This window comes from Phyllostomus discolor, chromosome 1 (genome assembly GCF_004126475.2).
Source record: "Phyllostomus discolor isolate MPI-MPIP mPhyDis1 chromosome 1, mPhyDis1.pri.v3, whole genome shotgun sequence".
Lineage (NCBI taxonomy): Eukaryota > Metazoa > Chordata > Mammalia > Chiroptera > Phyllostomidae > Phyllostomus > Phyllostomus discolor.
Window position 1 is genome coordinate 57,931,324 of NC_040903.2, and position 115,298 is coordinate 58,046,621.

The window sequence follows — 115,298 nt, forward strand, 5'->3', positions numbered from 1 at the left end:
GGAGGGTCTACTTGCCTTCCACCGTATGGCAGCATCCTCACAGCTGCCGAGGGATTACAGGCCATCATCTCTACTACACCCAGGGAACAAGAAACAACCAGGTGCCCCAGAGAAAATAGGCTGAGCTGCTGGCCATCATGGAAGTGTTGGGGAAAGGAAGCCAACCCACATCTGCCGGCAGCAAAAGCGCAATGGAGAGACTAAAAGAAGGCATCACCCACACTAGGGGAGTGATTCAGAAGTGCTCGACTTAAAAGAACCCAAAGCCAGGTCCTAGCTGCCTTGTCAGCTGTCATCGCGGAAGGATTCCATCTGCTTCCATGAGGTCACAGTTCATCTCCCCTGTTCAGATGAAACGTTGTCAAAATGGTAATAGTTTGATTTCTCCTCCCCATGCTCCTCCTGTGGTTCATTAGGCTCTGAACCTACAATCGCTAAAACAGGAAGAGATTTGCAGTAGGTTAGGGTTTATGTATTAGGAACTAACTACCCCAGGTGGTTTTGTTTGTTTGTTTAAGCATTGATTTAAAAGATGCACATCAGAGTTATTTATCTCACAGCAAACTGTAGTTTGCCTCCCAGATACCAGTGTTTCTCTTTGAATATATCTATATTACTCAAATTCTTCTGTGTTTTGTTCTTTGTTTCTCTCATAAGCTAATACAACTCAAGAGTTCTGTTTCTATTGCATGCTGACTGCAGAACACTTTACTAGTAACCATTCCCATGGGCCATACAGTATAGATTCTGCTTAAGGTAACTCCTTTTTTGCTTAGGCATTTGTATGACTATTAGTGCTTTTCTTACAGAATAGAACCAACTGGGGGTGCACGATATACTATTACCAAAAGGACCCCCCACTAGGTTTGCTATGCCCACTACCAGAGGAAAGACATCTCTCAATGCCAGAAATTTGTGAAAAGGAAAGGAAATGTTTATTTAAAGCTATACAGACTTAAAATAGTGACCTAATGTCTTCATTAAAATATCAAAGTCCTTTAGGATACCCACAGACACACACAGTCCTTCCTCCTCCCTCTGCCCTAATCTGGGGTACTGTGTCTCAGGAAAAGAAGTAGAAGTCTGTGATTCAGGCTCCTGGCATCATCAGCTATGTCACCGCCGCGATCTCTAGTTAATCCAAAGCCATGTGGCATCTTCTCATGGCCCACCAGCAAGAGTCCTTTCACCCTTTTTCTTCCAGGCAAAGTCTCTCCTGCTTCCTAAGCCATGTGGCAAAAGGGAGCACCCCAAAAGCACATAGTCCGCACTCTACCAAAGCCACGTGGTTCTCTCCTACTGCCACAGCCACGTGGATCTCCCCTAAAAGACACCAAATAGCTGCTGTGCCTGGGTTTAAATCCCAGCGCCAATCTTCCTTTGCAGCCACATTTCTGGTTCCTCCCACAATTGGCCACAGGTGCCAGAATTCCAGGCAGATGTGACCCTGTGGTGTGGAACCAATCATCTCCAAGCTCTTCTGGACCCCATTCCAAATCCCTATTTGGGGTCCCCCTCTTGGCTGCACCCTGTTACACTTTGAAGTCAATATTAAAAATGCACACATTATAAATACAGAAGAAAACAACTTCCAAACCTCACCAAAAAGGACCCCTGAAATTTGTCCTAAGACTACGTAGGTTTCAGTTCTGTCTTTCCTGTAAGTTAATCCAAACTTCTGGAAGAAAATGACTAACATTGTTTGTGTCTTTTTTATGAATTTATTACTTCATAATAACAAAACTGATTTTATTAAAAAATAAATAAAAATTAAAAAATTAAGTTTGTTTGGACAGCCAGCCACCAGGCTCACTCTTTGCACTTTGTTTATGGCTGCTTTCAAGCTAAAACACCAGAGTTCTGCAGTGGTAACAGGGACCACTTGGCCCCCAAAGCCTAAACTGTCTACTATCTGGCCATTTGCATGCAAAGTTTGCCAAATGCAGCAGCAGCAGGTCAGACAGAAAACCAGACAGATGGTAAAGAAAAATCCTGTGAACTGGATCAGGGTGCCAGTGTTTCCCTTACATGCTCTGAGCGAGGTTTCCAGCAGGGCCTTGGTTAGAAGGAATTTGCAAATGATAACACAGCCAGCCTGTCAATGATCTGTTGGCCATCATGCATACATGCATTGGTAAGTTCTGCACAGATATGCACTCAGGTTAATTCTAAAGTTTTAATACGTAATTCAAGGTGCTACTGTCTAACCTTCTTGATTTTATTTTACTCATCTTTGCATCTTCAGAATATGACTTTAATAAATTGGGAGTCTGATAAATATAATGTCTTCTGCCATTTTTAAATATTCTCAGAGGAAGTAGATAAGTAACTTGTACTCTTTTCAAAATCATCATTTGAGAATGGTTTTATCTGGCTTCTGAAGATTCCTGGACCAGCTATTTTAAGGAACCAGAATGAAAGAAATTTTATTTACAATTTTGTTTTAAAGAATTAACACTGATTTTTTTTCATAGAAGTGTGCTGAATCTCAAGAATGATGACAAGTAGCACCCTGTGATGAAGGGCATGCACAGGAATTCAGGTAATGAACCTGGGAACCGTGGGAGCCCCCTGCCAGAATGTCTAAAATAGATTCACTTGCTCCAGCGTCTGAGTGAGCCACTGCTCTGGGCAGGCTCCTAAACACGGACCAGCTAAAGAAGAGAAAGGCAAATACTGAAAGCCACTCAGGTGGGGTGTGGCTGGAGCAACAGCAAGCCAGGGGTGCACAGGGAGGGCAGAAGCATCTCCAGCTGAGGAGGCCTGTGAGCTTTTATGACAAAACTTTAGTCTTGCATTTTGGAATGAAAGTGTGTGTGTGGATGTGTGTGTGGATGTGTGTGCATGTAAGTATGAATGTATCTCTGTGGGCATACATATGTGTATGTGTGTGCACATATGTGTGTATATGTGTGCATGTCAGTGCATGTGTATAATGGAAATGCAAAGTACAAATACAGAGGAAGGGTTGTCATAGGAATCAGTATTTGTTTGGGTACAGGTGAAAGATTTAGACCCTCAATAGGTTCAACAGTCCTGGATTTTGCTTCTTCTGTGATCAAATGGTTTGCAGGGGCCCCTTTATGGAAACAAAGCAGCAATAAACAGAAAAGGAAAAACAATACATATATAAATATATTTAATATTTTTATGAAAAGTTTGAGTAAGCAGAAACATGCAAATGTTTACATAAAAAGAAATTTGCAATATTTACAGCAAGACAGTCTAATTTATTAGGGGAAATGCTGACTTTGAAACCAGGCAGAGCTCATTCTTACCCATGAATTAGCCTCAGTCCCCTCATTTGTAATTAATCATATGGTTGTTGCAAGAATTAGAGAAGCACTTAGGAGGATATCTCACCACTGTGGCCCTCAATAAGCAAACCACACATATGCCATTGAACTTCTGTTGGATGTTGAATTACATGGAAATGGCCTAACTCTGGGAGGGTCTGCCGCTGGGTGACCATCACCTGGCTTAGCAGATATCTCAGGGGTGGGTATAAGACCCTGTCACTGCCCATTAAGAGCAACAGGCTGCATGTATCCAAACACTGGACAGAGAACACAGAAAGCAGCTCAGGATTTGGGCCCCAGTCAAATCAGGAGGGTGACACCCTCGGGTCAGGTGTACCAAACCCACTGCATTCAGAGTGCAGCAGCGGGTGGTTCTGCGCCTCCCTGGTCAGCTCACTGAGTGTGATGTTGGGTAGTGATTTCTCAACACAACACTGGAAAAGCCCATTAGCACAGAGGAGCATTCATAGTAGATTAGGTGTAATACTCCTAACTGTGTATCTCCATAAATACATGGCTTCTTCCATTCTGAGTGAGGCTGCACAGCTTTTTAATTTAATTGTCCTTATTCTACTCTATATTGCTCAAAAGAAAGTATAATATATTTAAATTTCACCAGAAATATAGTTATAACTATGCAATATTGAAATTTCATTTCCTGCTGATATGGTAGACAGTGTAGGTGCTAGGAAAAATGACTGGACGAAGCGTCTGGAGGCAGTGACGTAAGTGTCATCCAACCATGAACTATTCTACCACATGCCAGTTGCTAATGCTCTCTGGGTCATTGTCCTCACCTATAAAATGTGTTCACGCCATCCACAAAAAGGTTGTAGTCATAATTAAATGAGATAAATTATAAGAACTGTACAAACTGTGTGCTTCAAGTGAATCATACTCTCATTTAACATTTTTTTAAAGAAAGAGATGTTATTGTCACTGCTGACCACCGTCATTACAATGGATTTCTAGTGTGGAAATCGAACCTTTGGTGCACAGTCACCACCCTATGAACTGGGTCATCTTGGACAAAGCATGTTTGACCTTTCTGCACCTCATGTGCAATCCAGATGATTACAGCCTCCTGAGTATTAGAAAGTGTGTGGTTTCATGAAGCACCTACGAAAGCTCACACGAGTCAACTTCATTTCTGATCTCAGCCAAGCCCCATGTTGTGGGACCTTGGAGAAGGACTGAAGCGTGTTGCCAAGAAGGTTCTCTAGGGCAGAAGTGTCAGCTTTTGAATTAATGAAATCACAGTCAGGGATGGTGGATCATAATGAATTCTTGATTCACTCATCCAAAAAGCCCTGTGTGGTTCACAGCAATGGTTTCTTCCCTTTCTGCATCTAGTCACCATGGGCATGAATTTCTCCTTTGCAGTGTGCTGTCTAAGTGCTGGACTGGTACTTTCTTCATGTGTCTGAGTGCTCTTGGACCGGCAGAATGCTTAAAGTATATCTAGTCAATAAATCAAACAATTTCTTCACTGTGTGTGTCAAGGGCTGCACGATGATGGGCCTGATTTACTGCAAATCTGGAGGGATTATTTGGATTTGCATAAAGGCAAAAAATTCTCTCCTGATTTCATGTAGAGTAAGGACTGAGAGCTTCCTAGCATTCAATGTATCTCTCCCAGCAGTCTTTCCCATTGTGTTTACCTAAATTCCTTTTTTCTTTCTAAATGTTTTTTCTCAGAACAGGGTAGCTCAAAGCAATGCTAAACTAGAGAATTTTATAAACACTTTTTAAGTAGTAGCACCTAAGTAGCAGAGGGCACCATGGAGGTAGCTTGGTACAAATTCCATGTTTCTCAGATAAAAACAAAAACAAAAACCAAAAAAAGTTGGTAGGTGGTTTTTTCTTTTTTTTTTTTTTTAGGAAGCTGTCTTTCCCCAGATCACAAAGACAGCAGGTAGCAGCCAGTTCTTTGGCCAGTTCTTTGGATACCCACCCAGCCCAGTGGGATCCTTTGTAACATTGTACAATGTATTTAAGATGTTACTCTGGTTTAACAGAGTGATATACAAATTAGATTCCTCTCCCTGTGTTTTGTCTTAGAGGAGAATCATTTGAATGGCCAACTCAAGTCCTAATTTGGTCTTCTTTTTCCAACGTTGATTCCAACCCAGCCCTACAGCTTGGGCCCCCGTGACTGCAGCTCACACCTGCTTTCCAGACCCAGACTCCTGATCCAAGCTGTCTCACTTTGTTTTTTTGACTTGGCTCCTGAAATTTCTCTGATGTCTGCTGGCTCCTCTGGCTTTTATCTCTAATCCTAGCACCACTCAATCCTGATCTGCAGTCCTCTCTTATTTGAAATTGAATTTATGATTTCCACTTAGTCATTCAGTTTTTAAAGTCTCCCCCTTGAGCTCCCTAGACTGCAGTGAGGATCTGTGTTCCCGAGAGACTGTGGGAGGCTGTGGGAGGAGCGTGCACTCAGGATCCAGGGATCATGCATTGTCTTGGAGTGTCTACCTGGCCTAGAAAACCTCCTTTTTGAAGATAATTACCTGCACCCATGAGGGTGGGTCTTGGCAATCACACTGACAGCACACAGACCCATCTCTCAGCCACAGCGGGGGACATTAGACTTGGGCTCTGCACCCATGTCATGCCAAATGCCAAGTGGATTCTTGTGCTAGCAAATTCATAATGGATATTAGCAGTGCCAGCTGGTGTCTGCTGTGGGTTTAAACCCAGAATGTAGACAGGAAATGTGGGGCAGAGTCAGAGTTCTGAGAGAGAGTGAGGGTGGGGAAGGAGAGAGAGAGGAGAAAGCAGAGACAGAGAGATGGGGAAAGAGGAGGGGAGAGAGATGGGGAGGGGAGAGATAGGAGAAATGGAGGGAGGGATGAAGGGAGGGAGGGAGGGAGGGAGGGAGGAAGGGAGGAAGGAAGGAAGCAAGGAAGGAAAGAAATGGAGGGAATGAATTTTAACATTATACCAGGTTCTGGTTGAGTAATAACTTGGCTGGAACAATCTGTTTACTTTACAAACGTAACTACATTGCTAAGTAAAATGTGAATGCATTTGTGTGCATATATTTGAATATGATGTCTGTATATGATTACATTCATGTACTTATTATATATGTATGCATGTACCCTGCCAATTAAATTCTTCATTTATTCCATGAAAGTATTTATTTTATTGTCCTTATGTCAACATTTTTTAATAAAGAATAAATTTCACAGCCCTAGGCCCTTGTAATAAATGCACATTATTCATGTTTTTTACATTATTATTTTATTTTTTTAATTTTTTGTACTATTTTGGAGCCATATGCTGCTCTTGATCTGCATACCTCTCTCAATAAGACCCAGACAAATTCAGGATGATAATCAACATTCATTACATGTTTTTAATTTTTTTAAAGAAACTGGCTAATTTACATGTTACAAACTTCTACTGAAAATATAAGCTTTGTTTTTCTAAATCCTGGCTCTTCATGGAGCAGTGGTTGGACACCGTCATGTAGTTGACCTTGGAAGTTGTCTGGGTTGCCATCAGAGGGACCTGGTATGGAGGACCGGACGCATCTTGGTCCAGTGCAAGAAGCACCTTCCATAGGTGCTCAGTATCTGGATGGCCTCTGAAATTTTTCCACATCTCTCTCTACATGCTTCCTTGTTCGGCAAATACATTTTCTTGGGACTTTTAAGCACCTTTAGTAAGTCCTAGAGTTAGGCCTTGCCAGTCATTTGTGGACAAGCAGTTGGAAGGAGCCTAGCCCACAGTTTGCTGTGCAAAGCCAGCTTGCCCCTGGGTTACAACACTGAGAATCAGTCAGGTGCCCAGGGAGCAGACCTGGCTTCTCCTCAGGGCCTTCAACCCCACAAAACCCCACTGTCCTTCTGGGCTCCCTCACCTCAGCCAAGGAGCAAAGGAAGAGGCCCTGCCCTGGCATACTGCATAGCACCATGCCTATGATATGCTGTCAAGGGCGATTGAATCCAGCAGTCAAGACACAAAGAGGGAAAACCCAGCTAAATACGGTTATTAAAAATGAGAGAGGCTGCCATGGCTGCTGCCACTTGGAGAAGCTTATGGCCACATTTCCCTTTCAGTACCAGTTGGGGGACAGTTGTTGACTGTAATTTGAAACTCCCTCCCCCGAAGGCCAGGTGTCTGCTCTCCCAACAGAAGCACTACCTCCACTTAATTACTGGTGTGCCCCTGGGGTGGGCCAAACTCTCCATCATCCATGTGGGGGGGATGGGGATCGGTATAAAGTTCCGGCCACAGTTGTCTGGAGATGGTGATTGAATCCAGATTACAGGGGTCTGGGGCACAGCGAGGGATGAATCTCAGTTACTAAAGTAGATGCATAAATGAGTAAATAAATAAAAGAGAATGCTTTCATGGTTTCTAGCTAGTAGGATTCTCTCTAACATTTTTTAAAGTGAAACTATATCATTTATGCTTTCATTAGGCAGGAGTCTGCAGTGTGATATTTCCTTTCCTTGCTATTTGCATATTTCCTAAGAGAGAGCCTCCCATCTAACCATAGATTAGGATTTGGAAAATCAGTAAATGTGCTTTTGAATATTATTTTTCTCTGTGAAAACTGAAGCACTGGTAGCTACTCTTTGTAAGGACTGTGTTTTCCATACCCTATGTTTATAAAATGCACAGATACTTTCTCTAGATGTTTGTCAAAATAAGCTGCTTGCAATATATTTTCTTTCAACATTTCTGTATCAGAATTCTTCAAAGAAAGAAAGATGAATTGGTCATACAGTGTAAAAAAAGCATATATGTTAATGGTAGAGCATATATATTTAGCATAAAATAAGCTACTTTCACTTTTGTCTGAGCCTAATAATTCTAATTTTATTGTATTTTAAATATAATTTAGATATATATGATATACATAATAGATAAAATGCATTTAAATATTTAAAAGATGTATACATGTATATGTGTGTATATATGTATATATACTTTTGGTAGAAAAGAGGTTTCTACGTACTGTCCCAGAGACATAGACAATGGAGACAGCCCCTCAGTGTGTCCCAGAGCCTGTGGGATGGCTAAGTGCTTGAGGTATGTGAGGCAACTCTGGTTCCCTCCTCTATGAAAAGATGGACGGGACCTAGCCCTTCAGCAGGTCCTTTCCTGCATTGTTCCCGAATGCCAAGTCCTCACAAATCAGAGGGCTTCTCTTTCTATGTTAGATCAGCCATTTGCAGGTAGTTATTATCAGTCTAAAATACAGTAAAATGAGAACTGTTGGGCACAGATAAAGCAAAGTACAGGTGCCTTGTGCCAAGTGCTTTTTAAAGTATCTATTTAGTTAACCACCATGTGAATGCCACGTGCAAACTACTGCTTTCTTTGTGCGGTTTGGGATGAACATCCCCTGCCACCAGCTCACTTGTTCATGAGTCAGCATGAATGATATCTACATCTCCCTGCAGATCACTGGGCCTCAATTAACTTAGGTGCTCTGGAGTGAAAAGCATAGCAAACATGGGAAAAACACACACACACAGTCCAGCCTCCCAGAGATCTTTGCAATTTTCAGAGGCTCCTAAAACCAGGTAATTGTAAACACCCAAGCAAGGGTGCCACCTGTTTATTTTTGTTCACACATCATTTCATGAGAACCAATGATATAACAGCTCGGATGCTCTGCCTTCAGGTACAGCAGGAGACATGGAAGCTGGATGAAACGTCCCTGCTCAGCTCTGGAAACATGTCGAGGGACCTCACACTGGCCTCCAGGGGCCAACAAGAGCATGGGTAATTATTCAGATGTTCCTTCCAGGGAGTAGCTTCTTTGCTGGCTGCAAGGCTTGGTGTTTTGGTCTCTGTCTGGAGGATGTCATTCACCATCTCTCCCGTGAAGTTAACCAGAGCCATAATCGATGATGGCTCTCTAAGGACCCCTTTGTCTAAGCAGGATCTGTCTCTCCAGAAAGCCAGTCTTGGGGAACAATCAATTGAAGAGACACAGCAAAACAAGTGAGACCCACTTTTCAATCTGATGCAACCCTTGCAGGAGCCTAGAGCTTAACCCACAGGCTTAGATTACATTTTAGAGACAGAGAGGAACATGAAAGCACAGTGGTATCTTAATGCATTGTTCTAGAGACTGTGGGGACTCCATGAGGTATGTGAACATGTATCTGAGCTTGTAGCTTGTACGTTAATTTCAGCCAATGAAAAATGTAAGTGAGTCTTTCTAAAGACTCTGATCCAACCAGTTGGGAAAACATACATGTTTTCACTTAGCATTTTTAGATGTTTCTAAAGATATTTCCTCATAAGGAAAAGCATTTTTTTTCTTGCAGAATAGCAAGCTGACCTCTATTTCTGGAAGCACATTATTCTAGGGCTTGTATGACCCAGCTTTATCCATTTCCTCTTTACCTCTTTCTCTCTAATACTTCCTTGTCCCCAGTGTTGTTGGCCTTCTGTTGCTCGGCCTTCCAAGACATCTTTTTTTTAAATGATATATATTATTGATTATGTTATTACAGTTGTCCCATTTCCCCCCTTTTTTCCCCTCCACCCTGCACAGCCCCTCCCACCCACATCCCTCCCCCTCCACCCCCGCTTTAGTTCATGTCCATGGGTCATACATATAAGCTCTTTGGCTTCTACATTTCCTATACTATTCTTAACCTCCCCTTGTCTATTTTCTACCTACCATTTATGTGTTTTATTCCCTGTACCTTTTCCCCCTCTCTCCCCCTCCCACTCCCCTGCTGATAACTCTCCATGTGATCTCCATTTCTGTGGTTCTGTTTCAGTTCTAGTTGTTTGCTTAGTTTGTTTATGTTTTAGGTGTGGTTGTTAATAACTATGAGTTTGTTGTCATTTTACTGTTCATATTTTTAATCTTCTTTTTCTTAGATAAATCCCTTTAACATTTTATATAATAAGGGCTTGGTGGTGATGAACTCCTTGAACTTCCATTCTAAATGATAGCTTTGCTGGATAGAGCAATCTGAGATGTAGGTCCTTGCCTTTCATGACTTGGAATACTTCTTTCCAGCCCCTTCTTGCCTGTAAGGTCTCTTTTGAGAAATCAGCTGACAGTCTTATGGGAACTCCTTTGTAGGTAACTGTCTCCTTTTTTCTTGCTGCTTCTAGGATTCGCTTCTTCATTTTTACCTTGGCTAATGTAATTATGATGTGCTTTGGTGTGTTCCTCCTTGGGTCCAACTTCTTTGGGACTCTCTGAGCTTCCTGGACTTCCTAGAAGTCTCTTTCCTTTGCCAGATTGGGAATTTCTCCTTCATTATTTGTTCAAATAAGTTTTCGATTTCTTGCTCTTCCTCTTCTCCTTCTGGTACCCCTATGATTTGGATGTTATAACGTTTACAGTTGTCCTGGAGGTTCCTAAACCTCTCCTCAATATTTTGAATTCTTGTTTCTTCATTCTTTTCTGATTGGATGTTCCTTTCTTCCTTTTGGTTCACACCATTGATCTGAGTTCCAGTTTCCTTCCCATCACTATTGGTTCCCTGTGCATTTTCCTTCATTTCTCTTAGCATAGCCTTCATTTTCTCATCTAATGTGTGACCAAATTCAACCAATTCTGTGAGCATCCTGATCACCAGTGCTTTGAACTGTGTATCTGATAGGTTGGCTATCTCTTTGTCGCTTAGTTGTATTTGCTGTGCAGCTTTGATCTGTTCCTCCATTTGGGCCTTTTTTTTTTTTTTGGTCTTGGCACACCTGCATCCACACAACTGTGGTTCCTTAGAATAAAGTATGTTCTCGGTGGAAGGAATGGATCACAGCTCTTTTCTTTCCAAGGTTTCCACCTGCTGCATTCCTTCCCTCCTGCCTTCCAAGACATCTTGCTCAAGACTGAGCTTTAGCAGTCTGAGGAGAAAGCAACTTGTGCCTCAGTTTGGAAGGCACCAACAGCCACAGAGGCCTCCCAGGATGTGTGGTCAGGCTGCCCTAGGATCTATGGCATGAAACTGCCTCTTGGAAGAGAGGGTTTTAATAAAGTCCTTTTGGTCCCTTGACATCTGGGCTACTTGACAAATAAGGTGTCTAAACAGGTCCCTTCATGTCCTGTCCTCTCAGGTCACCAAAGCAAGACAATATTGATATAGATTCTAAAACAAAATGGTTTTTAAACTTCAAGAAAATGAGGCTTGGACATGTGTGGATGGACTCCACGTGGCTCTGAGTTACAGAAATGCAAATAGCTGGGGACAGTAAGTGTTTACTCTTAGGCATGTGACCTGAACCCATGATGAAGCACTGTGTGACTAAACCTAAATTTCCTGCCAAAATCTAAGCACTTTCTAGTCATGGTGAGAAGAATCCTGCTGGCCCTGCCTGGAACTGGGCCTCAGCATAGGCCCCAAACTGAGACTTTGCTGGAGAGGAATCAATTTTGCATGTGAGAAGCACCTATCACACTGCCCTTTTAATTTGCAAGTGTGGAATGTGCTGGGGAGCAGGGGTCAGGGTGTGTGCAGTGGCTCTGTGCAGAAGCTCAGCCACAACATTGTCCCTAAGTCAGCAAGTGATTTTTCAGTCACTGTATCCCAGCATGTTGCAGGCTCCATTCAACTGGCCAGACAAGTGTCTGTGGTACCTCTTGGGAAATAAAAGCCTTGCAACTAAAGTCAAAGTCACTGTGCATTTCCTATGGGACTGCAAGGGAGGGAGCCAGGAGATAAGATGACCATTTGTTTCTGCTTCCTCGGAGATGAAATGTGTCTACTTAGGAACGCTGTACACTGCCCCGCCCCCACCCCCTTCGGAATCCTTGCACAGGTCAGTGGAGGCAGTGAGACCCTGCAGGGAATGGAGTAATATGAGAGTAATATGACTGCAGCACGAAAAGTGACAGCGCCAAAACCTGAATATGGTGCCTGATGGTGTTCAGTGTTACAGGATGATGTGTCTTGGGAAATAACTCACTTCCTACCTGACAATATAGAGGTGTGTGTGCATGTGCACATGTGTGCATGTATGTACACTGCAGGTAGTTTTTAAAGTATTTAAAAAGTGGTGATTTCTGGATCAACAAAGAAATGCTGCTTCCCAGCACATGGATGCATGCTCAGTACTAAAAACTACCATGTAACTACTGGTTGAAATACATCAGTAGCTGACACCTAGACAACAGATAGATAGACAGTAGATAGATGGATGGATGGATGGAGAGATGGACTTGAGGAGAGTTAGGTATATCAGGGCCATCAGCATTTTGCAATGAGGAAGTGGGTCATTCGGGGTGTGTTCAGATAAGCACCAATGTAAATGTTGAAAAATTCGAATCCTGAGTTCTTTTCCCCCTGCCTCCCCAGTCATCCAAGCTGGATGCTCCAGGTATGTCCCCACCCATGTGGGATCTGTGCACCCTTCTGTTGTAGTTGAACCTTGATTGATATTGGCACATCAATGGGAGAGATTTACCTCCCAGGCCAATTGACTGTGAGGACTGGCTGCAACCACTAAGGAGGATCAGCTGTGAGAGGAACTCCATTCAGCAGCGTGCTCCTCCCAGCCACCTTGTATGGTAAATAAGTCCTCCTGGACACAGTCTTACTGTTCTGGCAAGAAAGGGCGTGGCAATTCCCTCTAGTGGAGAATGCCCTGAGCCCTTCTCCCAAATGGCTTCTTTTGGGAATGGTATGTGTAGCTCATCAATCAATGTCAAAAGGCTATAGCCACACAAAACAAGTATTATCTATAGATAATTGAAGGAACACAGAGATTTGTCATAGGCCAATGTCTGTTAGTCATGCTGATGCCAGAGGGTCTTTAAGATGTATTTAATGAGATAAGAAGTTTACTCCTTATGCCTTGAACTTAAACACTTGGTTTATATCACCAGGGCTATATAAAACAAAGCAGAGCAAGCTTCAAAGGATACAATGTATTTATCATGCCTGGTTCCCATGGGAACCCTTGGTGTTAGAGTGGAGTCATGCTTGCCACCTGCGTTTTTACCTGGTTTTCCAGGGATACTTACTAGCCCCTTTCAGGGCTTGCTCTCATGGGGGTGCAATCTCAGAAACCACACAGAGTGGTCCCCAGCAATCAGCTGTGCAGGGGCCAACCCCACAGAGCAGGACTTACTTCAGCAGGCTTTGGTGTCCTCTGAATCCACCCTTTCAGTGTGCTGCTTTTGGAGGTTGCTGGGTGGTGCTTTGATGTGGTCTGAAACTGTCCACTGGCTGCATAGGCTCTGGGACCTCCTAGGAGGTGCATGCCATGGTCAGTCACTGCCTGTGTTCTGCCCAGGCCACCTGACATGAGCTACAAAGTGATCTGCAGAGGGCTGACACTTGTGCTGGGCTTAGGGGTGCCTAGGTGAAGCCAAGCTGTCAACCAAGGCCAGCTGCAGCTAATGCCAGCACTGGGTCCATTTAGCAAAAGATGTAGAGCTCGCTGAGAGCAGATGCTGTTTGTTTGAGAGATTTTAAGAAAAGTCTGAAGCATGAGCCAAGAGAGGCCATTTGTGTGGAAAAGCCACTGGAAATAGCTTGGGAGGGTCCACAAGTTGGGTGGGGTGGGGTCTCAGGAAATCGCTAGAGCAGGGTGAACAGTGTGAGACACACTGATGGAGACTCAGATATGGTGTCTGCCTGCTGGCTCTGTGGGGACAGGGGTGTCACAGAAAGGGAATAATGACCTTTCCCAGCACTTCTGTCTTTGAGAAAGCTATCTCATCCAGCTCTCACTTTGATGTCAGATAATTCAGTTACTCCTTCAGTGTCCCTGGTTCCTTTCAAGCTGCTGCCCTAGTGATGGAGCTCAGACGGACTGAGTTGAGTAAGTTTGTATGCTGGCCCTTTAAGAAGAACTGCCTGAGAGTCCAGCAGCGTCTGTCTCCCTCAGCTACAATCCCTGCTGAGTTTTACAGTCAGATCTTATGGGGACTTCTCTTTCCTAGCTCTGGAACTCTGGGGTGGGGGGACTAAGGAATGAGTCTGGAATTCCTCTTTCCTTCAGGGGGCCTTCACAGCCTAGATATTCCTTCTATTTTTATGTGCCTCATGTGGGTGTAGGACTGAATCATTTCATGTCTCTGCCCCTCCTACCAGTCTTAATGTGGCTTCTTTTTATTTTAAATATATCCTATTGATTATGTTATTCTGGTTGTCCCATTTTTTCTCCCCTTTATTCCCTTCTGCCCTGTACCTCCCCTCCCACCAGCATTCCCCACCTTAGTTCATGTCCATAAGTCATACATGTAAGTTCTTTGGTTTCTACATGTTCTGTACTGTTCTTAACATCTGTCTATTTTGTAGCTTCTTATTCCCTGTACCTTCCCCCATTCTCCCCCTCCCCCTCCCCACTGATAACCCTCCATGTGATCTCTATTTCTGTGATTCTGTTCCTGTTCTAGTTGTTTGCTTAGTTTGTTTTTGTTTTTGTTTTTTAGGTTCAGTTGTTGATAGTTGTGAGTTTGTTGTCATTTCACTGTTCATAGTTTTGGTCTTTTTCTTAGATAAGTCTCCTTAACATTTCATATAATAAGGGCTTGGTGATGATGAACTCCTTTAACTTGACCTTATCTGGGAAGCACTTTCTCTGACCTTCCATTCTAAATGAAAGCTTTGCTGGATAGAGTAATCTTGGATGTAGGTCTCTGCCTTTTATGACTTTGAATACTTCTTTCCAGCCCTTTCTTGCCTGCAAGTTTTCTTTAGGGAAATCAGCTGACAGTCTTATGGGCACTCCTTTGGAGGTAACTATCTCCATTTCTCTTGCTGCTTTGAAGATTCTCTCCTTATCTTTAATCTTGGGTAATTTAAGTATGATGTGTCTTGGTGTGTGCTTCCTTGGGTCCAACTTCTTTGGGACCCTCAAGACTTCATGGAAGTCTATTTGCTTTGCCAGATTAGGGAAGTTCTACTTCATTATGTTTTCAAATAAGTTTCTAGTTTCTTGCTCTTCTTCTCCTTCGGGCATCCCTGTGATTCAGATGTTGGAACTTTTAAAGTTGTCCCAGAGGTTCCTAGGCCTCTCCTGATTTTTTTAAATTCTTGTTTCCTTATTCTGTTCTGGTTGAATGTTTATTTCTTCTTTCTCCTCCAAACTGTTTATGTGAATACTGGTTTCCTTCCCTTCACTGTTGGTTCCCTGTACATTTTCCTTTATTTCACTTTTAATAGCCTTCACTTCTTCCTCTATTTTGTGACCATACTCAACTGTTTCTGTGAGCATCCTGATTACCATTGTTTTGAACTGTGCATCTGATAGGTTGACTATCTTTTCATTGCTTATTTGTATTTTTTATAGAGCTTTGATCTGTATTTTCATTTAGACCATATTTCCATATTTTTTTGTCTCAGCGCGCCTGTTATGTAATAAGGGGTTGATTGAGTCTTAGGTATTCACCGGGGCCAGGCAACACACATTGCTGTGTTATGGCACTGTATATGGGGGAGGGGTCTGGGAGGGAACGAAGGTGCTTGCTCAGTTCTCCACTGGCTTTCAGTCACTTCCTCCATGACCCACAAGCAAATTGGGCCCTTCTGCTTCTGAGTCCTGTGTGGGTGGTTTTGTGTATATTCCTGGACCCCATGGGTCTCTCCAACTAACTCACTTGTGGGACTGGGAGTTTCTCCTGATGCTGCAACCCCCACAGGTTTTTTTAGTCAGAGGTTTTGAGGCTTTATTTCCCCATGTTGGAGCCCTGGGTTACTCAGTCTGTCTCACTCCCCAGTTGTTCCTCCCAGTTTATCTGCATGCAAATGTGGGTCTTCCCGTTCTGCCAGACAATGCCTTGCCCAGACCTCGAGTCACTGCCTTGCTGTGAGTCCTCTCCATCCTGGCTGCCTCTCTCTGCTCTTCCTACCTGTATGAATGAATGTTTCTTCTTTAACTCCTTGGTTGTTGGACTTCCATACAGTTGATTTACTGGCAGTTCTGATTATTTTTTTATTTTAAGTTTGTCGTTGCCCTTTTGGTTTTGTGAGGAGGCAAAGTGTATCTACCTATACTTCCATTTAGCTGGAAGTCTCAGGGATATGTTCTTAAAAGCTTTCTAGACTGACTCATTTTTTTCCTAGCTTCTTCCTTATATCCTTAGTTGGAGGACTTCCATTTGGCTAGATTTCAGATGGTTCTGAATGATTATTGTTTCATGGTTCAGTTGTAATTTTGGTGTGGATTTGAGTACCACATTTACCTATACCACCATCTTCACCAGAAGTCTATAAAGGACATCTTATATTGTGGGCACCATTTTTGTTCAATATCTGCTCCAATTTTTATAGGTTAAGGTAGCATAAAAAAAAAAAAGAAGGTAGCATAAAAAGGTTTCCCTTAAAAAGAAGCTATTGTTTTACCTTTTTGGTTTTCAGGAAGAATGAAAGAAATCTGACAGGTATCTGTAAGATTTTCATGACATTTAGGCTTTAATAGATATGGACCAGTGTTGTATCCACAATCCCCTGTTTTACAGTGCTGACTGTGCCTTCATGTTGTGATCTCCATTTATAATAATACACAAAGCAAGCATTAGACATTTGCTTAACTTTTAGGAAACTTGGGTTCACAATGTGAAAAACACTGTTATTACAGTGGCAGTGAGCACTTTTCTCAACTATACAAGCCTCTTGCTTTTTAATCTATCAGATGGATATATACCTATGATGAGAATCAAATAAAATAATGTTTGAATGACTTTAAAAAGAGTCTGCGTCACATTATGCTTATGAGTGCTTACTTTTACTGTCTTAAATTTTGAGAGAACTTATTTTAGAACAACAGTGGTCTCTTTACTAGTAGTTTCCTTTTTGGGGAATGATTTTAATGTAGTCAAGAAGAATCTCTACAATTTTATGTTATGTTGATTTCTGAAATGAATTTCAGTTATTGACACTGGAATAGAATTGGAAGAATACAATAAATGCACACTGTTGTTTCAGACTATGGTGTGTGTTTTTTGTAGTTACTAAATGGTATCTGTTTCTCATAATGTCAACTATGTGGAATGAATCCACATACCTGGATCTACATTACTTGTACAGGACTTGAGATGAGAAAGATTCAATAGTTGTTAAACATATTATAAATTATTTAGATAAAGATATATATGCTGAGAACAATTTAGATGACTTTAATAATTTGTTTGCATAGCAGATGTGTTTACAATGTACTTAATTTTTCACTGTTATGAATCATAATGGTCATTTTAGCGAAACATTGCTTTAAATTATCTATTCTGTTACTGTGCATTTTTAAATACACCTTTGTGAAATTAATTTAATGCTATGTAACAATTCTAGGTGCCATAATCATAAAGCTTAGTTTTTTAAAATGAATATGTGTGATTGATGCCTGCATGGAAAGTAAGTTCATTAAGTTTTGCTTAAATACCTAAATTCAGCCTTTTTAACAGGGAGTATTTTGCTTTTGTACTTTTATTCAAATGGTCACTACAAATTATGTTCCTGACATTTTCTTATTCTCTAGATATAAACAGTATATAAATTGATGTCAAGATTTTTAGCTGAATGGTATTATTTCAGTCACCATTGCTATATAACAACTACCACAAAACTTAGTGGCTTGAAGCAACCCCCATTTGCTGCTGACCCTGTGGACTAGGAATTCCGGCAGAACTCAGTGGAGAAGACTAGGACAATGTGACTGGCATTGGAGAATTCAAAATAGCTTCACTCCCAAATCTGGGTCTTGGTGCTGGCTGATAGCTGTGTACCTCCATTCTCCTCTGTGTGTCCTCTCTCTTCACATGGGCTCTCATTTTCCTGGGCCTAGCTGCTCACATGACTTCTCTTTCCAATAGAATAGCCTTTACTTAGTTGAGTTGCTGGGTTCCAAAGAGCAGCAGCAGAAGCTCTAAGGCTACTTTAAGATATAGGCTCAAAAACTCCAGAATGTCATTTCTACCACATTTGATTGGCCAAAGCAAGCCATGAGGCCAGTTAGATTCAAGGGAAATACATTCCACCTCTTGATGTGAGGAGTGGCAAAGTCATAGAGCAAAGGGGTGGGGACTCAGGGAGGCATGATTCATTGGGGACCATTTAAAACAATCTAACACAGTTATGTTAAGTGGGGTTTTTTTTTTTAAGAGTAACTCACTAAAATCAAGAGGATATGACTTCTTGGTCATGATTTGAAAGTTTTAACATTAACAAGAAATAATGTTAATAATAATGATTTCTGAGTTTAATGGTAGTTTGGCCATTTGGTCTTTTTTCCTTAGACAAAGTTTCTTCCTTACTTGAGTGAGAACTTGCTTTTTGTAAATTCAGAAAATACATCATACTTGCTTCAAAAATTTAACAAGATTGTGTCAATAAATATATGACCAAAACTTTAAATGTCTGAATAGTAATTTATATGAATATACAATAATGTATTTAATACCTCCAATATTGGTAAAAATTTATTTATAGTTTTTGCTGTTTTAAGTAACACTGTGATGAACATTTTTAGGTACTCTTTTAGGTACATTTATTTGTAATAAATTCCAAGAAGTATAATTCGAAGATAAAAGATATAAACATTTTTAAATTTAATGTCCTTCAGAAAAGAAGTTGCTCCACTGTTTTCTGGTTTTCATGATTTTGGTGAGAAATCACAGTCATTCAGATCATTGTTTCCCTATATGCAATGTGTCTTTTTGTTCCCTCTAGCTGTTTCCAAGGTTCTTTTTTCCCCCCCCTGTCATTTATCTCCAACAAATTATGGTGTGTCTAGCCAAGGCGTCCTTTGAATTTATCCTGTTTAAAGTTTGTTAAAGTTCTTGAATCTGTAAATTTATGGTTTTCGCCAAATATAGGAAGTTTTTGGCCATCATTTCTTCAAATGCATACTTTTTTCTGTCTCCATCTCCATCTTCTCTTTCTAGGACTCCAGTTACATATATTCTAGATGTTTTCATGATGTTGCATAGGTTCCTGAGGCTCTGGGGTTTTGTTGTTGCTGTTGTTTTTAAAACATTTTAAGGTATTTTTTATTGTTCATTCACAGTTGTCCCCATTTCCCCCCATTACTCTCCCCTGCCCTACCCAGTCCCCCACCTCCCACATTCAATCATCCCCACCCCAACCCTTGTTGTCTTTGTCCATGGGTCCTTTATACATTTTCTTTGATTTGACTCTTCCCCTTCTTTCCCAGGTTATCCCCCTCCTCCCTCCCCTCTGGTCACTGTCAGTTTGTTCTCTTTTTCTCTCTGTTCCTCACATTGGGTCATTTTTATCCTATAGTCAGGTTTATTAACATTTTGTTCTGTCACTTCCATTTTACTTATGAACTCACCCAGTGATTTTCTGATGCCAGTTATTATATTTTTTAATTCTAAATCTTCTTTTTGGTTCTTTTCACTGTATTTATTTACCGGCTGAGATTTCCCACTTTTTGAGGGACAGTCTAGAAGGTAATTGACCTGTACTATTCAAAAAATGCCACTGTCATGAAAGATTCAAAAAACTGTGGAACTGTTCCAGGTTTAAGGACACTATAAAGATGTGACAGCTGAAAGCACCCTATGATCATAGATTGAGTCCTAAGCCAGATATTATTTTTCTTCTGATAAAAAAAGCATTAATTGGTTGAGTGACACAATTTGAATGTCTATAGACTAGATAAGAATGTTATATCAAGGTTAATATCCTGAGTTTGATCATTGTGCCATGATTACATAGGAAAAGTCATTGTTAATAGAAAAATTCACACTGAATTTTTTAAAGAGACATCATATCTGCAATTTACTCCAAAATGCTACAGAAGGCTGGATGGCTCAGTTGATTGCAGTTTTGTCCCATACACCAAAAAAGGTTGTGGGTTTGATTCCCAGTCAGGGCACATACCTAGGTTGTGGGTTCCATCCCTTGATGGGGCACCTGTGGGAGGCAACCAATAGATGTTTTTCTCTCACCTTGATGTTTCTCTCTCTCTCCTTTCCTCTCTAAAATAAAAACAAAATTAAACAAAATTAAACATATCCTTGGGTGAGGATTTAAAAAAAAAAGATAGCTAGAGGTAAAATATATGAATGAAAATCCCTGCCTTGTTGGGATGTGAGTTAAGCATTATAATCCTTCACCTTCACCAAAAACATGACCTTTCCACAGAATGAGCCTAAAATAATTTATTCCATAAAATACTGAAATCTCACTATAATTTTCTTTAAGAAATTGACTTTTTACCAAATTCTTTTCTGTTGTAGTCCAGTCAGGGGGTTTATTTACTGAAGTGCCCAAAGAGCTTTGTTAAATGGTTACTATACTTGAAAGTGGGTGCTATATATTAGTTTTAGTCTCCAAAAAATTCACAGTGTTTAAGTAGAGGATTTTTTTATTTAGATGGAAAAAATGAGAATTTGTTATTTGCAGGCTAATTTGAGGTTTGGGCCACAGAAGGAGACTCACTTTACTTTTTGCCAAATAAAATTAGTTTTTGGCAACAAGATTCAGGGTAATTGACTCTGGAGCTGCTGGCAGTTTAGGTATTGTCTCTATAAATTCTTATAGTTTAGGGGACAGAAAACCCCAACTTTCCCTCTCATAAATTAATCTATTGTAGACACAAACTTTCAAAATTTGTTCAGGGATGCTAATTACTTTCTTCTTCAATTTTTCCATGATGAAGCTATTCTTGGATGTCAGCTAGCAGGATTCAACTTCAGGAGCATGTGAGGCCACCAGAAAATGCTTTATTGTTTTTTCAGTCTTTCTGGGTCACTCAGTATTTGATTATCCAGACTAATTGTGGGCAGGGGGAGCATGAATAATTAGATCTTACAGACAGGCAGTTGTACTTTCTTTTGGCTGAAGACTTCATCCTTCTTCTCAAAATTTATTCCAGGAGAGCTTAACAAGTAGAGTGGTTAGTTTCCTATCTTTGCTCTATTTCCTTTGTCATTTCAAAAATGTATCAACAAATGACAAAATGTCTCCATTCCAATTTCCATTTCCTCTGCTATAAGGAGTATTATTAATAATGAGAAAAAAACCAGAGATTTAGGAAATAAATCCTTGAAAAGGTAGGCTTGCTTATTCCATAACTTTCTCATTATAAAAAGGAAGACAGAACTTGAATCTGAATTTGGCTTCTGGCTTTTCCTTTCCCTGATCATTCTCCAAATGTCTTAAAGGCTATTTTCCTTGTTCTTCCCATTACAGGCTTTTTGGCACCTCAAAAGTAACAATGGAAATAAACATTTAACAGATGGCCCTGGTGATTTCCCTGACGTGCACACATAGTACACAAGGAAAGCATACCTAATGGAGTTAATTAGATCTTATTTTAATTGATTTTATTTCCCTCAGAATATTTTCCTGGTCACATTTTTTAAAAAAAATTTGTCTCTGCCTCTTATCTCTGTGATCCCTTACATACAGTTTCTGAAGCTTTCTTCAAGGTCAACACCCTGTGTCCTCCTTATCCACACTTCTGCACCACAGAAAAAAGTATAATATTGTTAATATAAGTGGCTTCACCACAGCAACTCCGAAGAGGTTCTGCAAAAAAAGATTAGGGAAATCCCTTTTGCAACAGAATGGATAGACCCAGAGAGTATTATAGTAAGTGAAATAAGCCAGTCAGAAAAAGACAAGAACCATATGATTTAACTTATATGTGGATTCTAATGAACAAAATAAACGAACAAAGTGTAGATAAACCATGGATATGGAGAACAGACTGACAACTGTCAGAGGAGATGGGGTTAGGGGGCTGGGTGAGAAGAGTGAAGGGATTAAGCAAAGAAAAAAGAAAGACTCAATGGCACAGACAACAGTATGGTGATTGCCAGCGGGAAGGGGAGTTGTGAGGAGGTAGAAGCAGGTTAAGGGGGGATAAGTGGTGATGAAAGGAGAGTTGACTTGGGGTGGTGAACAATTCAATCTACTGATGATGTATTGTAGAACTGTATACCTGAACCCTATATAATTGTATTAACCTATGTCACTCCAATAAGTTCAATTTTAAAATGCTCAAGGATTACTTTCTTAAAAATGGTAGATTAAGCCCTGGCTGGCATAGCTCAGTGGATTGAGCTCGGGCTGCGAACCAAAATGTCGCAGGTTCGATTCCCAGTCAGGGTACATGCCTGGGTTACAGGCCATGACCCTCAGCAACCGCACATTGATGTTTCTCTCTCTCTCTCCCTCCCTTCCCTCTCTAAAAATAAATAAATAAAATCTTAAAAAAATGGTAGATCATTTTTTCACTAGTTTAAGTCATAGAAACAGAAAAGAGTAAGAGTTTCTTGGAGAGAACTGTGTCACTGTGAGAACCATGTTACAATACAGTAGTCCTCCTTTTTCCACGGGGATACATTCAAGACCCCCAGTAGGTGTCTGATGCCACAGATAGTGCTGAACCATATATGTACTATGTTTTTTCCTATATATACATACCTATGATAAAGTTAAATTCATAAATTAGGCAAAGTAAGAAATTAACAACAATAACAAATAATAAAATGGAACAATTATAACAATATGAAAAAGTTATTAGAATATAGACTGTCTCTGTCTCTCTCAAAATATCTTACTGTACTTGTATTCAGCTTTTCAGTTAAAAGAAGCACTTTATGGCTTCTCTTCGGCATATCTGAATTGTGAACATCACTACTTCTGCACTTTGGGGCCATTATTCAGTAAACTAAGGGTGAACACAGTGCTTCAGTACCACAATGATTGAAGTGCATTCTATGAAAAAAGTGGGCTGTCTTGTTAAGAGAAGTGGTAAATTGTGATATAATAAACTCATTTCTAATTTAATTCAAATTGCATAAATACCTTTTACTGATGATTTATGTAGTTGTAAACATCCTCTTTGAGAGCTAAGCATTGAGAGCTAAGGAACAGACTTTGAGAGCTAAGCATTTTACTTATAAACTGATTTTTATTATATTTTGTTGATTATGCTATTATAGTTGTCTCATTTTATTCTCCTGTTTATCCCCTTCCAATCTGCACCCCACCACCTACTAGCATTCTCCCCATTTAGTTCATGTCCATGGGTCATACATATGAGTTCTTCAGTTTCTCCATTTCACATAATACTCTGAACCTCTCTCCCTCTCTATTTTGTACCTACGATTTATGCTTTTTATTCCCTGTACCTTTTCCCCCATTCTCCTTCCTCCCCCTTTCTGTTGATAACCCTCCATGTGATCTCTATTTCTGTGATTCTGTTCCTGTTCTAATTGTTCACTTAGTTTTTGTTGTTGTTTTTATTTTAGGTTCAGTTGTTGATAGTTGTGAGTTTGTTGTCATTTTACTGTTCATAGTTTTGGTCTTCTTTTTCTTAGTTAAGTCCCTTTAACATTTCGTATAATAAGGGCTTGGTGATGAATTCCTTTAACTTGACCTTATCTAGGAAGCACTTTTTCTGCCCTTCCATTCTAAATGATAGCTTTGTCGGATAGAGCAATCTTGGATGTAAGTCCTTGCCTTTTATGACTTTGAATACTTCTTTCCAGACTCTTCTTGCCTGCAAGATTTCTTTTGAGAAATCAGCTGCTAGTCTTATGGGAACTCCTTTGTAGGTAACTGTCTCCTTTTCACTTGCTGCTTTGAAGATTCTCTCCTTATCTTTAATCTTGGATAATTTAAGTATGATGTGCCTTGGTGTGTTCCTCCTTGGGTCCAACTTCTTTGGGACTCTCTGAGCTTCTGGGATTTCCTGGAAGTCTATTTTCTTTGTCAGACTGGGGAAGTTCTCCATCATGTTTTCAAATAAGTTTTCTATGTCTTGCTCTTCCTCTTCTCCTAGCACTCCAATAGTTTGGACATTGGAACTTTTAAAGTTTTCCCAGAGGTTCCTAAGACTCTCCTTATTTTTTTGAATTCTTGTTTCTTCATTCTGTTCTGGTTGAATATTTTTTCTTCCTTTTATTCCAAATCATTGATTAGAGTCTGAGTTTCCTTCCTTTCACTGTTGGTTCCCTGTATATTTTGCTTTATTTCTTTTTGCATAGCCTTCACTTCTTCCTCTTTTTCTGCATCCATACTCAATCATTTCTGTGAGCATACTGATTACCAGTGTTCTGTATTCTGCTTCTGATAGGTTGGCTATCTCCTAGTCACTTAGTTCTTTTTCTGGAGCCTTGATCTGTTCTTTCATTTGGGCCATATTTCTTTGCCTTGGCATACCTGTTATGTAGCAAGGGGTGGAGCCTTAGGTATTCTCCAGGTCAGGGCAACCCACTTCACTGCCATTGTGGCAATGTCTGTAGGGGGAGCAGAGGGGGAACAATGCCACTTGGTTCTTGCACACTTTCAGTCACTTCCTCCACCACCCACAAGCAAATTGGGCCCTTCTGGTGCTGACTCCAGGAAGGATGGGCTTTGTATATGTTCTAGAGCCATGATGATCTCTCCAATGAACTCTTCCTGTGAGTCTGGGTGTTTCTCCTGCTGCCACAACCCCCACAGGTTTTTACATCCAGAGGTTTTGAGGCTTCAGTTTCCTGCATCAGAATCCTGGTTTGTATGGTCTGTCTCGCTCCCCAGTTTGTCCTCCCAGTTTATCTGCATGCAAATGTGAGACTGCTTCATCTGCCAGCCACCACCTCATTGGCCCAGTCTGTCACCTTGCTGTGCATCCTCTCTGCCCCTCCTACAAGTCTGGATGAATGTTTCTTCTTTAACTTTTTGGTTGTTGGATTTCCGTACAGTTCAATTTTCTGGCAGTTTTTTGTTTTTACATTTGTTGTTCTTCTTTTGTTTTTGAGAGGAGGCAAAGTATATGTACCTACATTTCCATCTTGGCTGGGAGTCCTATAAACTGAATTTACAAGTTTCTACACTACAATATTATACTAAGGCTACATAAACAGAAATATAAAACTGAATATAGTTACAAGTCTTGCCTGAAGGATAAATGATTTAAAGATTTTATAGTTCTTTGAATCTCTGAAATATACCTCCACCTTTTGCTTCTGAGTTATTAGTAGAGAATAAATATTTCAACAATTTCACATAAAATTTGAAAAGGAAATACTCCTGGGAGAAGCAGTACATATGTTCATATTCCCACAAAGCTCTGTTGGGTCCTTTCCTAAAAGTTTGGGGAAGATCCCAAGCTATTGAAGCAAATAGGGCAGAAGCAGGTGCTGAGACAAATCCAGCTCACCCTTCTGCTTAAACCTGGTGGTCCTCTGAATTCATTCTGTTACTCACTCTTATGACACCTGCTGGTTGGTTGCGTATTCATACACATCTATAAAATAATATTATTTCTGATTTTTCAAAATGGAAAAAATTTACTTTGAACTATAAAATCACAGTTTAATCACCTGAGAACAGAGCAGAAAACCATTGTCTTTTATCATTGATCTGAAAGCTACATTCCTCAGAATTCTTGGGTAAGTTGTGTAAAAGGGGATGGACAGAAATATCAAACCCTTGGTGAGTTCTGTATAATATCCATCATGGAGCCTAGTGAACAAGTGAGACACTGTTACTTTGGTTTAATAATCAACCTAGAGGCTAGGTTGATGTCTATAGATTGTGATGGTAGTTGGCCTCATTTGGGCCTTTCAAATATTTCCTTCCTCATATCTTCTTGTTCAAGAAATAAATATTTGTATCTGTTATGGAAAAATGTAGAATGCTGATGGAACATTTTTAAATCCTGAGGAGTATTCACCCAGTGAATAAATTTATACTAATGATGGGCTTAATAAAGTACTAGAGAAATAAAATGGGAGGAATAAAAATTAGAATTAGACATCAATTTTCTATCATCTTCCACCCACAATAGCTAGATTCAGCAGCTAGCTCCATGAAACTAGGTAACTTAACGTTCATAGGACAAGAATAGTAATATTAACAATATCATCTTGCTTTTTCACTGCACCATAATTTATTTAACCAATTTTCTATTGTAGGACACTTAATTTAAAATATTTTTACTGTAATAATTTTGTAAGGAACATCTTTGCATATCAACCTTTGTGACCAGAACTTATATTTTGTTTTTAAAATTATAATGAAATATTTAAAACACAAAAAGGCATACATCATAATTTTTAAAAAAACTTGTGTACCCACCACTTGGCTTAAGAAATTAATCTTTACCAATGATATAGTTAGTGCCCCCAAGCATTCTTCTTTATTCTGTCTCATTTCTTATTCCCAGCAGTCACCTTGCCCTGGCATTAGCACATATTGTCCCTCTGCATTACTTTATGTTTTCACTACATGGTCTGTATCTGTAAGCCACACATATCTTAACTACTTAATATAAATTTCTCTGACTGAAAATGCAATGCATGTTCATTTTAGGAAGGTTGGCAATGTAGCAAAGTGTAAATAAAAATACAAGCAAAATTACTGCCCCAAATACTACTACATCATGAAATACTATCCAGTGTTAGTATTTTTTTAAAGATTTTATTTATTTGCCCTGGCTGGCGTAGCTCAGTGGATTGAACGTGGGCTGTGAACCAAAGTGTCGCAGGTTCGATTCCCAGCCAGGGCACATGCCTGAGTTGCAGGCCATAACCCCCAGCAACCGCACAGTGATGTTTCTCTCTCTCTCTCTCTCTCTCTCTCTCCATCTTCCTCCCTTCCCTCTCTAAAAATAAATAAATAAAATCTTAAAAAAAAAAAGAACATATGAATTAAAAAAAAAAGATTTTATTTATTTATGTTTTAGAGAGGGAAGGGAGGGAGAAAGAGAGAGAGAGAGAAACATCAACATACAGTTCCTGGGGGCCATGGCCTGCAACCCAGGCATGTGCCCTGACGGGGAATCCAACCTGCGATGCATTGGTTTGCAGCCCACGCTCAATCCACTGAGCTACGCCAGCCAGGGGCCAGTGCTAGTATTTTGATCTACTTGGCTCCTCTTATTACATACTTTTAAAAAAATCAATGGGGCTCAAAACAATTACTTTAAATTGAATAGTGCATTTTGATTTATAAGGTGCTTTGTTTCCCATCTTACTTAATTCCCCAGCATCTCTGTGGGGCAAGTGATTTTTTTGGTGGGTAAATAATTTTTATTTTAACTGCCATTCTAAAGATGAGAAACAGAAGCTCTGAGACATGAGTTAATATCTCAGTATCTGTTGCCTATCATGTGAAGGAACCAGAACTCCCTTGTGGATCTTTCACATCCCAGTCCAGTGGTTTTTCTGTTAAAATACCCTACAATGTCACCACCATTCTCCCCCATTCAAATCCCCAAGAATCAATGATAGCCCTTCCTTCTTCTTGCCCTTTTGTCACTTCTTATCAATTTAAATGCCACTTTTCATGTTTATTTTAAATAGATTTTTATTTGTGTGAAAAAGTTCAATAGGAAGAAGGAATACAGTACAATTTATCTTAGATGTTATGTCAAAATAAAAAAGTCCCCACATGGTTACTATTTAAAATTAAAGAGCCAACTTCATTTAATAGGAAAGCTGTAAAGAGCTATTACTTTTGTTAAACCTCAATCTTTGAGAGTTTTGGCATTTAAGTATTTTGTATGATAAAATGACATATATATTCACATAGACCCTTTTTTGATGAAATAACCATTTTTAAAAAGAAACAAGTGACATGCCAACTGTGATTATTCAGCTGTGGGTATTTTGCAGACATTTTCTCAAAAATGAATGAAATGAGCCTGTTATAACCATAAAAAATAAATAAAAATAAATTAAAAAGTCCTTACCTAGAGGGTATTATGCTAAGTAAAATAAGTCAGATGAGACAAGAAACAAACAAACAAAGCAAAGTAGAAACAGATTCACCGATCTAAAGGACAAACTGGTAGTTATCAGAGGGGCAAAGTGGACAAAGGGAAATAAGAGGTATAAACTTCCAGCTATAAAACAAATGTCACTAGGATGTAATGTACAGCAGAGAGAATAAAGTAAAAAATATTGTAATAACTTTGTATGGTGAAAGATGGTTATTAGACTTATCATGGTGAGTACACAGTAAGGTATATAAATGTCACATCACTATGTTATATATCTGAAACTAACATAATATTGTATGTCAACTGTGCTTTAGTTTAAAAAATGACCCTAGGTCTTAGCCTTTACTGCCATGATCACTTCCCCTTCTTAACTAAGGCCTGTATTCTGGGTCTAGGCATAGCTTTAACCTGATATGCTCAGCAAGGTCTATACTTGCAAAATGTGCTGAACTTGCCCTCTGTAGTAGAATCTCTCTCCATAGAAATGAACTGCAGGAAGCTAAGAAATTGGCAAAAAAGGGACTTGCATTAAGATGATTCTAAATTTAATCTAAGTTGAAATAATAATTTTGTTGAAAGATTCTACAAAAATACTGATGATCCACAAAACTTGCCTTTTTTTGATTTATTAATATTTCTTTTTGAGTGGCTGATATAAGCATGCAGTGAAGATTTGTAATGTACTTTTGCAGCTGCTCTTCTTTTTACTTTCATTGAACCTGTCTCAAAACACAATGGTTCATCTATTCCTGCAGTGCTACCGAGCTTCCACATTTTCATTAGAAATCCCACTGAAGCAATGCAGCATGTCAGGAGGAGGAAGACTAGAAATTCTTATGGAATAGTTGTTTTCTGTTGGTGTCAATTGTATTATATTGTTTATACTCAGAAGTTGGTGACCATATGGCAGCAACATCATCATCATCATCATCATCATATCATCATGATAGGAGTCATACAGGGCAACCACCATATTCCTGGCAGTGTCTTTAGACTCCTTTAAGGTAAATATTATCTCCACTTTAGAAATGAGGAAACTGAGGCTCAGGGTGGTTAATCAGCTACCCTGAGTTCACCTTCTTAGTAAGAAACCAAGTCAGAATTTGAATCCAGATCTATTTGAATTAAAGCCTATGCTGCACAAAGAGGAGTACATTTGTGAAGCACTGTGTCACTTAGGTGACATAAACTATACAGAAATGACAACAGATCTGCGTTAGGTGCCAAGAGTTCCTAATTCAGTGAGAAGAAAAAGTCATGCACAGAAACAGTTTCAGTGTAGAGCCGGTAGTATGAATTGCTATAAAGAGGGACTGGCAGCATATCATGTGAGCCTGGGGAAAGATTAAGTCATATTTGAGAAAAATTAGGGATTTGAATAGGGCCTTGAAAAGCTAGAACTTCATCAAGTATCACTATGGAGTAGTTCCTATAAAGAATGATGTAACCCTGGCTGGTGTAGCTCAGTGGATTGAGCATGAGCTATGAATCAAGGGGTCGCCAGTTTGATTCCCAGTCAGGGCACATGTCTGGATTGCAGGCCTGGTCCCAAGTAGGGGGCATGCAAGAGACAACCACACATTGATATTTCTCTCCCTCTCTTTCTCCTTCTCTTACCCTTTCTCTAAAAATAAATAAAATCTTTTTAAAAAATAAATATCCCCACTTACAAAAAATAGAGATGGGAGAGTCTGTTGGTATTTAGATAATTGTAAGCAGGCTATTGCCAGCCCCTTTACCTCTTCTGTCATTCAGTGATTATGTCAAAGGTGAGACCAGGGGTTGGTCTCACCTATGACTCTCACCTATGACATAATCCTGTCATGACTAGAAGTAAGAGAGCTCCTAATTACAAAGAAGGCAGCCAACAGGAGAGAAAGCTATGACTGTCAGGTGGGGGCTGTGGAGGTGGTAATAACCACCAGAGACTCATAGACAAACCAAGTCTCTGAGTTTAGTGCCTACTTCTCTCCCATGGCCATGCTTCAGGTTGTAACATTTTTCTATTTAAGACAACACTTCACTGATGTTCATTTTGTCCCAGTTTTCTCAGTATAGGTTTATTCTATGTACAGGAGATCTCTACATAGTATAAAGATTTATGTAGCCAATATGGCAGCTGTCAACCCCTCCGTGAAAGAGGAGCTTTGTCTATTTTGTTCACAGCTGCATCTCCAGTGTCTAGACCAGTACCTAGAACAGTGCCTGGTACAGACCACTTGGCAAAATAAATGTCAACAGACACTGACTGCAAGCAGCTCTATTTTAGTGGGAGTGGAAGGATGTGACATGAGAGACAGAAGAAAAGCCTGGATGAACTGGGCCTGTTTCACCATTTTGCCTCAGGGATCCTTGCATGAGTTTTATAGGGCTGAACCTGATAAAACCCTGTTATCAATATCTGGTTATCCTAGGCAAGTGGGTGTTTCATATATGCAACACTTTTATCTGCTGGCTCTTTGCTTTCTGAAGGCGGGGTGCCTATGAAGCTTGCAAAGCCAACCGGCCTGTCCACAGAGAAGCCAAGGTCTAGGAAGCTGTTGAGTTTAATCGAATGTGATACCAAGAAGAGAACCTCAGGTGACTCAGAGTCTAAAAATATACTGTGCAAACAGATGCTGCCAGTCTTCTGGGTAATTTAACTGGGCTGGATACAGGTGAAGAATGCTGGTCTCCATTCTCAACACACACTCCACCAGGAACCCTGTGTACTCCCACCAGAAATTGATCCAGGCTGTTCAATTTCTAAAAGGAGATCATCGGCAGAAATACAGTCCTCATCCTCGACAAGTACAGTTGAGCAATAAAACAACACTTGAAAGAACGGAATGAACTAAAAAAGCCATTGCCTTCCTTCCCTTGAACTTACCACACCAAAAATATGATGCTGTCTTCTCAGAAGAAATTTTTCCAAACTTTGTGGACTCAAGTCGTAAAGCTTGGCTGGTGGTTATACTTGAACTGATGGTAGATAACTCACTCCATTTGGTAGAGAAGACAGTATTGCAAAGGATGTCATATAATAACATCAAACTCTCATGTTCTTTTCAATGAGACAAGAAAGTCTCTCAGGTCCCTTATTTGGCTGGCTGCTCAGATGTAAAATCTTTGAGCTCAAGAATGTCAGTATTACCTGGGGAGCCACCTCAGCCACCTGCTCTGTCTTCATGCTCCATGGCAACCACATGCCATAGGAAGCTCACAGATGCTGGAATGTGCAGGAAGGCCTGGAGCTCTGAGATCAGTCCTTGTTTGCAGCTGTGTGGTTGACAGCTGCCAGACATGCTTCAGGTGAGGAAAATCAACCTGATCCCAGGGTCAACACTGAGAGGGATGTTAGAGTTCATCATCCTGCACCTCCCTGCAGCCCTTTCCCTGTTGGTGGTATCCCTTTCTGCTTTCCCTATCTCTACTCTGCAAGGAGAAGGAGAAGAAGATAGCAGAGAGCAAGATAGAATTCTCTCCAAGAATTAGCATCTGTTCCTCCTGCTCCTCCCCGTCAGTCTGAGTCTCCTGTTCTCTCCCGAATTTCCAGTTTCACAGAGGTAGTTTGCGAGCTTTGGGTGAACTTTCTCTTGGGTTAGGAGGACCCAAAAGGCTAAGTCCTTTCCAAGTCCTGGATTTGGCTAAGGTGAGACTCAAACAAAATGGTAATATCAATAAGTTTCCTTTCAGATTCCACAACAACTCTTTTCTCCTCTCTCCTACCTGCAGTCTTGCCTTCATGACATCCAGGTAGCCAGTGACTTCTGACTCCCAATACCTCTTTCCTCCCTTCCCTCCTATCTCTGCAGTATGAGAAAGTTAGTATAAGATATGGTTAAATGAATTTACCCCACTGGATTATAAACTAGTTATTCATTGCTATGTTCCCAGTATCTAGAACAGTGTCTGTCACATGGTAACCATTCTGTATATGTTTGCTGATAAAAGCCTGCAAAAAGGCAAAATACCAAAGGATCTACCACCTCCTCCAGGATGTTTTCACAGAGTTATTCATGAATAACTACCACTAGTTAGTATAACTACCACCACTTAACCACAGTTTCTAAGTCACTTTTACATGCTCCAAGGACAGGCAGGATCTGTGCATTTCCAACAGCTCAGTGGTCTCACGTTTTACATGTTCTTGTACTGAAGGAACCTCAAAAAATGACACCACTTTGAGAAACTCCTTCCCTGCTTACAAATGAGCCTATTCTTGCAAATCTAATCACTCTCCTCTTGAGCAAATGAGACTTTTTGCTCTTTTCTCACACTCCCACTGAGGTTCCTTCATGAAAAAGTAATTAAGGCTGTTTTATTTAATAGACTGTTCTGGAATATTTGAGGAAAACCTAGGGCTTTAACACAGCCACTCCCTGTCTGGAAAGTCTTGGGTCAGCTCATTGCAGTTGTTTTCCTTCTATTTTTCCTCTTGGTGTGTCACTTCTGAGTGTGTTGTCCTGTTTCCTGAGGCAGAACCTTGTCTGCAATCAAGGTCAGGAATCAATGGCACCTCTGGAGCTGGCTTTCTGGCAGCCAGTCACCCAGCAGGCCTGGCCTCATCCATTACTCATTGTTGACCCCTATGTATGAAGGAATAGGTTAGCATTGACACTCCCCTCCATCAGACCACTCTCGGGCTTGGACAGAGAAGCCAGGCAGTGACTCACATCATGGCAGAAGAGAGCCCAGTCACCTGGGCTGCAGGAAAATGGCATGAAACAAGGAGAGGAAGCACTCTCTCTCCTCACCCCACCCCAACACCTCTCCACCTGCACCCTCCACGCCTACCCCAGTATAGCTCACCCCCTGCCATGCCCTCTCTCCCTGGAGCCAGCTCCCCTTCACCATATGCTCCAGCAACACGGGAGATGAATCTTTAGCTATATGTAATTTGCTTCTCCTCCCTCTGTGCTTTGGTATGTCATTCCCTCTGCCTCTAATGTTCTTCCCTCAAGACTATATTAGTTTGGTCTTACTTATGTTTCAATTCAAATGTTTTTTTTCTCCTTTGAAACTTTCCCAGCTCTTCTTTGTGACCAGAAAGCCCTTTGGGCAAATTCACACTCTGTAAGGCAGTTACTATGTTGCATCATGGTTTTTCTTGTGTATCTCAATATCCAGTAGACTTGGACTGCTTGAGGGGAGGGACTGTCCCTGGACTGACCCTCACTCATCCTTGGAGCCCCTTTATCCAACTAGGGGCTGGCATAATGACAGACTTACTAAGTATCCACAAGCCAATTGTGGAAGGAAGCAGAACACTCTGCAAAAGACAAATGGCTCCAGCTTAATAGGTGGATGCATGCATGCAGAGGATTTGAGTCCAAAGTCTATAATTCAGAGGTTTTCCATTCTCAGAGGCCTTCCAAACTATATCCACTCTTCCAAACACAGTTGTTTTCTAGAGGGTATACTATTAGCAGAGTAGCAGACTTCCTCAGCCACTGTGCCTGTGCTGTGTCAATAAGAATTTATAAAGTATCTAGTCAGTGCTCAGCTTTACAATAAATGAAGTGAAGGATTCTAAAAATGTAGAAGATGTCATCTCTACTCCTATGGACCATATAGCAGAATCCCAAAGGCAACGTGGCTGGAATGAAGACTTATACATCAGTATAAGCCTACTGGCGGTTGCTTAGGAAGATCATTAATACTCTTCAATGAAAAAACTTCTAATTTCCCTGGATCTTTTTATACAAAAAGTTAGTTCATGTTAGAAACAGCTTGACTGAAAATCAGTGCTTGCAGTTAAGAGTACCTGCTCTTGAATTTCAGATTGAGGACTTAATTCACGGGGCAAGGTAGACTCGTGCTGGAAATGGGTTTTGGCAGTGTGGAAAGGGTTTAAAGTTCCTGTATGCACTCAGGAATGTTAGCAGCTTTTTGTTGATTCCAACCTGCAATTTGCCTGGTTAAGCTCTTGTCTTTTCCTTCCACCCTCTGGCCTGCTGTGATTTAATTTAGGCCAATCTCCCATCCCCAGCATCACTGCCAGGTGAGAGCCAACCTGGGCCAAACATGACCAGGAATACGAAATGCAAGACTGTTTATGCCACCCCTGAAAATCACAGAGGCTGGACAATTGTCTTTATTCTTTGCTAAAATCTAACTTGACATGAAATGAAGTGATGGAAAATGTATTTACTTTATTGTGATATTTTTGTCCTTAAAGGTAATTTTGTTTTAGGCTACACTGAAAGATGCTAGTACATTAGAAAAGGCGAAGCTCCATGACCCTCCCAAAATTACATACAAAATCACATAAGCCTGGGTATATGTGCTCTTAAGAATTTTATTCTCTGGGAATTGGGGCCGGAGCATCTATGGGATTCTGTAAGTCCAAGGGTCCCATGCAGTTCTATATCATCCCTGAAGTGCTGTGTCGAGTTAGGTAGGGTGTTACCCTGACAAGGAGTACAGACCGGATCTTGTTCTGACCTTGCCCAGAGAGGCACACTCACATCCCTGCCTGGTCAGCTGGTCACAGTGTGCCAGGGCCTTGTCTGTAGCCTAGAATAAGCTCCCTTTCCTCCCTTTCCCGAGCAGAGCACGGTGAACACGCAGTCTGCCTACAGTCCAGCCATGCGGAAACACGATGCCATCAGGCACTTCTTTCGGATGTGCCCTCATTTCTCAGATGTGTCAGCCTGTCTGCGCCTTGGCTTCTCTACGCCAGCACCACCCAGCCATGGAAGAGGCATGAGCGATAACGGTCCTGTTTTGTGGCATCGGAGTGTGTCACCAGGGCTTTCAGACAAAGGGGTACAGAGCTCATACATTCCTCACACGTCATGTGCACACCCGTTCAGGAAAAGGAAGTGACTGGGGCCACATCACTCAGAGCGTGTCTACTCGTCCTTGTGACAGTTACCTCAAACACATGCACAAAGGGACACTTGTCTCTCTTGTTTTTACTAGCAAGCTCTTTCTAGGGCTTACATTACATCTATGCTGATTTACTTAAAAATGTTTTGGTATCACCTACATCCTGAGAGTAGTGAGGAGGCCTTTACAAAGTCTTACTCAGGCATGGACATTCCAAAGGTGGGCAGTTAGCATTTGAAATACACTCATTAGGGATCCATGCTTCAGAAGAGGTTACTTACCACTTCAAATATTATTGAAATACCCACCACAAAAGATGGGTTCATTAGCATAAAGGATGTTAGAGGTAAAATTATCACTGGTGATATTTAAGTCCTGCAAATTGGCAACACCAGGTTTCAAATAAAATAAAAAATAAACTAAAGCCAGTACATATGAATATAGTCAAGTTTTGCCTCTCCTGTGCAAGATTCTTCAAGACTTTTCACAGCTATGGAGTTAAATCCAAAATACTTAATTTAGCAACTCTGCATCACTTGGCTGTGGTCACTTGTGTACATCAGCTACTGCCACTTCTGCTCATCTGGTTTTGCGGCCAGGTACACAGTTCCACCAGCGTGACTCCAACAGGTCTGGCTATTTCCCTTCCTACGACCTTATACACTGTTTTCGTGGCTGAAAACTCTCCTAGCTAGGGCTCTGCTACTCACTGTGTGAACTCGTTTCAGGCAGTTCTGAGCCTCCATTTTCTCATCTATAACATGACGAAACATCACTCTCCACTATAATGAGGAATTAATAAGATTATATCTGTAAGAGATTTAGCTCAGTCCCTGACACATGGAACATGTAATCGTTGTTTTTATTATTAGTCACCTCGCTAACTCCAACTTGATAATCAAAACTCATCCCAAGTGTCTCCTTTTTCAAGGAGTTTCTTTGGTCACTGTGCTACAATACTCCCAGACTAGAATAACATTTCCCTGCTCTAGGCTCTCACAAAGTCTGACCAATAGTACGGAAGTACATACTCGGTACTAAATTTCTTTTTATGTGTTTATCTCCACTTAAATTAGCTCCTTGAGGGCAGAAACCATGCTTTTTCCTCAATGTCCCCAGTGCCTAGCATATAATGGACACTTAATAAATATTTAATAAATGAATGAACAAATGTAGGAACTAAGGAGGGACTTGTGGCTCCATGAAGAGATGTCTGGAAGGGGTCCTTGAGAATTACCATCTAATAGGCAAATGGCAGTCATGTGGAAGAGAAGTAAATTAAGTTTGGAAATTACAGACAGGATTCAGCTCAATATATAGAAGCACTAACGTGACTGTTCAAAAATGGTATGTATTGCCTTGGTGGGATTTCTTTCTCTGAAGTTATTTCAGCAGATGTTAGCAACATGGTAAATTAGATTCAACCTCGGGATAAAAGATTTGCCTATTAGGTTCCACCTAACATTCTGTGACATTCTCTGCAAATTGCACCTGAGAAGTATAACTTTGTGAAAAATTCTCAAGTGAATATTTAGTTATTAGTGCATGTTGTTTCTATATCATAATATCCTCACCTCTTCTCCTAAGTACAGTTTTTAGTTCTCAAATAACCTGTATCTCTTTTTGATGAATTATATTACTAATGCATGCACTTATCTTTTTTAATTGTTAATGAAAATAAGCTCTATTATATTAAGTAATAAATACATAAAAAGACACAAACAATGTTAGTCATTTTCTTCCAGAAGTTTGGATCAACTTACAGGAAAGGCAGAATTGAAATCTACATACAGTCTTAGGAAAATTTCAGGGTCTTTGTTTGGTGAAATTTGGTACGTTGTTCTTTCTTCTGCATTTATAACTTGTGCATTTTAAAACCTGACTTTAAAATGCTAATAGTCATGTAAATGCTTAAGCAATAAAGGAGTTACATTAAGCATAATCTATACTGTATGGCCCGTGGGAATGACTGCTAATAAAGGATCCTGCAGTCAGTATGCGCTAGAAACAGAACCCTTAGAGTCGTGTCGGTTTATGGGAGAAACAAAGAACAAAACACAGAACAATCTGAGTAACGTAAATGTATTCAAAAAAGAAACACTGGTATCTGGGAGGCAAACTACAGTTTGCTGTGAGATAGGTAACTCTGACATGCGTCTTTTAAATCAATGCTTAAGAAAAAAATAAAACACACTGGGTCATTCCTAACTGACATGTAAACCCTAATTTACTGCAAAATCTCTTCTCCATCTTAGCAAACAGCAATCTTTATAAATAATTTTTACAATTTTTAACATTATATATTTTATCTTTACTGAATCATGGAGTTTAAATTTGATAAGTTATGCACCCATACAGGTCAGCTCCACTAATTATAATCAGCATTTAATATCACCCCCTGACTTTAAAATGACACACACACTCATGTATAGGCTCCTGTACATACTCAGACACACACTCACCCACAGCATATAAACACTCCAAGGGCAGCTTATTTTAAAGACAGACAGCCTGTTTTCTATTAATGGATACAATTACCAAGCAAATTAATGTAGCTTCTCCAGAACCCCTTGAAAGATAAAAAAGAACAAGAAACATGGAATGCTTCCCTGAAAGAGAAGAGCGCCACAGCAGGAGGAGCCCTGAACTTGGCCTCTGCACACTGAGGCTAGCATCCTGGCCCCACCAGTTTGGGCCCTGGGAAGCAAGTCCTGTCATTCTTCTCTCCAAACCTCCTCTTCTCGCTGTCAGTTGGATAGACTTCACCTCACTCTCATCATGGGACTAAGTGAGCCAGTGCAATATGAATTGGTAAGCTTAAAAGTGTTGAAAGTATGAAGTATTATTCTTTAATGCATCAAATAGAAAACACTAGGAGTGCCTGCTGTAGGTTGGGCCCAGGTTAAGTACCTCTTGTATCCTAACATCAGTTATTTCTTGTAGGAAACTTGGAAAGAAAATAAAACTCCACTTTCACAAATTTAAAAAAAATCACTCAGATATACAAAGCAGGTGATTTATTCTTTGCTAAGACTGAATCCCAGCTGAGTCTTACCCAGGAGCAGTTGCTTCACAACCCCATGCCTTATCTAATAGCACAGTTACTGAGTGGCTGGACTTACACTAAACAGTGATAAGCAAAGAATTTGGATGGCTTTCTGTACTAAAGGAGAAAAAAAATACTACCTTGCTCTTGAATTAAACTTTGATATGTTCTTGCCCATAAAATGCAGGGTTGCTGTAGCCACCACTGCTGACAATGTTTGTAATGCAGGGGGAAAGGACAACAGGGGATGATCAAAATGTCAAAGAGGGCTGGGGCTGGAGACAGAGATTATTCCACTGGCCACTATGTGTTGGACTCTATGCCAAGGGCTATTATTGCAAAACATGTGCATGCTCAAAACACTACTGGGAGATACCTAATTCTGTTACCACCAGTGCCAGCCACAAAAGAGGACAAATAGGTGCAGAGAGGCCAAGACATTTGCACATTGGTAGAGAGCTGTGGTGTGGTCAGTCTGGAGACACTTGGACATGGGCACCCTGATTCCAGATACTCTATATGTCATCAATGGACCATGTCCCCACACAGGGGTCTTTGTGTCCTCAGCCAGCCGTTACAAAGTGTCACTAACTGTGTGGCTTCCAACAACAAAAATTTATTCTCTTGCAATTCTGGAAGCTAGAAGTTTAAAATAAGGGTGTCACCAGGGCCATGTTTCCTCTGAAACCTGTAGGGGGAAGATCTCTCCTCATCTCTTCCTAGATTCTGGTGGTTGGCCCCAATCCTTGGGTACCCTAGCTTACAGCCCAGTCCCTGCCATTGCTGCCCTTGTCTTCATACCGCCACTTTCTTACATGGACCCCAGTCATATTGGATTATGAGCTACCCTAACCCACCCTACACAAGTATGACATAATCTTAACTAATTACACCAGCAATGAGTGTTTCCAAACAAGGTCACATTCTGAGGCACAAGGGGTTAGGCTTCCACATATCAGTTTTTGGAGGACACAACTCAGCCCATAACAACAGGTTATATTTGCTAGTTACTGATGCTTCTCAGGCCCACAGCACTGACAGAGGCTGGGAAAAAACAAACAACAAATATACATAAATATATACACACACATACATATATATAATGTGAAATAGATACATATATTTCAATTTAGAAATTTAGATCAACTTTCTGGATGAAGTATTTTAAGTAGAGGCAAACTGAGATATATAGTGTTTCACTCTCATTCAGCATTGAGCAGAAAATAACAAATTAATATCTGCTTAAAAGTCCCTAAAAATGAGCGTGGTATGCAGAGGGCCTGGTGTGTGCTGGGCTCCCAGTAAACACAGAATGTAGAAAGGCTGGATACAAGCATGGATGCTGATGCTCTTAAAAAGACATTTTTAAAAAATTGAAAGACACTGCCACACAAATTCTTCCCCCATTGCAATGCCGAGCTGCAAACATACTTTGCTAGAATGGGACATTTTTTCTAATCCCTCAGAGACCCCTAAATATTTGCTCCCTAACTTGGCAGTCTGGGCTGGCTCATGACTCACATACTTCTAACAGCTGCTCTGTCCTTGACGTCACTAGGCTCAGCAGATAAAAGTGGAGAATCATATGGTAAAATTGGCCTGGGTACAAATTATGACACTTCGTTCTGGATATTGACTGACTGGTGTTCATTTCCACGGGAGGAGTTAGATCTGGGGTCACCCGGGGAATCTGTCTGCTGGACAGTCCTATGAAATCTTAAGGTGTAATTGGGCAATACAATTGGCACATAGTCCAGGATTTAGAACCTACTTTAAAATGGTGCTGTCAGGATAGGGACTCTGACTATCGCCATCGGGGCCGCAGAGCAGATACCCAGAAGGAGACTTTCATGAGTGTCTTAGCAGGACTCCTGGCTTTGGGAGATATTTTTATCTCCTTCTCCAGAACTATGCATAACAGGAATACACAGAACCTAATATGGGGCGGCAGCCAAGATGTGGAGACAAAGAAACATGTACCAAATGGAAAAACAGAACAAAACACCAGAAAATAACTAAACAACATGGAGACAAGCAATATATCAGATGCAGAGTTCAAAATGCTGTATAAGGATCCTCAATGATTTTAGCAATGAGATAGAAAACATAAAACTGGAGATAGAAAACATAAAAAAGAACCAGTTGGAAATGAAGAATATGTGAACTGAAATGAAGACTACACTACTGGGAATCAACAGTGGAATAGATAAAACACAGGATCAAATCAGCAACTTGGAAGATAAGGAAGCAGAAAACACCCAATCAGAACAGCAAAAAGAAAAAATATACTAATAAATGAGGAGAGTATAAGGAGCTTCTAGGACAACTTCAAGCATACCAATAAGTGCATCATGGAAATCCTGGAAGGAGAAGAAAGAGAGCAAGATATCAAAAACCTAGTTGAAGAAATAATAACAGAAAGCTTCCCTAACCAGGTGAAGAAAATAGACATACAAGCCCAGGACCCAAAACAAGATGAACCCAAAGAGGTCCACACTGAGACAAATCATAATTAAAATGTAAAAGTTTAAGACAAAGAGAGAATCTTAAAAGCAGTTAGTTATCTCCAAGAGATCCCAAAAGACTATCTGCTGATTTCTCAACAAAAACTTTGTGGGCCAGAAGGCAGTGGCAAGAAATATTCAAAGTGATATAAAGCAAGGACCTACAACCAAGATTATTCTACCCAGCAAAACTATCATTTAGAGTTGAAGCACATACAGGATGAGGCAAAATTAGGTTTACAGTTGTGAATATGCAAAACAGCGTTTATTCTTGTATTATTATTTATTATTTATTATATTATTTTCCATATGAACAACTATAAACCTATTTTTTACCCACCCTGTATAAAAAGCTTCTCATAAATGAAAAGCTAAAGAAATTCATCACCACCAGACTAGTATTACGTGAAATGTTGAGGGGTCTTCTTTAAGAACAAGAAGAAGAAAAAACAAGATAAAAAATATGGACAATAAAATAGCAATAAATATTTATCTATCAAGAATTGAATCTAAATAACAAAATAAATGAAAAGGCAGAACAGAAATAGACTCAGATACAGAGAACATTTTGATACTTGTCAGATGGGAGGAGTTGGGAGGATTGGTAAAAAAACTGAAGGTATTAAGAACTACAAATTGGTTGTTACAGAATAGTCACAGGGATGTAAAGTACAGCATAGGAAATATAGTCAATAATAGTATAACAATTACGTATGGTGTCAGATGGGTATGAGATTTATTGAGATGATCACTTAGTTAGTTATATAAGTCTAATCACTGGGTTTTACACCTGCAACTAATATAATATTGTATGTCAATTATAATAGAAAATAAAAATGATTAAAAATAAATATAAATCACATTGAAAAATAAAAATAACAAATAACATATATTCTATACCTTAGAAAGTGACTGTAAGTTAAAATGTTCTATTACATAAAGAAGGCTGCCCAACAAGCTTAAAATTCAATAATTTACTGTGGGATCTATATTATTGCCAGTTGTCACATTGAAGTATACCAAGAAATCAATTAAGAATTTATCCTTTAGACAATTAAATCCTGATACATATGCAGGTATCAAAGGATTTGAACTTATAAGGATATTTATAATCAAGTTTTTTAAATTATAATGTTTCTAAGAAAGTCAGGATTTTAGTCACTTACCTATAGAAGATTTTTAAACAGTATATAAACACTAAAGCTAAAATGAATAAGAAAATTGTTTTCTCAGAGACCAATGAAATGAAGTAAACCCTGATTACTACTTGATAATGCTACAAAGAGATGGGCAGGATTGAAGACATTATTTTTGGTGGGCTAGAATGGGGGTAAAAGGCAGAAAACTGTACTTGAACAACAACTAAAATAAATATTTTTGGAGGACATGATAAAGAAAGGTAGGAGGAAAGAAGAGCAAGACAGGAAATTAGGAAAGAAATAGAAATGAATTTGTTTAGAGGTAAAAAGTTTTCCAAATCCCCAGATGCTTTCACTAGTAATTGAATCATTTCACTTTCTCTTTTTTTATTTTTATTTTTTAAAATTTATTTATTTATGTTTTAGAGAGGGAAAGGAGGGAGAAAGAGAGAGAAACATCAATGTGTGGTTGCTGGGGGTCATGGCCTGCAACCCAGGCATGTACCCTGACTGGGAACCAAACCTGCAACACTTTGATTCGCAGCCTGCACTCAATCCACTGAGCTACGCCAGCCAGGGCCACTTTCTCTTTTTTGAAGAAGGTTTGGAGACTTTTTATTTTAAAATGTGATGGCAAATTAAAGTGCAAATTAAATGTTTGAAGAGGTAGGCATACAAAACAATCACCATCTCCTCCCCATTTTACTCATCACCAAATCTGTGCGTCCTTCTATATTCATGATCACTGTGAATGGGAAAACCATCCATCAGGCTTCTAAACCAGAATCCCTCTCCCCACCCTTCTTATCTAATCTGTCATCAAATCCTATACAGCAACTTTCTAAATATTTCTTGTTAACTGCCCACTCTTCTGGCTCCATTCCTTCAGTCCATGTTGTGGCCTCCTAGAAGGTCTCGGGTCCATGAGTCTAATATTTTTACTTCCACCCAGTTGCCATGATGATCTTTCTAAAATAAAATGTTGATTATGATATTCTACTTAAAATCTATCAGTGACACCTCATAGCTCATAAATGTCAGAGAAGTTTAAACTCAGGGATCCTACCTGATTTCCTAGCTTCATCTTGATGGCCCCAAACATACACACTTCTTTCCAGGCAAAACAAATAATACATACCATGCTCTATGCCATGTTGTTCCCTCTGCTAACCAACTTACCTATGTGATTGTCACTTGACTTTTAAACTTTGGTTCACATGCAATCATCTCCTCCAGAATGCCTTCTTTAATCCCTCAGCCTGATTTCTATGTCTCTCTTCTTGGCTCCCATCTGTTTGTTTCAGCTCTGCAACATAATCATGGTCTGAAGTAGTTTAGGGAAGAGCCAGGCAGGCAATTGTCCAGGATACCAATGTTTAAGAAGATATACCTTATTAGGAACATTGCAGAGAAAAAAAATGTGTTTATCAAATACTACACATGGTTAGCAGGATTATTTTGACAAGCTTCTGGGAATCAGTTAAGAAGAGCCAAGAACATGCTTGAAGAGCAATAAATGATTTTTAAACTGCCTTCCAAAGAGGGTGAGTTTGGTTAGCTTTTGTGTTTCTGTTTTGCTAGTTAGGGTACACAAGTTTAGAGTAACAGCTGAGCTGCTTAGGGCATCACAGAGAGGGTATCTTTTGCCAATAAAGGTCCTTCTCGGTTCTTCCCTGCACTGTGCTTAAGGTGAAGTAGTCTTTGTAAAACTCGTCTCTCCCCTCACACCGCCAACAATGGAACAAATACTAAAGAACATCAATTTGAAGGGGAATCAAGTATCTAATTATCTTTCTCAAAGGTGCACTATGTTTCTGTATGGTCCCAATTATTTATCAGACGATCTTGTAATAAGTCAAATTACTTGTGTAAATTTTCCATAAACTTCCCAAGGACTGAGACGATGATCTTTTTCTTTTGTAACAAATCTGAAAAAGGGATGCATTCGACCAAAGTGTGTGACCTTGAAGTATAATGAACTGACACTCAAAGTTCAAAATTTACCAGTGTATATGTAGCATTGCCAAGAGGATGACTCAAATCAAAGAGATAAGAATATACTGTTCGCTAGAGAGGCGGTCTTTATGGTGGAATAAGTGCAGATAATTGTGAGTGAAATATCCTTTAAAACTATCCTTCTCTCTTTGGTTTGAGTTCATGTTTATGGAGAAAACTGATTGCTCATTTGTTAGATATTTTTATTAAGGGCTGGGTAAAGAGTCCTAGATAGAAAAGACCAAATCTATAAACACTGGAAAAATATATGAACTAGTTTATAAGTGTGATTAGCAAGAGATAGGATCTCTAAATCTGATCAACTATGTGTACATGAACAAAATTTAATATCTGGACTTCTCACTCTAGTAAAGGCACTATTACCCCTTCTGAGGTCTTGGGAAAATAAAATAATATAAATGTTATTTTCAAAATTATAAAGCTCTTATACATATATTTTCCTCTTTGACAAGAATGGCCTACATATTTCAAAGAATATTTTAGCTTTGATTTTCTCTCTAAAATTTCATTTCATTTTGGTACTACTTTTGGCCAGTATTTTATGGTCTTGACCTGATTTAAACTAATATTTTCCTTCTTTCTGCTGCCAGTAAAATATTGTTATTCTCAACTTTTCTCAAGAGAAAGATGTTCTGTATTTCTTCATGGTAGGCTTCAACACCGAAGGGGAACAGGGGGGCCTTTGACCTGATGACTATTTTTCTGGAAAATATACAAAACACTATGAAAAAATGCTATTAGGATCTTTTAGAATTACATTCATTGCTTTAATAGAGAAGAGCCCTACACAGATGTAGTATTTACAAGAAATGATGTACTTTTTGAGAATGACCCAGGGTGATTTGGCAGTTGTTTAAATATTACATCAACCAATTATATTTAAAAATCGACCAGATTGGAGAGAAAGCTCAGAAAAAAGATAAAATATCAAGGGCAAGTAAAATTATTCTCTGAAAACTTCTGCAACTTGTCTTGATCCTTGTAAAATTCAAAACAAATATAAATAATCTTAAATTACGTTAAACTGTGATATTGAATCATGCCCCTCGACCCATGAGGTAAATGGGTTTTGGAATTCAAAACTTTTCAAATTTTAGAAAGGTAATACCAAGTGTTGCTATATGAGGTCTGCCCAGAAGGTATCCAGTCCTGCAATATGAAAAATAGATACATTTATTGAAGAAGATACAAGAAACATTGTACACAGGAAATGACGCCTCAGTTCCTTCAAAGTAGGCACCTTAGGACCTCACATAATTCTCCCAGTCACCATAATCTATCCCGTCATATTTTCCTGAATCTCATCAATGGTCTGAAATCTCTTCCCTTTCAAAGGTGATTTTAGTTTTGGAAAAAGCAAGAAGTCACAGGGTGCCAAATCTGGGCTACCATGGGGCTGAGTCGGGTGACTTGATGTTTTGCCAAAAATGTCTACACTAGACATGATGCATGAGCAGACATTTTGTCATGATGAAGCTGCCAATCACCAGTTGCCCATAGCTGTGGCCTTCTCAATCATCTGAATAATTTCTGTGGAGGAATATTCAAGCTTAACACAAAATTTGATGCAGTTTCATTGCTCTACTCAGTCATTTTTAATGTGACAGCCACACAGTACTCATGTTCATTCAATGGCATCTACTGCCTCCACCAACTAGTACAGTGAAGTCATCATTGTTCACCCATGCACATTCCAGTCCACTCTTCTTGGCTGCCAGGTTACATCAATGTCATGCAAACCGTTCTCCTTATGTTAACTATGGCTGATTTTTTTCTGGACAGACCTCACATATTCCATGCAGTAGTAGCAAATGGCTCTCTGAAAAAAAAGTATGTGTATCCATAGGTTTATTATGACTTTTGCTGATTAAATAACATATAACAAAATTATAAATAATAAAATTATAATACTCTTTCCTGAAATTTTTTAGGACCAATCCACTTTCATAGAATACATTAATTTTTGCCTCTTACATGCACAGCCAATCTATGGTTATGATTGATGAAGGTATATAATTCAGTCATGAATGTTTGTTGATATTTTCCCAATTTTTAAAAATTTGGTGGGGGCTATTAGTTCTTTTTCTAGCTTCTTTAATTTTTCATTTATTTTCATATGTATGTATCTATGAGTATAGATAGATACAGACATATATACACATATATGCACATATTAAATGTATTTTAGGCCTTACATTTCTAAGTTTACTGTAGCTGCATATGTACAAATTTTGTGTTGTACACTCATTATTTTCTAGTTTTTATTTGACTCTCAAATAGGTTGGCCTTAATTATTTCTTGACTATTAGAAAAAAAATTATGTAGAGGCACTATTTTTGGACCCAATAAACCTCTCCACATTCCCCAGTCTATATTTACCCATTCCAACATTTTTGAAGTGTAACCAGCACAATATTTTAAGTTTTATTTTAATTAACAAACAAGTTAGGGAAGATATGATTAAACAAAGTTGAACGAATTTCCTTAAAGCAGTATTAATATGCTAATATATATTGTAAACCTATAAAAAGGAGACATAGAATGTGATATTTCCTAAAACTATTTGATCACATTTTTTTCCTTGCTAAAATATTAGATTTCATGGAACAATTTAGAAATAGTAACTACTCTATAACACTTGATGTCAATATTACAAATTCTACCTATAATTATCATTTAGTATTGTATTAGACAGGGTTGTTAATTGAAAATAATAGAAGTCAATCTAAATAAAATTAAGCTTAAAATATATCTATTAAGAGAAAAAAGAGACCAAAGAATCTCCAGAAAAGCCAGAGAATTAACTAGAGGATAGCACCAGAAACAAGACCCAGGTCACATCAGTGGGCTGCTTCTTGGCACCACTAAAAAAAAGTCAAAAACTGACAAAAGAGCAGGCTAAAAGACCACCAGCAGCAGCATAGTTTGGAAGGCAGAAAGCAAGTGAGTGACTACTTACTACTTTAATAGATTAGGGAACACTAAATATTTATTTCTAGGATTCTCAAAACTGGCTGATTAGCACATAAGGACCCCCAAATAGTTAAAAGAGTTGAAGACACCATTTATCTCTGAAACTGGGGGTAGGTTTTAGGGGAGAAATATGTAGCTAAAAACAAGATAATTCATTGAAAATGTGTATAAAAATCAATTTGGTCTTACAAACTGTTCCCCCATACCATGTAGCAGAATGGTTGCTGATTAAGACTATTGATTTATTCTAGGGAGAGATGTCACATGCTGGCATACCAATACAGGTGATGACAGAAATATGACATGGAAAATAGGGAGAGGCTCCATAATGAAAAATCCGAATTTTGAAAAACAAAAACAAAAACCCATAGCCTCTCTCTTTATACCCCATTTATACTTCCCTGTAGGATTCCTTTTCAGGAAATCTAACCAGGCCAAAAGAAAAGGCCCTGTAGCCAGAGTTTAAGAATATCCATTACAATGACTCAGTCAGGTCATCTTAGTGTGACATCCAATAACTGACAAATTTCATCAAGGAAATATTTTCTAATCAGCTTCTTAGTACTTGAGAATTAAACATGGATGAGAGAGGAGGATCACCAAACACTTAAGAAATGTATCAATAGGACTTCCAGTCAAGACAGAAGCATAGGTAAATATGGTACTCAAATCCTCCCACATCCACATCAAATTTACAACTCATCTACAGAACAATCATCATTCAGAACTGCATGAAATCTAGCTGACTAGAAGTCCTACAACTAGGGATTTTAAGGAGAAACCATGTCAAGACTGGGAGAAGAGGTGGAGATACAGAATGCAATGGTTTCAAACCCACATGTGGCTGTTAAAAATCAAGAGAGATATCTCAGCTACAAAGGCACTACCTTAGGAGTGAGGGGTCCAAACCAGGTCCCCCAGCACAGGGTTCCAGAGCCAGGAAGAGAAGTCCCATAACTTCTGACTATAAAAACCAGGAGGGAGTGTAGCTGAATGAGACAAAGGCTGTTAGAGTGCCAGGCAGTTCTTAAAGGGCCCACACAGACTTACTTGGATTCACTCCCTCTGAACTCCAGTGCTGGGGTAGCAGCCTGGAAGACATCAGGAACATCATATGGGAAGGAGCTGATTTATCTGGCATCAGGGCAAGAGCTGGGGGGACAGTTTTCTGCTAGACAGAAGTGCTGGCAGAGGCCATTGTTTCTTTTCTGAGATCCTCCCCGCATAGAGCTGGCAAGCAGGTGCCATATCTGAGTATTCATCAACCTGGCTTACAATGTTCACCCCACCCAACTTGCAGGCCTACCCAAGCCATTTCCAGTGGCTTTTCCATACAAATTGTTTATCTTGTATTCTGCTGCAGACTTCCCTAAAATCTCTCAAAGGCTAACAAATTGCAAACAGGCAGCATCTGGCCTTGGCATGCCCCATACCTTTCGTTAATGGCACCAGGCCTGGCACTAGATGCAGCTGGCCTTCGTTCTCACCTTGGCCTCTCCTGAGACCTCCAAGTCCAGCACAAGTAGCAAATGTCTTCAGATCACTCTATAGCTTCTACCAATGGTCCCAGGCAGAGCACAGGCAGTGGCTGACCTTGCACCTCCCAGGAGGCCCAAGAGCCAGTTCACCCAGTGGACAGCTACAGACCACACCAGATTACAACTCTTATTATCTCCACAAGTGATACACTCAAGAGGCAGACTTGATGAACACTAATACCCAACTAAAGCAAGTCCTGGTCTAGAGATTGGCTTCTACATAACAGCTCCATTGCTGTAGTCACAGCCGGTAGGCCTGGGGGGTCAATCCCTTCCAGTGATACCAACTGCAGTCAAGGCTCAACTATAACAAACTAGTGCACACAGCCCACACAGAGGTGTTACTGGAGCAACCATTCAGGTAACCAAGGAGGTTGAGCCATTGGACCCTACGGGACACTTACTGCACAAGACCACTATACCAAGTCCAGGAGATGCAGCAACTCTATCTAATACATAGAAACAAGCAATCAAGTTTCAACTATAACAAACTAGCACACACAGCCCATACAGAGGTGTTACTGGAATGCCAGTATGAAAAACAGTATAGCAGTTCCTCAAAATTTTAAAAATTATATGATCCTATATCTCCACCTTTGGGTATATATTCAGAAGAATTGAAAGCAGGGTCTTGAGGAGATATTTGTACATCCAAGTTTGTAGCAACATTATCTACAATAGCTAAAATGTAGAGACAACCAAAATGACTATCAAGGGGTGAAGAGATCAACAAAATGCAGTACGACATGAACGGAAACTTGAGGACATTGTGCCAGTGAAATAAGCCAGTCATAAAAAGACATACTGTACAATTCCACTAATATGAGATATTAGAGCAGCTAAATTCATAGTAACAGTAATAAAGCAATTGTTTATTTAAAAAAACACAAAAATGCCATTAAATTTATTAGATGATATTAAATTGACTAATTTTAGGGCTCATTTCCCAAATATGAGAATTTATTTAAAACAATTCATTTTGAATTAATTTAAAATTATATATAAATTCCCTTAATATTTATGAATGAAATTTAATCAGCCATTATCAACTCTGTATTTTGTAGACCACTAAAAATCTCAATGAAGTCTATGATGATAAGTGAAAAAGTGTTGCATCTGCAGTCATTTCAGTGCAGTGACATCTCAAGACAATTGAAATTGCCAGTTAGATGAAGAAACAGTCTCAAGAAACCAGAAACTTTGAAAAGAAAAATAGCTAAAATGACCAATGCACCATTCTCTAGGAAACAAACTCAAATTTTGTGTGGAAGGCTTCAAGTCAAAATACTGTCAATGTATGAAGCTTGACTTCTTTTTTTTCTTTTTCATTTTAGAGGAAGAAAAGAATGGAGAGGGAGAGGGGGAAACACTGACTTGTTATTCCACTTATTTATGCATTCATTGGTTGTTGATTCTTGTAGATGCCCGGATCAGGGATCAACCCACAGCCTTGGCATGTGAAAACAATGCTCAACCGAGCTACCTGGCTAGGGCATGATTTCTTGTCTTTGACAGGTTCCTTTCCCAGGAAGGGGGCAACTTCCTTGGCTTTGTTTTTTTTTGAATCAGGGCTTATTCTAACTTTGATTGTGAAGGAGGCTATTTGTTTTCAAAGATTCAGAGATAAAACTAATGATTTTTGTGATTGTGCAGTACACAGATGGGGCCCACACAAATAACTATTTCATAGATTTAATTCATGTTCCTTGATTTGGGACAAAAACTGTTATTTATGTTTCTATGGGTTGAGGTTCATAGCTTTTTTTTTTACAAACATTAAGTAGTGTGAATTATAAAATGTTTATAAATGATTTAATGGGTTAAAATAGTATTTTCCATAAATCATTATTTTTAAAAGTGAATTGCTATTAAAATCTAACAAAAACTCACACAAAGCAAGTTACTACCTTCAAAACTCTATTTTGATGGAAACATATTTTACAATTTCTACTAATATGTAATTAAAACTAATTTCTTCAAAAATCTTACAAATTCACATTATAAAGTAATGTCAAAGATAGTTAGAGCCAGAAATTATAACAATATCCTGCAAATTGATAATTTTCATTTCATAAACCATAAATTTTTATCTTAATGCCAAGATATACAATCTATTTTGACATATCATTAGAATCACAAATGTTTGCAAGCCCATATTCATTAGGCTTCAACACAAATTTTATAAAATATATATATTGAATACAAGAACAGATAAAAATTAGACAATCTGAAATATCCATTAACTGGTAAATTGATAGGTTGACCTACTCACATTATAAAATATTACATAGCAATAAAAATTAATGAACTGTGGCTTCACTCATTTGCATGAATGGATTTTAAAGTTTTTTCATCAAAAGAAGGTGATGGAAGCATACATACAATGATTCCATTTACATAAAATTCAAAAAGAGGCAAACTAAGCAGTGCAAAACTATAAATACAAACAAAGCAATAATAAATAGAAAATCTAGGATAGTGGTACCTCTAGGGGAGAAGAGAGAATGTAATAGAAGAGGGGCCACAGTGGGTATCAAAGTATATATAATGTTCTATTCTTAAAAGAGAGGTCATGACCACATGTGTATTTGTTATTCATCCTTAAACATACACTTTGTATATAATCTGGAGATAACGAGGAAAAAGTAGAGACCTGTATGCAGACAACTCTTTTTGAAGATTATATGGAGAATATATGTGGACAGTTAGATGTTGTTTTGCTCTTATGCTTTTTCAGATAGGAAGACAGCATCCGAGTGGCGTAGAAAAAAAGGTTCCATTAGAGAGAAGTTGAAGAAACAGGAAAGGAGACAACTGATAAAATAAGTTACTTGAGTACTTTGAAGGACGGAGTCCAAGGCACTCCTGAAGAGGTCTGCCTCTGAAAGGAAGAGGAATTTGACCTAATTTCTAAGTACAATAGGAAAGGATAGAAACAGGTGCAGCAGACTTACTATATTTGGTGATGGGAAACCAAGGTATGTCATTATCTGATGGCTTGTTCCTCCTCTTGAATGAGGCACTATCATTAGCTGAGAGGGAAGGACCAGAGCTAGTTTTGAGAAAAAGTGGAAGTGTGTTAAGAGAACAAACTGACCACACATAAATGCAGGTGCTTTCTCAGACATTTTACCTTACCTATTTCCCTTGTCTCTGTCTAGAACATATTTCCTCTTCCTCTCAGAAAGTTTTCCCATGCTTCAAGACTCACCTCACATTCTTTCCTCTGAAACAGAAACCTTTCTGACTATTCCATAGTAATATTTTCCTAAAATATTACACTTGACTTTATCACTGTTTCACTTATGGACTGTCTTGCAGTAGCTGTGTTGTACATGACTTGATTTTTATGTGTTGTCTCCATAACTACAGTACTTGAGGGCAGAAACTTTCTTTTGTGAAACTGTCCCTCCCTCTTTCAGAAAGTGTATTCTCATATACACATTGAACATTTAGATGTATTTTCTAAATGTCATCTTCTGAAACAAATATCCTTAAAAGCAAATGATAAAATAAGAGTGAACTTCAAAATCTCTATTATTTTCTTACAAGTGCTCCTGGTTTTCAATTTTTGGTTTTAGAACTTATTTTCTAGAAGTTAAGACAAAGAGCCAAGGTTAATACATAATTGGTTTGCATTTTTAAATTTTAAACAAAGTATTTGTGTTCATTAAACTACTGATTTTCTAAGTAACTTTTAATTTTTTCATGGAGGTAGTTCTCCCGGAAAATGAAGTAAAATATTATCAGCAATGACAAATCATGTTAGGAATGCCATCTCGTGGTTGAGAGTAGTCCATTACACTAACAGGTCCTTTCAATGACAATCTTCTTTTTTTTATTGAGAGAGAGAGGGAACTGATTTGTTGACCCACTTATTTATGCATTCATTGGTTGATACCTGTATGTGCACTGAGCAGGGATCAAACCTCAACCTTGGCGTATCTGGACAACACTCTAACCAACTGAGCTACCTGGCCAGGGCTCAGTGACAATCTTTAATTCAGAAAAAAAAATTCAGTAAATTCACAAATGTCTTGTTAAAATGTATTGTTACGACAAAGAAAGAATTAAATATATGCATCAGTTGTGTATGGTTTTAGTTGTCAAAAAGACACTCTTCATTGTAAAGAGAGACAATTAATATACAGGGAAACGGCTACCTGTAAATATACTTCAATTAAAAGTATTTACACACACTGAATTTTGAAAATTTTTTTCTCTTGAAATAGGTCATTTTATTTCTGAATCCTGATCTTCAAACTACATACTGTAACTATAAACATCCAAATGGGAGTGAAGGACAGAGTACTTATCTAATTTGGATGGTGTAACATACACACAATTATTTGAACCCAAATGAATTCTAAATAAAGTTAAAAACACTGACTCAACTTTAATAGATGAGCTTACTACTTCATACAGACAAGTTAGCCATTTGAGTGGTAAATTATCTTTCTCATCAACAGAGAACTAGTAATGATTACAGATATAGTAGTTAGCAACTGTGCTTAAATATTTCAATTGCTAAATTGAATATCAGACATTTTAGTCCACCTAAAAGTGGGGGTAAGGAAGTGGAAACCGATATATCCAAACACAGCACAACAGCACAAGGGTCCATGCACGATGCTTCCCTTTTGTCACTTCCAGATTAATGATCCAAGGAGCATGTGCAGGTACAAAGTTCAGTTGTAGAGATTAGGCTATTGAACTTCCAGAAGATAACAATAAAGACAGAAATATTTAAATTAAAAATGCTATTGTACTCCAAATCAACTTTTGTGATTTATTACTGCATGCTTATTACCAGAAAAAAATATTTTACTCAGAAAACTTTTATGTGAACTGTTTTTGTATTAGTTTTTCCACATGACTCTTCAGGACGTTCACATCAGCTGCACAGACCTGGTACTCCATCTTCTCTTGCTGTTTTGTTCTCTCTAGTATAGTCTCATGTGGTGGAGGTAAAGCATTGTATGAACTCAATAAATAAAGCTGACTTGATGAAGTTTGGTTGATGTCTTGAATCTTTAAAGCTTGCATGATAGCAGGTGCAAACTTTGAGTAATGGGCTGTAGATGAGATTATCACTGGACAAGTCTTGTCTTGCATTCTGTCTGCAACCACTTTTGCAACAGCAGTGTGTGGGTCCAAAATATACCCCGAAGTATTGTAGGTGGAGTGGATAGCTGCTAGGCATTCCCCCTCAGAGCACCAATCAGCTACAAAATCCTGTTGAAGTTTCTCAACTAGAATCTTTTCTATCTGGAAGTGATGCTGCTCTTCTAATTGATTAAATAATTTTGTCATTAATTGTCCATCTTTACTAGCCATCAAGTGTAAGTGTCGTTCCAGGTTTGAAGATTTGAGAATATCTATTGCTGGTGAAAAGGTTTGTGCTAATTTTCTTCCCCTTAGATCATAATGTCCTGTTTTTATAAAATCAGTCAAAACGTGGTTCTGATTAGAGGCACAAATAAATTTCCGAATAGGAATCCCCATCATTTTGGCATACACTGCAGCTAAAATGTTACCAAAATTTCCTGTGGGAATACAGACATCCACTGGGCTTCCAAAAGAAATAAATCCTTGGCTAACAAGATCAAGATATGCAGAAGCATGATAAACTACTTGGGGAAGCAGTCGTCCCCAGTTTATGGAATTAGCTGAACTTAAGATTGTTCCATATTCCACAGTAAGAAAGCCAGTAAAATTGGAATCTTTAAAAATTCTCTTTATAGCTGTCTGGCAAAAATCAAAATCTGACTTGACACCCACTGCCCATCCATTTTCTTTCTGACTACCAATTATTTGTGCTTTTTGAAAATCACTTACTCCGTTCTCAGGAAAAAATGTGGCCACGGCTATTCTTTGTTTGTCATTATCATTAAGATGACTAAAACCATTTAAGACAGCACTCCCTGTGTCTCCTGAAGTTGCTACAAGTATCATATAATTACAACTTGGTGGGATACAGTATGCAAAAAGATGAGGCATAAGTTGTAAAGATAAATCTTTAAATGATCCTGTTGGTCCATAAAACAACTCCAAGATGAACTGGTTGCCAGAAAGGTGCCTGATAGGGGCAATTTTTGAGCAGGTAAAGTTTTCCCCATAAGCCTTTTCAATCATTTCTCCCAATCTGGCAGCAGGTATGTCAGCAGGATGTATACACTTTTCTAATAGTATTTGTGCTCTTTCTACATAGGTTGCTCCTACTAGGCTTTTCCATTCCCCAGAGTTTAATTTTGGAAATTCCTTCTCAGGAACAAAGAGTCCACCATCAGAAGCTAACCCCTCAATCACAACTTCGCTAAAGAATTTTGTTGAAATCTTTTGTTCACAGTCTTTAGGCCAAATGTGTCTTGTTGAAATGAATGTTTCTGAGTCCACATCTTGATATCTTTTAACTGCATTAAGCACTTTGTCAGCTACCTTCTCTGGGGAAGCTCCACTTTCACAAAAAACACGGGTATCGTACCATTTCTTGTAATACTGTCTTCTTAATTTAAGTAACTCTATCATAGATGTCCCAGAATTCTGACCTACAATCCTATCTATTTTCATTAATTTTAGACGGCTAACTATATCTGTTAGAGGTACATCCAAGTATACAATGATTCCATTTTTCTTCAAATGCCACATGCTAGCATCATGCATTGGATTGGACCCAGTAAGGGAAATTACACTTCCAGATGCAGAGAAGTTTAACACGGCTTTTCCTTCCTCTTCTAAAAATTGTTCATTACCAACATCCTGTAATTTTTCAGACACACTCATATTCCAGGTTTTTTCAAGGATATCATCATCCATATCTATGACACAACAACCTAGTTTCTGACCTATTATTCTGCCTACTGTTGTTTTCCCAGCTCCAGGCGGTCCCATCAGGATAATATTTTTGTCTCCAACAAGAGAATGGGTTGAGTGCCATGACTTCCTTAATTCCGCAAGCACAAAGGTTCTTGAAAGAAATAGCTGTGGATGTTTATCCATGTTAACATGTATAACAGAAAAACATTTCTCAGTTATTTGTTTCAGATGCTGACATCGGTTAAAGTGGAGCATTCTCTTTTCACTTTTCTGCCCAAGCCAACCTAAAAACTGGCTTTAGCCTTTTTCAAAACATAAAAACAAACAAAAAACATTTGGTTACTAATTTCAGGACTTAAAATCCTGACAGTAGTGAATATAACATAACCATGCCCACAGTACATAAACTATTTTAAAATCTTCTATATTTACGAGACATTTAAAAAGTATTTGAACCCAAATTCTCATATGATGTATATTATATTTTTAAAAGTCGTTTCAAATTTCAAGCCATTGAATAATCAAAACTTTAATAATTTGTAACTATTAAGCAAAAGGAGCTTTATTCAAAAAATGCTGTATAAGATACTTTTTAAAAATATATGCCACATCAAATTAGCATTGCTTTTACTATAATGAAAATTGTTTTATGGTTTATAACCCATATGATTACTTGGAGTTGGAATGCTATTTACTTGCAGTTCACAAATGCTGATTAATACACTTTATATTTAATTTCTCTCTAGTTACATGAACATGTTGGTAGTCTATCATGTTACTCATAAATTTCTTAGATATAGTCTTCACAATAGGAAACCAGAAGAAAAATTGCTTATAAAATGCTTAAATAACTTTCCAAAGTATAGGGCTAAGGTATGACATTTTTTCTTATGTGACTTTTTTATGCATACTGTTAAGAATCATTCTTATATTTTTTTCATACTGAAGACCTTAACAAAAAGCTAAAATGAAAGGTATAACATGCAAATAGTTAAGGAAAAGTGATCAGCAGCAGCAAGGTCAAAGGCTACATACATATAACTTTATGTGCATGGAACCATCACTTAGGTCTCTGTACTATAATCATCATCAGTGGAGAGACTTAATTAATATTCCAGACTTCAAAGTGATAGCAAAAAAAAACCCCTCAAGAATGTTACCAATGATAAAAGGAAAAAATTGTTCTGGCATCCAAAGCAGAGCTGCAATTCCTCACATGGGCCAAATCCCTATTTTTGGAAATATACTCACTATTTTAACACAAATGTATGCCAGATAGGTCAAAATTTTAGTCACATGTATATAACACAAATGTATATCAGACAAGTCAAAGTTTTAGTTACATGTAGATGCAAGTTAATAACTTCTGCCAAATTTATTTAAATTGACTACAGTAACTTTACTGCCACACAGTGGAGCTTTTCAAATGTTCTGTGGTAGAACCAAAATGCAACTAAGCTATACTAAATGTTAGATGGTATATTTAAATATGTTCAATCATTTACTATTACAATTATCAATTCTATTTCAACTATGTTCTGTAATTAACTATTTAAACCATTTTAAGCTAACACTGAATTTAACTTACAAGTTAAACTACAACTGAGAAAAAATACATTTCCTTATTTGGCTTTCCAGCTTGTATGTGTTATGCTTAACTCCCAGTGACTTGTAAACATATGATACACACCCACCAATCTTAGACGATGAGTTTGCTGAAGCTGAGGCAAAGTCAATCTTTGCAAAAGTGAAGTCTACAATGGAAAAAATTTCAAGTTAATCATAACTGCATACCATACCATAAAATTGTACACATAGACTAGTATATTATTAAAATGTCCATCTGAAATATTTAAAGTGCAGAAAAATAATGAATTGTTTCACCAAGTTTGTTATTAAAAGATTAAGATACTGCTTTTTTCAACATGTGTCTTATTGTAAAGAAGAATTTTACTAAACAGTAATGAAAAAATTTGTCATCAAGCAATATAAAAGACAATATAATCAAATAATTAAAAATATAAAATTTCTCACGATACTTAAAATTTTAATGATTTAACGGGGGTTATAAATAAATTTTAGCCAGAATTCACAAATATGGAAGCTGTGAAAGTGAGGAACAACTGAATATCATTTTTATTTGTGATTCAAACCTATGTTATTAGACATTTTTCATTTATTTATATGTTAGTATGTTTTTCAGTATAAAGGTCACAAATAGGCAATTTTTCCTTAGCCAAAGGACAAAATTATATCAAATTAAATGAAAGTCAATCATGTAGGAGTCAGTAAACAAAAACAGTACTTATAGACCAAATCTTCTGCCCATAAAGTACTCAGTTTTTATCATTAATGTTCTCAAATACTTTTTGGAGAGCCAACCAAGTTCTATACAAAAATATTTTAGTTATTAACTGCTCAGAGGACAGAAGACCTACACAACTTCATTATAAATTAATAATTTTGGATAGGTTTTACTACCGATCACTTGTAGTGGGGCTTTTACTCAAATTCTAATGAATATGTTTTAGACATAAAAAGAGACACCATTTAGGTAGGTAAATGAAAAGGCAGTGATATGTCAGGATCACAGAAATAACTTTAAAAGACAAAAAAGGAATGTCTACATGTACATGTTAATTCAAGTACTATGTGACATTAAGGCGCAAAATTTAACAATTTTACTGTGATAAACTGATCAAAACAATTAAGAATTCAAGGGGGAAAAGTACAGTACTCACTTTTCAAACTGCTTTTAAATTATTTCTTAAGAATGCTAATGAAGTTAAATTTTAAATCAGAAATACAGGCTAACTTTCAGCAATTTATTTACAGTGATGTTTCCCTAAGTTTACCATTAGATGAATGATAATCAACCAAAATCATACTCAACCTGTTACCAATTTTTAGTTTCAAAATGGTCCACAAGAATTTTTTGATTCCATTATAAAATTAGTTTTCAATTCCTCTGGGAAATTGTCAAAATCCTACTTAGTCAAAATGATTTAGTATTTTTCACCCATTTAAAATAAGACACAACACTTCAAAAACTATTTCATGATGAGAAATACCTATAGTTCAATGAACTTTTGGAGGTATTTATGCTGTGATTATGTTTGTCATCCTATATTAATGCAATTTCTATTTAAATTTCTCAGAAGAATGACTAAACCTAGTCCACTGTGAGGAAAGATACTGAGGTTTTTAAAAATTACTGCATTTTTACAGCATTGTTTTCCAAGAAGTAATTAAGAATAAATGAGACTATACTAATGACATAAACTAATGCGGGGCAGGGGCAGGTAAAGCTCTGCTGCTTCTCACTACTCAGCAAAAATCCTCTAAACAAGCTCCTCTTTGCATAGAAATTGTGAGGTGGAGAGTGTGAAAGGACCACACACTCCAAAGCCATGTTGTAATCATAGGGATCTTACAATCAAAAGCATATTTTTACAAGTTCACCACTCACTGTTGCCTTTACCTTAGTATCAAAGCTAAGCATTTCCTGTTGTTTCTTTGTGCTGTTAGTTATCCCCTTAATGCTCTTGAATATTTAATTCAATACTTTTAAAGTACTTTTCCAATTTATAACTTAGAAAAATATTTTAAAGTATATCTGTCTTTATAAAGGGTTTATTTTCCTCCCAGTTGTCTCATTTGTATTCACAACTACACCCATTTTATTCATCTAACTAGATTAAAATAATCTTTAGAAAAAAAAACCAACAAAGTCAACCCTACTTCGGACGTACAACCACTTATATCAGGGGTCTGCATGAACTACAACCCACAGGCCAAATCTAGCCCACTGTTCATTTGTAAATTTAAACTAAGTTTCAGGGAACATAACTTCGCTTTCATTTGTTCATTTGTTCAGTACTGTCTTTGGCTGCTGATGAGCTACAATGGTACCATTCAGTAGTTGCAACAGAAACCACCTGGCCTGCAAAAACTTAAATATTTATTAACTAGCCCTTTACAAAGTAATTATATGATCTCTTATGGATCCTGTGGACATACTGGACATAGGCTTACCTATGAACCATAGGCTTACTGGACATACCTTGAATGGTATTGCCACTTTGAGGGAGTTATAGTAATTAGAAATACTTTGTTAACATGCTTTCAAAAAATAAACAGAATTACAGACCAAGTATCTAAGTAAAAAGTTATTTTCCAAATGATTTAACAAGTTCCATAATAACGATAAACTAAGTATCTTATAGTGAGATAAAATTGAGTTCAGTAATTTTAAAACCACAATAAACATAACATCAGCGAAAATACTGTATTCAGAAACACCAGGAAGTTAAAACGAAAGCCAGTCAGCACTTATTAACTGAAGAAACGTTTTTCTTTGCCCCTACTGGCTCCTAAATGAACTGATTAACATAAACAGTCTTTAAGTGTTCCTTCTAATTAGAAAATTTCTAAGTTTTTGACAATGACTATCCATTTAGCTAATAGTATTACCATTCTGAGTCCTTAGTTCAAATCTCAGTATGTAGGAAGAAATTCTTTTCTACATATTTGCAGAAATTCTTATCTACAGAAGAATTTCTATATACACTGACCAAAAAACCCCAAACAAAAAAATACTCAAAGGGGAAACAAAAAGGTGAAAGTGACATATATACATGTTTTGAAAAATAAAAAATCTGATGTGGAGAACAGGGGAATCATTCCCAAGGTGTCACCGACCTTAAATAAAATATTTGTTAAATGCCTGGGATAAAAATTAACATCAACTGGCTAAAAAAAAAATACATTAACACTTATCTAATGAAATTCACCGATTCCCAAATGGTAAGAACCCACACGATCAACAAAGCCTTTTAAGTAGGAACTTAAAAAGTTAATTAAGACACCACATGCTTTTAACGCCCCCCCCCCCCCCCCCCCCCGCACTGAGTAGACTGGCAGTGAGACGACCAAAACTGGGGTTCTGTCCCATCTTCGAACATCATTATTGTCTTTGGAAATGACACTTGTAAGGTCAGCGCAGAACCATCTACCTTCCTTCCTGAATTACACTGCCAAAATGTTTTTTAGAAATTCGGAAGTCGAAGCTTTTGAAGTTTCTCTCGGGAGTCATATTTGTATAAACACGTTTATGTAAGACCAAATGGTTTGAGAACGGAATAAAACTGCCTCTCCTAAAGATAAATTTTCAAAGACACACACGTGAGCAAAAACTAAAGGGCCCATTTAAAAGGCTTCTTCTGGTTTAGGTTACTGGTTTTTAAAAAACAAAGCCCACACAAATGTGGAGAAAGACCTAAAGAGAAGGGGGCGGATCAAGAGTGAAACCCGACGGAAAGCAGGAACTGTTAAGGTGCAGGAGCTATGGGAGAAGCCAGGTCGCGACAGGTGGATGGCGGAACGTGGGCGCACGGGGAGCTCAGGCCAGCCTAGGCCAGAAGCAGAAGAGAAATGAGCTGAGATGACAACGAGGAAGCGGAAAGGGGAAGGTACAAGGGGGATAAAGCATGCGATGGGAACGGACTAGTGACTATAATCTCCCTTTATTTTTCCTCAATTAACTCACCAAAAAAAATCACACTGAGAAGACGGGGATAAGAAAAAGGAAATGGCAGGGAGTACCCAGGAGCTGCCAGTGTCGCCTTGGTATCGAACCCCACACCTATAGCCCTCCCCACACGCGACCAACGCACAGGCGCGGGGGCTCACTAGGCCTGCTCCAAACCCGCTCTGCTGACCCTGCGACTGCGCCGGTGCGGACTTGCGCGCCGCACTCAGCACCCACGCCCAGAGCAGCCGGGCCTGGCACGTGACTCTGGTTGGGCGCTCCACCTACGAGTCCTCCCAGCTCCCCGGATCCCTCCCCTTCCTCGTCCGGCTCTCCATGTTAAACGTGCGTCAGCGTGGTCTCATTCGCTTGCTCCGCCTCGCCGTTTATCAGGACCAGCGCTGGAGAGCGTTGTTGTGACGTTTTGTACCCGCTTCGTTTCTCGTGCGTTTGCGTTCGCGTTCTTTTTTCTCTCCAAATATAGAGACAGAAAAGAGCAACATTGTTAACAGGATGCCTTTTTTCACTCCATTACTCCCAGAGGCACATACAAACAGTGATCTCCAGGTTGAGCTTTCCAGGCAAAAGAAGGTGCTGCGGGGACAGAAGATAGGAAATGTACTTTGCGGCGCTTCCTTGTTGCCTAGTAACTGTTTCCATGGCAAGCTCACGGTCAACAACGCTAAGCAACTCCAAGAGGAGTAGGGTATCTTCCCAACAGAGGACCGCTAAGAAGAGGTCAAAGGGAAATTGCGTGAAAAGAGAAACCATAGTTACTTGAGAAGGCAAGAGAGTAGGAAAGGAAAGGGGAAGCAGTGAAGAAAGGGACGGAGATACTGGTATTTTGAGAAAAAAAGTTGAGTAGTTTTGAGGGGTCATTTGGTGGCCATGGATTCAACATGCCCTTCTGAGAGCATTTATAACCTCATACCCAGTGACTGGAAGGAGCCTCCCCAGCCTCCTAGGTATGTAGGTAATACAGGATTATCACTTGAAAAAAGAATGGGGAATGATTATTCTATTTCAGGATTAATAAAGCATCATATGACTTTAAAAAAGAAATTAAAAATAGATTTTTCTTAATGAAGCAGCCTTGGATAATAACTTCCTAAATAAAAGTCTGCAAAATCTAGATACTTAGAATCTCGAAATTCAGAGGGGGCAATCCAGTGCTGTTAGAGGGCCATTTTATGTTAGTCTCCTGTAATATGGCATGTAATTGTTTTGTAATTTATCTGGTTTGTTCGCACATGATGTGGTATGTGACATTTGAAATTTATATGGTATATGTGAAGTTTCTTATTGTTGAAAAGAAAAAAATCACAATTTTATCCTGTGTTGGGGTACTTGATATTTAGTCTTAGGAGTTTGTTGTTTTATTTCTGACTGCTTTGGTCCAAAGGGCTAGTGCTCATTTTCCCCTATTATTGTCAAACGTAAATTAGTTTGTTTCTGAGCCTCAATTTTTACTATTTATTATTATTAATATTTTTTAAAAGAGAGAGAAACATCAGTTTATTGTTCTACTTATTGATGCATTCATTGGTTGATTCTTGTGTGTGCCTCCACCAGGGATTCAACCCGAAACCTTGGCATATCTGGATGACGCTTGTACCAACTGAGCTACTCTGCCTGGGCAGAGCCTCAGTTTTTTGCTCAGTGCAACAAACAAACAAAAACAGACAAGATAGTTTCTAAGGTCTCTTATGGGTCTAATAGATGGAAGGAAGAGTGGATAGATAGAGAACCAAAAATATGTAATTGATTTAAAATGTTTATATAGGTGATAGGGCCTTTTAAATTCTCCAAATTTCAAAAAGATCATCATAAAATACACTTCATTTACTTTCCTGTGTAGAGACTTAGGACTTATTTAAGTCAATAAGGAGAAAAGAAGGTAAGTAGTGGAGAAAAGCTCATTCCTCCTAGGACTTTGCTGTTACTAACCTTTTGCCTTTTCCTGATTCAAGTCAAAACCACATTAAAAGCATTAGGCTAGGGAAAAACAACAACAGAGGCTGCAACAAATTGGTTTTGGGATTATGGATTAATTTTAGTTTGTTTTCTGATCTGTAAAACTAAATAATCTTTATGGATCCTTTCATATCTAATGGTCATTTTTTTTACTGATAATTACCTGGTGTGGGTAACATCTTCAGTAGGTGAGCGCATCCTTCCCTTTTAAGCCTGAGCATCTTAGTTTTAATCAGAGCAGTAGCTGCATTGTTTTCCATTCACTTCTCAAAATCTAGTAGATATTGGAAAAGGGAATGTAAAGAAGATGTGCTACAGTTGCAGAGTTTATGAGCAGTGTTCAAAATAACTATTACTGAATGGACTTTTGGTCCAAAATTCCTGTGTATTGTACAAGATAAAGCTTCTCTCTGTAACCCACTGGTAGATTGTCTTTTCCCTAGAGTACTGAATTTGAATGGTAAAATATTTTATTAGATAGGTGTTCTGTCACTGGTAAATTAAAAAAGGTTTACTATGCATCTAGGTGATTTTTTCAAGAAGTTTTATGGGAACAGTCTTTTTCATTTGGCAAGCATTAACTGAGCCCGTACAATGTGTACAGTATTGTCCTTGGGGAATATTGGAATGACTACACAAACTCCTTAGTTTACTCTGAAGGAATATGGTGCTACAGAACTCTTTCTGTTAATGAGTCAGCCCACAACTACTAATTTATAAAAACAGAGCATAATTACACATTTAACCAATTCTTTCTTACCACACTAACACAACTTACCCTGACTCAATCTCCTTACTGATAGTAAGAATTAGTCATAAGAAATATATTAAGATACAAGGCTTACTTGTATTACTGAGTTATAAACCCAGCTTCAGGAAAGCTCACTATAAGCCCTGGCTAGATAGCTCAGTTGATTAGAACATTGTCCTGATACACCAAGGTTGCAAGTTCAATCCCTAGTCAAGGCGCATATAAGAATCACCAATGAGTGTATAAATAAGTGGAACAACAAATTGATATTTCCTTCTCCCCCTTTCCAAAATCAAAATTTTAAAAAAAAAGCTCACTGCAGCTCTTTACAAGACTGGCAAGGTGATTGTCCAGCTTTCATAAAGAGTTGGATTTTTTTTTAAGAAATCAAAAATTGGCTCTACTGTGATATCCTATACCTCAGAGTTTGGTTCCCTTGGGGAACAAAAATAACATTAAAACATTGATTAACAATAAAACCATATGTTATCGAAAACCCTAATGAGAGATGTAGATACTAAATGAGACAGATGTCTGTTACCAAATAGATATTATATAACCAAAGTAAGGTGAAGGACAACCTTTTCCATTTGGCCAAAACTGGGACTTAAGACGTAAAAGTGTTAAAGTCAATGGAAAATGAATCAGTTTCAAAATTTTAGTTACTCGTAATTTCTAAGATCTTTGCCAAATTTGTGACCCTTCTATTGGTAATTCCAGCAACTTGACATCTCTGATCATTCTCTCTTTCCCTTTTGTTTAAGATAATATTCCATGTTTGGTCTGAATAGCCATAGAGTGATGATCTACTTTCCTTGATACACAATACTTATATTGATACATCCATTAGCATTTTGACAGTCATGTTCTACCATTGTCTCACATTGAAATTTCCACATGAATTATGACTGTTTGGTCCCTCCCATCCTACAGTTGTGTAGCTGATTCTTTTTTATCTAAACTCATCATTAATCTGTGGAATTTTGAATTTTTAATCTTTCACACACTCTCTTAATCATCGCTCCCAGCTTTGTGTCATTTGTAAATCCAACGTCTCTTATATCTCTATCAATCATCAAACAGGGCAAGTACAATACTTTGCGCTTTAGTAGGCTACTAGATATTTTTTTCTAGGTAGACACCAATAATGGACAGCGTCCATTCATCAGTTCATATTTCTCTACCTTATCAGTAAGAATTTAATAAGAGGCTTTACTAACACTGAGATATGTATTATTATGTCTAAGGTATTTTCCTGATTTATGAGTCCAATTATCTTATATTTTTAAAAAATGATCTTCATTTCAGTGACCTAAAATTCCACATAGCTCATGCAATCGTTGCTGCTCCACAAATTTTTAAATGCTCTTTGAAATTGACATCAGGCTTATCTGTGTAGAGTTTTTGGATGCATGCTTTTTGAAAATGGTAATATTTACTGTCATAAGCACTCAGTAGTCATTTCTCTTTTATGCCTTTAGGGTTTCTTTAGGGTAATTTTGACATGTAGTCAGAATTTCATTTTCAGAGCTTCTCATTTGTCTTGGACTGCCCTTCATTTTAAAATATATTTATGTATATTTTAATATATATACATACACATACATTTTCTGAATGATTGTAACATTTTCCTGTTTAAAGTCTGATTATGTATCTGAGATCTTGATTATTATGAAATCTTATCTGACATAGTAATTTTTTCCTGAGGTTCTTATCTGCTTTACTGACTAATTATAGCCAATAATTCAATTGGGAAAAGTAGTAGCACTTTTAAATGGACTTATATTCAAAGTCAAGAATATTCCATCTTTGTTTTTAGCATAATGAAATTTTATGCTAAAATTCCCATTGTTGCAATGTATGGCCTTGGACAGTTTTATGATTAGTGCTAGAAGTCATTATTCAGATTTTTCATCTGGCTATCCAGTCTCCACAGATTTACGTAATAATAACACTTCTCTTCATCTCTTGAATTATTTTTACCCAAGTTCTCTTCTCATACTTATATATTTTCATTCTAGACATAAACCTCACAGTTCACATAGATTTTAAAATCACCAGAAAAAGCAAACATACAACTTAAGATGTGCTATAATTAATATATTCACCTAAAAAGTGCAGAAAAATTGAAGGTCTGGGAAACTAGAAATGGAAGGGATAATGAGGAAAGGCACTTTCTTTTCTTCAGACATGTGGATAAAGGTAAGGGCATTCACAAGTAGGATTTGTCAGGAAGAAGAACTGCAGCTTCCATCTGCATTTACTGATGTAATGTTTGTTTATTGTGGGTTATTACTTCTCATTTGGATTTCTATAGGTTATATGTAACATGGTATATTAACACATCTCTCTGGCATTTCACATATACCTTTAAATGTTGAGGAGAAAATATGCCAAAAATATTTCTTAAAATTAATTGCCAGGGAAATTTATGAATAAATTTCATAATTTCATAAATTTATGAGGTGAACTTTTGTGTTAGGTTCATTTTTTTAGAAGATTATTCCATTCCAGAACAAGGTTCAATATCTTAAGCACAGAACATACACATCGTGGTATGAGAATCTGTTTATTATAAGTCAGGAAATTATGTCTGTCTACATCTGTTTCTTGTGATAATCATGTATATACCATGATGCAACATTTTTAGAGAATAAGATTATTCTGCTAACATACAAGTAAGATAAAGTAAAAGGTCAAACTTCTTTTTCATGTAAGCAAGATGAGTATCCAATGATAATAATAATAATGATGATGATGATAATATGTCCAATGTATTAGTGTTTACAATGTGCCAGGAATACAATGTGATTGTGTTTTACACAATCATTATTTTATTTAATTTTCTCAAGAACCCTATGAGATGAGTAGTATTAGCTCAGTTTTATGTAAGGGAAACTCAGGCCCAGAACATTGAGGCAGCTAGGATGAGCAAGAGCTAAGACTGAATTATATGTCTGACACTAAAGCACATAACTTTAGCCAGTTTGTACACTGCCTTTTAACTTGAGTAACTAATTAAAACAAATCGTAAGAGTACCTTTTTCTTCAATAGCATATGCATTTTAGTCTTCAGATAATTTAGCATGTATCAGATACTGTTTAGTATTTATACATTATCACATTATAATGCGACAAGATTTTTAAAATAAGGATATCAAAGCAAATAAAAACAAAGATAGAAAAGTAAGAATATACCACAAATGAGCATGAACTTTCTTGTACATGAAATGTATGCTTTAAAGTATATTATGTTTGCTTAAAATCTGATACAAATTTGACTCAGCCAAACTAGAAACTGGGTAACCCACAAAGGAAGAAAGATTCTCACCATGATCCTCTAAAGATCACTTACACTCGACATCATATTGTCTTATGTTTCCCATAAGACAACAGCAAAGCAATAGCTGAGAACTATTCTCAGTATGAAGCCAGAACTAGACTTCCTCCATAGATCATAGAGAAGAGAGACAATGTGTTTAATATAATGAATAAAGATTTTAGCCACACTTTGCAATTAAGTACAATAAGTTCCATAGGTGTAATACTGCTCTCATTATAGACCAGTGGCCTCATGCCAAGCCATAACTTAATGAAAGCACTTTATAGGCATTGTATGATGTGATTTGGGTATGTACCTCTATGACTATATTATTTAATTCAAGGACTGATTTTTCTGATTTCTAGACAGCACTGCCCAATAAAATGTGAACCACATATGTAATTTTTAATTTTCTAATAGCCACACTTAAAAGTTTGAGAAAAACATGTAAAATTATTTTAATGATATATTTTATTTAACCCATATACCCAAAATGCTGATTTAAGCATATAGCATGGCCACATTTCAAATGTTCAATATCCATATGTGGCTGGTAACTACTATATTGTCCAGCACAGATCTAAATGAATATATTAACTACATATTGTCTTGCTACTCTACTATATTTATTATTTCTCTCAACAGCTTTCACTAACTATTGAGCAGCAATGAGAATTGTACTCATTGACACATACATGTGTTGACAGCCAAGTGCAGAGCATAGTTTTGACAACCAGCCAAGCTAGGAGTAGAATTGACATCCATTTGTGGAAATTGAATTACTTAATGCAGTCATGAAGCTGAATTGAAGACTGTCATTTCAATGTCTTTAGGTAGACTAAAGGTGTATCCTGTACATAGACAGAATTTTCTTCAAGAGATAATTTAGAGGGCTTTATAATATAGTCTAGGTCCCAAAGTTCTACACAATAAACACTGCAATACTATTGGCCTGACTTTTTTTTTTTTTAGCAGTTAACCAGATGCCCATCTAACCCATTAGGGGAAAAAATCTCAATCAAGCATTATCAAACTGTTGCAACTTTGGGTCAATATTTTTCTGTGTGCTCTTTAAGAAAACTGCTTTAAAATGTGTATCTAGAGACTTGATATGACTTACTATATGGTGATTATTGGCAATAAAATAAATGCAAGTATGGTATGTTTATTGAAGATGACCATTTTAGTTTTAAAATCATTAATCTGTAGCTAATATCTAATTAAAAGGAGACTGTATGGCCAGTTGTCTAATGAAGTAATTTCCTAGATCTTTATAATAAAGCCACACCATCCAGAAAATGAATAAAATGTAGTTATTGGAAAGAAAGTATTAGTAGATGGAAAAATAACACATTATATTATATTTTAAAAATAAAGTTATAATTCATACATAAATAGAAATACAGAAAACTAAATCCTGGGAAATGAATTGAGGAGGCAGAAAGAATCTAGCTTTTTATTCATTTTTTTAAAATTAAGATATCATTAACATTGTATTAGTTTCATTTATATTTTATTTTTTATAATTAGAAAAATAAATTATTTGTATAGAATAGAATATCTTATTTTCTATAACAGACGGGTTAGCTTTGAGCTCACACAAACTAATGTATTGAATTACAAGATTGCAAATTAAAAGGTTGTGAAAGTATACACATTTTTATTCCAAAGAAATTTTTTATTAATCAAAAGATCGTGTCTACCAATTCCAACTTTCAAGGGAGTCTCAAGGCGTTGGTTTGGATTGAATCTTATTTCCTGATGGTATCTAATGAGTTCATTCAATGTGGACCATTATTGATTCCTAGCCACTGAGTTCAAGATTGATGAAAGGCCCTTAAAAGCAAGAAACAATTTTATGTTTCTTCAAACAAACTTATCCACATAAGTACAAAGAAAATACAAGTTGTTAAAAGTGGTTTAGCTGAACTTCTGCTTCCAATCAAGGATGGAATTTAACCTCTCACCTTAAACAACTAAAACACCAGAAAAGTATATATGTAAAACAATGGTTTTCAGACACTGGGCAATAGGCAGCACAGAGAAGTCATCCTAAGATAAGGGAAACAAGCCCTACAATTGCCTCAACATACTCTCTAGAGGTAATTTATAGGCCAAAGCCCAAAGAAGAGGAATTTAAACAAAACCTGGCAGTTTTCTTGCATCAAAGAGAGTTTAGAGTTCAAGAGGGTCAAGACAAGGCATGTAGAGTTTATAGCACACATCACAGGGAGAGGTGAGAACTACATAGGTTGGGGGGTGGGGAGAGATGCAAGATGATTTCCCCAAAGTCTTTGGTTAACAGTACATGTCTGCGATGAAACTACTGAAGCCAGAGAATTAAGCAACAGAAGGCAGCAGAGCCAAATAAAGTTCATATTCCCACCAGCGAGGGTGGAAACACCTAAGACACAGGGCATTGAGTAGTGCACTGAGAAGTATATTGCCTCCATAGTGGAACCAAATTAGAACTAGACTAAAGCTCTTCTGGACCCAGAAATACAATACATAATGGAGAGAAAAATCAGTCAATACAGACAAAGAATTGACATCAATGAGAGAATTAATAGACAAGGATATGAAAACCACCACTTTAAATATTCATATATTCAAAAAAGTTGAGGAGGAAAATGAGCAAAATACAAAGAGAAATAGAAGAATTTTTTAAAAGACCCAAATTTAATTTTTTATTTTTGAATCCTCACCCAAGGATATATATGAGGTCTTTCAAGAAAGTATTCAGCCATGTAATATGAAAAACAGAGACATTTGTTGAAGAATATACAAGAAGCTTTGTACACAGGACAATGATACCTCAGTCCCCTTCAAAGTAGACACCTTGGAACCTCACACAGTTCTCCCAATCACCATCAGCTGCTGTCGTATTTTCCTGAATCTTATCATCTGAAATCTCTTTCCTTTCAAAGGTGATTTTAGTTTTGGGAAAAGCAAGAAGTCACAGGGCGCCAAATCTGGACTATAAGGGGGCAGAGTCCCCTGGGTGATTTGATATATTGCCAAAAAACTTTGCACCAGGCATGATGCATGAGTGGGCGGGTTGTTGTGATGAAGCTGCCAGTCACCAGTTGCCCATAGCTGTGGCCTTCTGAATCATCTGAATAGCTTCTGTGGGGGAATGTTCAAGCTTAATGCAAAATTGGATGCAGTTTCATTGTTCTACTCATTCAGTAATTTTGAATGGAATGGCTACACAGTACACATGCTCACTCAGTGGTGTCTATAGGCCCTACTGATTAGTAGAGTGAATTCATCATTGTTCACACGTGGGCATTCCAGTGTACTTTCCTTGGCTGCCAGGTTACATCGATGTCATACAAACCATTCTCATTATATTAACACTGGCTGGACTTTTTCCAGACAACTCATATATTATTTATGAATTTTTAAAAAAAAAATTGTAATCCTCACCCTCACCCGAGGATGGTTTTCGCTGCTTTTAGAGTGAGAAGAAGGGGTAAAGGGAGAGAGAGAAAGAAACATCAATGTGAGAGATACTCCAATGGTTGCCTTCTCATATGCAGCACAACAGGGGATAGAACCCACAACCTGGGTATGTACTCTCACCAAGAATCAAACCCATGACCTCCAACTGAGCCACACCAGCCAGGGCAGGATATTTTTTAAATATTTTATTTTTTATTATATTTTCCATTACCTTTATCCCCCCTCATACCTTCGGTCACAGCCAACCACCTTTATACCTCTCAATGACCACACTGTTTGTGTCCATGAGTTCTTTTTATTTTTTGCTCAGTCTCTCCAACCCTCAAATTTCTCCCCTCCCACAGAGCTGTCAGCCTGATCTCTACCTATGAGTCTGTCTTTATTTTGCTTGTCAGTTCAATTTCTTTCTTAGATTCCACATATGAGTATAATCATATGGCCTTTGTCTTTTCTCTGATTGGCTTATTTCACTTAGCATAATGTTCTCCAGATCCATCCATGCTGTTGCAAAGGGTAAAATCTCTTCTTTTTTATAGCTGAACAGTATTCCGTTGTGTAAATGTACAATACCTGTTTTATCCAGTCATCTACTAATGGACATTTTGCTTCTAAATCTTGGTGATTATAAATAATGCTGCAATGAATATAGGGGTGCATATATTCTTTCAAATGAGTGTTTTGGGTTTGTTTCTTTAAATTCCCAGAGTGGAATCACTAGATCATAAGGCCGTTCAATTTTTAATTTTTTAATTATATTTTATTGATCATACTATTACAGTTATCTTGATTTTTTTCCCCATTTGCCACCCTCCACCCAGCACCCCCTCAGGTAATCTCTCCACCATTGTTCCTGCCCATGGGTCATTTGTATAAGTTCTTTAGCTACACCACTTCCTATACTGCACTTTAATCCCCATAGCTATCCTGTAACTACCTATTTGTACTTATTAATCCCCTCACGTCATCACCTATTCCCCTATAACCAACTCCCATCCGGCAACCATCAAAACGTTCTATGTATTCATGATTCTGTCTCTGTTCTTGTTTGCTTAGTTTGTTTTTTTAAATTGTTGATTGATATGTGTTTTTTGCCATTTTATTGTTCATAGTTTTGATCTTTTTCTTAAGTCCCTTTAACATTTCATATAGTAATGGTTTGGTGTAGTGAACTCCTTTAGTTTTTTCTTGTCTTAGAAGCTCTTTTTCTGACCTTGGATTCTAAATGATAGTTTTTCTGGGTAGAACAATTTTGACTATAGGTCCCTGCTTTTCATGTCTTTGTGTTTGTTTCTATGTATTAAGTAGAGCTGCTTTAATTCTGTGTCTTGGTAGTGTGGGCTAATGTAGTAGGTGCCCTGTAGGGTGCAGTGGCACAGCCTCCTATATCACCCAAGCTGGGTACTTGTGGTGCACACTTCATGTGGGCCAACTACACCCTCCTTTTCTCCTCAAGCTTTGATTGTTGGCAGATTAATGGGAGGGATTTACCCAGGCTAGTCAGCTGCAAGGATTGGCTGTGACTACTTACCACCAACCTGTACCCTCCATGGAGGATCAGCTATGCAGGGGCAGGGTGGTGGTACTCTAATTTGGTCTGTAGCTGTCTGCTACAGGCCCTGGGGTTTCCCAGGTGGTGGAGGCCTAGGTCAGCCCCCACCTGTGTTTTGCCTGAGACAACCCTGCCTTAGCTATAAGCAATCTGAGATGGCTGCTACTTGTGCTGGAGTTAGAGGTTCCCAGGTGAAGCCTGGCTATGAATCTAGGTTGGCTGCTGCTAGTGCCAGGCCTGAGGCTCACTGAGGCCAGCTGTTGCTTATTTTAGAGGATTTAGGAAGTTGTGAAGAATAAGCCAAGCCCCACCATTCATATGGAAAAGCAGCTTGGGTGGGCCAATAAATTGTGTGGGGTAGAGTCTCTGGGGACTTCCAAGACCGGTCAAACAGTGTTAATCGGGTTGATGGAGTCACAAATATTGTACCAGCTTCTCGGTTCTGTGTGTGGGGGATGAGGGGTGGGGGGGAGGGTCCAGAAAAGGGACAATGGCCTCTGCTTACCTGGATACCAGACACTTCAGTTCCACCTTTATGCCACTGGTGTGTTTCAAACTGCTACTCTACTGCTGGAGCTCAGAGGAAATGAGTCTGAGTAGGTGAGTCCATGTGTGGGTTCTTTAAGAGGAACTGCTTGGGGCTCCAGAAGTTTATTCCACAAACTCAATCCCTGCTGGTATTGCAGCCAGAAGTTGTGGGGACTTTTCTGGCACTGGAACCCTGGGCTGTGGGGCCTGGTGTGGGGTTGGGACTCCTCGGTCCCAAGATATCTCTCCCAAATTTTTATCCACTGAAAGTGGGTGAGCCCATACTGTGTCTGCACCCCTCCTACCAGTCTTGATGTATGTAGTTTCTTTAATTCCATAGTTGTCAGACTTCCATTCAAGTCTATTTTTGATGGCTCTGAGTGATGGTTGTTCTATATTTTACTTGTAATTTTGATGTGGTTGTGTGAATAGGTGAGCCATATCTGCCTACATCGCCATCTTGACCAGAAGTGCCATTTTTAATTTTTTGAGGAAACTCTATTGTTTTCCACAGTGGCTGCACAAATTTGCATTCCCACCAACAGTGCAAAAGGGTTCCTCTTTCTCCACATCCTCACAAGCACTTGTTGTTTTTTGATTTATTGACGATAGACATTCAGAAAGGTATGAGTTGATATCCCACTGTGGTTTTAATTTGCCATTCTCTGTTACTTAGTGACATTGAACATCTTATTACCATATTTCTATTGGCCATTTGTATGTCCTCTTTGTGGAAGTGTCTATTCAGGTAGTTTGCCCATTTTTTAAATTCAGTTGTTTGTTTTTATGGTGTTGAGTTGTATAAGATGGTCGAAATTTTGGATATTAACCTCTTATCAGATGTATTGGTGAATATGTTCTTCCATTCTGTGGGTTGTCTTGTCATTTTGTTGATGGTTTCCTTTGCCGTACCAAAACATTTTAGTTTGATGAAGTCTCATTTGTTTTTTCTTTTGTTTCCCTTACCTGAGGAGATATATCAGAACAATATTGCTATAAGCAATGCCCGAGGTTTTACTGCCTATGCTTTATTCTATGATTTTTATGGTTTTGGGCCTAACATTTAAGTGTTTGATCCATTTTGAATTTATTCTTGTGTGTGGTGTAAAAAGGTGGTCTAGTTTCATTTTTCTGCACATATCTGTCCAATTTTCCCAACAGCGTTTATTGAGTAAACTATCTTTAGCCCATTGTATGTTTTTGGCTCCTCTTATTGACTGTAAAGGCATGTGCTTAATTCTGGCCTCTCTATTCTGTTCCATTGATCTATGTGTCTGTTTTTATGCCAGTACCCAAGGGTGTTTTGATTTCTATAGCCTTATAGTATAGTTTGATATTGGGTAGCATGATTTCTCCAACTTTGTTCTCTCTCAAGATCACTGTTGCTATTCAGGGTTGTTTGTGGTTCCTTCCATATAAAATATTTGTTTTAGTTCTATGAAATATGTCTGTGAAATATGTCATTCCTTGAATGCAAGGAATATGCATTCCTTGCAGGAATTGCATTGAATCCATAATGGTTTGGGTAGTATTGACATTTTAATGATGTTAATTCTTCCTATCCATGAATATGGTATGTACTTCCACTTATATGTATCTTCTTTAATTTCTTTCTTCAGTATCTTATACTTGTCCAAGTAAAGGTCTTTTACATCCCTGGTTAAATTAATTCCTAGATATTTTATTGTTTTTGAAGCAATTGTGAATAGGATTATATTCTTAATTTCCCTGGCATATATAAATGCCTCTGATTTCTGGATATCAATTTTGTATCCTGGTAGTTTGCTGAATTCACTTATCAGTTCTGGTAGTTTCTTAATGTAATCTTTGGGGTTCTCTCTGTACAGTGTCATGTCATCTGCAAATAAAGACAGTTTTACATCTTCTTTTCCAATTTGGATGCCTTTTATTTCTTCTTGTTTGATTGCTGTGGCTAGGACTTCCAGTACTATGTTGAATAAGAGAGGTGGAAGTGGTATCCTTGTCTAGTTTCTGATCTTAAGGGGAATGCTTGTAGTTTTTGCCTATTGACTATAATGCTGGCAGTGGGTTTGTCATATATGGCCTTTATTATGTTGAGTTATGTTACCTCTATTTTTTTTAGATTTAATTTATTTATTTTAGACAGAAGGGAAGGGAGGAAGAAAGAGAGGAAGAGAAACATCAATCTGTGGTTGCCTGTCATGCGGCCCCCACTGGGGACCTGACCTGTCCTGCAACCCAGGCACATGCTCTGACTGGGAATCAAACTGGCATCCCTTGGGTTCGCAGGCCAGTGCTCAATCCACTGAGCTACACCACCCAGGACTGTTCCTCTATTCTCAATTTGCTGAGAGTTTTTATCATAGATGGGTGCTAAATTTAATCACATGTTTTCTCTGCATCTATGGATATGATCATGTGGTTTTCATCCCTCATTATATTTATGTAGTATATCACATTTATTGATTTGCCAATATTATACCAACCATACATTCCCAAAATAAATCCCACTTGATCATGGTGTATGATACTTTTGATGTTTTGCTGTATTCAGTTTGCTAATATTTTGTTGAGGATTTTAGCATCTATGTTCATCAGAAATTCGGCCTATAATTTTCTCTCTTTTTAGAATCTTCATCTGATTTTGGAATTACGATAATGCCTGCCTCATGAAATAGGTTGCACATCTTCCTACTTCTTGAATTTTTTGGAATAGTTTGAGGAGAGGTATTCTTGGCATTTTTGGTAAAATTCACCTGTGTAGCCTTCTTGTGCAGGATTTTTATTTTGCTGGGAGTTTTTTTATTACTGCTTCAATTTCACTAGTAATTTCTCTACTAAGAACCTGTTATTCTTTCTGATTTAGTTTTGGAAGATTTTAAGTTTCCAGGAATTTATCCATTTTTACCCAGGTTGTCCCATTTGTTTACATATAATTGTTCATAATATTTTCTTACAATCATTTGTATTTCTTTAGTGTCAGTCATTACTTCTCTTTCATTTCTGGTTTTATTTATTTGGGTCCTCACTTTTATTTTCTTGATGAGTCTGGTTAAAGGTTGTCAATCTTGTTTATCTTTCCAAATAATCAGCTTTGGGGCTCATTGATCTTTCGTACTATTTTTTACACTCTGTTTTATTTTTTTCTACTCTGATCTATATTATTCCCTCTCTTCTACTTTGGGTTTTGTTTGTTGTTCTTTTTCTAGTTCTTTTAAGCATAAATTTAGATTGTTTATTTAAGCTTTTCCTTCATATAGGCTTGTAATGCTATGAATTTCCTTCTTAAGACTACTTACCCTGTGTCTGCAGATTTTGAGTTGTTGTCTCATTTTCATTTGTTTTAAGTTATCTTTTGATTTCTTGATCTCATTGTTCATCCATTAGTTGTTTACTGACATGTTATTTAGTGATTGTCTACATCTTTGTGTATTTTTTCATTTTTCTTCTTGTGTGTGATTGATTTCTAGTTTCATAGTATTATGGTCAGATTATGACCATAATACTTCTTGTGATTGATTTCTAGTTTCATAGTATTATGGTCATAGTATTATGGTCATGATATGGTCAAGCATACCATGATGCTTGATATGATTTCAGTCTTCTTAAATTTCTTGAGACTTCTTTTATATCCTAAGATGTGGTCCATCCTAGAAAATACCCGACGTGTGCTTGAAAGGTATGTATATTCTGCTGCTTTGGGGTGAAATGCTCTGAAGATATCAATTAAATCCATGTGATCTAGTGTGTCATTAAGACTGCTGTTCTTTGTTGATTTTTTGGTCTAGAAAACCAGTCCATTGATGTTAATGGTGTGTTAATATACCCTACTACCATGACTCCATTACTGATGATCTCTCCCTTTATGTCTATCAAGATTTGCTTTAAATATGCAGGTGCTCCTATGTTGGTTTTATTCATGTTTACAAGGTTTATATCCTCCTGTTGGATTATTTGCTTTATCATTATGTAGTGTCCTTCTTTGTCTTTTACTGTAGCATTGATTTTATAGTCTATTTTCTTTGATACAAGTACTGCTACCCCAACTTTATTTTTCTTTCCATTTGCATGAAATGTCTTTTTTCATCCCTTTACTTTTTTAGTCTGTATGTATCATTCATTCTGAGGTGGGTCTCTTGAAGACAGCACCTTATTTTCTTATATATTCTGCTACCCTATATCTTTTGATTGGCATGTTTAAGGCATTTACATTTAAAGTGATTATTGATAGATATATATTTATTAGCATTTTATTTTTAAACTGTTTTTCCTTTATTGTTGTTCCCCTCCTCTTCTTCTCTTTCTTCAAGCAAGCCCTTTAATATTTGTTGCAATACTGGTTTGGTGGTAACAGACTTCTTTAGCTTTTTCATATCTGGGTAGCTCTTTAATTTTCCTTCAGTTTTAAATGATAACCTTGCTGGGTTAAAATAGCCTTGGTTGTAGGTCCTTGCTTTTCATCACTTTGAATATTTTATGATATTCCTTTCTGTCCTAAAATGTTTCTGTTGAAAAATCAGATGACATTCTTGTGGGAGTTTCCTTGTAGCTAACTACCTGCTTTTCTCTTGCATCTTTAATTCTCTCCTTGTCTTTAAGCTTTGCTATTTTAATGATGTCTTGGTGTGAGCCTTTTCAGGTCTTTGTTTGGAATCTATGTGATTCCTGAACGTGTGTGTCTTTTTATTTTACTATGTTATGAAAGTTTCTAGTCATTGTTTCTTCAAATAGATTCTCAATCCCTTGTTCTCTCCCCTCTTCTGGTATCCATATGATGTGGATGTTATTACACTTCATGTTGTCCCAAAGGTCCCTTAAACTATCCTCATTTTAAAAATGTTTTATATTTGCTGCTCTGACTCAGTGAGTTTTTTTTCTACCTTGTCTTCCAAATCAGTGATTCAGTCCTCTGCTTCATCTAACCTATTCTTTATTCCTTCCAGTGTATTATTTATTTCACATATTGCACTGTATTTCTGACTGGTACTTTTTTATGGTTTCTGTGTATTTTTTTTCATACTGTTGAGCATCCTTATAATCATTACTTTGAACTCTATATATGATAAATCACTTATATTCATTTCATTTAGCTTTTCTGAAGAATTCTCTTGTTCTTTCATTTGGTACCTGTTTCTTTGTCTTCCCATTTGGCTTCCTCTTTTTGTTTGTTTCTATGTATTAAGTAGAGCTGCAAAGACAATGGTTCAGACCTATGTCCAGTGCTGCCTGTGACTAACCCTAGGCAACCTATTTGGATCTGTCAGTGATTCGTAGTTTGTGGCTACCTCTGCTAGGCCTGGGCACATGCTAAAAGAACCAAGCTGCACACCCAGGCTGGCTTTTACCAGCACCAGACCTGGGAGTGTCAGCTAAAGTCTCAAAGCACCCAGATATCCCCTTTTGCCTGTAGTGTGTCTGTTAGGCTTAGTCATTCAAAGAGGCTTTAGCTATGCTCTTTCATAGAGCTTTAACACCACAGGATGAGGTGAAAGGCATTCCTGGGGATGGGGCTATTGCTTTTTCTAGTCTATTGCCACAAGGAGGGGAATGGTCTGCCTGAGAAAGATGGCATCTGCAGTATGGGGAATGACTGAGCACAGGGATCCTGGTGGTTGTCCCTTCAGCTCCCTCCCCAGAGCCACCAACCCCAGATTCTCCTCACACGGTTCTAGTCTACTCTGCCCTCACTTTTGTGGAGCCTTGGGTAAGTGCCTGCAAACAAAATTTTGTGCATTGGTCTTTTAAGAAGGTGGCTGCATCTCTAGCAATCTCTCCCTGGAGTAGAAAAACACACTGCTGCTTTTCACAACCAGATGTTATGTGGATACCTTTCCTGGTTCTGGTACTTCAGGCTGGGGTGCCTGGCTTGGTGTCTCGAACCCCATACTTCTCAGAAGAACCCTCTTAATTGCTGAAATATCCCTCTGGAAATTCAGCTGCCACCCGTGGAAACCCAGCCAGCTCTCTAGCACCTCTATACCTCCTGCCAACCTTGAGGTGGTGCTGTAGTTTCTTCTATAAGTCCTTGGTTATAAGGCTTCTCTCCAGGTAGTCTTAAGTTGGTTATTCAGGATGATTTTTCTATAATTTAGTTGTAATTCCAGTTTTATCCTGGTAAGTCGTTAGCGTAGCTTCCACCTACTCCAACACCAACTGGATCCCCTAGGATTTTTTAATTATTGATTTTAGAGAGAGAGGAAGGGGGTGGGGGAGAGAGAGAGAGAAACATCAATGTGAAAGAGAAACACTGATTGGTTGCCTTCCCTAGGCACCCTGACCAGGGATTGAACCAACACCCTAGGTATGTGCCCTGGCCAGAAATGGAACCTGCAAGCTTTTGACACACAGGATGATGCTCTCTCTAACCATCTGAGCCACCTGACCAGGGAGACCTATATCTAATTTATAGAGATAAAGAATATCATGTCTAAAGTGAAAATAGACTAGTGATACGATTAAGAGCATCCAAGACACTACAGAAGAAAATATTGTTGAATTTGAAAGCATAGTAATAGAACAATATAAAATGAAACAGAGGAAAAACATAAAAGGAAAACAGAATCAGTGAGCAGTAAAGAGCATAAGGCAGCCTAACAAAAGGGTAATTGGAATCCAAGGAGAGGAGAGAAATGGGTAAACAGAAGAAATATTTGAATAATGGCCAAAATTTTCACAAATTTAATGAAATCCTTAAATTCATAAATCCAAGAATCACGTGAAGAAGAAGGAGGAAGAGAAGGAAAAGAAGAAATACACCACCAGAGATGAGGAAGATGGCACTGAGGTAGGGGGGAGCAGATTCCACGTCTACCTACACATGGGAAAAAAACCTAGCTGATCTACAGAGGAACACAGCAAACAGCCAACAGTACCCCAGCATATATGAAAATAGGAGATCAAAAATTGTAGCAACATTGAAAAACCAGATGTGAGACAAAAAAACCTGGAACTGTGAAAAGACCAGAGTTGGACCCAAAGAGGGGGCATACCAACAGCTGAGACAGTGAGACAAATTTCACTTTGCTATTACAGAGAACCTGCAAGTTATTGCATATTTGTATTATTATTTTTTCATTATTCTTACATCTTTTATTTTCATAGTATTTTTGTATTCCCCTTCTTTCTGTTTAGTCTTCTTTGCTTGGCTGGTTATATTGTATCATATGACAGGTTTCCCCTGTTCTCTCATTCATAGCGTTTTGCTAATTTACTGTCCTTCGCTTCACTTATGTTCTATTAGCACACTGCTCAAGGTCCTATACTCCCTATTCTTGTTATCCAGATCCCATAGATTCTGTCATATGATTGTTGCCCTAATATTATTGTGAATAATAGCTGTTCCATATAGTTGTAAATACTACACAACACCCCACCCAGATCTTAGCTCACTATAAGTTTTCCTGAACTCTATTACTGTAGTGGTTAACTCTATTCTCTTACACACTACACCTATTTACTATCCTTTACTCTCACCTTACCTCAGATTCTGACCTCCCACAACTTCACTGCTTTCTAGATCCAACTCACAATTCTTCCTTCCCCAACAAGAGTCTTCTCTTCTTTCCATCCTTTCTAAAAAGTGACTAGTTGGCTGGAAGACCACGGTTAACACTATACATAGCCAAAGGATCTCCTATCTCTTCTCTACTGGCTGCTACTGTAAATATCATAGAATACTCTCTTACTGTCTTAAACCATTTTGCCTTACCCCTCCAACTGATCACAAAAAAAAAATTGGTGGAAGCTGTTGGTGGAACACCAGGATATCTGCTGGAAGAGGAAACCCAACAACAAAGGAACCACCAACAGATAACAACAGAAGAAGGTGAAGGAGGGAGTGGAAGCCACACTAAACTCAACCCAAGACCTATCTGGAAATACAACTAAATAGTGGAGAAATTACCCAGAACAAACAACTGAACACAACAGCAAGAGAGAATCCTCGAAACCTAGTACACACAGAAGAACCAGCTTTGACACAACCTGCTCTCACCAGCATAACAAAATACAAGAGGTGGTGGTCACTCTGTCCTCCTCAGTTAACCAGCTGGAGGGAAGGACACATGAAAGAAAGACCCAACAACAATCAAAACCCAAAGACAAACAAAGAGCCAATGGAAACTACAGCCCAAGACAGTGAGATCAGAAGATCGAGGAGATGCACCACTGAATCTCACAGGTATTCTACCACAGAAGTTCACACCATAAACCCAGGGAACCAGAACAGATCAATTTAAGAAGCTGAGGCTAACAAGAAGTGTCTCACAAACAATGGGAAGACAAAGAAACAATCCCCAAGTGAAAGGAAAGGAGGAAGCCTCACAAAGAATGCCAAATGAAATAGAGGCAACTCAACTATCAGATACTGAGTTTGAAGCAATGGTTATTAGGAAGCTCAATGAGCTCACAGTGAATTACCAGAAACTACAGGGAAACTACAGTGAACTCACTGCAAACTATATCAACATGAAAAAGGAAATAGAAACTATCAACAAGGGACAAAAGGAAGAATACAGTATCTGAACTGAAGAACAGAGCAGAAGGAATCAAAAACAGGATCGATGAAGCAGAAGATTGGATCAGTGAGCTAGAAGACAAAGTAGGAAAAAAACACTCAAAAAGAGCAAGAAAAGGAAAAGAGGCTCAGAAAAAATGAAGAGGGATTAAGAGAAATGCAAGACAATATGAAACATAATAATATCCATATAATAGGGATACCGGAAGGAGAAGAAGAAGAGCAAGGGATAGAAAACCTATTTGAAAAAGTAATGATGGAAAATTTTCCTAATTTGAAGAGACAAAAAGTCAAACAAATCCAAGAAACACAGAGAGTCCCAATCAAGAGGAATACAAAGAAGTCCACTTCAAGATACATCATAATTAAAATGGCAAAATTTCAAACCAAAAAGAGAATCTTAAAGGCAGCAAGGGAGAAACAGGAAGTGAACGTACAAGGGAGTCCCGATAAGGTTAGCAGCTGACTTCTCAAATGGAAATGCTCCAAGCCAGAAGAGAATGACAAGAAATGTTCCAAGTAATGAGAACCAGAGGCCTGCAACCAAGGCTACTTTACCCAGCAACGCTCTCATTAAAGATAGAAGGTCAAATAAGGAGATTCCCAGACAAAAGAAGTCTAAAAGAATACACCTCCATCAAACCAGCTCTGCAAGACATGCTAAGGGCACTGCTTTAAGGAAAGGAAGGAAGGGGGGGGGGGGGAACACAGGTGTGAAAATGGCAATGAATAAGTACCTATCAATAATAACCTTAAATGTAAATGGATTAAATGCTCCATTCAAAAGACATAGAATAACTGAATGGATAAGAAAGCATGATTCCCACATATGCTGCCTACAAGAGACCCACCTCAGGACAAAAGACCTACACAGACTGAAAGTGGAGGGCTGGAAACAAATTTTCCAAGCGAACAGACAGGAAAAAAAAAGCCAGGGTAGCAATACTCATATCAGACAAAATAGACTTCAAAAATGGGCCATAAAGAGAGACCCAGAAGGTCAATTCATAATACTCAAGGGAAGAATCCACCAAGAAGACATAAATATTGTAAATATATATGTACCCAATATAGGCGTAACCAAATACATGAAGAAAATCTTAGAGGATTACAGGGAAGATATTGACAGCAACACAATTACAGTAGGGATTTTAACACCCCATTGTCAAAAATGGACAGATCTTCCAAACAAAATATCAACAAAGATATTGTGGCATTGAACAATACCCTAGATGAAATGGACCTAACTGAAATATATAGAGCTCTTCATCCCAAAGAAGTGAAGTACACATTCTTTTCAAATGCACATGGAACATTTTCAAAGATAGGCCACATGATAGGACACAAAACAAGCCTCAAGAAAGTCAAGAAAATTTAAATCATACCAAGCATTTTCTCTGATCACAAGGGACTGAAGTAGAAAACAACTCCAAGGGAAAAAAAAAAACCCAAACACTCAAAATCATGGAGATTGGATAACCTGCTATTAAACAATGAATGGGTCAAGAATGAAATTGGGGAAGAAATCAAAAAGTTTCTGGAAACAAACAAAGGTGAACTCACAATAACCCAAAACTTATGGGACACAGCGAAGGCAGTCCTGAGAGAGAAGTTAATAGAGATACAGACCTACCTAAAAAAGATAGAAACATTTCAAACAAACAACCTAACCCTATGTCTGCAAGAACTCAAGGAACAACAACAAAGACAGTCCAGAGCAAGTAGAAGGAAGAAAATAACCAAGATCAGAGCAGAGTTAAATAACATAGAGACTAAAGAAACAATTCTAAGGGTCAATGAATCCAGGAGCTGGTTCTTTGAAAAGGTAAACAAAATTGACAAGCCATTAAGCAGGCTCATCAAGAAAAAAAAGAGAGAGGACCAAAATAAACACAGTCAGAAATGAAAGAGGAGATATTACAAATGCTACCACAAAAATACAAAGGATTGTAAGAAATAACTACAAAGAACTGTATGCCAAGAAATTTGAAAACCTAGGTGAAATGGACAAATTTCTAGAAAAATATAATCTTCCAAAACTCAATGAAGAAGCAGCAGAAAGCCTGAACAGACCAATAACAGCAGATGAAATTGAAGCAGTAATCAAAAAACTCCCGACACACAGAAGCCCTGGACCAGGTGGTTTCACAGGAGGATTCTACAAAGCATTTAAGGAAGAGTTAACGAACGCCCATCCTTCACAGACTACTCCAAAATAATCCAAAATGATGGAAGATTCGCAAACTCTTTTTATGAAGCCAGCATCATCCTAATCCCAAAACCAGATAAAGACACAACAAAGAAAGAAAACTTCAGGCCAATATTGCTGATAAACATAGACATTAAAATCCTCAGCAAAATATTGGCAAACTGCATACAACAATACATTAAAAAGATCATACACCATGAGCAAGTGGGATTCATTCCAGGGATGCAAGGATGGTACAATACTTGCAAATGAGTAAATGTAATATATCACATAAACAAAAGCAAAGACAAAAATCACACAATCATATCAATAGATGCAGAAAAAAGCATTTGAAATGTACAGCACCCATTTATGATAAAAACACTCAGCAAAGTGGGAATAGAGGGAGCATTCCTCAACATAATAAAGGCCATATATGAGAGACCTACAGCCAACATCATACTCAATGGGAAAAAACTAAAATCTTTTGTACTAAAATCAGGAACAAGACAAGGTTGTCCACTTTCACCACTGCTATTCAGTATAGTATTGGAAGTTTTAGCCACCGCGATCAGACAAGAAAAGGAAATACAAGGCATTCAAATTGGAAAGGGGGAAACAAAACTGGCATTGTTTGCAGATGACATGATAGTGTACATAGAAAACCCTATAGACTCTGCTAAGAAACTGCTCGACCTAATAAATGAATTTGGCAAAACAGCGAGATACAAAGTCAATATCCAAAAATCAAAAGCATTTTTGTATACCAACAATGAAACAACAGAAGTAGAAATAAAAAAAAAATCCCATTCAACATAGCAAAAAGAAAATCAAAATACCCAGTAATAAAACTAAACAAAGAGGTAAAAGACAGTATTCAGAAAACTACACAACACTGAAGGAAGAAATCAAGGAAGACACAAACAAATGGAAAGATATACCATGTTCATGGATTGGAAGAATTAATGTCCTCAAAATGTTCATACTACCCAAAGCAATTTACAGATTCAGTGCAATACCTATTAAAGTACCAATGGCATATTTCACAGACATAGAGGAAACACTTCAAAAATTTATATGGAACCATAGATGACCCCAAATAGCTGCTAATATTTTGAGAAAGAAGAGTAAAGTAGGAGGGATCACAATACCTGATACCAAACTGTATTACAAGGTCACTGTAATCAAAACAGCCTGGTACTGGCATAAAAACAGACACACGGACCAATGGAACAGAACAGAGAGCCCAGAAATAAACCCAAGTCTCTATGGTCAATTAATATTCAACAAATGGGGCAACAACATAAAATGGAGTAAAAATAGCCTCTTCAACAAATGGTGTTGGGAGAACTGGACAGCTACATGCAAAAAAACCCCCCCAAAAAAAACAACAAAAAAGAAGAAACTCAAGCATCAATTTACACCATACACAAAAATAAACTCAAGATGGATAAAAGCTTCAAATATAAGCCGTGACACCATTAAAGTCCTAGAGGAGAGCATAGGCAGGACAAACTCAGATATTTCACACAGAAACATTTTTACTGATATGTCCCCTAGAGCAAAGGACATAAAGGAAAAAATAAACAAATGGGACCTCATCATAATAAAAAGCTTCTGCATAGCTAAAGAAAACAGTATTAAAATAAAAAGAGAACCAACCATATGGGAAAACATATTTGCCAATGATACCTCAGACAAGGGTTTAATCTCAAAAATATATAAATAACTTACATGACTCCACTCTAAGAAGACAAGCAACCCAATTAAAAAATGGGCAAAGGACTTGAACATACACTTCTCCAAGGAAGACATACAAAGGATCCAGAGATACATGAAAAGATGCTCGATATTGCTAGCTATCAGAGAGATGCAAATCAAAACCACAATGAGATACCACTTCACACCAGTCAGAATGGCCATCATAAACAAAGCAACAAACAAGTGCTGGAGAGGTTGTGGAGAAATGGGAACCCTAGTTTACTGTAAAGTGTACTGTTGGTGGGACTGCAGACTGGTATAACCACTATGGAAAACAGTATGGTATTTCCTCAGAAAACTAAAACTGGATCTGCCTTTGACCCAGCAATTCCACTGCTGGGATTATATCCTAAGAACCCTGAAACACCAATCCAAAAGAACCTATGCACCCCAATGTTCATAGCAGCACAATTTACAATAGCCAAGTGCTGGAAGCAACCTAGATGCCCATTAGTAAATGAATGGATCAAAAAACTATAGTACATTTACACAATGGAATTCTATGCAGCAGAAAAAGAAGGAGCTCCTACCCTTTGTGACACCATGGATGGAACTGGAAAGCATTATGTTAAGTGAAATAAGCCAGGCGGTAAAATACAAATACCATATGATCTCACCTTTAACAGGAACCTAAATAACAAAACAAAGAAACAAGCAAAATATAACCAAAGACACTGAAATAGAGAACAGGCTGACAGTGACCAGAGGGAAGAGGGGAGGGAATTTCAGGGCAATTTCCAGGGAAAAGGGGAAGGGTTTACAGGAACAAGTATAAAGGACATATGGACAAAAACTAGGGGGTGTGGAAATGGGAGGGATGTGGAGAGGGCTGGGTGGGTGGGCTGGGATGGGAGTAAAAGACAGAAAACTACTTGAACAGCAAATAAAATAAAATAAAGTAAAAAAAGAAATACACCACCATAGCAAAGGACATTACAATCGAATTTCTTAAAACCAGTAATAAAGAAACAAACAAACAAACAAAGCTTAAATGTAGCCAAGGGGATGAAAACCCACTACATATAGAGGAAGAAATAATGAGAGTAATATTTCATCAGAAACAACAGAAGTCAGAAGTTAAAGTGTTCTTTTTGGGGGAAGTTAGGGAGATGCTATTTTTTAATTTTACTTTTAAAAATATATTTTATTGATTATGCTATTACTGTTGTTCCTAGGTATCCCTCCTGATTTTTATCCACCTTGCTTGGATGTGGGGCCACTCTTTCCCATCTCCATGCCTCTACATGCCAATCCACATCTTCAACCCTTTCTGTGTCTCTTTTCCTCTCCATGCCACTCCATGTCTCCACCCCTCCTACCCATCTGGATGAATGTGCTGCCTTTAAATCTTTGGTTGCTGGACTTCCACACAGCTTGATTTTCTGACAATTCTAGTGGATATTTGTTTTGTGGTCTAGTTGCCTTTTTTTGCTATATTTGTGCAAGGAAGGAAGGCATACTTATGGGCTAAAACATTCTTACTGCACAAGAAAGGGTAGAGTCTAAGTTAGAAATTTGGATTTACACAAATAACAGAATGAAAACAATGAAAAATGAAAATGGGAAATATATGTGCAAATATTATTTTTCTTTTAAATTTTATTTAAAATATGATTACTTAGCTTTTTAAAGGGGAAATAATCACAATGATTATGAGTTTTATAACACATAGAAATAAGATACCTTACAACTTTAGGACAAAGATTGGGGAAGGAACAAATGCAAGTATTCTTTGTAAGGTTCTTATATGTGTAGTGATATAATATTATTTGAATATAGGCTGATAAGTTAAACATGTAAATCTTAGAAATAACACAAATTAAAATTAAAAAAATTCAAACATAACCAAAAATAAGGCAGCATTTTAAAACAGGAAGAATGAACAATAGGGTATATAGAAAATAAAGAGCAAGGTGGGAAATTTAAATGTGTACGTTTAATAAATCACTCAATAAATCATTCAATGTTAATGGTCTACACATGCCAAGTAAAAGAGATTGTTAGAAAGGAAAAAAATTCTTTAATCTAAAAAAAAACCCCAACCTTTTCAAATAGGCACAAATAAGTAAAAGGTTGAACAATAAAAAAATACTATGTTACCAAAAGTCAAAGGAATGCTGGAGTGGTTATGTTCATGTCAGACAGAGAAGATTTTAGAATACAAAATTTTTATAGGTTTAAAAGTTATTATTTTATAATGATGAAGTAGTCAGGTTTTTAAAAAGATATGGTAATCCTAAATACTATGTACTACTAACAATGTCAAAAATATATACAGCAAAAACTGATAAAACTGAAAGAAGAAACAGACAAATCTACAAATATAACCAAAGATTTAAGTAATCAATAGAGCACTTAAAAACACTACTGACAAAACAAACAAACAAACAAAAAAACCACTACTGACCAGTTTGACCTAATTGTCATTTATGGAACACTCTAGCCAACATTAAAAAGTACACTTTCTTTTTAAGTGTATATAGGGCATTTACCAAGACAGACCATACTTTTTTGCCATAAAAAATTTTTCAAAAAATTTAAAAGGGTTGAAATCATACAAAGAGTATTCTCCAACCACAATAGAAAATAATTAGAAATCAAAAAGACAGCTGAAAAATCCCAGAATATTTGGGAACCAAACAAAACATCTACATAAGCTCCTAAGTCAACGAAGTTACCAGAAGGAAATTAAAAAGTTATTTTGAACTTAATGAAGATGAAAGCATTGCGTATCAAAATTTGTGGGATGCAGTTATCAAACAATGCATAGAGAAAATTTTATAGCTTTAAATACTTCTAATAGGGAAGTATAAATATTTAAAGCCAGATATCTAAACTTACACCTTAGAAACTTAAAGAAGAAAAGCAAATTAAACCCAAAATGAAGAGAAATAGTGAAGATTAGTGCAGAAATTGAAATGGAGAATATGTAAACATTAGAGAAAATCCATTGAAAGCTGGTTCTTTGAGGAGAGCCCTATAACTCAATAAACCCCTACTCAGACTGATTAGAAAAAGGGGGGGTGGAGGGGGAGGAGAGAGAGAGAGATAGGTGAAATCACTATTGGTGCTTCAGATATTGAAAGAATAATAAGGAAATACTGTGAACATCTTTACCTGGGCACCTCTTTCTTAGGGCAAAACATTCTAAATCAAACCTAAATGTGAGGAGGGCTCAGATAATTATGCTTTATGGCTGTCTCCAAATGAATTTAGACTTTTATGAATTAGAAATGTATATCTTAATTTAAACTTTAAATAATTTTACTAGAAATATAAATGCTGCAACTTTTTATAATTTTAGGTATATATCAATTTTTAAGACAGCTATAAAGGAGGACATGCAAAAATCTAAAACTGCAATGAAAACTATGGGACCACCAAAAGTTGAAGTTCCTTCTCCAAAGGATTTCCTGAAGAAACATTCAAAGGAAAAAACTCTACCACCCAGTAGGTTTTATCACCCTTTTTAATATTAATAATGTTAACAGGTAATTTAGCTAAAATTATTTTATTGTTTATAAATATCAAATATGCACAGATAATAGCAATGCTACCTCATATTAAACAGAATTTCAGAGGCTAAAATAAAGTAGAAGAAGAGAATGTATAGACACAGAGAGAAGAGAATGTTAATTTGCTCCCAAAATAGACTTTCTTTTTGGTAGTCAAGCACCTTGAACTACCTCTTAGGCCATCCAATAAAGCCCCACCTCCAGCACCACATACCCCTCAGTCCTAGTCATTAGCTGTATGATTTCATTGACAATTATAAGAAGAGTTCTAAACCCCAATGGGCAAGAGTCTTCTCCCCAAGAGATGAAAACTACAAGCATTATTATCAATTGTTAAAGCAATGACTGTGGGTTTGAATATGGGTTTAGATCTCGAAGATCTCTAAGACCATTAAAACAACAATTTGGATGCCTTAATGAATGAGTGGTAGACAGAGTCAGTTCTTGGACACGTTACATGTGGAGTCACACAGGGCCTTGTGCTTAGAAGGATCCCAAGCTTGGTTTAATGTTCTGCTTTTGCCATCTTGAAATTTTTGATAATTTTTAATGAAGGAGCACCACATTTTTATTTTGTACTGGGTCTCACAATTTGTGTAATTAATCATGGTCATAGAGTATATAGATATCAGGAAAGAATGCTATCAGAAAAATGGAGAGTGAAAGAAAAGGGCAGCTTCTTCCTACCTTTGATATGTCTTCACTATTGCTTTAGGACAAGAAAGATGAGAGGAAAAGGAGACTATCTCTTTTCAAAAGTTAACCTTTTTATGTCTTCTGGTATCAAGCAAATAATGCAACATCTCAAGCCTAGCTAGGGTGTACCTTTTGATAAAAGTGAAACTACTTCTCTTTATGTCCATGTGTTATGTCCCATAATCCTTTCTCATAACCCATATTCCATAACAAAAGATAAGAGGGCATTATCAGGAAAGATGGAAAAAGCAAGCCTGAAAATATACATTCATGCTTAAATTTGTGTATTTAAAAATTTATTTTGTATGTTCCTCAAGTGGAGTCTTGGTGTTTTATGACCCACAACCACTTGAGAACACAAGAAAATGTTAAAATGGAACTAGATTTTTTCAATGCCTTAGGGCCAATGATATTACTTGGGTCCTCATATATCCTTCTCTAGGGCCAAGCATATTATATAACACAACTACCAAACTATGTAGACCTAAGTATAAAATAAAGAAAAAGGGAAGAATCCTATATATCCTCTTGTAAACATTATAAGGTAAATAAACATAAAATTTCATGGGCCTTAAGAATAATTAAGAGGTTCAATTTTTCATGAGATAAACTCAGTGAGATTAAGTTAAACATAATATATCCCAAGGCTGCTGCCAATTTCTTTTTGAATATTCTGCCATTTTGAACATAATTTTGGAGACAGTAATTTGCTAGACACACTGAAAAAACTTGACAGATACATGAACATTTCTCTAAACTCAGCTGATAGGACGGACATCTGCATGACAACAAGGGTATGTTGGCTTTTCCATTTTCACATAGCCTGATAAAACCAAACCATTTGGCTTACAGATTTATTATCACTACCACCAAATAATTTGTGAAGAAATGTTAGCACCCCCTTTTTCACACCTCACCACATAGTCAACCCCTACTCCTGGGGTGAGAGACTAGATGATATTTAGATAAGTATAACATAAGGGAAAGGTGGGGGTAGGATTAAGGCACCATCAGATGGACAACCACAAATAACCATGAGTTATAATTTACTCTACCTACTCGCCCAAGAATGAATTATTAATCTTTATAAATAGTTTCCTCATTTTCTGAGAATTCAGTTTTACTTCTTACACAATACATTAATAAAGATATAGATTCTCTTATAGGAGTCATTTTCATGTACTTTCAATTCATAATTAAATTTGGCTTCTGAATACTTATTCAGAAGCCAAATTTATCCATGTGAATATCTAAAAACCAGATGCCCCTGATTTTGTAGTCAAACAAATCATGCAGAGCTTATTTGGTTAGGTGTATGTGGTGGAAGAAAACTACTTGGGTTCCACAATAAGGTTTTATTCTGTGCTCCAACCTATATAGAATCTCCATAATATGAGTCACCTAAAATGGGGAGACAAACAAAGAACCTGCAACCAAAAAAAATAGAAGAATCCCCAGTAAAAGAGCTAAATGAAATGGAGGCAAGCAAGCTATCAGACATATAATTCAAAAGAATGGTTATAAGGATGCTCAAGGAACTCAGTGACAACTACAGGGAACTGAGTGGGAACTACAACAGCATGAAAAAGGAAACAGAAACCATAAATAATAACCAGGAAGAAATGAAGAACACAATATCTGAAATAAAAAATACACTAGAAGAAATCACAAGAAGGCTGGATGAATCAAAGGGCTGAATTATTCAGCTGGAAGACAAGGTAGAAAGAAATACCCAGATAAAGCAGCAGCCTGAAAAAAAAAAAAGACTCAAAAAGTATGAGGATAGCTTAAGGGAACTTCAGGACAACATGAAATTCAAGAACATTTGAATCATAGGAACACCATCAGGAGAAGAAAAGGAGCAAGGGATAGAAAATTTGTTTGAAAAACTAATAACAGAAAACTTCCCTAATCTGGAGAGGGGAAAATCCATGCAAGTTCAGGAAGTACACAGGATCCCAATCAAGATGAACCCAAAGAGACATACTCCAAGATACATCATAATTAAAATGCCAACATTTAAAGAGAAAGACAGAATCTTAAAGGCAGCAAGAGAGAAACAGATAGTATCATACAAAGGAGCTCCGATAAGGCTAGTAGCTTACTTCTCAACAGAAACACTACAAGCCAGAAAGGAATGGTAAGAAATATTACAAGTAATGAAAAGCAAAGGCCTGCAAACAAGACTACTCTATGCAGCAAGGCTCTCAATTAAAATGGAAGGTGAAATAAGGAGTTTCCCAGACAAAAGAAGAGTAAAAGAATACACCTCCTCCAAACCAGCTTTGCAAGATATGCTAAAGAGATTGCTTTAAGAAGATGAAGAAAAAGAGTGAGAGAGAGAGAGGAACACAGGTACAAAGGGGAGAAATAGCAATGAATAAGTATCTATCAATAATAAACTTAAATATAAATGGATTAAATGCCCCAATCAAAAGATATAGGGTGGCTAAATGGATAGAAAACATGACCCACACATATGCTGCCTACAAGAAACCCACCTCAAAACAAAAGACCTACACAGGCTGAAAGTGAATGGTTGGAAAAAGATATTCCAAACAAATGGACAGGGAAGAAAAGCTGGGGTTGCAATACTTATATCAGACAAAATAGACTTCAAAATAAAAGCCATAAAAAGACACCCAGAAAGACACTTCATAATACTCAAGGGAAGAATCCATTAAGAAGATGTAAACATTGTAAACATATATGCACCCAACATAGGAGCACCCAAATATATAAGGAAAATCTTGGAGGACTTCAAGAAAGATATAGACAGACACACTTATAGTAGGGGATTTTAACACCACACTGTCAACAATGAATAGATCTTTCAAACAAAAGGTCAACAAGGATATTGCAGCACTGAACAATGCCCAGATCAAATGAACTTAACTGATATATATAGAACCTTTCATTTCAAAGAAGCAAAATACACATTCTTTTCAAATGCAAATGGAATATTTTCAAAGACAGACCACATGATAGGGCACACAACAAGCCTCAACAAAATCAAGAAAATTTAAATTATATCAACTATTTTCTCAGACCACAAGGGCTTGAAAATAGAAACCAACTTCAAGGAAAAAAAACTAAAAAACAATCAAATTCAATTCATGGAAATTGAATAGCATGCTATTAAACAATGGATGGGTTAATAATGAGATCAAGGAAGATATCAAAAAGTTTCTGGAAACCAATGAAAATGAATACACAACAGTCCAAAACTTATAGGACACAGTGAAGGCAGCCCTAAGACAGAAGTTCATAGTAATACACCCAAACTACAAAAGATGGAAATATTTCAAGTAAAAAGCCTAAACAAGAACTGGAGGTACAACAACAAATAAAGCCCAGGGTAAATAGGAGGAAGGAAATAACCAAGATCAGAACAGAAATAATGACATAGAGACTAACAGAACAATTCAAAGGATAAATAAATCTTTGAAAAGATAAAAAGGATTGACAAGTCTTTAACCAGACTCATCAAGAAAAAAAGAGAGAGGACCGAAATAAACAAAATCAGAAATGACAGAGGAGAGATTATAACTGACACCACAGATATACAAAGGATTGTAAGAAATTACTATGAACTACTACATGCCAAGAAATTTGAAAACCTGGGTGAAACAAAAATTTCTAGAAAAATATAAACTTCCAAAGCTGAATCGAGAAGAGGCAGAAAGCCTGAACAGACTGAAAATAAATAGTGAAATTTAAGCAGTAAACAATAAACTCCTGGCACACAAAAGCCCTGGACTGGACAGTTTCATAGAAGAATTTTACAAAACACTTATGGAAGAACTAACCCATGTCTTTCTCAAACTATTCTAAAAAATCCAAGAAGAGGGAAGACTTCCAAGCTCTTTTTATGAGGCCAGCATCATCCTAATCCCAAAAACAGATAAAGACACAACAAAGAAAGAAAACGATAGGACAATATTGCTGATGAATATAGACACTAAAATACTCAATAAAATATTGACAAACTGCATCCAGAACTACATTAAAAACATCATACACCATGATCAAGTGGGATTCTTCCCAGGGTTGCAAGGATGGCACAATATTCACAAATCAATAAAAGTAATAGATCACACGAACAATAGGAAAGACAAAAATCACATGATCATATCCATAGATCATGTGGAAAAGCATTTGGTAAGGTACAGCACCCATTTATGATAAAAACACTTAGCAAAGTGAGAGTAGAGGAAACATATATCAACATAGTAAAGGCCATATACAAGAAACCTACAGCCAACATCCTCAATGGGCAAAAACTAAAAGCTTTCTTACTAAAATCAGGAACAAGCCAAGAGTGTCCACTTTCACCACTCTTATTTGACACAGTCCTGGAAGTTCTAGCCACAGTGATCAGACAAGAAAAAGAAATAAAATTCATCCAAATTGGAAAGGAGGAAATAAAACTGTCTTTTGCAGATGACATGATAATGTACATAGAAAACCCTATAGATTCCACCAAAAAACTACTCAAACCTAATAAGGGAATTTGGCAAAGCAATGGGATACAAAGTCAATATTTAGACATTGAAGGCATTTTTATACACCAACAATGAAATATCAGAATCAGAAATCGGCGTGGGGGGGGGGAGGAGGGGGCGGGGGGGGAATACCATTTCCTATAAACTATGTAAAATAAAGTACCTAGGAATAAACCTAACCAAGGAAATAAAAGACCTATACTCAGAAAACTACACAACACTGAAGAAAGAAATAAAGGAAGACACAAATAAATGGGAGCATATACCATGTCCATGGATTGGAAGAAATAACATCATCAAAATGTCCATACTACCCAAAGTAATCTATAGATTCAATGCAGTCCCTATCACAACACCAATGACATATTTCACAGATATAGAACAAACATTTCAAAAATTTATATGGAACCATAAATGACCCCAAATAGCCTCAGCAATTTTTAGAAAGAAGAACAAAGTAGAAGGGATCACAATACCTGTTATCAAACTATATTAGAGGGCCACTGCAATTGAAACAGTCTGGTACTGGCATAAGAATGACACATAGATCAATGGAACAGAATAGAGAGCCCAGAAATAAACCCATGTCTCTATGGTCAGTTAATATTCAACAAAGGGGTCGGGAGCATAAAATCGAGTAAAAATAGTGTCTTTAACAAATGGGTTTGGGAGATCTGGACACCTACATGCAAAAAAAATGAAACTCAAGATGGATAAAAGATTTAAGTATAAGTCATGACACCATGAAAGTCCTAGAGGAGAACATAAGCGGGAAAATTTCAGATGTTTCATGCAGCAATATTTTCACCAATTTTTTCCCTAGAGCAAGGGGCATAAAGGAAAGAATAAACAAATGGGATTTCATCAAATTAAAAAGCTTCTGTATGGCTAAAGGAAACATCAGCATAATGAAAAGGGAACCAAATGTATGGGAACATATATTTGCCAATGATACCTAGGACAAGGGTTTGAGCTCCAAAACATGTAAAGAACTCACACAACTCCACATCAAGAAAACAAACAATCCAATTAAAAAATGGGCAAAGGACCTGAACAGACACTTTTCCAAGGAGGGCATACAGAGGGCCCAGAGACATATGAAAAGATACTCAGCATCACTGTCCATCAGTGAGATACAAATTAAAGCCACAATAAGAAACCACTTCATACTGATCAGAATGGCCACCATAAACAAATCAATAAACAACAAGTCCTGGTAAGGGTGTGGAGAAAAGGGAACCTTAGTACACTGTTGGTGGGAATGCAGACTGGTGCAGTCACTGTGGAAAACAGTACGGAATTTCCTCAAAAAACTAAAAATGGAACTGCATTTTGACCCAGCAATACCACTGCTGGAATTAAATCCTAAGAATCCTGAAACATCAATTCAAAAGAACCTATGCACCCCAGTGTTCATAGCAGTGTTATTTACAGTAGCCAAATGCTCGAAACAGCTTAAGTACCCATCAATAAATCAGTGGATCCAAAAACTGTGGTACATTTACACAATGGAATACTACACAGTGGAAAGAAAGAAAGAACTCCTACCCTTCATGACAGCATGGATGGAACTGGAGAGCATTAAGCTATGTGAAATAAACCAGATGGTGAAAGACAAATACCACATGATCTCACCTATAAGTGGAACCTAATCAACAAAACAAACAAATGAGCAAAATAGAATCAGAGACATGGAATAAAGAACAAACTGACTAACCAGAGGGGTTGGGGGAGGGGAGATAATGGGAAAGGAAGCGAAGGGTCATCAACAAACATTTATAAAGGACCCATGGACAAACACAATGGTGGAGGGGGGAGGATTGAATGTGGCAGGTGACAGTGGATAGGGCAGGAAAGAGCAATGGGGGGAAAATAGGGACAAATGCAACTGAACAATAAAAAAAAGAAACTCCATAATTCAGTTTCTAACAGTGCTCATAACGCCTCAGAAATACTTTAAACAATAAACAAGAAGAAGATATGATTTTTGTAGGTCAAAAACAGTAAAAAATTTCACATATGGTTCAACTAAACATATACATTATAGTCTACATATTAGATTTTATTTTTCTTCCCCCCACTATAATGTAAACTCCATGAGCACAGGAACTTGGTCTCTTTTCACTCCTGTAAATGCAGTTCCTAGAGCATTATTTGAGACATAGTAATTGCTCAGTGAAAATATATTGCATGAATTAATGAATAAATGAATATTCAAAACTGCTTTATAATGTTCCTGGGCATATAGATAGAACTAATATCAGAGGTGTATTGGTTTGCTGGGACTCCTATAACAAAGTATCACAGACAGGGTCCCTTAAACAAATTTATTTTGTCACAATTCTGAGGGCTAGTCAAAGATCAAGGTGTTGTCAGGGTTGGTTTGTTCTAAGGCCTCTCTTCCCTAGTAGATGGCAGTCTTTTTCCTCTCTCTTCACATGGTCTTCCTTCTATGTTTGTCTTGGATTAGGGCCCACCCTAATGACCTCATTTTAATTAAAGTACCTCTTTAAAGATCCTGTGTCCAAATACAGTCACATTCTGAAATAGTAAGGGTTAGGTCTTGAACATATGAATATTGAAGGAAGACAATTCAACCCATAACAAGAGGTTAATCCAGTCCACAGACTTTCAATAATATGTACAGGGCAGGGCAAAAGTAGGTTTACAGTTGTGAGTATGCAAAACTCTTTATTCTTGTATTGTTATTCATTAATTATAGTATTATTTATTTGTATTACAACTGTAAACCTACTTTTACCCCACTCTGTATTTTTTATAATAAAAATTATATGAACTCATAAAAAGCTCCAACAATGCAGAAATAAAGTCAAATTTCCTAATATGGGATTAAGATTCAAGTAATGTTTTTCAAGACAGTTGTGGCCTTTAGCTCTTGGAAATAAATTGTAATTTTTTTACCTTTTAATATTTTTACAAACCATTTAATTTGGCTCTATCAAAATAGATTAATTGGAATAGTCAAGTTAAACAGACTATATGAAAATGGCCAGTTCCTCTTGCTGCTAAGGAAAAGAATTTGGTATAGAGAAGTAAAATAATTGTGGAGAGCAGTATTTTTAGGAAGTAAGATACAATCAGAGTGGAGTGATATTGGAAACTTCACTTATATTGGTAATGTTTGTTTGTTAAGCTGCATGTTGAATACATAGTTATTATATGATTTTTATGGCTTATAATAATAGTAGTTCAATAAAAAATCCATAAGCTCTTGAACTTTCTATACATCAAGTTTTTTAAATTTACATGTGGTTTTACAGTAACTTTCTTCTGAAGAAGCAATTGTTAGTAATATTAACAATACTCAAAAAAGTTTTAAGTTTTTAAAAAATTTTTTCAATGGGAAAGTTAAACTTTTATTATTGAAATCTTTGTAAGAAAATATTTTCACAATAGCTAGTCAAAATATATCAGTTAGCAAGCCTATGATTTGGGGTGTTTATCTTCTTCCCTTAGATTTTTTATACTGTTCTTCAATTGATTATATTGCACTTGATTTTTTGCACTTATGATTACTGATTTTTACCTTAAACATTTGACTATATTTTTAATTAAAACTTCAGTATTCTAGTATTCTAAAATATTTGGATGTTATAGATAGCAGTGGATACCAATGTTTATGGTTTAATATTAAGAAGGAAATGCTGTGCTTAACAGAAAAAAAGTTTGATCGGACTGAGCCCAAAAAGCCTCCTGTGCCATTGAGGACTGATCACCCAGTCATGGGAGTACAGAGTGAAAAAAATTTTGTCAGTTCAAATGCAGCAGATGTCATTATGGGAGTGGCTAAAAAGCCTAAGCCAATTTATGTTGACAAAAGAACTGGAGACAAGCATGATCTTGAAACTTCTGGACTAGTTCCAAAGTACATCAATAAAAAGGTAATATTATGATATATTAATTTTGGAACTCAAATTCAAGTAGTTCTAATATAGTGCTCATAATGATTGTCTATATTATCATTAGTAGTGTTCTCACTAGACTAATTACCTAGATTGCCAATTCTTATTCTGCTGAAGTTTGTGTTCGTTGCAAATTGAATGTACTGAAATTTTAAATATATTTAATACTTATAACAAACATTCTTTAAAAGATATTAATTTTAGGAGAGGTGGATAATCATTAAAAGCACAGTGGTTACTATAAATCTAGAAGGAATAACCTTTTAGAAGATCCTAAGATTTAGTCACTAGGTTTCAGTGTCTTGGTAGCAGAATAAGAGAAATAAATTTAGAGCCATCCATTCTATCAGAGTAGTATAACTAATTCACATTGTTATTTCAACCTGAATATATTCAGTTGTTGTTAGTTTGAAGTAGAGCAGGCCTTGAAAGTACTGAACAACAATCTACTTTTTGGGGGGTTTTCATTTGTATTTGAAAAGGCACTAATCAGATAAACATATCATTTCATTGGTGAAAATTATAGAAGCTTGGGTTTCATTATTTAAATATAAAGATCTTTAAAATTTTTAAAACTTACCAAAAAACACTTTATAAAAAAACATTTTACTTTGTATACTTGTAGAGCATAGAAGTACTTGAAACACATATGTGAAATATGAGTACAAAGCCTTAAAGAACAATAATGCATAATAATAAGGTGTGGCAAAATTAGAAAGGAAGAAAAAAGAAAGAAAATTGTATTAATGATGTATGAGGGACTTACGTTGAGGTAGTCCAGTGATCTGCTGTGAGAAATCAAAACAGGAACCTCAGGGCTGTTGTCAGAGAACGCTGCTTATTCCGTAGGCTGAAACACCTTGGGAAGACTTTAGGAGAAATCTGGGAGTTGGCAGCACCTGCTGATTAAGTTCTTTCAGGCTTCTCTGGATACTTCCTCCTTCTCTAGCCCCTGGAGACTGCTTATATCCCTTGTCCCATAAGGTGTAGAAGAGCAGAAATTTCACTCTGCTGGCTCTTAAAAGCTCTTTTCAGTCTACCGTTTACCCACCATCATGTAAAACTCTTATCTGATAGTCATACTGCCTACCAATAGCCACACAGTCTGCCCCTCCTGGTTGCCTTCTGCCTAAGCTGTCCACTTCAATGTACTTTCTGCCTTAAACAGAAAATTGAACTAAAAATACATTACAGAGACAGGAAAATATTAAGTATGTGTGCCTGTGCTTCTCTATCAAGTCGTACAAACACTACAGTATTACTGTCCCCTTGCTGTTGCTGGCTAAGCAATCAGAGCTCATGAAAGACTTTATTCAACTTTCCGCTTGTCAAAGTTTTTTTTTTTTAATCTATTATTGATGAGTGAGGTAGTAAGTTTTTTAAGGGCAATATCATTTTTTAAAAATGAGTAAACCTCATGTTTATTTCCAAATGAAGTATTATATGCCCATTTGTGCCATGAGAAACAATTTGTGAAAACAAACTGAAGCATGAATGATTGTCTGAGTTATATAACAACAGTAATGACATCATTTCAAATTCTAACTCTGCCATTTACTTAATTCTGTGATCTTTAGTTATTAGATTTATCTCAGGGTTGGAGTGAGAATTAAGTGATGTAAAATATATTAATCACTTGGCATAATACCTGGCACCTAATAAAAATTCAATAAAGAATAGATATAATATATGCAATTATTATTATCAATAGTATGCATTACCCTTCAATGATCCAACACCTGCAAATATTTCAGATCACTGAAGCTTTTACCCATTTGTGAAATTGTTCTTTTTCCTAAAATGTATCATGTTATTCTTTTTATTAAACAGGGTATGCCAAATATAATTTAATCTTTTGTCACAACACTAAATCATTATGACAAACATCAGTAATTGCACTGAGCTGCAATGAGGTGTTGCCCTCAGTGTTTCCTAGGATGGACTGGACTGTTTGCCAATACACTGACTAACTGGAATACTGAGCTCTTAGTGTTTGTTTATAGAGTGCTTTGTAGCTTCCCAGGACACATTCACAGCTGGGATTTCTATCCCTTGTTCAGGCAGAATGGGTTAAATTATGTTGTGGTAACAAATAACTCCCACATTTCAGTAACTAAAAGCAACTAAGTGTTATTGTTTGCTTGTGCCCCATGTCCACTGAGGACTGTTGGAAGCTCTACTTCCTGTCCTCATTTTATGACCCAGGCAACCCAAAACATCTCCCATCACTATACCAGACGGAAAAAGAATATGGCAAGTCATCCATTAATTCTAAAGGCTTCTACCCAAAAGGTAGAGAGGTCACTTCCACTTACATTGGGCAAGTCAGGTAACATAGCTACATCTTACTTAAAGGGCAAAAGGATAGTATTCTCCTACCAAGTGCTCAAGAACCAGAATACTTGTGAATATTTTGGATGACCACCACCTCTCTCAACAGCTGCTTCCTGAGAGAGGTCTTCCCTGATCTTGTTATTTATCTAAAATAGCTCCTATTACTTTCTCTCTCCTCATTGACTTTTATTTTACCTTGGAATATATATATATATTATTTTATACCCTATTTTGGTTGAGTTTCTCTCACATTCCATAAGGACAGAAACTGTCTTTCTTATTCACTAATATACCTAGCACCAAGTACAAATAACTTTTTGAAGAATAAATAAGGAGTAGTTCTGTGTCTCAACACAGATATCTACTGCATATATTCACTAAACTGAAAGAATCATAGTTGATCACTTTACCATCAGTCCTTGTAAGCAGCATTTTTGCATTTCCTCAAACACTTAGGGTACCAAGTCAACGTTCTCTTAAAGCAGATGTGCTTTCTATCTTTTGAGAATTTGTTTTTATAATGCCTTGGAAGTATGTGTCTTCTTTTATTTAACAAAACCTTGCAAAAGAGACCTCAAGATATTTAAGATATTTCAAAGTAAAAGCTGAAGCAGAAGTAATTAAAAGCTAGTTCTCAGAGGTAAAGTAAGGGCTGAGTTATCAGCTAAGAGCAGGCACTTGAAAGATTCAGAATGGGGAAAACAACCTGCCACAAATAATAGCTCAAGTGGTTTTAAAACAGAGTCAACTGGTTCCCTATGGGGCAAAAGTTGAGTGAATTTTGTCATTTTGAAGTGTTTTAAGTAAAGGCTTTAAGTCTGTACCATTTCTTTTTCTCCCAGTTAATGGTTCGTATATACATGTGTATTAGAGTGCATTCAGGTTATTGATTTTTTTTTCCCGAAAAATCCTTGTCAGGATTATGGTGTCACACCTGAATATATATGTAAGCGAAATGAGGAAATAAAAAATGCCCAGGAAGAATATGATAACTACATCCAGGAAAACCTCAGGAAAGCAGCTATGAAAAGGCTCTCTGATGAAGAAAGGGAAGCGGTGCTGGAGGTAAGTGTTCTGTAATTTCTAACCCTAGGAAATTCTTTAGAACCCCTCTGAAAGAAAGGTCTGCCATCCATGATTAGTAAAGCTAGCACTTTGACTCTGCAACCTGATGACTTTCTTTTGGTTATGGTGACAACTACATGCAGCAAAGGTGACTCTTTGGGGAAAACACAAGTTGTAATGTGGGGATTATTATTTATTTCCAGTTTGGTGAGCTTCTATGTTTTCCTGAAGTAGTGTTGTAAGGAAGCCCACCTTCTCCTTCAACAAACATGCATAAATAAAGCAAAAAAAGGCATTTTTATTTTCATTCTCATGTCCTTGCATTTAAAAAGAAATAATACCCATAAAATAGATATTTTTCACTAGATGGAGCTCTAGAATAATTGAAACTGTCCCTAGACCAACATTGTTTTTTCTTTCCTATAAGCCAATGTTCAAATTTTAAAGTAATCAGGTGTCTAATTTTACATGTATTTTCTTTATTTTTAATAAAATAAACTTAAAGATAATATTTTCATTGAATGTTTACTGCAAAATTTTATCTGAAGCATTTAAAATATTGGGGATATGAGGAGTAGTGTATTTATTAAGTACCTACTTGTACTCTTTTACTGTCATATCATCTCATAGAAATAAAAGTTGTATTTGTTATTTTTGAAAGCTTTCTATGGAGCCATTTCTAGTGACCTTTTTAAAACAGAAAATCTTGTTTTCTTACTATATTAATTTCTGTTGAAAAATTGATTTATATGTTATAAATTCTTAATGTTTATTAGTGCTATAATATTCATCAATAAACATTTTTAAATGCCTGTTTAACATAAAGTATCATGCTAAGTCCCAAGGATATTAAGAAGGGCATAAGAAAATTTCTGCTGTAGGAATGTTGTAATTTAATTGATGATTAAATTAAATTGCATGTCTGTACAATCCCTAAGTTTTATAAGGTTCCAAAGCACAAGTATCCACTGAAGGATATAGTTAGGTCATTAGCTGGGCCTTAAACTTCACAGTAAGTCGGGATCCAAGGACTGGCCCAAGAGCAGAGGCTGTACTGTGTCTCTTTGTTGACAGCAGTTTCCCCAGTGCCTAACCCCCTGCCCAGAATAAACACAGGTGTTTAATAATGGTATCCTGGAAAGAAGAAAAAATGACATGCTGGCAGGTGACTGGCAGACCTGACTAGAGACTTTCATATCATTTTCAGGAAGAGCCCTACTCTTTGGTCCATTCTTATTCTCACTCTCTCATTTGGATTCTACCATTTTTGGAAAGTACATGCTTTTGTAAAAGCCAGAATTTTATATCTAAATGATGCTGAGAAATAAGGAAAAAGAGCTTCCCCCAGAAGGAAAAGGCTCTTCCCTCGTATACCTTTTTGCTATAATAGATAAACTGCCCTTACTTTCTAATCTACGCACTACAGAGTTTCTTTGCATGCCCTTTGATGTGACACTAGCAGATCCTCCAGCATTGCCTTATTAGCCAGGTAGTGTAGCAGTGGAGCCACCTTGCTAACAAGACCACTAGCTATGTTTCTGAGAAGCCCTGAACCATGCTTCCCTTTCTGGTTAAGCGTTGCCTATAGTTCTAAAACAATATGGTTGTGTATCTCTGAGCAGGCTACATTCTTCTGCTCATTCTTTATAAAATAACAGTCCTTTCTATTTGGAAGGGATCATCTGACCTAATGATTCCAAACTCATTTTCAGATAAGAATATAAAATGCAAATATGTTAAGGAGGCTCATTTGTTCATTCATCCATGGATTCATTTATTAAACATCTACTGTATTCCAGGCACAGTCCCAGCCTGGAGGACACTATAGTGAGCAAAACAAATGCAGTCCTTAGCTGAAGAGGGACTAAAACCCACATCAGCTGATTCCCTGGCCAGTATTTTCCACTGCATTATATACGTCCATAGGAAGTAACCAGAGGAAGCTCTATCAGTCAGGGCTGAAGCAGGAAATAGTAGGCACACCCAGCTGGGACTCTGAAGAGAGTTTTGAAGGAACTATTTGCAGATTTGAAGCAGGATTAAGGAAACCAACAAGGGACACTGAGGAACCCAGGACTAATGACAGTGGGAAGCCGCAGCTAACTGAAGCTTGAAGAGTAGGGCAAGAAACCGTCGTACCAGAGCCCAGCAAGAACTGGATCCTAGAAGACCAGCCACCTGACAGGCATTGCCACAGATGGATAAGCCAGAACTAGGATCAGGTAATGTCAAGAGAGAAGGGAAAGAAGGGTCCCAACCTCTCTATCCCATCAGTGGGGCCTTTGGCTGAACTCAGGCAGGAGCCAGAGGACAAAAGTGCTGGTGGGTGGAGTGTAGTCCACAAAAATCCACCCACCGCACCTCACTCCTAGTCACAGTGAAGGACAAGAAGGTGAAGAATGGATGGGGTGGGGCAGATACAAAAGAAGCATGAAGCTGGATGAAGGTACTATTTTATGACTGCTTCTCCTCATTTGAAGTTTTTCCAAAATTAACAATCTTATTTCAGCATAAAAATAGAAGTGAGAAAATTTCAGAAATAAAAATAAGGGAAAATCACTATTGCTCCAATGGATAAGAGATTTTTTCAGTTGAGATAATGAAAGTCTTAAAAAACAGCAAAGAGGTTATTTTAATATAATATGAAAAACTACTTACATTTAATTCCCATTCCTGGCTATTGACTTTGATCCAAACGTTATTGTACACACTGGAAGATAAAGCAAACTATGTTTTAAAAAGAAATACAGAGAAAAAATGTAGCTGCTATGACCACAAGTAATATGGAAATATGACACAACTAAAAAATTAATAAAGTATAAAAATTTAAAAATATATCACCCAACAAGAAATGAAAACGCTTTGATATTTGAAGTGTATACATTTTCTTTTGCAATAGGCACCCCTGTGGAGCACTGTGGAAACATATTTCCCATTAAACAATGAAGGATGATGGAATCATAGAATTTTATGAGAATTTCTTTTAGGAATATATCTCGTTTACTATTAAGAACTATGTTAAACCATCCCACTCTTAAAAACTTAAACTGTCCACTTTTCCTTCTGTCATTCTCCTTTCCCAAAGCCTCCATATAATCTCACTCAAGGGTTCAAAATTTGTTATTCTTTTTTCAACCAACCTATTCTATATAATATGCTGTATCCTATAATTATTTTTACTTAAGCATAGTATAAGTCACTGAAATTTTATTGTCCCTGGAAAGTTTCTACAAGATCAAATTTTTACTATAAGGCTTTATTGTGAAGGCATTATTACCATATATAAGACACTTTTAACCTTTTTCTAAACCTAAATGTTTAGCCATGATTTTCAAGGACCATATTGCCATGGTGATATTTTCATTGTACTTTCAGTTTTACATTTTCTTTGTAAAATAAAGTGATTTGAGTATCCATAGTGAATAAAAGAAAGTGTTAATTTACAAACTTTCATTGCATGAATTCAATTAGTGGTTTAATACCATTTGTCAGTGGGGCTTCTAGTGCACTGTGATAAGAAATTGTAACTATGCAGAGATGGAAATAACTTTTATTTCTCCTAAGAGATCCCTAGTGTTGAATTTGTTGCTTACTGAGAATATAAAAAATTAACTGCATTATTAAATTAGCATGTGTGTTACGTTTAATGACATTTCAGTCATTTTTAGAATACATTAATGGGAAGTAGAGATCCCTTGGCTCTATGGAGGAAGAATTCCAATATATTGAAAGAGACATAAAAGATAATCTCTTGTGAAACTGAATTTTGGCGTTTTGTACAACTCCATTTAGTCAGGTCTAAGAAAATATGGCCATGCAAGTCAGAATCAAGTCTTTTGATGTAATTTCTCTGTTGAAGAATGGGGATGATGGTTTGAAAAGAAAATCCTAAAAAAATTTTTTTAATTTTTATAAGAAATAATTTTCTGGCCATGACTGGTGTGGCTCAGTTGGTTGGACATCATCCTGCAAACCAAGAGGTTGAGGGTTCAGTCCCTGGTTAGGGCACATATGAGTGGCTACCAGTTGATGTTTCTCTCTCACACTGATGTTTCTCTCCGTCTCCTTCTCCCTCCCTCCCCCTCTCTATCAAATCAATAAGCATGTCCTCAGGTGAAGATAAAAAAATAATAAGAAGAAATTTTTTAAAAGAAATAATTTTCTGTTCAAAAATGTTTTTTGCCTGACCATCTCAATTCTAAGTTATTGTTTTTACCAAAACATTTGTTGTGTGCTGAGTTTCATACTACTCATAACTCGGCATATGAATATTTGATGGTAAAAGCAAGTACAATAACATTAAAAACAGAGCAAATAAATACTCCCAATGGGAACTGAGAACACAATCAGGACAGGGTTTGACCTCTGCACAGCATTCGTTGTTACTGTGGCCAAGTACTTGATAAATACATATCATTTTAAAAGTCCTCTTTGTGCACTTTTAACCTGTTTACATTTTTCTTACTAGTACAGGTTTCTTCACTATTTATAATTTACTTTCCTTTTAAAGTTTACCTTAGTATTTAGTTTTCTTTACCATTTGCAGGGGCTGAAAAAGAACTGGGAAGAGGTGCATAAGGAGTTCCAGTCCCTCTCGGTCTTTGATTCCATGCCAAAGAAAACCCGCAAGCAGAAGCTGGAAGAAAAAATGAAGCAACTGGAACATGACATTGGTGTTATAGAAAAGCACAAAATTATTTATATTGCCAATAAATAATAATGTAATTTTAATATAGGAAAAAACATGGAAAACCTACAAATGAAACTAAGTCTTTCAAGGGTAAAATACTATGAAAAGAATAAAAATAGTCTTCACCAAGTGCTTAAGCAATGTTCAAAGAATAATTGGATTTTTTCCTTACACAAGATAATTTTCTTTTACCAATTTAAGGTTTTTCACATATGCACTAATTAAACAATGATGTTATCTGTTACAGTTCTAGAGTGTATTATTATTATGTACTTGTTTCACATAAACATTAATTTCTGAGCCCGGAAAAATAAAGTCAGTACATAGTATTCACATTTTTTCTATACTCCATGATTCAAGGAACACAACATTAAAAACTGTTGAGTATTTTGAATAGAAATAGTCGCATATGTCTTCTTTACTACACTAAAGTATTTTCAGAGCTCCACAAACTTAACAACATATATTCTCTGGTAACTCTGTCATTTTCAGCTATTTCCCACTATACATATTTTCAATATCCACAATGTTATTTATGCTGGAAGGCTTCTATTTGGAGGAAGAACTATTAAGAAGGTAGCATAAAATCAAGGAAACAACTTATAAAATGCATGATTAAAAAGAAAAGCCTCCTTCCTGGCATCAAACTTTAAAAAACTTTGCTACTTATGTATTTCATTAAAATAGGATGCTACTTTTTCTTTTTGGTTCTTCCAGTCTATGAACATGGGATATATTTGTCATCTTTAATTTTTTCATCAATGTTTTGCAGTTTTCATTGTACAAATCTTTCACCTCCTTGGTTAAGTTAATTTCTAAGTACATTTGATGCTGTTTTAAGTAGAATTGTTTGTGATTTTTCTTTTCAGATTGTTCATTGTTACTGCACAAGAATTGCAACTGCTTTTTGTGCATTGACTTTGTATCCTGTTACTTTGCTGAATTCATGTATTAGTTCTAACAGATATCTTTGTGTGTGTGTGTGTGGAATCTTTAAGGGTTTTCTACATATAAGTTTATACAATTTGCAGGCAGCTAATTTTACATCTCCCTTTCTCATTTGGATGCATTTTATTTATTTTTCTTGACTAATTAATCTGGCTAGAATTTCCAGTACTATGTTGAATAGAAGTGATAAAAGTAGGCATTCTTGTCATTCCTGAAAGAGCTGTCAGCCTTTCACCATTTAGTATAATGTTTGCTGTGGGGTTTTAATGTATGGATTTTATTATGTTGAGATAATTTCTTTCTATTCATAGTTGTGTGTGTGTGTGTGTGTGTGTGTGTGTGTGTTTTAATCATGAAAGGTACTGTAAACATCAGTTTGAAACTAAGAAATATCTTTCACCTGAACGATCAATGCATTCTCTCCTAGTTATCAAGCTATCAAGTTATGTGGGAAGACAAATAATGACCAAAAGGGTACCTTAGCTAGAACAGAGTCAAAAAAAAAAAAAGAAATTTAGTTTGTAAAAATTTGTTCAGCTAACAGATCTCATTCATTGTCATTCAACAAATACTGTCTATTACTTGCTAGGAACTATTGTGATTGCTGGACAGAAAAGTGAAATAGCTATGTTGGAAGACAGAAATAATCACACAAATTCATTTATAATTATAAGTTGAAATTAGTAATTTGAAAGAAAAAATAAAAAGTTATATAGGAGAAGATCAAGGAATTATTTAATTAGATTTTATAGTTAAGGAGATGCTTTTCTGAGGATGCCTTTATGAGATCTGACATTTAAAAACATACTAGAGAATTAGCAGAAGTTGGGAGAGATGAGGAAATAAGGGTTGCGGAGGGAAAAGAATTCCAAGCAAAAAGAATAAAATATCTGAAGGATCTCAGGCTGGAAACCCTCAATCCATAGGGGAAAGGCAGATATTGGGGCTGGATTGGGTTTAGAGAAGGGAAAAGCTACAAGCTGAAGCTGAAGAGGGAAGCAAGGGGCCATTGAGGTGTTTTAAGCAGGGTGCAACTGATATTTTTAAATGCTTATTTGTCACATAGATTGTAGTGAAAGAATGAATGCATGGGGGAGACTATCATAATCTTCCAGGTGAAAAAAGTGATTGGCATAGACCAAGGCTGTGGTAGTTAAGACACAGAGTAGCTGTTGGCTTCATGAAATATTTAAGAAGTAAAAATGTAATTGGGTGATAGATTGAAAGGAGAAGAAGGGAGAGGTTTCAAGGATGACAACCAAATTTCTAATTTGAGCAACTTGGCAGTGGAGTTGCCATTTTCCGAGTTGGAGAAACTTAAAGGAGGAGCAGATTGGAAAAGGTTACCGTGAAGAGCAAGAACACAATTTTAGACATGTATGTATGTCAATCTTGTGGCATATAATTGGAAATTTAGATCAAATAGATACATGATGATAGAAGATGATAGATAGATAGATAGATAGATAGATGATAGATAATAGGTTATGGATGATAAATATTTCAGTCAGAAAAGAGATCTGGGGTAGGTCAATGAATGTGGGATTTCAACAGCGTGAATGAGATCACCTTGAGACTTGTATTGAGTGAGAAGACAATGAATGAGGTCTCACCAAATCTTTCATTTAGAAGTCAGATGGGAGAGCAGGAAGGAGTAAGTAGATGGAGGAGTGCCCTGAGAGGTCAGAAGAAAACCAGGAAGCCAAGAAAATTCAAGAAGGGAGTACCTTTCCTCTGAGGTAGAACCTTGACCATTAGAATGAACTTCTCAACACTTTGGCTGAACCTTCGTCTCCCCTGCTCTGAGCTGGCTACAGATCAACTTCTACATTGACTCCCCTGCTCCTGTTTTTATTTCCAGTCCAAACTCTTCTGCTGAAATTCTTTTTATCTTTCTCAATACATTGTTGTCACTGGCCAATGTCACAACATTAGCATGTGATTTAATGTGTCTATTAATACAACCCACATGAACACAATTTGACCACCAAAGTGAAAGAAGCTTTTCAACAGCTCAAGAAAAAATTTCAGCAGTTAAGGAGGCCAATGCTGATTAATATCATAATTAACTCTTAAGCAAGTAATTTAATTTGATTTTCAAGTTCTTAGTAACCTGCAGAACGTGGTTTATTCAGAAACACTGGTTACTACAAATAGACAATCATAGATAAGGGACAAAAAAATAAAATCACTTTCCTGGAGGGTTTGTTTCTTTCTGCCGAAAGGTGCAATAGTGAAAAAAATCAGTGGATTTGACTCTGACAGTAAGTTATGTGATCTTTGGGACATCACTTAATGTCCTTCAACCTTAGTTTCATCTGTTAAAAAAAAACTGACCTAGATTTTGTTCAACCCTCCTTTAAGTTCTAATGATGTAGCACTATAAAACTATATGACTATTTTCAACTTAGTTCAAGCAAAAGTTTGGTCTTCTAACTGATCAGAATGCAGATAAGTGATAGAGTAGAGGATCTAGAGCCAAAGATTTGTACCAACCCTCATCAGCCCAACCCACCATTTGACATACTGGAAAGAATGTTAAGTAGAGTAAAAACCATCACTAGTTTTCAGGTCTTTTTAGATGAAAACTTTCTTAATTATAGTCATTTGAGGTTTTTAACCACAGGGTGCTCTTCACTGTAAGGATTTTAAATAGATGGTCTCTTTAGGAAACTAGTGCTGAAAGAAAAAAGGAAGGGAGAGCAGGAGAGAAGAAAGATGGGGAGAAGGACAGGAGGAGAAAATTTTTAAAAGAAATGGGATATCTTTTAGCTGGAAAGAGTGATTCTAGTCACAGAAGAATATTCTCTCTGGTCATGCCCAGCCTCTGTGCTCTTTGAAAATATCTCTGATTAAAAAATAAATCTTACCTTCATAATAAAAAAAATTGTTTCATTCATTGCTGAATGAGGACTAGGGTGGCAGCATTTTTTTCTTCACATATAATGTGCTTGATGAGAAAGAACTGAAATTAACAATAGACTAAGTTAATGCTAATTATTCCTGAAAACTGAAGATAATGTTTCACAGGGTTGGTGGGAAAAGGCCATATACATATAAATTTTAAACTGCACATGCAGATATGACTTTTAGATGCAGACTTTTTATTGTAAAGGATACTACTACTATAGGAAATAAGATTGGATGGTGATATATATTTTTGACTGCCTTAATTTAGGCACACAAATGAGTGTTGTCTATGGAACAAGGATATACACTTAGCTAAATGATGTTGCTGATGTGAAAAATATCTGTGGAATTCTTCTGGAATAAAAGTATCCACCCCACCCGTGAACCTCTTCCACCAAGTTCTCCTTCCCTGAGACTGCCAATGTTATCAATTTTTATGTAGCTTTCAGAAATATTTTGTAAAAGCAATGAATATATGTGTTCTCACAAAAATATACATAATTATATAGACATATATTTCACTTTTTAAAAACTCAAATGACAGCATGCAATAACACTGGCCTTTTTCAGTTAATAATCTCATGGAGCTCATTTTTTATCAAAACATAATGTTCATTCTCTTTTTTGTGGATGTACAGTATTAAATTGTTCGTATATTTCACCAGTGTCCTATTGATGCACATTTAAGTTACTTCATTTAAGTTGTTTTCAATATTTGTTATTCCAAGCAATGCCACAGTGACTCTGAACATTCATCACTCCACACATTTGGTTATATCTGTAGAAAATCATTCCCAGGAGAAAAATAACTAGGTCAAAAGATATACATGGGGAAAAAGCTCCAGAAAAGGACTTCCAGCCAAGATGGAGTCATGGGTAGACACACTGTGCCTCCTTGCACAACCAAAATAAGGACGACAACAATTTAGAAACAAAAACCAACCAGTACTGACAGAAAATTGAACTGTATGGAAGTCCAACAACCAAGGAGTTAAAGTGGACACATTCACCCAGACCAGTAGGAGGGGCAGAGTTGGGCAGCCGGGTGGAGAGGGGTCGAGGCAAAAAAAAAGGAGTTGCTGGTGGGCTGAGGGAGCAAAAGGCAGCAGTTGGTGGACCCTGGGTATGCAAGGCAGCAACAGGCAGACCCGTGAGGCAGAGGATTGTGTAGGGGCGCAGTGCACAAGTTGGCTGTCATACTGGGCAGTCCCACATCTGCACGTAGATAAACCAGGTGAAACTGGGGAGCTAGACAGACCACACAACCCAGGGCCCCAGCTCAGGGAAATAAAGCCTCAAAACACCGATTGAAAACACCTGTGGGAGTTGAGGTGCTGGGAGAAACTCCCAGCCTCACAAGAGAGTTCTTTGGAGAGACCCACAGGGTCCTAGAATGTACACAAATCCACCCACACTGGAATCAGCACCAGAAGGGCCCAATTTGCTTAGGGGAAACAGGAGAAGTGACTGAAATCCAGCAGAGAGTGGAGCAAGCGCCATTGTTCCTTTTCTGACACCTGCCCCACATACAGCATCACAACCCAGTGACTGGGTTGCCCTGCCCTGGTGAACACCTAAGGTTCCACGCCTCACTATGTAACAGGCACATCAAAACAAAAAAGATGGCCCAAACAAAAGAACAGATCAAAGCTTCAGAAAAAATACAACTAAGCAACGAAGGGATAGCCAACCTATCGGATGCACAGTTCAAAACACTGGTGATCAGGATACTCACAGAATTGGTTGAATTTGGTTGCAAAATAGATGAAAAAATGAAGGCTACACTAAGTGAAATAAAGGAAAATGTACAGGGAACCAATAGTGATCAGAAGGAAACTGGGACTCAAATCAACAGTGTGGACCAGAAGGAAGAAATAAACACCCAATTAGAAAAGAATGAAGAAACAAGAATTCAAAAATAAGGAGAGGCTTAGGAACCTCCAGGACATCTTTAAACAGGCCAACATCTGAATTATAGGGGTGCCAGAAGGAGAACAGGAAGAGCAACAAGTGGAAAAGTTATTTGAACAAATAATAAAGGAAAACTTTCCCATTCTGGCAAAGGAAATAGACTTCCAGAAAGTCCAGGAAGCTCAGAGAGTCCCAAAGAACTTGGACCCAAGGAGGAACACACCAAGGCACATCATTATTACATTAGCCAAGGTAAAAATGAAGGAGAGAATCCTAGAAGCAGCAAGAGATAAGGGGACAGTAACCTACAAAGGGGTTCCCATAGGACTATCAGCTGATTTCTCAAAAGAAAACTTGCAGGCAAGAAGGGAGAAGAAGTATTGCTGGAGAGAAGTATTCCAACTCATGAAAGGCAAGGACCTACATCCCAGATTGCTCTATCCAGCAAAACTATCATTTAGAATGGAAGGGCAGATAAAGTGCTTCTCAGATAAAATCAAGTTAAAGGAGTTCATCATCACCAAGCCCTTATTATATGAAATGTTAAAGGGACTTATCTAAGAAAAAGAAGATAAAAACATGTACAGTAAAATGACAGCAAACACAATTATTAATAACCACACCTAAAACAACAACAAAAACAAACTAAATAAATAACTAGAACAGGAACAGGAACAGAACCACAGAAATGGAGATCACATGGAGGGTTACCATGGGGGAGTAGGAGGAGGAGAAAGGTGGAAAAGGTACAGAGAATAAGTAGCATAGATGGTAGGTAGAAAATAGACAGGGGGAGGGTAAGAATAGTATGGGAAATGTAGAAGCTAAAGAACTTATGACACGTGGACATGAACTAAGCAGGGGAATGTGAGTGGGAGGGGGTGTGCAGGGTATAGGGGAGTAAAGGGGGGGGAATGGGACAACTGTAATAGCATAATCAATAAAATATATTAATAAAAAAGGTATACATGCCTATAGTTTTATTTGAAACTATGTTTTATTTTACTCTCTGTGTGTATGTGTGTAGGTGATGTACAAACATGGTTCAAATTCATAATATGCCCAAAGGTGAGTAGGGGTCAGTATGTCTCCCTCATGCCCACTTCCTACAGCCACTGAACCCCCTTGCCAGAAGTAAGCATTGTGACTGGCTTCTTGTGTATCTTTTTGAATAATATAACATGTATATGTGCCTATATAATTAAAAAATAATGACAGATACATGGTTTTCTTCTGTCACAGCCTATGAGGATCAGAAGACTCTTGCCAAGAGAGGAATCACAGATTATAAGCATTCATGTAAGGAATAACTTTTTTACTTTCTCATCAGTATCATCCACATACCATCAATATTGTGGATTCCATCAAGAAAGCAATAGTTTTGTTGACTTTCACCATGCCTATGTGTTCATTCTGGATGAGAGAGACCATGGATACAGGACCTTGCCCTGTCCTTGGCCACACCATGTTGACTTTTCCAAATTAGGTTCATTGCAACCATCTGAGATCTGTTTCCACCTTCCTGGTGGTGCCATCTGCATTGGGTCTACTGCTTTTTGTGTTTATATTTTTCTTGATTGTCTTTTTCCAACACTGGAAAGATATACATTCATTAACTTTAGAGCACAGACCACATTCAGAGAAGCTCCCTCATGTTATGTGCCACTGACTCAGCTCTGAATGAGCAATGTTTCTATGGATGAGTGATAGCCACAGTGTCCTGTCCTCTACAGCCCTGCTTGGCTCCTGTGACCACATGCCTGTGGCTTTTTTTATGGAGTCAGTTCACCTCATATTTGGTCTTTCTTTTTACCTGCACTCTTCTGTTTTTTTTTTTTTTCCCCAGCATTATTATCTTCTCCAAAGAACTCTGCCTTCTTACGATGTGCCCGAAGTAGGACAGTTTCAGTTTTGTCATTTTTGCCTCCAGCGATATTGCAGACTTAATTTGTTCTAGAACCCACTTGTCTTTCTGACAGTACAGGATATCCATGAAGCTCTCCTCCACCACCATATTTCAAATGAATCATATTTTCCTATCAGGCTTCTTCACTGTCCAACTTTTGCATCTATACAAAGTAATTCCTACTAAGAGTGTGCAGATGATCTTAGCCTTAGTCTCTAATATCTTTGCTTCTGGTGATCTTTTCTCATTCTTGTACTATTGCCCTTCCCTTAATCTCTCTTAACATAACTCTATTCACTTCCATCTCTCTGTGGAAACTGTATACCCCCTGCCCAAGTGCTTCTTTGTCATAGCATCTTGCTAAAAGCAACAGAGAGCAGCCAACTCACCACAATATTCTCTTCCCAAGAAGTTCCTTCCAAGGGTGTCAACAGGTATGTGATTTCTTTTTTGTGACAGTACAAGTGACAATTTTATCAACTATTTTGCCATGGAATAACAAGGGTCCACAGCTTTCCAGGCTGCCCAAAGACTTTTTCTTTCATCTACATGCCACCCTATTCAATGACTATTAAGAGGAATTGGGCCCTGGCTGGCGTAGCTCAGTGGATTGAGTGTGGGCTGCAAACCAAAGCATCGCAGGCTCAATTCCCAGTCAGGGCACATGCCTGGGTTGCAGGCCACGGCCCCCAGCAACCACAGATTGATGTTTCTGTCTCTCTCTCTTTCTCCCTCCCTTCCCTCTCTAAAAATAAATAAATAAATTCTTTAAGAAAAAAGAGGAATTGGGTCTTTCCAAGGTCCAGAAAATAATAACCTTTCTTTTAAGTCTTACGTTTCATAGGATTCTATCCCAGCAGGGCACCTAATGTATCACCTAAGTACACCTATGAACCAGAGTTTGCTGTTATGCGCTCAAGACCCACTATCACCAATGGGGTTAACCAAGACCAAGTTATCTATCCAGTCCAAAGTTTTTTCTAAGCAAGCAACACAACAAAACAAAACTGAGGGACTCAGTAGCTAACTACTTTTCTTTCTCCTCCCTGGCCGTTTAGAGGCCAATGTAGAGGACAAACCATAATCTTGTGCAATTCCCACACATGAGCTGTGCTGTTTTGGACCAATGCAGGTTTCTTTTATCTTTTTTGGCTTTTAGGAGACAGTTGAATTTTCTTCTGGATAAGCTCCATGGTTCTACACAGCCAGCAGGCTTAGGCTGCAGGCCCAGAGCACCCTGGAGGCCATATGTGATTTCATCTGGACAAACATTTTAAAATAAATTCCCTGGCTTTTCTTTAGAACTATTGAAATGACAGGCAGCTGCCACCCATGTAGTAAGATGATGACCAGTGCTAACATAAAGGCCATATAAGGTATGGGTGATAAACACAGTGAGGTTGGTGAGTTAGACCTCAAATTGTAACATTATCTTAGAATTTGTATCACCATTTTACCATACCATTAAACTGCTATTAGTTTTTTTGTAATGCACCAAAAGCTTTTTTCCAATATATTTTATTGATTATGTTATTACGGTTGTCCCATTTTTTTCTCCCCTTTATCTCCCTCTGCCCCGCACCATCCCTTCCTCTAGCATCCCTCCCCCTTAGCTCATGTCCATGGGTTGTACATATAAGTTCTTTCACTTCTCCATTTCCCATACTATTCTTAATTTCCCCCTGTCTATTTTGTACCTACCAATTATGCTTCTTATTCCCTATACCTTTCCCCCCATTTTCTCCTGGCCCCCTCCCCACTGATAATCCTCCATGTGATCTCCATTTCTGTGATTCTGTTCCTGTTCTAGTTGTTTGCTTAGTTTGTTTTTGTCTTAGGGTTGGTTGTTGATAGTTGTGAGTTTCTTGTCATTTTACTGTTCATAGCTTTGATCTTCTTTTTCTTAGATAAGTCCCTTTATCTAAGAAAATAAGTCCCTTTATTTGTATTTTGCAAATAAAAATGTTGAAGTCCCTTTAACGTTTCACATAAAGGCTTGGTGATGATGAACTCCTTTCATGTTACCTTGTCTGGGAAGTACTTTATTTGCCCTTCCATTCTAAATGATAGTTTTGCTGGATAGAGTAATCTCAGATGCAGGTCCTTGCCTTTCATGACTTTGAATATTTCTTTCCATTCCCTTCTTGCCTGCAAGGTTTCTTTTGAGAAATCAGCTGATAATCCTATGGGAACCCCTTTGTAGGTAACTCTCTCCTTTTCTCTTGATGCTTTTAAGATTCTCTCCTTATCATTAATCTTGGGTATTGTAATAATGATGTGCCTTGGTGTGTTCTTGGGTCCAACTTCTTTGGGACTCTCTGAGCTTCCTGGACTTCCTGGAATTCTATTTAATTTGCCAAATTAGAGAAGTTTTCCTTCATTATTTTTTCAAATAAGTTTTTAATTTCTTGCTCTTTCTCTTCTCCTTCTGGCATCCCTATGACTCAGATTTTGGAATGTTTAAAGCTGTTCCAGAGGTTCCTAAGCCTCTCTTCATTTTTTTTGAATTCTTGTTTCTTCATTCTGCTCTGGTTGAATATTTATTTCTTCCTTCTGCTC

General features: G+C 37.5%; 2 protein-coding genes and 1 long non-coding RNA gene across 7 annotated transcripts; 1 reads left to right on the forward strand and 2 right to left on the reverse strand.

Moving 5' to 3' along the window:
- Positions 1-719: 719 nt before the first annotated feature.
- LOC118500029 lies at positions 720-18,787 on the reverse strand. Its single transcript, XR_004902556.1, has 3 exons — positions 18,777-18,787; positions 11,328-11,333; positions 720-802 (listed from the first exon to the last, which is right to left on the reverse strand). It is a non-coding gene; the product is annotated as an uncharacterized LOC118500029 (long non-coding RNA).
- Positions 18,788-51,663: 32,876 nt separating this feature from the next.
- THNSL1 (threonine synthase like 1) lies at positions 51,664-60,529 on the reverse strand. 5 transcript variants are annotated; one of them, XM_036023134.1, is made up of 3 exons: positions 60,320-60,529; positions 56,466-56,525; positions 51,664-55,073 (listed from the first exon to the last, which is right to left on the reverse strand). In XM_036023134.1, the coding sequence occupies exon 3, from the start codon at positions 55,024-55,026 to the stop codon at positions 52,795-52,797; it is 2,232 nt and encodes a 743-aa protein (XP_035879027.1). In that variant the 5' UTR covers positions 55,027-55,073; positions 56,466-56,525; positions 60,320-60,529; the 3' UTR covers positions 51,664-52,794. The 5 variants fall into 5 exon arrangements, with proteins under 5 accessions (XP_035879027.1, XP_035879024.1, XP_035879035.1 ...); XM_036023131.1 differs by having other exon boundaries at positions 56,360-56,525; XM_036023142.1 differs by having other exon boundaries at positions 60,376-60,528.
- Positions 60,530-60,687: 158 nt separating this feature from the next.
- ENKUR (enkurin, TRPC channel interacting protein) lies at positions 60,688-108,554 on the forward strand. Its single transcript, XM_028507518.2, has 5 exons — positions 60,688-61,266; positions 87,641-87,786; positions 96,731-96,954; positions 100,228-100,374; positions 104,921-108,554. Exons 1-5 carry the CDS (start codon positions 61,190-61,192, stop codon positions 105,089-105,091), a joined length of 765 nt encoding a protein of 254 aa, XP_028363319.1. The 5' UTR covers positions 60,688-61,189; the 3' UTR covers positions 105,092-108,554.
- The last annotated feature ends 6,744 nt before the right edge of the window (positions 108,555-115,298 follow it).

Bases quoted from the DNA above. Each gene is read 5' to 3' on its own strand.
- THNSL1 (XM_036023134.1), bottom strand. From the start codon at position 55,026: ATGCTCCACTTTAACCGATGTCAGCATCTGAAACAAATAACTGAGAAA.
- ENKUR (XM_028507518.2), top strand. From the start codon at position 61,190: ATGGATTCAACATGCCCTTCTGAGAGCATTTATAACCTCATACCCAGT. The intron at 61,267-87,640 runs GTATGTAGGTAA...TTATAATTTTAG, and splicing joins GAGCCTCCCCAGCCTCCTAG to GTATATATCAATTTTTAAGA. The intron at 100,375-104,920 runs GTAAGTGTTCTG...TACCATTTGCAG, and splicing joins AAAGGGAAGCGGTGCTGGAG to GGGCTGAAAAAGAACTGGGA.